The 144,179-nt window shown below is 42.7% G+C and overlaps 2 protein-coding genes across 5 annotated transcripts; both read right to left on the bottom strand.

The window, feature by feature from the left end:
* Window positions 1-56,237: 56,237 nt before the first annotated feature.
* Window positions 56,238-138,702, bottom strand: SMAD2 (SMAD family member 2). Of its 4 annotated transcripts, none has more exons than XM_082700174.1 (11): window positions 138,575-138,702; window positions 116,085-116,373; window positions 88,049-88,138; window positions 86,807-87,000; window positions 85,842-85,976; window positions 82,946-83,020; window positions 73,260-73,313; window positions 71,733-71,945; window positions 68,692-68,829; window positions 68,367-68,511; window positions 56,238-64,670 (listed from the first exon to the last, which is right to left on the bottom strand). In XM_082700174.1, the coding sequence occupies exons 2-11, from the start codon at window positions 116,318-116,320 to the stop codon at window positions 64,547-64,549; spliced, it is 1,404 nt and encodes a 467-aa protein (XP_082556300.1). In that variant the 5' UTR covers window positions 116,321-116,373; window positions 138,575-138,702; the 3' UTR covers window positions 56,238-64,546. The 4 variants fall into 4 exon arrangements, with proteins under 4 accessions (XP_082556300.1, XP_082556298.1, XP_082556301.1 ...); XM_082700172.1 differs by lacking the exon at window positions 138,575-138,702 and adding an exon at window positions 134,926-135,002; XM_082700173.1 differs by lacking the exon at window positions 138,575-138,702 and adding an exon at window positions 134,926-134,947 and having other exon boundaries at window positions 58,183-64,670; window positions 71,733-71,897.
* LOC309848047 (uncharacterized protein) lies at window positions 135,034-141,721 on the bottom strand (the record flags this gene model as incomplete). The annotated part of the gene is made up of 4 exons (XM_082699048.1): window positions 135,034-135,161; window positions 138,201-138,284; window positions 138,630-139,336; window positions 141,704-141,721. The coding sequence occupies 4 exons, from the start codon at window positions 141,719-141,721 to the stop codon at window positions 135,113-135,115; spliced, it is 858 nt and encodes a 285-aa protein (XP_082555174.1). The 3' UTR covers window positions 135,034-135,112.
* Between the last annotated feature and the right edge of the window lie 2,458 nt (window positions 141,722-144,179).

Here is a 144,179-nt window from a genome sequence, read left to right as displayed (position 1 = left end):
AGAGGTAAGGGGAAAACCCAGGAAAACAGCCAACAGAATAGTCAACACATTTGAGCACAACGAGAAGAGATCTTCAGGTCTGTGGGAGACTTGGGGAACACACTCACAATCATGTGCTAACAAGTAATATAAACTAAGCAAATAAAAATGAAAACAAGTCTTAATCCAGGGGGGGGGGGGAGACATAATCCTAACACACTGCACAGCCAAGCCTGGATAGGATCTCTATGTTCACACGAACAGGTGATTTCCCCCAAAAGTCTGGCTGGGGCTCAACGGGTGCAGGCAGGACAGATCAGTGTATTTGGTGGGGAGGAAATGGACATGTGAGCACATACGCAAAGGAAAATCTGATTTTCCACAGTTGCGAGTCAACTGATAGTTCTTAAGACGGAGAAATCAAGAAATGGCTACATCTACCAGAAATGGAGAAACGCAGAAGTAAACGGCAGGAGAACTAGCTCAAAGAATGGACAGTGCTTGCTCTGGGGAATCTGGATTTACGATGCAGAGAGAGGGCAGCCCGCTGCTCTTTCCCATTTGAGCCCTGGCAATACTTTTTACTCTGTATAAATGGCACAAGTTGCTGAACAACAGAAATCACATATACTTAAGGAAAGAGATGAATGCCGGGCAATCTGGGGGTGGCAGGGGAGGTGATGGGGAAAGAAGGCATCTTTCACACTAGCCAAATACATTAATTCTTCCAGAGGCGAATGGGAAGGCTGGTAAATGTTCTGAGTCCGTACTCGTCTGATAGGGCTTCATTTTGCCCTCACACTTGACTGATAATTTATGTTCAAAGCCATTTCCCCTCGGAGCTTTGAAAATATGCTTCATTATTTTTTTGTATCTAGTTTTGCTGATGAGGAGCATGACGTCAATCCAGTCCTGGTTCCCATGCACAGAGGGCTGAATCGTGCCCCCGCCCCCCAAAAGATGTCTCCAAGTCCGAACTCCAGCAATGGTTTCGAGTGTGACCTTCTTTGGAAAGATGATAGGTGCATATATAATTAAGTGAAGGATCTCCAGACGAGACCCTGTAGGGTGGTCCCTAACTCTGACAGTTGGTGTCCTTATACCAAGAGAGGACACAGGGAGACCTAGAGAAGGGCATGGGAAGGCGGAGACAGAGGTGGTAAGCCAATGAGGGGACAGGACTGGCGGGAACCGCCAGAGCCAGGGGACAGGAACCCAAGCGACACTCCCTCTGAGCCTCCAAAAGGGACCAGTGCTGACAACATTTTGTCCAACCAGTGTTAATTACATTTCTGCTGTTTGAAGCCACCCAGTGTGTGATCCTTTGTTATAGGAAACTGATAGACATGCATATAATTATTTTCCTCTTTGAAGGTTTTTAGGGGTCTCCCTGTATCTTTGATGTTCTAGAATCTCACTGCGACACATCTATGTTGGTGGATTTTTAAAATTTTGCTGGCCATCCTGGGACCCTTTAAGTTTGAGGATTTTTATCTTTCTTCAGTTCTGGAAAATTCCCTTCTATGAATTTGTTAAGTATTGCCTCTCCTCCATCATTTTTATTTTCTTCTTTTGGTACTCTTCATTCACCTATGTTTGGTGTTGATTCATCTTTCTCTCCTATTTTCTATTTCCTTCTCTTTGGCATTGTATTTCTGGAGAAAGTCTTGTCTTGATTTTTCAGGAATCAAGGGTCACTTCCTGCATCCACACTCATTTTCTAACTCAGTGCATCAACTCTGAAATTTTGTTTTAATGTCAACTAACAAAATTTTCATTTCCATCATCTCTAGTTGATCGGGATTATAGGAATCTAAAAGCCTCCCTATCTTCTAGGAGACGCCTTGTGACTGGAAGAAATTGCAGTGTGTCCTCAGAACGCCATCATCTAGTACCTTCTTCAGACCTACCGATTTTCCATTAGTACTTGTCTCTGATTCTGACATTCAGTGCTGTTAACTGCACCCTTGTGAGGCACCAATTTGCTGAGCACTTAATGTGCACCACCTTATTTAGTGCTTTTTATTTAAGGATGGTAATATTCATATTCCCATTAATAGATGGGCAAGCTAAGGCAGAGTAGAGTTTCCTCACCACTGATCACAGTAGAGCAAGTCAGCAGTAGAGATGAAATACGATCGTTAGTATGGCTGATTCTAGAACCTGAGCATGTGGCCATTCCATTATTTCGCCCTGAAGGATGTTTGCTTATGATGCCGCCCATCTCTAGATAGCGGTCGGTGCAGTTTTTAATTGTTAAAGAATAGCGTAGAGCAGCGGTTCTCGATTGTTCCCTAGTGGACAGTCAACAATGTCTGGAGACATTACTGTCTCCACACAATGGGGGAGAGAGGAAGGTCCTTCCAGCCAGGACAGCTGTTAACCTCCTGACAGTGTGCAGGATGGCCCCACAACAAGGATGGCTTCAATGTCAGTAGTGCCGAGGTGGGGACACTGTGCTGTAGAGCATCTAGAACCTCTTCCAGCCCTGCGAGCCCACAGTGACTAGTCCAGAATGTCAGGGCTAAGTGCAGGAGAGCACCCCAGAAAGGCCTGAGTGAGGCCAGGCAGGCCACCGTCATGAGAGAACAGACTGTAAGAGTGAGGGACCGTCCCAGGCCAGGGAGTGGCAGCGTCACAGAAGTCATCGGCCCCTCGAGCCCCAGACTCCACACAAGCCTCTTTGGACCAAGGTAACAGTCACTGTGGAAAGCCCTTGGAGACAGGGCACGTAGCCTATCGGTGTGGAAGTTCCCTCTTTGTTCCTTCTTCCTCTCCATCTCAGAGAGGCAGCCACACCCTTTTGACCTTCTCAGCCCCAAGGAGTCCTGCAGGGTGGAGAGCAGGAAAAGACCCAGGGACAGACAGGTGGCCACGGCGGCAGCCAGATGTTGGGGGCAGCCGGCTGTGTGGTGCAGCTGCAGAGGCTGTCCCCAGCCTGGGAACCCAGCCTCGCCAAAGCAAAGCACGCTTCAAAAGAAGGGGAACATGGCGGAGCAGGGAGGGGGTGCTGGGCTGGGTTCAGGTAAGAGGTAGAGATCAAGGGCATTCTACTGGTCTAAACTCTCATGTGAGGCAGTGCCTTGCTTGGGAAAGAGAGCAGGCAAGGGAGGGAACCTGCAAACAAAGTGGGGAGGGGGTCTCTGAACCTGGCTCCCCGGCATCCCGTTGTCAGAGCCCATGTTGGCCAGCATGATTCCGGAGCCACCCCGCACATGGGGCCAGCCCGGGCCAGAGCCATGCTGGACCCTCCGGCACGCACGGATTTCTCTAAAACAACCTGCCTGCCTCCCCTGCCAACCCCACCCAAATGACAGAAACACAGAGGGGTGAATAACAGGGAGGCCCCCCACCTTGGAACACATCCTTGGAACACCTTGGAACACATCAGGCACAGAGCAGGAGTGAAGCAAACCAAGCCTCCCACTTGCTCCTCCTTCTCCACTTGCAGGCGAGGAACCAAGGCCAGGAGGAGGAGACCAGCCAGCACTAACACAGTCCCCATCCCGGAACCCCCGGGAGCCCGCCACACCTCCCCACAGCCAGTCACTCTGTGCCGCGACCAATGGAGGAATGAAATCTCGGTTCTCAGTCCCTGTTTTTCAAACTCAAATCCCATTTCCCTATTGACCCACCGGAACATTTTGGAGATCGTTAATCTTCATTTCTGATTGATTTTCTGTCAATATTTCCCTGCCTCCCCCCCCCCACTCCAGCCTTTCCATCAAGCAGTTAATGAGCCGTAAACAAACACTTGGGTGCAGAGCGGGGTGGTTTTCCAGAAGCCCTGGAACACTGAATCAACATTGGGCAGCACAAACGGCCCCTCTGGTTCTGGTGTGGGGGGGTGTGCGCAAGTTTTTCTCACGTGGGGCCCCCACCACTGATGAGGTGAGGATAACCTCTCCCCTCTCCAAGAAATAACTAGCAACTTCCCAACACGAAGGCAGGGCATTGAGTAAACCCCAGATCTCTTTCCTCCCACCACCCTTTCACTGCTACTCCGGGTCAAGGGCTCCACCAGAGGCGGTGAACTCAGGAGCACGTGCCGGAATCAGCTCGCCTCTTGGCAAGTCCTGGGGATCTAGCTGGGTGGGATCCAGCCTGGAAAAAAAATGAGGGGAGGCCTGGGTGGGGCCCCTAAGGATTGTCCCAGAGCGCCAGAGGGACGGAGAGTTTGGAAGCTCCCAAGAATGACAGTGGGCTGGAGAAGCTGCCCAGGACCCCTCACCCTGGAGGAGGGGGAGGGGGTCTCAGTTTTCTCATCCATCAGATGGGGTCAAGAATTCCTTTCTTATCTAGCACCCAGGATTCCTCAAAGGACGTGGGGACATGGAGCTTGGGAAAAGCCTAGAGGAATTATAGATGTCAGTGAGGTGACCATCCCCCCCTCCCCAGGCCCTCTGGCCCCAATGCTGGCCCCCCGGGGGGGCCCCATCTGTCCTCCCCACCCGCCAAGGCCCTGGGAGTTTTTCTGCAACCCGCCTGAATGTTAACACGCAGGGAAAACTTCAAGGAAAACATACAGCTGATAAAAATTTAATGCTATATGTAACAAAGCAGAATGAATATTTAATCCGTGCTTTTATGCGAAACCACATAACCAACCGGCCCCACGCGGCGGGGAGGACCGCGCGCACCTCCCCGCTCGCGGCGCCCCGCGCCCGGCAGCGAAGCAGTTAAGCTGCTGGCAACAAGCAGCTCCTAATAAACACTCGGCTAATTCTGTAGGAAAAGCACTAATTAGAAAAGCAATAATAATCGGTGTAATTGCTCTAAATTACCCTCCTAACAGAGAACGGTGCTCGGAGCCGGGAACGCAGCTGCCACCGCCCAGCCCCGCGCCCCGCGCCCCGCGCCAGCGGCCCCGCGCTCTGCTGCCCCCTGGCGGCCCCCGCGCGCCGCGCCCGCCTGGCCACCAAAGCTGCCGCGCGAACCCCGGCGCTCGCGCGCCCCCTGGTGGCCACACCGGCGCACCGACCTGCCGACGGGCTGGCACTCCGGAGCAGGAGAGGACAGATACTTGGACTTTCTCCCCTGCCCTCAGCCTTTCCCCCAGGGGACTACTGACAAGGAACCAATGTCACACTGGCTGGACTCAAGGAAGAGAGAACGAGGTCAAAATCATAATGGAGTGAATGGACCTCTAAAGAGTCCTCGGCATTCAGGATGGTGTGGATGGGGGAGACTGCTTTAGGAATGGGGTTGAAACAGACAATCTCAAAGAATCGGAGCCTTCCTCAAACGTGGGAGCTCAGTATTACAAGACAGATGGAAGGTCCTGAAAAGACCTTCTCAGAGCCCTGCCTGGCATGAGCACTGGAATCCCCTGTGGGGGTGGGACTGCTTTTGATCTGACCTGGAGTGCACGAGGGGGCAAGGGGCGGTGTCACTCTGGCAGGTAGAGAGCACTCACTGTCTCAGCACACCATGCCCACCCCTGCCTCCTAGGGTCAGAGTGAGCTGGGCCCCTCAGCCTACGTGCCTCCCCAGGCGAAGCCCCAGGCACTATCCTGGACAACTGTCTTTCTGCTTTGCTTTGATCCCTGCTTCACACCCACTGGCAGCTGCTTAAGTGCAGGGGTACAAGGTGCTGCGAGCCTGGAATCACCCCCCAGCACATGCTGGGTGCCAACACGGAGGGCAAGGGTGCACCCTCTGGGTGGGAAAGGAGAGCTGAAACCAAAGGTGCTGGCAAGAAGCAGAGGAGTGTCCTCTTATGTGCATGGACACAGACCCTACTGGCTGGGTAGTCAGGGAAGCCCTCTGGAGGAGGCGTGGTCTCAGCTAGCCCCAGGAAGCTAACGCTAGTTGTTTAGAATAAGGACCCGGGGAGTCTGGATGGATTCTGGTACAGCTTTCCCCTCGGCAAAGGGAACAGGGAAGGATGTGCACCAAAGAAAACCCAAATACTGCCCCCCTATCCCCCACCCTCCCATGACCATACCCGCTTCCTGACACCAGCGCCAGCCACTCTCCTCTTCACCCCCAAGCCAAGGCAGTAGGGAGTGTGCATAGTTAGGGGACCAGACTGCCTGGGTTGAATCTTGCTTGACTCCTCCATTGACTCACTGTGTGACCATGGACAAGTTTCTTAACTTCTCTGTGCCTCGTCTTACTCCTCTGTACAATGAGGATACTAATCATAGGAGCCTAGCTCATGGAATTATTGGGAAAACTAACTGAATCACCCCGGGTCAAGAGGAGTACAGCACACACTCAGTGCAGAAGAACCATTCATAGTGTCTGATCTGTGTAACAGAACAGGACACACCATGATGAAATAAAGCCATGTCTGAAAACCTCTGAAGTTAACAATCTCCAAGTTCTCTTCCAGCTTTAAAATTCTATGATTTTAAAATGATTTCTTTTCTTTTACTCACTTCCCCACCTCTGAGCCTTTGCTGCTGCTGTTCTCTGCCCACCACCGCCTCACCCCCACACCTCCTACCTGCCTAGTGTCTCCTTGTAGGGGCCTTCCCTGGGCAGCTTCTCTCCCCGCCAGGCAGAGGTGGTCTGCCCCTCCTCCCCCAGGCTCCTGGCGCTCCCCCTCCTCATCATTGTTTGTCCCCCTCCTCTGTTTCCTCATCTCTCCTACAGGAGCCCCGGGAACCTGGAGAGCTCAGGGGGTCCCTCACCTCCTGCACACCTGGCCTAGACTAGATTGTTCCATGGATGCTACATTAATGCTACAGATGAGGAAACTGAGGCACAGAGGCACAGAGCAAATTGCTGGAAACACCCTGTCAGTCATAGTCGGGGGAGAAACCAGGGCCCTGCCTTTCGGGCTGGCTCTGCGGCTTCTCTTGGGGGGGGGCGGGGGGATGCGGCTCACCAGCTCAATTCCCCGGGCAAGCTTGGGCACAGCCGGGCAGCAGACCTCTCCCCTCTGGGAATGCAGACAGGAGCCAAGATGAGGGACCCGTGCACGCTCACGCACGCATGCACACGCACGCGCACGCACACACCCATGCACGCACGCCCACACACGCACACAGAGGCAGTATCATTTCCAATAGGGTCTGTGGAGATCATCTCACATTGGGACCATTGCAGAAGCTTCCAGTCAGTCTCCCTGCTTCAGCGGGTGTAACCCCCCCCCCCCCCCCCCCGCCTCCAGCCCATCCTCCGCAGAGCAGCCAGTGACCTGTTAAAATCAAGTCACTCCCTGTGCAAGAAGTCAGCTCACTCAGAGTTAAAGCCAAGTCCTTCCAGCTCCCAGGGTCCTGCATGCTCAGACCCCAAGCCCATCCTCCCCCTGCACAATCCCTCTTTGTTCCAGCCCTATTGTCCCATTTGATATTCTCAGACACCAAGCACAGCCCTACCCAGGCTCTTCCATCTGCCTGCAATGCCTTTCCCCAGACGGCCACACGGCTAACTCCTTCCCACCCTTCTGATTGCTGTTCAGATCCCCCTCCTCAGAGAAGCCTGTCCTGGCCACCATATTTGAAAGAACATCCAATCATGCTTTATCCCCCACCTATCTTGGTTTCACAGAACTTCTTCATTTGGCATAAAATATGTGTGTGTGTGTGTGTGTGTGTATACATGTATATACACATATATATATATACACAAAGCATCTCTGCATACATATATATATATATATATATATATCTCATTATCTTTTTCTACCCCACTAGACTGAAAGCCTATAAAAGCAGGCATTTTGCCTTTTGTTCACTCACATATCCCCATACCTGAAATAATATTTGCCGCACAGTGTGAGTTCAGTAAATGTTTGATAAATGTTAAGTTAATCGCACAGTTGTGAAGTCACAAAGAAATGAATTTCTAATGGTGGGATCCTACGCACTGCTACTGAATGGGGCAGAGCAGGTCCCAGGAAAGATCTGTAGAATCAAGTGACTTCTTGATGTCTCTGTACACATTCTTCGTCTCCCATTGTAAGGCAAGTGGTTGATGTGCTCCTTCATTTGAAAAGCTGTCAAAATACAATCGCCATTTTGTTAGCGTTGGGTGGTCGGTTTGGTTGTCTGTTTGACTGGTTTTATGGGGCTGAGTACCGGTAGGGCACTCCCGGTCTTCTCCATGAGGTGAGGTTTACCGAAGCACACAGAGTAGACACCATCTCTCCCCCAGTGGTCTCTCCTGACTCTAGGTCCCCACCCCCAATTGTTTCCTGCCCAGCCAAATGGAAAATTTAATTTCCAACTAATTAGCCCTGAATTTGGTGGCACCTTATCAAGTTACAGGACTACCCCTTTTCCAAGGGAGGCGGGCTCCCCACCCACATGTGGCCAACATTTGACACTGCTTCTGTAGGGAGGGAGACAAAGGCCACCAGCCCTGCCATTGTCCCTGCTCAGGAGGTCATGGGCAGGCAGATACAAAAGCCTGATGAATTCTTCATTACCTCTGAAAGGGTGGCTCCGCCAGGGCCCTCTATAATTGGTCACAGGTGGGCCCTTGAATAGAGGAGAAGGACTTTATCTTCTCAACCAACCTGTTTCCTTTCTTGAGTCTTTGAACAGGGCTCCCTCAACCTCCTTCCCACAGCCTCCTCCCCACAGTGACTTCACAACTGTGCGATTAACTTAACATTTATCAGCCAACCATGCAGTTCAGCTGAAACCGGAATCCCCACCGCCAGGTCAAGGCTAGGTCGGTCAAGGCAAGGTTGCCCCAGCATTCAGAGAAACTCCCATTCTTTCCACACCATAGTACTTGCAACCGAGCAAGGCCTCAGGGATCAGTGGGTGAGACCCTGGTTCTTGGGGGAGTTGTCCCCTTCCCTGCTCCAAAAAGGGTCTCCAGGGAGAGATCTGCCCCTCCTTCCACATGGACAGGTTTTAGGAGGAAACGCCCTCCCCCAGCTGCTTCCCCATCCCCCAGGAGTCAGGGGCAGGCCTGAGCCGGAGTCTGGAAGGGAAGGGGCCACAGTGCCACAGCGCCCTCTGCTGGTCGCTTCCAGGCCATGTGAGGACTGGGAAAGATGAGGCCTGGGGGGAGGGGCTGGTTTGAGTTAATGAGCTATGTGCTTTCCTTGCCCTATAATCCTCAGTATTTGATGTAGCAGCCAATTTAACTTAGCTGTGGGATAATTTGTCATGGGGTTGTTAGGATGGGGGAAGCTAGAGTGGTATGAGGAAGGGTGGGCAAGACAAGGCCAGAGAGAACAGGGGACTCTGCCAGCACTTCCTAGAAATCCTCCCAGGGGAGGCACCAGGAGCCCAGAAAGAGAAGCGTGGACAGGCTGAGGACTCCTCGAGGCAGAGCTAGGATGCGATCAGGAAGGGAGGGATGGGCCCAATGACCGCAGGACCTAGCCCCGGGCCAGGCAGAAGGACCTGGCTTCTCCACTGAGGACAGGGCTGTGTCTGTGTGACTCTCCAGGGCCTGGGACCCTTCATACCTATTTACTGGATCCATGTAATCGGGGGACCAGGAGAAGGATTGATTGATTGGGTCCAGGGGCCAATGAGTGAGCTCCACACAAAGCATCTCTGCATCCCAGAATGTGACAGAACCAGGACATTCTGGCCTCGTTTCTGTGTCCCTGCCTTGGGCTTCCCCTAGAGTCAAAAATCAGAGGATGTCAGAGTTAGATGGTCCTTAGAAGGTAACTCATTTTACAGAGAACCTGGGTGGCCAAAGGTCCCGGCTTGCCGAGATAGCTGCCCCAGGTTCCACCTATGTCCCAGGGTAATTATTAGCAACCCTCCCTTCCACTCACAAGAGCATCCTTGCAATGTGGACAGTTAACCCTATGTTCCCCTGCAGAAGAAGAGACAGGTGGTCATGCTCCAGCCCCCTGATGGCCTGTGCTCTTTTGGCTCTGCTGACCCACTGCCAAGAGCCAAGGCCCCAGCACTTAAGTCCACAAAGCTGAAGGCCCCCTGCCCACTGGAACCCGTGTCCTGCAGGCAGCCCCGCCCCCCACACGACACCCCCCCCCCCCACCCTGTGACTGCAGCCTGGGATCAATCACTACACATTTCTCTCCTGGGGCCTGAAACTCAACCATGGCTAAAGGCCCGACCAGAGATGAAGAAGTCACCCATCTAGAAAGGACTGGAATTACAAGACGGATTTGACCATTTTCATCCTATGGTCCTGAGCAGAGGGGGTCGGACAGCCTCTCTCTAGTAAGACCCTAACGCTGCCTTTATGATAGCCCATGGCCCTGATGTGTGTCCATCGCGCCACGGCACCCTGCAGACCTCACTCACTGGTCCACCCAATTTTCAGCTGGCCTGCTTTCTGGGAGGCAGCGCCAGCCAGGCATCAACTGGAGGGCTGGATTCTCACTCCTCCCTTCTCTTTTCAGGAGGTGTGCAGTCCTCCTCCTCCAGGCATTCCAGCCTTCCTACTTCTGGATACACCAGGCTCCTTTCCCAGGATCAGGGCTGCCTGAAGCCTGCCTCTATCGCTCGCTGCCTTCCACTCTCTGGAATGTAGCACCACCTAGTGGCAGCCTGCAGCCTAACAGTGAGACTGGTGAGTGAGTCAACAGATTTTTCAAACATCAGCCAACTACCAGGCATTATGCCAGCCTGTGAGGGATGGGCAGGAGACCAAGAAGAAAAACCAAGGCAAGCAACAAACAAAAAGCCTAAAATGTGGTCCCGGCATCAGAAGTCAGCTACTTTTGAGCATAAGCATGAGTCAGACCGTCAAGGGTTTAAATCCTGCCTACAGCGCTTACGAGCTGTGTTATCCTGGGCATGCTATTTAACCTCTCTGTGCCTCTTTTGTAACATGGTAATAATAAAAGTATCTCTCTCAAAAAAGATGTTGTAAAGATGAACTGAGTTGAAGGATTAAAACCCTTAGCACAGGGCTCAGCAGGCAGTAAAGGAGTTTTTAAATGGATGTTATACTTACTGAGATGATAAAATGCTTAATTCAGGCTAAATGTTGTAAGAATTCCAAGAAAGGTCCACCCAGTTATGAATTGGAATCATGACAGAGAGCTTAACAGAATCATGACAAAGAGATTAACAGAACTGAGTAGGGCCCTGCAGAAAATGTAGGGCCTGGAAGCAGGTCAGTAAACCTCTTTAGGCCTTGTCTTTAAAGGAAGACAAGACAAAATACTTGAAGGTAGGGAACTCAAGCAGATCATCCTTAAAGTAGCACCTTTCAGTGATTAAGGGGTAACACACCTACCATGTGCCAGGCTTTGAGGCTTCAGAGAGAAGGAGATATGATCACAGACCTCAAAATCACAATTTACATCACAGAGAGAAGAAATGGTGGGCCTTCCCCACACCAATCCCTACACCAAATGCTGAAGACAAAAGTCTGTATCCACAGCAGGTAGAATCTCCAGGATGGCGCCCCCTCTGGAAAGGGCCATCAGGGGTCGGTGGGGCTGTGGTCTCATCAGACACTTAACTGGGGAAACATCCCCTTTTGGGCTCCCTTGGATCAGCCACAGAATTCATCTTCTCTCAACTTATGGCTGAGGGCCCAGTGTTTCTGTGGTCTCTCAGCATTCAGAAATTTCTTTTAAAAATATATATTTTTTATATATTTTATTTTATATACATATATATACATATATACATATATGTATTTATATATATATACATATATACATATATATATATATATATATATATATATATATATATTTCTTTGAGACAGAGAGAGCAAGTAGAGAAGCAGGAGGAGGGGAAGAGGAAGAGAGAGATCCTGAAATGGACTCCCCACTGAGTGTGGAGCCTGACACAGGGCTTGATCCCACAACCCTGAAATCATGATCTGAGCCAAAACCAAGAGGCAGCCTCTCACCCTCTTGCAGCACCCAGACACCCTGCTATTTAGACATTTCTCCCACCTCCCTGCCACGTGGCCCTCTCCATGGAATGCTCACACATATGCTTTTGCATCTTCCAGACTACCAGAGAAGTCTTTCTCTTCTGGTAGCACAGAGTCCTCTATAAAGAAACATAATCATGGCAGTGACTTCCCATCACCTCGGCCATATTGGAATTCTGGATGAGAAGCCAGTCACGGGTCCCACCCACACTCCACGAGAGAGGACTGTGCAGGAGTATGGATCCGTGCGTGTGTCTGCCACCATAAGCCAGATCAGTGACTGCACTTAAATCAATGAGCTTTGAACAGGAGAGTCAAGATACCAATTAGCTTTTGATTTGATTAGATTAAACTTGCTTATTAAAGCTAACTACTTAGAGGACGGGCCAAGATATATAACTCCAAACTAATGGAGAGGGGAGTGGATGAGAGTCCTCAGTACAAAAGAAAACAAAGAGAGCAGGGGAGGAAAAAGAAATGAAGAAAACTGAGCAAGTAGAAAATGCATCTGAATAGAAATAAATATGCATTTTATCAGTAGTCACAAGTGTAAGTGGATTAATTAACTCACCAGTGAAAAGCTAAAGTTCGTATTACTCAATTTTTAAATCATTTAGCTACAAGCTATCTGCAAGAGACATTCTGAAAACACAAAGATGCTGAAAGTAAGAGGATGGAAAAAGTCAATATAGTGTCCGAAAGAAAGGAGACTGGATAAACACACTGAGAGTTGGTCAAGTGGAATATCGTCCAGCAATGAAAATGAGTAACTCACAGCAATACTGACCCATGTGGACAAAAACTACAAGAATGTTGATTATTTTTCAAAAGCAAATAAATAAATAACTACAAATTGGTTAATTAATTAAATAAAAAAGCAAGTCATAAAAGAATGCAGGCCATATGATTCCACTCAAATTTCAAAAGCATTCAAAACTAAAGAATATATTGTTTGTAATATACGCTTATGTGATAAATTATAAAGAAAAAAGAAATACACAAAATTTTCTCCAGACATGGGGAAGACATTTGGAAAGGTTACAAGGAGGTTGAGAAGTGATTGCAATGGAAACTTGGTAATATTTTGAACTGAATAATAATATAACAGTACATGAAAACAATGTAAGCTTAATGCACAATAGATGCATATTCCTCTTACTTGTATTTTAATATCTTTCATAAGTTCATGTGTGTAATATCCTTTCTGATGTGTTTGTAATTCAATAACTAATGACACCCCGGTGGCTCAGTTGGTTAAGTGTCTGCCTTTGGCTCTGGTCATGATCCCAGGGCCCTGGGATCAAGCCCCACATAGGGCTCTCTGCTCAGTGGGAAGCCTGCTTCTCCCACTCCCTCTGCAACCCCTGCTCATGCTCTCTCTCACTCACTCGCTCTTGCTCTATCTCAAATAAACAAATAAAATCTTTTTGAAAAATTAAAAAACTATTTAAGATTTTTTTGAAACCCTAGTAGGTTATTGTATTCTTGATCCAGACGAAAAGTACAGCAATGGCACCTCAAGGAGAGTGTTGTTCCCCCGGGATTGTGGCAGACGTCACAAACACCTACTTGGAGCATGCTCCAAGGTAAAGTCTCCACCCACATAGCCCAATAAAGACTCAGAACTGCTCATGGCCCTGGCAGCCAAAAGACCCTCTCATGAGATTTGAGGCTGGACCAAGGGATTCTTTTTCCTTTTTGTTTTTCGAGTGAACCTGATCGATGTCCACTCCATTCTCAGCATCTCAGAGTTCCTGTCCGGGTGAGAAACTTCCCCACCATTCTACATGATACTATGTGCTTGGGTCCCTTTCTCATTTCATACCATTTTTGGTAACAGCTGCCACAGGCCAGACCACGGGCTGACTGCCAGGGGAACCAAAATGAAATATGGCAAATGCTTTCCCACTCCCAGATGCTCAGAGGCCGGGAGTGCTGCAGACAAGCAAACGGGCCAATGCAATAGGGAATGTTCAATGGAGTAAGGACCTGAGCTGTGTGCACAAGGGGAGAAGACAGGGAAGGTTTCCATACTCAGAGCGGAGATAGGGAACCTAGCTGGACAAAGTGGCATCCCATCTGAGAAGGCAGAGGGCCGACAGTGCCATCCTCCCAGCATCAACCAGACTTAGACCTGGAAACAACGGTTCATGGATCTATGCCCCAGGGGCCAAAACTTTCCTGGCTCCTACTGTATAGTCCTCCAACGACCCACTGGGGCGATGAGCCCCACTGTTTGACTCTATGATTCTCACACTGGGGCCCTCCTTTAGGTTGTCCTGCAGTGTGGGGGAGCGTCCTGCTGAGATAGTTGCCGCAGGTGCCCAGTCTGTCCTACCCCAAGCCCTTGACAGGGGGTTTGGCCTGTTGGCCCGCCGCATGATGAGCAGAACTGGAGAAACTGGAACACAAGACTCCTGCCTTCCCCCACTGAAGTCCCTCCACCAGGAGCATGCAAAACCAGTCCAAACTTTTGAGCCCCGGGAAGCTCAACTTGGGGGCACCCCGAGAGGAGGCAAGGAGGCTGGGAAAGCTGGAGGTGTTCATCTGTAGTGGGGAGACCCGTTCCACAACTGTCTAGCCGTGTGGCTTGGGCAAGTCACATCGCATCTCTGGCCTCGGTTTCCTCCTCTGTGAATTGGACATAAACTATGCCACCCTCTCGGGATGGAAATGGGAGAAGGAGCTGACCCAAGGAAGCCCACCGAGAGACACAAAGCTCAGTTTTCGTTCTCAAGTCTGGCCAGAGATGTGAGACTCCGTAGGTCAGAGACCCCTCCCTCTCCACCCAAGGATACTCTTGGCACAACCTCCACCCAGATCAGGCCCAGGCTCACTGGGTTCCCTCCTCTGGACTCCCATGTGGGTTCCCAGGGGGGCTTAGACAAAGCCCAGTGCAGAGTGATGGAGAGAAGGAAATCAGACCTTTTTCTACAACTTGTCTAGACAGGAAGTTGGGGGGGCGGGGAGTTCTCCTATTGCCCAAAGGATGCTATGCACCCCAGCACCACCAGGTGGCCCCAAGGAGTCAGCCACTGCTTGGATCTCCACTCCAGGGGCTCCCGAGACAACACATGATTTTAAAAGAAGAAGAAGCCTGAAGCAGAGGGACCTCCACAGAGAAAATCCAGGCCAGCTTCCTTACCTTTTTGGAGGCCACAGACTTCTTGAAGAATCAGATGAAAACTACTGATCCTCTCCCTCGAAAAATGCCCCAGCCCATATACTCAGCGTAGGACATAGGAAAGTTTTCCCCCTTGTTGGTACCCTGGGGGCCACTCTGTCTTCTAAAGGGAGGGCACTGACAGAGATAAGACTTTTCTCCATATTACTGGGTCACATTACTGGGTCACGGCCATGTATATGTCAGGCACTGTTTTAGGCACTGGGGATACAATAGTGACTATCAAGATGGGCAGGGTCTCTGTCTTACAACCTAGTGAGAAAGACACTCTAGGAAATAACTGCTTTCATAATTAATCACAGTTGGGACACAGGGATCAAAAAATACCATGCTATGAGAATATAAAAGGCGGGGGGGGGGGGGAGGGGATCCAAAGGAGAGGAAGGAAGAAAAGCTTCTCTGAGGAAGTGGTGTGCAAGCTGAGATGGGAGTTGGATAGGAGGGAGTCAGGTGGAGAAAAGGAGGAACAGCATTCAGTCAGAGGGAACAGCAAGGGTGAAGTAGTGTAGCTGGTGGAAACCAGTGTGGCTGGAGCAGCACTGATCTGCTCTCAGAAGAGATGAGCGGATCTCCCCTGTCGAACCACAGAGAAACACCAGCTACTTGGGGGCTGATGTCTTTTGTGGGTATTTGTGACTAAACTCTATTGGGTCCTGCTGGTCAGAACTCTATTGGGTCCTGCTGCTGAAACCATAGATTCATAGACCTGGAAACCCCCAAAGAGGGTTTTCAGCAGCCTTATGATCCTGATGCATGAGGAAATCACCCGAGACACTTGGAAAAATATTTATGATCAGACCCTACCTATTCCAGGCCAACTAAATCAGAGTACCTGGGCACAAGACTCTGTCGTGGGTACTTTGTAAAACTCCTAGATGATCCCATTGAGCATCCAGGGAAGAGAATCACTATCTTTTTTTTTTCTTTTAGTAGCTGGGATGACTGAGGCTCAATTAATTAAATAACAATTTAATTAACGAATGAATAATATAAATAATAATAAATGAATTGCTAATTAATAAATTAATAAAATAACATTTATAAGTTATCTTAGAAATGTACCCATATTCACCTTATACAAGAATTATGAAAGTGAAGAAAGAGAAAGTTATAGAAATCTCAGCGTTTAAAATACAGTTGAGGGTACCTGAGTGGCTCAGTCAGTTAAATGCCTGCCTTCGGCTCAGGTCATGATTCCAGGGTCATGGGATCAAGTACCGCATCAGGCTCCCAGCTCAGTGGGGAGCCTGGTTCTCCCTCCGCCTCTCTTTCTCTCTCTTATGAATAAATAAATAAAAGCTTTAAAATATATATAATGTGGTTGAACTTTGGGAAAAGTGGATCTCACTTTCTCTTGCTTCATCCAGAAAAGCAGTATTAATAAGGTGGGTGTCTAAGTGTAATGGAGAGCTACACGCAAAAGAATGAAGTTGGACCCCTTCCTCACCCAAGCACGAAAATTGATTCAAAATGGATCAGATTCCTAAATGCAAGAGCTAAAATAATAAAAATCATAAAGGAAAACATGTCCTTCATGCCCCTGGGTTAAGCAGAATTTTCTTAGGTAGGAAACCAGAAGCAGAAGTAACCAAAGGAAAAAATAAAACAAATGGACTTCATCACAGTTACAAGCTTCTGTGAAACAGAACATCATCAGCCAACAGGGAAATGCAAATCAAAACCACAATGAAATGCCTCTTCACACCCCCTAGAAGGGCTGTCTCCCAAAAGACAGAGGATGTGGCAAAGATGTGGAGATGGTGGAACTTTTATACTGTGCTGCTGTCACTTTGGAAAACAAATAATCATCTCCTCGAAATGTCAAGCGTAGAGTTATCGTGTGTTGTAACAGTTCTGCTCCAAGGTGTATAGCCAGGAGAGATGAAGACACGTGCCCACCCCCTGTGCGTGAAATATTCACATCACCATTGGTCAGAATGGCCAGACAAGGGGAACAGCCCCAATGCCCATCAGTTGATGAATGGGTAAATAAAATGTGGCGTCTGAACACAATGCAACACTCTTCAGTGATAGAAAGGAAGGAAGTATTGATACACGCTACAACGTGAATGAATCTTGGTATCATTCTTCTAATTGGAAGAAGCCAGTCACAGAAGACCACATATTGTATCATTTTATTTGTATGAAATGTCGACAACAGGCAAATCTACAGAAAGTAGATTAGTGGTTGCCTGGGGCTGGGAGGATGGAGGGAGATAGAGAGGGAGTGCCAGGGGTACGCGATTTCTTTGGGGGTTATAAAATGTTCTGAAATTGATTGTGATGATACTTGCACAACTCTGTGAATATATTAAAGCCACTGAATTGCACAATTTAAGTGAGTGAATTGTGCAGTATGTGAGTTATATTTCAATAAAGCTGTTTCTAAAAAATAGTGTCATACCCACTTCCTTATTCTGCGTAGGATTGGGTCATTGCTTTCTTACATTTCACGCTTTCCATGCTTTTTTCCTCTCTCCATATTTGTAATCCCACTCATCTACCTGGATTTGTTTTTTATGTCTGATCTGGTGATCTCTGTCTCTGTCTCTGTCTCTCTTTCTCTTTTCCTTTCTCTCTTTGATCTCTGAGCTCTCCCTTCATTTCTTTCTCTCACCAAGAAGTGCTGCCTTTGCAGATTTGTTCACATAGAGAGCTGGTAAGTCATCAAGCAAGTGGATTTTCAGTGAGTCAGTGACCTTCTGAGTTTCCTCTTGTCACAGGTACAGGTTACCCAAGTATATTTGGCACATCACATCGGTTGTGTCTTCAAAGAAGAACAAAGTGGGGATACTCCTAAGACTGATAGAGCATATGGCCAAGTTGATTCCTTGGCAGATGGAGCCACTTAGGAAAAAGACTTTTCTGACATCTTCTCTTACTTGGGTACCCTACCCTCTAAAGGGGGCCAACCCAAGCAAGGCAGTGATGACTGAGAGGACCCTGGATGAAAGCAGGAACACTGAGTGACCCAAATGTGGCACATAGCATTTCCCAAAGGGGGGACACTAATATTTCTGATCCCACGTGCTCTTCCAAATTCTTGGACAATCTTCTTTAAAAAGTAGAATCTAATTTCCCTCCCTTTGAGGACAGCTCAACCTTGGGGTCTTTCTTCTAATGAAGAGAATGAAGCAGAAGGGATGTTGTACCTCCTGATGCTAGATAGAAAAGGTGCTATGGCTTCCATTTGGTGCTCTTGCTGTCTCTTTCACTCTCTATCTTTCCTTCTCTCCCTCCCTCTCTCTATCTCTGTCTCTTCCTCTCTCTCTCCCTCTCTTCCTTTCTTATATATGATCTTGTGATCTCTCTCCCTCCCTCTCTCCCTAGAGATCCAGCCTCCTTGTTATGAGGAAACCCAAGACCCAAGGAGAAACCACACTCGTGCATTCCGGCCAACAATGACCTAAGGTCTCAGCCCACAGCCAGAATTAACCTCCAGACAAGTGCAGGAGGGAAAGAGGGCAGGAAAGAAGGAAGGAAGGAGGGAGCTTTCACATGATCTCGGTTTCCAGCTTCCCCATGCACCCAGCTGACAAGTAAAAGAGACACCCTGTCCCTGCTGAGTCCTCTCCATATTGCCGATTCCTAAGATATTAGTTACCTATTACTACATAACAAATCACCCCATAACTTGTGGCTTGAAACAACATTTATGTTCCCACAGCTTCTGTAGACCCAGCAACTGGACATGGCTTTGCTGGGTCCTCTGCATCAGGGTCTTTCAAGGGCTGCAATCAGGGTGTTGGCTGGGGCTTTAATCATCTCCAGGAGCCACTGGGGAAGGCTCCGCTCACTCCTGTGGTTGCTGGCAGGATCATCTTCGGTTCTGTCACCTGGGCCTCAAATCACACGGCGGATTACTTCCTGCAAGCCACATAATTAGAGCAAAAACGGTTGCAAGATGGAAGCCCTCATGGAAGTGACACCCCCATCATTTTGCCATATCCACTCATTGGGAGAAAGTTGCTATGTCCAACCACACATAAGGGCAGAGGATCAGACAAGAGTGAGAATACCAAGAGCCATAATCAGAAGCTTCTTTAGCACTTTGCAAAAGCAATGTCTCGTCCATTTAATCAACTAGGGTTGGGGAGAGTTTGTCATTAAGTAACTAGAAAACACCAAAACACAGGGAGATGGATGACCTGAGCAGGAAAATTGTATAAGTTGGATAGTCACTAGGTGCTGGGATCATTTTACAGATGGGAAAACTGAGGCTTAGAGTTTAGTAACTTGCCACTATTATTCATGGCAGAATGGGGGGGGGGGGACAGTTCTACTGGATGCCATAGCCAATGACCTTTTCACTTTTTCTCTTTCCTATCTTCTGAAGAGAAACAATTCCAAGCCAGCTGAATATCAAATAGCATTTTACCAATGATTTTTCTAATCCCTGATGTAACCAGCTGAGATTATTTCAAACTTCACTCCCATCCATACTTGTTCAACCTCAGTTATGAAGGACTTTCCTCTTAATGCAAATTCTATATTTTATAAAGCTGGCAGAACCAGCCCACTATGCTTAGCTGGATTTTCCTCCATAAAAACAAGCTTTCTGGAATACTATTACTGGTTACCCATGGTGAGGACATAGATTCCAGGAAGCTGGTTTCAAAAGCTAAAAAAAGAACATGAGGCAGACATCTGCTTGAGTAGAGAAGAATGTAAAACTCAGCTGCTCCTGTTGCTGGTGTGACCAGCCCCTCCCCACCCCCTGCCAGTAGTCCCTCAGGAGGGGGTTCAGGCTGAACCCATAACAAACTCTGTGTTTGGTGATTTATAGTTTCAGAATAGGAGGGAGGCTGACTTTTAACTGCAAAACTTGTTGCACTGCTTTGAAACCTGTAATGTGCATGTTGATTACCTTTAAAAAAAATCTGTTCAAAAACTAATCTCAGATGAGAGATTTCTATAAAGGGAAACTGAGACATTTGCCAGGTTGGATTCCATAATTGTTGTATCCTCATGGATGCTGATTCTGGGATGCCCTGCATGAGGTCAGGACCAGTTCCTTCCTCAGGCCTGGGAACTCAGCAGGGCCTTACAGAGCAGAGAGATGGTCCGTTCAGGAGCACCCTGCCTGGTGTGAAGACAGGAAGGTTTTTCCAGAAGCAGCAGATAACCCAAATCCAAACCTTGATGCTCAAGATTGTATGATATTCCAAAAGATTAACCAGATCAAAAGGATAACCTCACTCTTCTGCAATCCACAGTGATAAATTATAATCCTAATGTGAATTAATTATGTATTAATTGGAGTGCTTAGTCCATTAATATTTAGTTACTGACATTATTGGAACTAAGTCTGCCATTTTATTATTTGCTATCTCTTTGTCTCCTCTGTTTTTGTTTGTTTATTCCCCCTTTCCTTCCCACGTTGGGTCATGGAAATATATTTTAGAATTCCATTTTAAGGGACGCCTGGGTGGCTCAGTTGGTTGGACGACTGCCTTCGGCTCAGGTCGTGATCCCGGAGTCCCAGAATCGAGTCCCGCATCGGGCTCCCAGCTCCATGGGGAGTCTGCTTCTCCCTCTGACCTTCTCCTCGCTCATGCTCTCTCTCACTGTCTCTCTCTCTCTCAAATAAATAAATAAAATCTTTAAAAAAAAAAGAATTCCATTTTAATATATCTAGTGGCCTTTTAAATATAAATATTTACATTTTTTAAAGACCACACTAGGGATTACAGCATACACCCTTGGTTTTTCAGTGACTATTACACTATTTCACATAAGATGTAGAAACTTTACAACTGCATAGTTCCATCATTTATCCCTTAAACTAGCCACCCCCAGCATTATTTATGCTGAACTTGTCATGTGTATTACATCTATGTATACACTATTCTAATTTCTTTTTTAAATAATCCTACGTATCTTAAAGAAGTAGAAAGGAAAAATAATTTTATACATTTACCCAGATATTTACCTTTACTGATATTCTTTATCCCTTCCTGGAGGTCCCAAGCCTCCCTCTGGTATAATTTCCCTTCATCTTGAAGAGCTTGCTTTGCCTTTCTTCCAGTGAGGATCTGCTGGCATTGTAAAAGAATGTCTGCTTCACTTTCTTTTTTGAGGGATATACTTGCTGAGTATAGAATTCTAAGTTGACAATTTTTCCCTTTGGCACTTTAAAGATGTTGTTCCACTATTTTCTGACTTTCATGTGATTTCATAAAAAGTCAGTGGATATCTAAATTACTGCTGCCCACTATCTTAGGGTGTTATTTTTTCCTAGCTGTTTTCAAATATTCTCTTTCTCTCTAGTTTTCAGTATTCTGACTATAATGCATCCAAATATGGTTTTCTTTACATTTATCCTTCTTGGGGTTCCCTGGAATTTTTGAATCTATAAATTTATATCTTTCACCAGATTTGGGCAATTTTCAGTCATTATTTCTTCAAATATCTTTTCTGCCCCATTCTTTTTCTCCTCTCCTTCTGAGACTTCAGTTTTGTGTATATGAGACCTGTGATAGTGTCCTACAGATCCTGGAGGCTTTGTTCATTTTTTCCCATATTTCTCTTTCTTCTTCAGATTGGATGATTTCTATTGATGTACCTTTACAGTCACTGATTCTTTTTTCTGTCATCTCTTTTCTGCTATTAGTCCTGAGAGTAAGGTTTTTCACTACTGGAGAAAGAAGCTACAAATATGTGAGAGAGAGAAGGGAAGGCTAGAATAAACTCAGTTGTGTTATATTAGTGTCGGAGATATCAGTAGAAACTCATTTGTGATGATGATGATGAGAGAGAGAGAGATGGGTTCTCATCAGTTAGTATATATACATACATTCCTAAATCTACTCACTGAAAGGATTTAGAAACAATAATGCCCCAATAGCAATGAGAACACCTAGTGCTCAGATCTTGCTTTCTAAATACCTTTCTCCAAGGAAAAGAACCAGTATTCCTTGGAGAAATGTTTGGTTTTAGGGCTGGGGCAGGGACAGTCAAGATGAACTCTGAGCATCCTGCAGTACCTGAATGTAAGAAAGTCCTCAAAAAATTATGGGAACATGTCAAAGGACACAGGTCATTCTGAAAAGGCTCCCAGTATATTAGTATTTAATTATAACCCCCCAAAATAAAATAAATATCTCTTGGTCCATACTTATATAAACAAATAATTGAACAAATAAATGAATGGGGGCATGAATGAGACACCTTCTCCTTCTTAAAAATTCCAACTAATAAATGGAGAATGAAATGGAGAAATAGAAAATACCATTAGAACATCCAAGTAACAATGGCTACAGGCAAGAGCCACCAATGAATGCTCAAATTAGAGGGTGAAAATTTAAGGAAAAACCAGGAAATAGCTTCAAAATATCTTCTCCAAAATATTTCTTAATTACAGTGGTGGACAATATTCACAAATTCTTTGATACTCCTCCCTTCAGGAGGTGGACCTTAATTTCTCTCCCCATGAGTTTAGGTTCTCCTTTAACAAATAGAATAAATACTAATTCTGTAGTAGAGAAACCTGGCAGACACCACCTTAACCAAGGACTCAAGATTAATGTCACCAGGGGGCACCTGGGTGGCTCAGTAGGTTAAAGCTTCTACCTTCAGCTCAGGTCATAATCCCAGGGTCCTGGGATCAAGCCCTGAATCGGGCTCTCTGCTCAGCAGGGAGCCTGCTTCCCCCTCTCTCTGTCTCTGCCTGCCTCTCTGTCCATTTTTGATCTGTCTGTCAAATAAATAAATAAAATCTTTTAAAAAAAAAAAGATTAATGTCACCAGTAATAAGACCTACTTATGATATGATGTCACAGTAATAAGACCTTCTGATATGATGCAGTGAGAAAGATATGTCACCTGTGATTATTCTTCCCCCAAATCTATAGTAGCAGCCTGCTTATGTGAAGACATTTTACTAAACCAACTTCAGGAAATTCTATAAAATACCAGACCAATAGTCCTAAAAGTGGCAAAGTCTTTAAAGAGAAGGACAGACTTGGGAAACTGTCACAGATTAAAGGTAACTAAGGTAAATGTGAAGATTAATGCAATGTGGCATCCTGGATTAGAACTGGAACAGAAAAGGAAATTTGGTAGAAAAACTGAGAACAATCTGCCTTTAAGATGTAAAACTTCTTGGGCGCCTGGGTGGCTCAGTGGGTTGAGCCTCTGGCTTCGGCTCGGGTCATGATCTCAGGGTCCTGGAATCGAGTCCCGCATCGGGGTCTCTGCTCAGCAGGGAGCCTGCTTCCTCCTCTCTCTCTCTGCCTGCCTCTCTGCCTACTTGTGGTCTCTGTCTGTCAAATAAAATAAATAAAATCTTAAAAAAAAAAAGATGTAAAACTTCTTGAGAATCGAGCAGATTTATTTTACATGCAAGGGCTTAGTATAAAGCTTTCAACCCTAGCTTCTGGATGCGTTCAAGCCAGACATCACCATAGTAATAACATCAGCCATTTATTGCATATTTTTAGTGTATGTCAGATACTCTGTTCAGTGTCTTACAAATGATTGGCCATTTAATCCTCTCCACAACATCATCAACTTCACCATAGCAAGATGTGGAGCACAGAGACAGTCATTTCCCAAAGTCACACAGCTAGTCATTTCAGGAGCCAAGAATTGAACACAGAAAGTTCGGCTTCAGTTCTCAGGCTTCTTAACTACCATGCCTGGTCTTGGGGGAGAGTTTATCAAATTATTGCCTTCGGGAATTAGGGAGCTTAGCTTTGCCACGAGAATACTTTGAATCATCAAACACAAGAACCACAAAATACTAAAGGAAGAAATAGTTAGATAATTCTTTCCAAAGTGACACAGTCTATATCCTAATTTCCCGGCTGTAATCAGTCTCCCGCCACCTCCTTGATTCCGTCCTCACTGCCATAACCTGTGCTCTTAGTCACTTAATATCTTTTAAATCAATTCAATTGTTTTGCTTAAGTAAATTATTTTAAAAGGAAAGTGACCTCATGTCACTATTGTAAATGGAAAAGAGTATCATTTACCTTAAGTAAATGGTAACCTAAAAATAAAGACCATAGAAACAAAACAATGTCGATAAATTACAGTTAGATGCTAGCACCTGCCAAAGGCTCTGAGCCTCAATGAGCGATGTTCTCTTGGCTGAAACAGGGGAGATTTAAGTGTTAGAGAGGTGGTCAGGACAGATCAGCATCAGAAGTAATCAGAAGAATTACCAAAAAACTGGAAAAGAAAAAGTATAGTTTCCTCTGTAATTTGGGATAAGGTGACAGAAACCCCAAAGGAGGAGAGCCTGGGTAGCTCAGAGGTTTAAGCCTCTACCTTCAGCTCATGTCCTGATCTCAGGGTTCTGGGATCGAGCCCCGCATCAGGCTCTCCACTCAGCAAAGAGCTTGCTTCCCTCTCTCTCTCTGCCTGCCTCTCTGCCTACTTGTGATCTCTCTGTCAAATAAATAAATAAAATCGTTTAAAAAAAAGAGAGAGAGAGAGAAAGAAACCCCAAAGGAACAGTGGCTTAAGCAAAATGGAAATGTATTTCTGTCTCACAGAGAAGTCCAGAGGTAGTAGGACTGGGACTGGTGTGACACCCCACAGTGTTGTAAAGAGATGCTTCTATTTTGTGGTCCCATCAGGTGTGGCTTACAAGGTCACTTCAAGGCCAAGGTTGTTGCTCCAACACCAGCCATCGCATCTGCCTTCCAGAGAGCAGCAAGAAGTAAAGAGGAAGAAAAAGGAATACTTCTTCTCTTTAAGAAAACCTCCTCACGGCTGCGTGTACCCCGTTGGCTAGGACTCAGTCATATAGGCAGGGAGCCAGGGAAAAGTAGGTTTTGTGAGGGGCAGTTAAGAGCTAACTAGAAAAAAAAGCGGGGGAGGGAATTCTATCATTAGAGAAAAAGAGGAAAATGGATGGACAATAGCAACATCTGTAATGTCATGGCTTTCCATGCTGTACCGGTCAGCCTAGCCCAAGCCCCACCCAAGCTTGGGAAAGCACTTCTCTCTCCCCACAAAGTTTGTATTTTCTTACCAGGCCCCTTCAAGGCAGCCCTGAACTCTGAGTCCACCTCCTCCAGGTGTGGCCTGGTGCCCTCCCAGAGAAGGGAGCACTGCTTACAACATCAGTCAGACACAGGTCTGCTTTCCGACCGTGCCCCTCACTAGCTGTGCCGGGCGTCACCGACTCTCACAGACTCGCCCTCGCTGCCGGTGACGCTGCAGTGCCAAAGGCAGAGGTCCTGGCCACGGGCCGTAAGAATCCACGGCCCCAGGTCCAGTAGCAGACTGTCAATAATTCTGCCCCCATGCTCAAGGAGTCGTCCTTCTCACGCAGAAGGTGTGCCACGTGTGACACAAAGACCTATTCAATAGTCATTCTCCACATGAAGATATAAACAGAAGTTGCCAAGGAGGATCTTAGCACTTGGCAACAAACAGGAGATGGAAACCCTCTCATAGCAGATGACCTTCAATTACAACCAGAAGAGGGAGGACCAGGGTAGGGAGGGAGGTTATGGGACACAGCAGTTGACAAAGATGGGTCACCGATGCTGGGCACAAATCCAGAGTAGGGCTGGGATCATGGGCTTGTAGATCAGGCAGCCATGGTGGGGCAGGGGGAGGTGGGAGGGGCTCAACTCAGTCGTTCTCCACCTTTTTAGAACCAAATGTGCCTTTTCGTAAGGCCACCCCAAAAGACTTCTATTTGAAGAGATGCTTGCCAATTAAATAGTATAAATCAGAATTAATTCATGTTTCCTGGCTTTTTCACCAAAGACGGTCCGGTGGTCAGGGGCCAAATTGCAAGACCAAGCCGGGCTGAGGGATGCCTGACAGGCGGGTGTCGTACTGGGGCTCAGGTTGGAGGAAATCTCACCATTTTAGGAGGAAGTTTTCAACACTGAAACGAGCTTCTCACGCAGCCCCACTGTCGGCCTCTTTCACCTTCTTCGTGGGTCTCCCACCTCCTCCCAGTTTGGAAAGAGCTAATCTTCCCATCCAAGCCCCTCAAGTTACTGGTGGGAAAATGAGGACCCGGAAGGGGAAATGGCTTGGCCAAGGCCACACAGCTCTGGATGGACAGCTGGCCTTGGAACATGCGTTGCAGACCTGCCGGCGGCTCTGTCCTTCCCACCTCAACACGCTCCAGAGCTCAGCAGCACAGCGTGGGAACCCGCTCGGCAGAGTCGCGGGAGGAGGGGGCTTGCTCCCAAGGCAAGAGGTTGAGACTCATCCACACCCAAGGATATAAAGCAGAGAGGACGCCTGGATCAGAAGGCCAAGGCTGCACCAAAATGCCAAAGGTGCCATAAATTAAGCCGCCAAACGTGCCAGACTCGTTCTAATTACCCAGCACGCTGACAGCGTGTCTGAAGGCTGCCGTCTTTATGACGAGTCCCATGACATTAATCTGGCTTGTTATATGATCTTGTACAGGTGATAAGGGAAAGTATTGTTTTCCCCAAAAACCATCTAGATCAAGCTCAGACCAGACCACCCAGAAGGCAGTTGTCCCCGGTCATGGTTAATGGAAGAATAAATTGCAGTATGCTGTTCCTCCCAGCCCCCGAAGAGCTGCCTGACTTCCTCATGTAAAGCGTCAAACATCCTATGACAGTGTCAGGAAAATCAAGCGTTCCTTGGGTTTTCTGAGCCCCTGTGTGACCTTGAGCAGGTCACGGTTCTCAAGGGTCCGCAGGTCCTCCATCATAAAGGGGGAGTACTAGCCCCCGGATTAGTTTGCTGCGGCTGCCAGAAAGAAGACCCAGAGCAGGGAGAGCGTCAGCAGCAGACGTGTGCTGCCTCCCCGTGTGGAAGCCCGAGATCCAGGGCTCCGAGGGCAGGTTCCTCCCCAGAGGTGGTGGGGGCATCTGTTCCACAACCCTGCGGTAGCTTCCAGCACAGTCCTGGGTCTTCCTTGGCTTGCCAACCCATCGCTCCCACCTCTGACTTCATCTTCACATGGCGCTCTCTGCGTGTGCACCTGTCTCCACGTCTTCGCTTTTCATAAGGACTCCGGTCACCTCGGAGAAGGTCCCACCCGTCTTAACCCGTTCCATCCACAAGGACTCCATTCCCAAATTGGGTCATATTCAGAGGTTCTGGGGGTTAGGACTTTAACATATGAATGGGGACACCCACTCCAACCCATAACTGTCCTCTTTCCCATCTCAGCAAGGCCCACGAGCATCACAGAAGGCCGTGCATGTGACAGCATGTAGGGGTAGATAAAGCAGGCAGGACGGAAGAATCCATGGGGTCTCTTCAAACCATGGGATGTGGCCGTGGCACCCCCAAGAGGCAGGAGCCTGGAGATGCCAGAGATTCGTGGTCATTCTGGAACCTTCCACAGAGGGCCCGGGGAAGGGGAGGTGGGGGGCAGGGTATCCTTGCTTACCTCAAAACTCTTGGTGTAAAAAGGGAAACCCGTGAAAGTGTTTTCAGAGGCAAGGCCTGTCCGGTGGTCTCCAAATGACTGGGGAGACTTTGCTTTCTCTCCTGTCCCAGCCCAGGGTCTGCTGCAAGCTCCAGCAAATTCACTTTACCTAGACATTGTTGGCGTCCCCAGGGAGTGTGACACACACACTAGGACTGAAACGGAAGGGACCACCGCTTAAATAACTTACCCACCATGTGGAGAGAGGGATGCCCTTTCCTGTCACCATAGAGAAATACGATCTGGTCGGCCTGTACCGCATAGCCCAGTTCGGGGGTGATGAGGGTCACCTGCCCCCTGAGCTGCCCCTGCTCCCCTGTCCTGCCGCCTGGACCACCCTCTCGGCCTGTGCTCCACTCCCTCCTGGGACACAGAGAGTCAAAGGAACTTGTCCCAGGCCCCGCAGACAAGAGGCAGAGCCCGCATTCGGACCCAGCCAGTGTGGTGCCTAAACAGCCTACCTCCATCAGGCTGACAGGGCGACCCTCTGCAGACCAAAGAGCTTGGTGGACGATTAAAAGGTCCCCACGGAGGGGCTTAGCCTGGGAGAAGTGTGGAGGTTCTTACTCTGTGCTTTGGATTTTTCCAACGAAGCTCCTCGAAGAAGTCGGGGCAAGTCCCATGGAGCAAGGACTGACCTTGGGACAGGTGAGTCGTTTGGAGTGGAGTGGAGTTCATTAATCGATTGATTTTTTTGGAATCATCAAGCATACGGACAAGGACAGACAATAAAATCCCTCCCACCACCTGGCTTTATCAAATTCAGCACTAAACTGTATTTACATCATATTCTTGCTTCTAAGAAATGGCGCAAGAGCGGAGCGCAGGGGCCCTAAGGACCCCTCCGGCCATCCTTCCCTCCCAGAGGAAGCCACCATCATGCTGTGTTCACCATTCTCAGGAATGTTTGTGCACGTTTATGCATCCATATGCATTTCATAGTTCTGACCTGTGGGTCCTCAAGCCTCGTCCCCATGGCCATACCGGACATTCCGTGTGTGACTTGTTTTTCCTCTCTGCCTTAGGTCTCTGTTTGTAACCATGTTGATACGTAGGGCTGGGGTTCATTCATTGTCACTGTCATATAAATAGGCCACAATGTCCAAATTTTATTTTCTGGTTGTTTCCCTTTTTTTTTTTTTTTTCTGTTACACATGATCTTAGAAGAAGATTGTCCTCCTGACACAGCTCCCCTGCTCCCCTGTGGCAGAGACCTGGAAGCGGGGACGCCCAGGGCAACGAGGCAGGGGCACCTTCAGTTCTACTGACGATTGCCAAGTGCTCGGAAAAGTGTTTCTTCAATGTAGCCTCCCACTTGCAAACGTGTGAACTCACCACATCCTTGTCTACACTTAGGATTATCAGACTCGAACGTCTTCACCAAGCTCATGGGCATGAAACAGCCACTCACTGGGATTTCCATTTGCATTTCCCCTTATTAGCAGTGAGATTGGGTAGCTTTTCATGGTTTTACTTTAAGGGCCTGAATCTTTAGGTATCTCCCTCTGTGAGGTTCAAGGGGGAAGTGCAGAAGAGCCTGAACCTAAATCTTTGTCTGGGCCCTAAGTAACCCCAGAAACTCTCCCAGCCCCCAGGTAAGATATTCCCCATTGCCTGGATAGCCTGGAGTCCCTGGTCTTGCAGAGGCTGAGCTGGGGGAGTGAGAGAGGAGAGGCCTGTTCCAGCCCATCCCTCCACGGAGGCTGGGCTCCAGTACGGCACCTGTGGTGTTGTCCCACGGGTGTTGGGAGGACAGACCACGGCAAGGCTTCTCAGTGATGGCCCAGGAACACAGGAAACTTCTGGAGAGAATGTAAACAAGGGAAGCAGTCAGATCAAGAGACTGCTCCCCCCTTGAGCAGAAACCACAGGGAAATTCTGGGTGATATGTTCTAAATAAACTCTAAGGAAATATAACAGATGATAGAAAAGTACACAATTGTAGGTACTCGGCCCTATCGATTTGCATGAAGTGAATGTATTTGTGTAATCACCACTGTGATCTAGAAGAGAATGTCATCAGCACCCAAAAGTTCCTCTCGTCTCCCCTCCCATCACAACTCCCTCTCCCTCCAAGGTAGGGAGATTAGATAGATAGATAGATAGATAGATGGATGATATAAAATTCTGGCCACTGTAGGGTAAGAGAATATAAGTTTTCTGGATCTTCCCTTGAATTGCACTAGGGAAGGTACTGAAAGTCTAAGGTCATCATAAAACATATGAATTTTAAAGTATTTGAGCACATAGCCTCCAAGGACAGCCAGGTGTTTGGGGTCCCTTGCTGGGGCCTACAGGAGGGAGGGAGGGAGGTTGGTTGTTAGGGTGGGGATGGAGTCCTGGGCTGCGAGGTGGCTCGGGGCAGCGATAATTTACTAACTGGCAGGACAGTGCATTCTTCTGATGCGTTAGTACCCAGCACGGACGCACTGTGTGTGTAGCAGAGGCTCCACAGAGGGTACAAGTGAGAGAAACGAAGCCATTTAGAGCCTCCGCAGTGCAGGTGAGGGAGAGCAGTGGCTTGGCGTGACTGTGGAGAGGGAGAGAGAGATGAACAGCTCGTCAGGATATATGTTGGTGGAAGCATTCACAGGACCTGCTGATGGACTGGGGGCGGGGGTGAAGGTGAAGGAAGGTGTGTGAAAGATGGCACCCAGGGTTCTGGTACGTTTGCCAAGACAGGGTTGGGGCCCAGAGGAGGAGCAGAGTGACGGTGAAAGTCGTGGGCGCTGTCTGGGACACATTACATCTGAGATGCCTCCAAGCCCAGCCTGGGGAAATGTCGGATAGAGAATGCGAAATAGGGTTTGGGAGCCGAAAGAAAGATCCGGATTGAAGATTTAAGCCTGGGAGTTACTGGCTCATGGAGGCTGCTTAAAACCATGGATGGCTATGAGATTCCTAAGGAAAGAAGCCAAGGACCTAACCGGTTACTGTTAAATAGCCTTGAAGTGTGTTAATGATATGAAGGCTATGTTTTTAAGAGTCCTTATCTTTTAGAAACATACCAAACGTTTGCATGTAAAATAGTAGGTATTATGGGATTTACCGCAAAGTAAACCAGGGGGAGAAGGACTATTATGAATATGTAGGCCTTCAGTTGGTGATTGTTGGAGATGGGTGATGAGTCCATGAGGGTTCGCTATGCTATTCTTTCTGTTTTTATCTATGTTCGAAGCTTTCTATACAGAAAAGATTGGAGGAAAAACAAGGGTACAACATAGAGTCCTGACGTCCTCCAGCATTTGGCAGCCCGTTGAGGGAACGTGGAAAAGGCTTTTTTCCAACCAGTAGAACGGGGTCCCTGAAGTTAGTAAGAGGGAGGCACCAAAGAAGGAACAAGATGGCAACTGGCCTAGGAGGGACTGAGGACAAGTCGGGCAGATGTTTGGTTGTGCCTGCTGGGTTCAACAACGTGAAAGCCACTGGCGAGCCCCGTGCCAAGAAAGCAGGTTCAGGGCCAGGACTCCACCCGCAGTGAACTGAGGGCCAGGAGGCGTGAGACAGGGCAGGAAGATGTGTGGAAAGCTCTGACTGGGAAGCCTGATTGGGAATGAGAGCAGAAGGCAGGCAGCTGGGAGTAAGGTTACTTCTGCAACGGAAGAGACAGAGCGTTTGGATCCAAGAGAAAAGGGGAAATCAAGACACAGGGCAGGGTCAGTGAACCCATGGAGTGAGCCTCCAAGGGTCCCCTCGTCTCTTGCTGCGAGAGGGCAGGGGAGAAGCCGGTGTGGACAAGCCTGGCTGGAAGGTTCGCGGGCCGGTGTCCGGCTGGCGGCTGCCCTTCCCTCTTCTGGGAGCAGGACACGTGGTCCTCGGATGCCTGGGATGGGAGGGCGCATAGGACAGCTGGGGAGAGTGAGGTGTGCTTGAAACGGTCGTGCAGGATGGGGGGTGGTCCTGTTAAAAGAATCCTGCCAGACCGTCCCCCTCCCGCCCAGTCGCCGCTTTGGGAATGCAGCTTTTAATTCTTGTTTCAAACTCGGAGGCCTGCCTGCTCACCGATGCTGCCGAGGACCAGGACGCGGGAGCATCATCGCACTCGGGTGCGAAGTCACGGCGACGCCGAAGAGAGGGGACCCATGCCCTGAGAGCTGGAGGCCACCTCTGAACGAGAGATAGGGTCAGAACGGACTCGAGACAGGGCTCCAGGAGGGACAGACGGCCCCCACACTTGGCAATGATGTGTGAAAACACTGTAACTCCAAACGGGACATCCCGAAGAGCAAAGTAGCCGCCACGATTGGCTTAATTCCCTCTTTTCACAACTTGCCTTCTTCTGTTTATTTCACAAATAAACATTTTACCTTTTCTCTTTTTTCCATAAACTGTGTATTTATATAATCTGGCAGAAGGAAAAGAGATGGGTACAGTTTCTGGTTAACGACTAGCACTTATTTCTCACTTTTTCTTTATTGCTTCAGAAAATTGATTTTTTTTTTTTTTTTTTTTGCTTTTGGAAATCTTTTTCTTTTTTCTTTTTTATTAGCATATAATGTATTATTAGCCCCAGGGGAACGGGTCTGTGAATTGCCAGGTTTACACACTTCACAGCACTCACCATAGCACAAACCCTCCCCAATGTAGAAAATTGATCTTGACTTAAATATTTTTCAGTGCCACCCCCTTTCAAAGGCTGACGGGTCCCCCAGCTGGCTGTCTCCCCGCCGCTGGCGGTGCATTTATTAAACAATAAAAGAAGCCACAAACCTGTACCGTGCATAGTGCCTGGAACTTTCTAAGCTGTGCCCTCAGCCCCAGCTGTCTGGGGCTGAGGGCAGGCTCCCGCTCCATGCGGTTGGCAAGACAGGATGGTGGTTCTTTTCATTTTTCTCTTAAATCTCCACTTGCCAGTTGAAGAATATGCGGGTCCAGGAGGGGATGAGATTTGCAAAGACTCCCTGGCTTGTTAAAGGCAGTGTCCACTAAAGCCCATCATCGGGCTCCCTAGTCAGGGCTCCAGGAGTCAAGGGTTGGGTTCCGAGGGACGGAGAGGCTGGGGGGCCGAGGGCGGGGTGACCGGAGGGACCCAGGATGAGAGCTCTGGCCGGTCCTCGGGCGCCCTCTCCTGGTGTCGCATGGTTAACCCGCCACAGCGGGTTTGAGCAGGAAGTCTTGTCCTCAAAAACAGCAGCCCTCCCAGGGCGGAAAGCTGTGAAAAGCTCCTTCCCTGCCAGAGAAAACTAGCGGCCTGCCAGGCTTGGGCCATCACTTAGACGTGCTCCAAGTTAGAACAGAACTCTGATTTTCTTGAGCCACGAGGAAAGGGCCAAAGGAAACACCAGTGGGACCCCCCCCCCCCCCGCACCGCCAGTCTCCGGAAGCAAGGCCCCTGCCCCCAGCCCTTCACCGCTGCCTACCCCTCTACAGAGGGACAGTGATGGACCTAGTGACTCACTCCTCCCCAAGGAGCAGCCTGTGGAGGAAATGGCCCCGGGAGTGCATGGGAGTAGCTCCATATGGACGGACCTCAGGAAGGTCCTGGTCTCCAGGAAGGAAAAACAGAAGGACTGAAGTCACCATAGTTGGCAACAGTGTTATCCTCATGGGGTGCTGGTGCCTGGTGAGCGGCCGGCGGAAGGATGGTGAGGGGCTCAGTTGCCCTGGGAGCCAGCTTTCCTGGCCGCGCCAGGACGCCTCCCCTAGCTTGGTGGTGGGGATAAGGACAGACCTCAAGGCGCCTGCCTGCTTCTCCAGGCACAAGATCATGGGACCGACCACCCAGTCAGGGGTGATTCGCTGATCACATCTGTATCACCACCTGTGGACAGAATCATTGAGATTTCTCTTGCCCCAAGGCTAACATTTCTAAGGATTTTCATTTTGAACTTCTTACTAAAAAAAAAGTCTGACTCCCGACTCTCCTCTGTCTCAAACCCCATCTCTGTGGAAAATAACGCAGAAAGTAAAAATACTAACAAGGAAACAGTGCAGACATTCAAAGCCGTGCTCCCTTATTGCCAGAGCCCCAGTCTCCGTCCCAGACCCTCGGAGACACAGCGGTGTTGGCTCTCGGTGTCGGCCGGACAGGACAGAAGAGTGCCAGCCGGCTGCATGGGGCTCCCGAGACGCTCTGGGTGGTCAGCTTCTCATCCGAGAAAGGAAAGTTCCAGGACGGAGCTCCTGGCGGGGGAGCACTCCGTCACCTTTCCTGGGGCATGAGAATGTGAGTGGATGTGGGGAGACGGACTCTCGCCTCTTCCTGTGTTCACACAACCGTTCCCGCGGCCACCTGCGGACAGGTGCCGGTTGCCCTCTGGTGCCCAACGCCGGGCTGGGCTCCGGGCTAGATCCAGAGGGCAAGGAGATGGTCCTTGCCCAAGAGGGGCTCTAGAAGCCAGAGGGAGCAGAAGCTTGAACAACTACCGCTCTGGCAACATGATGCATGACAGGCCTCAGAGCTGTCGCAGTCCCTGGGCCGCGCCCTGGGAACCGCCCGCATCTCCCATGCTGCTGGGGTATCGGCTCCCCCACTTCCTTCAAGGGGCTGCTCCGACTCGTCCATGCTGGGTGCCCTCCCTAGCCGCACCCTGTCAGCCCTGTCTTGTTCCCTGAGCCCACTTTATGTTCCTTCAAGGCATGTATTACCCCCTCCTGGGCTCCCGCTGATGGATCATCTGGCCCAGAATGCCAGTTCCAGGAGGGAAGAGACAAGTCCTGCTCACCCGGGAGCTTGCAGCGCCTGTGGCCGGGCTTAGCACAGAAGCTGCTCAGGGCCTATTTGTTAGAAAGAAGGAAGGAAGGGAGGGAGGGAGGATGGGGGCAGGGAAGGTGGGCAGGTGCCGGGATTCTTCAACCCTGGCAGATCTGAGAAGGGCTTCCCGGAGGAGGTGGCGTAGGGCCGGGTCCTAGAGCAGGAATAGGATTTCCCTGGGCGGAGAAGAGAGGATGGGCCGTTAGGCAAAGGGAGCGGCGCCTGCAGTTAGGGAGACTGGAAGGAGCCATAGGCCAAGCGCTAAGAGCTTGGAGCAGAGCAGCAGGAGAGGAAGCCCCAGACTAGAGGGGACAGCTCCTAAAGGCCTGAGCGGCAGGGCCGTGGCCTTGGGCTGTAAGGAATTGTCTAAGGCAGTTAAGCAGAAGACAAGGAAGGGTGGGGTGTGCTGGAACAGAGGGATGGAGCCCAGGAGCAGGGCTTGTTGGCAAAGAACTTCTTGATTTAGCCGCTGTCAGACATGCCAGCAGAGCGGGAGGAATTTCAGGGCGCCGGAGGGTCCCAAGCACAGAGGTATAGCCCAGGCAGAGCTGGGGAGGCTTCCCGGAGGAGACATGCTCTGTGCAGGCTTCTGGAGACCCCCCAGCCGACACCAGAAGGAAGGTGAGCTCTGGCTCGGGTGGGTCTCAGGGCCACTCGATCAGCAGGGTGAGAGGAAGAATGAAAGGGCTGGAAGGAAGGCACCAGGGAAGCTCTCAGCAGCCTCCCAGATGGGCACTCTCACCCCGCCCTGCCAAGAGGGCTAACTCTTGCCAGAAAACCTCTGTGTAGACAGGCCCACATCCCCAGCAAGCCTCCCCCTCCCTCTGCCCGGGCTGGCCTTGAGTAGCCTCTGCCCAGCCCTTGCCTGGTGCCATCTCAAGGCTGGAGACTTGCCCCAGACACAACTCAGCCACCCACCCTGCTCCCGGGGCCTCCTTGGCTCTGTCCCAGGCCAGACCCTGCTCCCCAGCTATTTGGAGGGGGCTGCTCTCTGGGTGTCCCCGGCCAGGGCAGAGGCTGGGGGACAGGAGGCCAGGGGCGGGGTCTCCTCTTGTCTCCTTAGCCCCCTTGGCTGTGCTGCTTCTCCATCCCCTCCTTCTCACCCCCACACAGGAGGAGGGGGCAAGATGCTCCCCAACACAGACACCTCGCCCTCAAGACCCACCCACAGCCGACAGCAGGCTCTGGAAGCCTCGCAGAACGACACAAACACTGACAATTAGCAAGTCCACAGCCGTCACCCCACCCAGCTTTGGGAAGAAGGGGAGACACATTATCTTATATTTAGCACCGCTCCTTATAGCTCTAAAGTCACTTTTTGGTGCAAAAACATAAAAAAAATGTATTATGTATGACTTGATATCACATTTGATATATTTAGATAATTTTTCAGAAAAGAAAACCAACAAAACCTCTCTGGGAAAAAGAAATTCCCTTTTCCCCAAAATTTCCAGGTTATTTTCGGTGCCTTCCAAGCTCTCCTCTGGCAAGCCAAAGGGTCGGGGGGGCCCCCCACTCCCAGCCCCAGGGGCCGGGCTCCGGGGAGAGGCGAGCAAGCAGCTCTTCCTCGGGCGCACACGCCCCACGGACGGGTGTCAGATTGATTAACTTCTTGATGGTAGAGAGCTCCCTAATGTTTTTCTTTGCAATGTCTCGGCTCTAAACGATCGTGACCCAAGGCAATTTACAGTTACTTCCATTTTTTTTAATGAAGTCTGATTTAATAGTCGGAATGGTTAATGGCCTCGTCTGTCACACATAATAAAACAGAGCCTAATTGTATTTTAAAAAGGCCCTTTTGGTATGAACAGAAGCAACAACTTGATTGCATTCGGAGAGAGGGTTTTGGTGTGTGCTAAGATGGCTTCCCAAGGGCACCAGACAGGTCTCCGTGGGTTGTCTTTCCCCTCCCCCCACACACACCCATAGGCCTTGCTTCTAAAGGAATTTCTCAATTCCCCCAGCCAGTTAAAGCCTGTGGCCCTCCTGCCAGCCTCCTTAGGACGCCCGTCCTGGCCTCCCAGGGCTTTCCACACCCCACTGTAATTACAGCCTTGCAGGCCCTCCCACGGAAGAAAATGGCCTGATACCCATTTTATACCTGGGAAAACTGAGGCTGGCTTGCCCGACTGGCCCGGAGCCCCAGGGCAGTGAGTCAGTGCCTCTGGTAGGTTCTGCTGTCAGCTCCAACCACCTGACACTCTCCACCTAGCCAGGCAGCCCCGAGCGCTCCTCCTGCGGCAGCAGGGGGCCCCTGGGAAGCCGGGGAGCCTGTCCACTCAGCATCACTGTGGCTGACCCCCGAATGCAGAAGCCATGAGGATGCTAAGGCAAAGAGAAGCAATTCACCCAGGAACACACAGTTTGTTCAAAGGGACCTGAGATGAAGGGCCTTTAAGCAAATACCCACTTGCCTTTATAAAATAAAAAGAGGCTCCCTCCTTTCCAGGAGCCTGGAGCCTGGGGTGCACACACCAGCGCGCTGAATCCAGCGTTACAGGCAAGGGCTTGAGGGTCCAGGGGGCCTGGCCGAGGCCTCTCGCCGGCACCACGCTGGGTGCACAGTGACCCTCGCCCCAGGCACCGGACCTGTCGTCATGAGGCCATGGGCTGGTTTGTCCCCAACCTTGGGTTCCCTCCCTGAGAGCCAGCTTTCCCTCTGGAACACACAACCTTGCTCTTCATGCCTGCCCTTCCCTCCGGCCCTGCTGCGGGGTCGTCCCCTCCAGGCCCCTGCCTTCCGTGGGAGCTTGGCTGAGGGCGGATGAAGGTGCCAGGCAGGTCCACAGAGTCTGCCTGGAGGGAGACCGGATTCCTGTGCAAGAAATGCCTGGCCAAGGGGGCTGCTTGGCCTTGCCGGGGCATGCGCCCTGCGATGCTGGGAAATGGGGCCTGTCTGGACATTCCTATCCTTCGTCTTGTGGCCTCTTTTAAGCGCTGGTGCCCAAGCGGAGGCTGAGGAGGAGGATAGAACATGTGGGCTCTTGTCCAGTGTCCTTGGCCAGAAGGGTGGGTGGCTAGGAGAATTATCCAGGCAAGACGAATGCTGCTCCCCGGAGTTGGCAGGGCAGAGGGCCTGCGGGCTGGTGCCTGGACTTCCAGAGGCATCTGCGGGCACAGCCAGGGCTGCAGGCTCCCCTGACTTCTCTAACAAGGAGAAGGGGTCATGAGTCTGGGGATCCTTCTAGCCCCTTGCTGCTACTAGGTCCAGAGAGGAGAAATGGGCTTGGGGTCAGCCGGACTGGGTTCCCAGCTGCCCACCTTCCAACAGGTGTGCCTGAAGAGCCAGGCTCAGGTGGTGGAGGGGATGAGCAGACCACACAGGGCCATGCTCACCCAAGCAGAAAGCCCTACGGCTTAGGGGCAGGTAGCAAACACTTGGGGAAAATGGAGAGGGAGCATGTGCTCTCTCTCCCTCTCTCTCTCTTTCTCTCCATCTCTAATCTTCAAGCTGAAAAGGACAAAACAAAAGTGAGTGGCAGAAATGGCTGCAGGAAAATTAAAATGAGCCCTTGCAAAGAGAAGGCTTGATGACTCTCTGTGTTGCCAGAAGTTCCAACTGGGCACGGGGACAATTCTCCTCAGGGACACGAGAAGGCAAGATTTCCTCCCGATTGTCTCTGCCAGCCCTCCGGCAACTATAAGTAGAGTAAGGAACCTTGGGCTGAATCTGGCATCTCCCTTCCCTTCTCACCCAGCCCCAGCCTCACGAAACACAGCCGCTGCATGTTGTCCTTGTCCCCTGCCCCTTCTCTCATTCTTCTCTAGCAAAGTCCCAGTGCTGGATAAATCCAGTGTCCATTCTCTCTGCTCCCGCCCTCAGACAGGGAACGGAGCTGGAGAGAAGCCCACGACCAGCTGTATCAGTCAGCATTGGCCACACTCTGCTAACGAACAACCCCCAGACCTCAGAGGACTCAGGCCACAAAGGCTCATTCTTCACTAGGAGAGAACAGGTGCACCCCGGGCGGCTCTCCCTTGTTGCCCCTGCTCCGGCATCCGGATTGTCCGGGCGGCCTCTGTCTGGGATGGGGCCAGGCTGGAGGCAGAGAGAAAAGAGAACATGGTGGAGACACCTGATGGCTCAAAGCCCCTGCTTTCCCTCCCACTGATGAGTGCAAGTGTCCTGGCCAAGTCTGATGTCATTAGGGCAGAAATAAGAGTTCTCCCCCAGGAAGCGCTTGCGACTCTTTTTACAAAATAATACAGGCTAGCCAATATGGGAGTACAGTCTCACTTGCACTACTGGGGCCTCCAACAGGCCTCCATCTGTCCTGTCCATTCTTCCCCCACAACCTGAAATCTTTATTTGACGCCTTTCGCACCCTTCTCCAATGCCGGGGCCAACCCACCCCCCACTTGCACTCTAGCTGATGCTGTCCTTCAATCACAGAAGAGACAGAGGCAACCAGAAGAAACCTTTCACTGCTGTCAGCACCAAAGCGACCAACTTCAAGGCCCAGTCGCCTGCTCCCTGCCCTCTCTCCCTTCCGTAGTCCTGAGCTCTCTGCGCCTCTCCGGAAAATCTTCCTTCTGGGCCCCAGCCTTCATCCCCTCCTTATCCCTCCACCTCCTCCTAAACACCCCTCTGTCTCCCTGACATGCCCCTGTTCCCTTCTTGGCTGCATCCTTCTTCTCAGACTTCAACCTGCTGCTTCAGCCCCATCTAAAAACACTCTCTTGACCCCACCCCCCACTCCAGCTCCCAGCTCGCAGCTGCTCCTTTGTATGGCAAAATTCCCACAAAACGCTGCTCTGCTCTGCCTCCACTTCCTCAGTGGCCCTTCTCTCTAGGCCCACTCCACCGCCCACAGAAACGGGTCTCCCTGGGCCCCCAGCTCACTCCACATTGTTCATCCCATGGTCCGTCAGTCTATCCTCCCTTTTCTCAGTCACCAGCAGCATTTGACATAAACAGTCCTCTGTCCTCCAGGAACCCTGGTCTCAGGGGCAATGCTATCCCTTGGTTGTCCTAGTCCCCTGGTCACTTCCACTCGACCCAACACTTACTAGTTGCCACTCATATTTCTGACCCTTAAACTTCAGAGAATCCAGGGCTTAATTCTCACACCTCCTTTCCATCCTCAGTGGGCTCACAGACAAGGCGTGGAGCACCACCTGCATCCTGATCATGTCTCTACGGACACCCTGGCCCCATCAACTTGCCCCTGACCTTCAGATTCATCTATGCAGCTGCCTGATCAACAGCTCTATTTAGACACAGTGAAACAAGGCCAAAACCCAACTCTTGACTTTTAACCCTAAATCCTCTGTTCCCACCTCTGTTGTTGACTTAACGGTTGTCTTGGTTACTGGCACCCACATACTTACCCACCCCAGTGCTCTTCCTCCCTTTCTACATGATATCATTTCCATTCTGGTATCATTTCCTCTCAGCCTGAAGGACTTCCTTGACTGTCTTTCCTTGTGTGGGTCTTGCTGGCAAGAAATTCTGTCAGCCTTTGCTTATTGGAAAATGCCTTTATTTCATATTCATTTTTGAGATATATTTTTGCAGGATATAGAATTTTATGTTGACAGGGTTTTTCCTTTCAAGACAGTCAAGATTCATTCATTGTCTAGTAATTATTTTTCTGATGAGGAGTCAGCCATCATTCCTATTGTGGTGCATCTTTTTTTCTCCTGCTATTTTTAGGATTTCCCCCCACCCCCACCCACCACTGCCATCTTTGGTACACTGGGTTAGCAGTTTAACATGTGTATCTAGTACTCTTTAATCTTTTTTTGAAATTTAAATCAATTTTATTTTCAGTGTTCCAAAATTCTTGCATAGGATTCATTGCTCTTCATGGATTTGTGGGTTGCTGATTTTGAGGAAACTTGGAAAATGTTGGCTACTATTTCTTCAAGTATTTTTCTGTCCTATTGTCTCTTCTCCTTCTGGAATTCCAACTACTTGAAAGGCACACTTTTTGATACAGGTTTTTGAAGCTCTATTTTTTCTTTCCCTCAGTATCTTTTTCTCTGGGTGCTTCATTTGGCTATTGACTGGTCTTCAAGGACATGGTTGAATCTAATCTTCTAAATTTTTTCTTGTATAGATTGTATTATCCAGTTCCAGGATTTCCATTTGGTTATTTTTTAGAGTTTTCATATTCTTCCTGAATATTTCCCATCTCGTTACCAATTAGTCCATTATTCCTATTGGTTCTTAAAAAAAAACTTTTCACATTTATTTTAGAGTCCTTGTCCTTGATTCCAACATCTATGTTATATCTGTCTCTACTTGTGTTGACTGATTTTTCTTTGACTATGGGTTACATATTTCTGTTTTTAGAAATTCCTTGTAATCCTGGATTGTATGTTGGACATTATGAATGATTTGTTGTAAGGGTCTAGATTTGGTTATCTTCCTTTGAAGAGTGTTGTGTGCCATTATTCTAACAAGCTGTTAAATTACCAGCAGATCATCTTAATCCTGAGATGGCTTAATTTTAGGATCTGTTTTGGTAGGTTTATTTCTGTTTTTTCCTTAGTTATGGAGTGAATCCCTTAGTCCTGGGATATATCTTTACTTCCGAAATGTGGGCTTCCTGGAGTTTCTATGGAAAGTCTGAATCCAAAGCCCCACTAACTTGAGTGTGGTAGGAAGTTGAAATTTCTGCTCAGCTCTTTTAGTCTTGCAGTTGTTGACTTCATTGAGGCACCCTGGAATTTTGAGCCCACAAGGACAAATAAGGAGTCGGGCAAGGATTTAAAAAGAGTTTATATACAGATTATAAAAAGAGGCTCTCTGCCCTATGACTCCCACTTTTCTCCTCAATTTCCAGCTTCTCTAAAAGCCTTAGCTCAGTAAGAACTCTGCTTGAGTTCTTTCACTGTGCATTGTGTGGGCCAGTGAGTACCCTCAGCAAAACACTTGTATAAATGTGGGTCCCATTCAGTGTGTTTCCCTTCTCTCAAGGATTGAATCTCCTCCAGTAGGTGGTTGCGTTAGGTCATTCTCCCACGCCTCCAGAGTTATCATTATTATCAGTACAAGAGTTAGTCTGCTACCGGCTGCTCTGTGATAACCAGAGACTGGAGGTTCAACCTTTTGGATTTAGATACCAGCTATTATCTGGCAACTCTCAAATTTATATCTATACCCCAATGTCTCCTTGATATCCAGACCTGTATATTCAACAGCTTCTATAATGTCAAATAGGAATTTCAAACTATATGTGAACATAAGTAATCCCCTGATCATTTCCCTCACAAAATTGCTCCATGGCAGTAGCTGAGCCTGGGTGGCAATGTGAAAAGTAATGTGTCCTTCATGGCCACTTGAACCCCTTGTGCTCCAGAACCTCTGTGTGCTACTTTGTCTCAAGAATGTGTCTGAAAAACAAACCATGAAACCATCCCAGTAAAAATACCTTTGTCAGGCCCAGAGAAGACAAGGGTCTTGTCAAGACCAAATAGCTATTGGTGACAAGTGGGTGTAAGACCTTAGATATCCGGGGCTCCAGCCCAGCACTGATTCATTTCTTGTTATTAGGGTCTTAAAACTAATCACACCTGTCTCTTATCCCAGTCTCCAGGACTTCACCTTCCCACAGGCCCCACCTGTTCACCCACAGGTGGCGGCAACACAGGTTCCATGACCTCTAGGGTCTTTTCTTTCTTTAGACTTCCTTCTTGTCTGCTTCCCACCACTACTATGAAACTCAACTATCTCACCCCCCCTTCTCTGAGGTCCCCCTACACATATGCACACACACACATGCACATACACACACACACACACACACACACATCACTAAGCTCTCTCAAGGACCACCACCACAGTGTCTCCACCCATAGGACCTCCCAGGGTGACCTATTAGATTCCTAGGCTCTCTTATACACTCACCTACATCTTTTTTCCACCCATCAGACTCAAAAGTTGCTCATCCTATATCCCCATTACTGTGAGTCCTCTTTCCTAAGGGATCTAATTAATAACAACTCCAGATTGCCTTGGGAATAGGGTGTTTGTTTCATAGCTGTCCTGGGTGAGAAGCATTAGGGGCAGGATTTTCAATTTAATTTGTTTCTTGCAGACCCTCTGAGCACAGGTGCTAGGACACTCCCTAATCCATCACCACTGCCCTCTAAGACTCCCCGAATGGGACTCAGGTCTCCAGACCCTAGGTAGTTTGATTCTCCTTATTCTACTCATTCTTTCTCTAATATCAAACTAAGAAGTCAGTGGCTGAATCCTATCCTGACCCTTAAATTTCTGCATGTGAACCAGAGACTTTGGGAGCCACTAATAAGAATGACTAATTATGGGAATGACGGTCACTTGGCAGGCAGACAGGAGTGTTTTTTCTGGGACAGGCTTTCACCTAATTCCAAGGATATCAAATACATCCCTCTCTACTCTTCTCCTGGAATGTTGGTAGCTAGAGGGGTCGGGGGGCATAGGTAAGATTTTGTACTCTGGGAACCATCTTGTATAGACTCCATCTTGCTCATGCATGGACCACCTTTTGATCCCATGACACCAGGTACTTTGACCTCATGACACCAGGAAGAAAAGTAGAATGAACAGACCTCAGTGCAGGCAAATAAGAAGCCACAGACCTCAAGGTGGAAATTACTCGCTGTGGGCTCACAGGGGATTGGGCTCTGAGCTCTAAAGCCACCTTCCTTTGTTCAGTCTGTTATATGGGGTGGCCACAGAGTAACACAGGTAACTATACATAACTAAATGCCTTATTGATCCTTCAACACATGATGTGTTCAATGACATTCCATGACATGTCTAATGTGCTGCCCTTCACTAGCCATGCAAAGTTCAATGTGCTGTGCAAAATCACTACCAACACATTGCTCTAAAGCAACACTTCCATCTATCCGTCTCAATGTGTTCATGATGTATTGCCTCCAATAAATTGTATCTCTGATTTTTCTGGATCTGTGGCTATAGCATACCCCAAAAGAGGTAGTCTCAAGAGGGCTCAATTTGGAAAAATGAATGAATGAATGAATGAACAAATAAATAAATGACATTATCTACATGTTCAAACTTGATGGCCCCTTTCTGGTCTCTAAAGCACTTATGCAATCATTATTTGTCATTCTTGGTGTTCTTCTTCCACCAGCTATAGCCCAAGTCTCATATAGAGAGTGCCCTGAATACAACAGCCCAAATAGCTGTTCTGTCCAAAAAGAGTAGAAACCATGCAGATATTGCCTCTTCCTCCTCTCTACAAGGCCTTGTCTATGCTCCACCCTGAACTTGAGGCTGTTCTGATCACCAGCTAGCCCCACCTCCCTGAGGGAGATGAAACTATAGAGCAGGGAAGCCTAGTAGAGCAGTGGGATGGACTAAGGAGATGGGGAAGGGGTTGCTACAGGCGGACAGCTGGGAAAACACACCTTTTGATCCTCCTTCCTTCCCATGGAAATAGGATCCAGATCCCCGAGATGGTAGTGAAGGGGCTGTGCAGAGCCAGGAAGTTTCTAGTTCAAATCCTAGGTCTTCCACTTAAAACCAGGTGACTTTGGGGGAGCTACTTGGCCTGGCTGAGCATCTGTTTCCACATAGCCCTGTAGAGATACAAATTAGAGGACAGCCTCTGCCCTCGTGGAACACAGGAATTGTGACTTGAGTAAAGGTTCTTAAATCAATAGATCCATTATTTTCCAATGAGAGATACCCTTCAACATAGAGACAGGCGAGGCAGTGTCAGGATCGAGAGATCAAGCTCTGACATCAAAAAGTCCTGGATTCAAATCTCCCCTCCACCATTTGTCTCCTTGGATTCAAATCCAAGTCCTGGATTCAAATCTCCCCCTCCATCATTTAGCAGCTCAGTGGCTCTGGGTAAGATGCTTGATTGGTGTGTGACTCAGTTTCCCCTTCTGTGAAATGGAGCCATTACTAGGAGTGTGTAAGGATTATGATCCTTACATCAGGAAATGATGTATGCCAAGCCGTTAGTACAGTGCTTGGTACCCTCGGTACATGTTAAGACTATCTACGTATCTCAGTGAGCCTTGCTCTCAGGACTTCTCTTTACAGAATGGATACGAGAATCAGTTTACAAACCACAGGAAAAACAATTTCATTGCCTCAGTTCCTTCCACCTTTCCTGCTATCACCAAACAGCACCTTATACAGTCATCAACCCAGTCATTTGTGGCTGCTTCCAGCAGTCTGCCGCTGGCCCAGGCCGTGTAAACAACAACTAAAGGTATCAACGACAAGGCTCAAGGGAAAGTTCTCAGTAACGTCCTCAATGCTAGCATCACATCACGGGAGCAGGTACCATGCTCTGGCCCCTCTGTGGCAGATGGTGGTCAGCGGGGTGGAGAGGCTCTGCACAGCTATGGAAGTAGGCAGTGTCTACACTGTGGGCTCACGATCTAGTTTCGATAGTTGTCTGACCCCCCCGACCCCCACCCTCCCCTGAAGCGTATGATAGATGTCAGTTTGGTGGTAAAGGGATGTTGCAGTGTTCCAGGCCGGAGGCCGCCAGGGTCAGTGGGGGTTGGGGGCGGCCCTGCATTATCCCTCCGGCCTGGAAACTCAGCCAGGCAGAAGGTGAGGAAAGCCACAGGGGACTGTAAGTGAGCCTAGCCCGTCTAGCTTTGTGTACTCATAAAGAACAGCCCACCCCTGGCCCCCCTTCCCAGGTTGCTAAAGAGGATCCAGAACCAGAAAGACAATTAAGCACTCTTGCCTCTGTGCCAGGTCTCCCAGACTCCTCTTCCCTCCAGGTCAGAGCTCAAGAACAGGGCAGTGACTCCAGTCTTTTAAGAGCTTTGTTGGAAGGTGTCCAATGTTCAGCCTTGTCTGGCTGTAATTCTCTTTAAATCTTCTGAGGTTTCCCCATTACTGAGCACTTCCCTGGCCCTCTCCTTGCCTGATGATTAAGCATGGAGGGACATGTTAGTTTTTTTTCCCACCACCTACCTGTTATTTGGGTGGAGATGTCTTCTTAATTCTTTAGCCCAAGAGAACAAGCTACCTACTTCCTTTGACTCATGGTCTGAGACATACTTGGACATGGAGTGGAGAGGCCTTGCTACAGAAAATCTTTTAAAGAGAAGACCGAGTATAATTTAAATGCATAATAGATTTCTATCCCACTTGCCAAAAGCCATCCTAAAAGGGCTGATACAGTCTGTTAAATGCTGCTAATTATATAGTAGAAACACGTACCCTTGCAGACTTGAAGCCAGAGGGCTCCTGCCATCCTGGCCTCCCTAGACCAGTTCTTCTGAGCAGAGTCACAGAGGAGCCCCTGGAAAATACCCAGGCCAGGGAAACAGGGCCTGTGGGATGGACTCGCATCCTAGAAGAAGTTACCTGACCTGGGAACACTGGGAACCAAGCATATTCCAAACTGCACACACATGAAAAGAAACCAAGTGGTCACCATTCAAGACCCGTCCCTGTTCATTCCAGAAGCTCTTGGACTTTCTCCTTTTCCCCTCTTCCCTCTTCTCTACCACTCACCCCTGCACCCACCTTCCTCCATGCTCACATGCCCACCACGCCTCTATGTTTTCAAACAAACCACTATGTTTTCAGAGTCAACTGGCAGAGTCAACCGATTTCATTGCTCTTGTTGGGACCCCTGGCACTTTGTGTCACAGACTCTGCTTTCAATCTTCTGATTCCACACAGCTTTATAACCCAAGTGGTCATACCCATGAGAGCATATCTAAGGTCTTCCTAAGTAGGTAGTGCCTTTCTCTCACAGCACCCAGAGAGCTAGACACAAAAACAGTGTTTAAAAAGAGTGGTTGATCCTCCAATATATTTGATTCAAAAGTGCAAATCATAGGGGCACCCCGCTGGCTCAGTCAGTTGAGCGTCCGACTCTTGGTTTCGTTTAGGTCATGATCTCAGGGTCGTGAGATCGAGCCCCGCATTGGGTACGTGCTCAGCATGTACTGTTGGAGTCTGCTTGAGATTCTCTGCCTCTCCCTCTTCCTCTGACCCTCCTCCCACTCACATGCATGTTGTCTCCACCCCCGCTAAAATAAATAAATAAATAGATAAATAAATAAATAAATAAATAAATAAATAAAATTATAAAAGAAAAAAAGGAGAAACGGAAATAATGTAACCGCACAAAAGCGCAGGAGCAGCCATGGGCTAGACCCTGAGACGCTCACAGTCGTCTGTGCTCAGTATCCTCTTCCTTGGGGGAGGCAAACCGGGGTTTCCTGACGCCAAAACAACTTCTGTGCCTGCCTTGTTCTCTAAGGACAGTAACTCTTGACTGAGAGGTTTTTCTGTCAGGATGAGCTCCCCCAGCCCCCAAGGAGGAGGGTGATCGTTAGGAGCCCCCTGCAGTGCCTACAGTTCAACAGAGACCAATCTAACCTCTCGTTCCCAGACCCAGATGTATGATAAAGAAAGTAAGAACAGGGTGAGATCCACAGAGTTTATGGCCTCCCAGGTCAGAAAGCCTACATTGCTCTGAAAGGAGCTGTGTCTGAAATCCACAGGGATGCTTTTGCTCCCTGCAGAGGCCATTTTCCTTCTGGGCACTAACTTAGGTTGGTCCCCAATCCTGCCTCTCCCCACAGCTCCCACCTCAAATGCACATACTAAGGCTTGCCGAAAGATCCCAAAGGAGAGGATGAGAGCATCTTGTCAAGACGGGAGCCTGTGGAAGGTAAAAAGAAGGTGGTGTGGGGGTAAGCACATCGAACATTTCAAGGAAAACAACTTAAACATTAATGGGCTCTCAGGAAAGGAAAGCATCGCAAGATAATCAATCAGGCTAGGTTTTCTGAGCACCTGTCAGTCGATCAAAAACATTCACTGGCTGCCTGCTAAGCATGAGGCCCACCGGAAATGCTGAAGTGGACACAGAGATGTAGCATATATAAAAAAGAAATGTTTGGGAAAAACTGGTTTTAGCCTCTGCCCTTTGGGAGGTTTAACGCAAGCGGAGCAAACAAATCTAATCTAAACCTCTCTTCCTGAAGGCCCCTGTGCTTATCCACGCGTTGTACAGGTTCCTTTCTCAGATGCCCACGTCAGGGTCTCCTAGCGCCCCCAGTCTCCCAGTCCTCCTAGTCTCCCAGTGCCCCTGGTCTCCCGGGGCTCCCATGCGAGTTTCCACCCATGCGTCTTGTAAGCATCCAAGTGCACCACCAGTGACGGCTCTGGGGGCAGTGGTTAGGGAAGACTTCACAAAGGAGATCAAATTTAGACTGGGTCTTGAAGAATGGATAAATTTGGAAGGCTGAGAGCTTTCCAAGGCAGAAAGGAGCTCACCATGTCGTTAAATGTTAGGTGCAGACGGACCTAATTCGAATGTGATGGATGCTCTCTCACTGGGAAAAACAGATTCTGAAGGGAGTGCTGAGAAGGGGCCTCGAAATGAGGGAAGAATGGCCAAAGGCCAGAGGTGGGGGGTGACAGTGTCCCAGCAAGCTGTCAAGGGAAGGACATTCAAGGTACTAAGAGCGGAACAGGCAAAGACAGAGGCTGGAAGGAGCAAGTCCGGGGCAAAGTATCTATGTGGGGCCAAGACTTTAATAATATTAAAGACCCTGTGTTCCTCATCAATGTCTCTATCCCCCATCCCAGTCTGTGCCCTCCAGCTAGGCCATGGAGATTAATAATGGCACAAAAGGAAAGGAGGTACAGTAGGGTAACGACAGTCACTATAAAGCTGTGACCCTCAAGAGTCTTTTAGTATTTTATTTTTCTTTGGCCTCTCTAGGAAGACAATAAAGGGTCTTGAAAGTCAGGTTTTTACTGAGAATGCAAAGGGAGTTTTACATTTTTAAGAGCCCCATTCACATACTAGAAGCAAGCTTGGATGGCTGAATGTGTAGTTTGTCTCTAAGCTGCAGACAGAGGGAACTTAGTAGAGCTCCTTTGTGAGGGAGAGAGTGGAATGACTCCCAAGACAGGGAGAGGTGCTCAAGGAGAGTAGGTTGTAAAGAAGTTAGGCCACCTGTGATTGCTCCTGCCTTCTTGAGGCCAAACCTTGGGTATGGATGGGGTCGGGGGTGGGAGGCATGGGTAGAGATGGAGAATAAGACAGAAGCTGCACGGTGGGGTCATGGACGGCTTTCCTAGGCACAGCCAGTATGGCACGGAGTCACTGGCTCACCACTGGTAGAGGGAATTGTCTAATTAAGCCTGAGAAAATACTGTTGGCTTCCCCAAGCTGGAGCTAGATGTTCAGGGCATTCCAAAGTTCCAGCTTTCTTCCCACCTCTGTCCCCAAAGTCCAAGGTCTCCCTCAAGGCCAAGCATTGGAGAACTGACTTCCCATAAGCCCTACCTCCCATCTGTCAGATGCCATCTCAGGGAAGAGAAGAGGAAGAGGCTCTGAGAAGCTGAGCATCTCTTCCAAAGAGGCAGTCCGAAGCCTAAGACAGACTAAGAGAGTGAGTTATCTTTGCTTTGCAAGTTTAAGGCCATCCACCTCTTCCCACCCCCTTCCAAAGCTTGATGGAGCTCATGAGGGAGTCTAAGTTAGTGGTATGAAATGAAGAAACTGCAACTTTGTTTGCACAGTCTGAGTCTTAAAGTGTGGGAGGTGGGAAGAGGAGCAAGGTCTGCAAATGCACAGGGAACACGGCCTCACGCAGTGGTTTGCTGGCTGACAATCGCTTGGGGCTTTCTAAAAATGCAGATTCCATTGTCTCAATTCCAGACGTGCACAGTCAGAACGCTGGAGGGGAGGCCAGAGAGGCTGCATTTGAACAGCTTTCCTTGTGACCTCGTGACTCCAATATGGAAAGCACATTGAAGCCAGGGGGCAGGAACCAGCCTGGGACAGAGCATCCCTTCCTCCAACTCTGAGGGAAAAAATGAGGGCGGTGCCCAAGGGCAACCACAGCAAGCAGAGGTGAGTGGAGGTGGAGGGGTGGGGTGGTTGGGGGGGAGGGGGCGGGGAAGGGAGCCTGTTGGAATAAACTGGTCTCAATCAACTGCACTGGGTACAGAAGAGACAGGAAGTAGTTATGCAGGTTGCAAAGGAACTTTGTCTTCATTTTCCTGGGTTTTTTGTTTGTTTGTTTGTTTGTTTGAAGTGAGAGTCGGGGAGGCTGTGTAGGCTGTGGGGACAGTCAGGTGCCGCGGAGAATGAAAATCTGAGAAGGAATGTCTGATTGGTAGTGCTCTAGAAAAGCCTTGCAGAACTAACTAGGGCTCTGAGCACCTGGCTTAGTGCCCACCTAAAACACACTTTTTCTCTGCCACCAGGCTGAGTAGGGAGGTGAGCAGGAAATGGTGGTGAGCAGAATGGGTTTGGAGAGTCACTCTGGGAAAAGCAGGGAGTCCACCAAGGGGATGGTAAAGACCCAGGTCACGGGGGCTTCTCTGAACCTGGAGACAAGTTCAACTTCCTTGGAAAAAGTTAGCTTCCGTTCCACATTTAGTACCAGGACAAAAATACCAAAAGGCATTCTTCAGGGAGAGCAGTAGTGATGGGCTGGAATGAAAGGAAATGTAATTTCTTCTTTAACTGTACCTATGGATTATTCAGAAGTTTTGGGTTTTATGAAAAAAATGTTCTTATATAACCATGTGGCTTAAAAAAAAATACCCAAAGCATATCATCACATTTTTGGATTATATGTGATATGTATAATACTTCTTGGCAATACAGTTTATAAGTTGGAAAAAAGGGAAAAAAACCAGATCTTGACTTAATAAGTGGCTAGTAATTTATCAAAACATTACAAGGAAGTAATCACAAATGTTTTAATGTAGTATTACTAACTGACCATCTTGGCATCTTGAATACTCCATAAGTCCAATATACTTTCTATACTCACTATAACTGAACATCTAATGCTAGCTGATCAATAAATTCTTTGGTTCTATTGCACACTTTTATTTTAGAATACTTAGGCAAGACAAAGGAATGTTTGCTTCCAAATACACTGATTAAAGTATACACTCCACTGAGGTGCATTAAAAAAAAAAAAAAAAAAGCATGCATGAAAAGGATGTCTTAAATTTTCATATGTAATTTCAAACTCCAAACTTTTTTTTCAGGGCGCCTGGTTGGCTCAGTCAGGTGGGCATCTGACTCTTGATTTTGGCTCACGTCAGGATCTCAGGGTCGCGAGATCAAGCCCAGCCTCGAGTGGTGAGTCGGGTTGGGGAGTCTGCTTAAGACTTTCTCTCCCTCTCCCTCTACTCCTCCCCACATGCTCGCTTTTTCTAATGGATAAATAAGTCTTTAAAACAACAACAAAAAGCCAACCAAAAAAATAAGCTCCAAATATTTGTAAAGGTTTATTCACTTGAGAGAGAGCGTGTGTGCTTGTGGGGCGGGAGGAGGCAATCTTCAAGCAGACTCCTCGCGGAGCTCAGAGCCCCATGCAGAGCTCCATCTCACAATCCATGAGATCATGACCTGAGCCAAAACCATGAGGCGGATGCTTAATCTACTGAGCCACCCAGGCGCCCCACAAACTCTGAATTTTAAGTGGACCACATGGAACTTTTGTGTTCCTCAAAGCCAGTTAAAAGAAACTATATTACGTGTCCATTATGACTTGCTGAATGGATTAATGTGTTTCAGAAATTTTTTCTTATGATTTCTAATAGCTTTCTCAACTGAATGTGCTGTTAGAGAAGCTTGAAACGTTTCCGATTAAGTATGTATGTACATCCGAAGAGTGGAAAAAACATACATCAGTGTTTTTCTCTGATTGTTATAATCTGGATTATTATTATTATTTTGGTGGTGTTTTTGTATCTCACAAAAATAGGGGGTCTATTAGGAAAAAAAAAGTTAAGCCCCATTTGCTGCCGGCCAGACTACAAAATACCTTTGTGTCTTTACATGAATATGATAATCAAAAAGGATTTGTGTGACCATTAAAGAGGAATGAGAAGGGGAGCCCCTTTAAACATATATTCACGGAGAAATACTCAGTGCTCTGAAAAATGGGGCAAACAAATGCTGGACGTAATTGCTGAAGGCGGAAGTCAACTCCGCTGTCTAGGGCTACCACGCCAGCCAAACCACCAGAGATGCTCGCCTCCTAACTTCCTCCATGGCAGAGACTGACTCTCTGGACAAGTTTGGATTCTAATATAGAAATATAAGCTGTGGGGCACCTGGGTGGCTCAGTGGGTTAAAGCCTCTGCCTTCGGCTCAGGTCATGGTCCCAGGGTCTTGGGATCGAGCCCCGCATCGGGCTCTCTGCTTGACAGGGAGCCTGCTTCCTCCTCTCTCTCTCTGCCTGCCTCTCTGCCTACCTGTGACCTCTGTCTGTCAAATAAATAAATACAATCTTAAAAAAAAAAAAAGAAATATAAGCTAGAAACGGGACACAGATAACTGGTGTTTCCTTCCTAGAAATCTGTGTCAGAGTTACAGCATACTGTGATCGTGGCTAGAGCAGGATCAACAGGCTATAGTATAGGTAACATCGTTGCACCTAAGAAGCCCCAGAAATGTTTCGGAAGTGGTACTAATGAATGTAAGTGCTTATCATTAAAGGTTTCTCTGAAGTGAAGAACTCTTCTAGCTTGTACAAGCCAGGCTGGTTCTAGTCACAGGACAGTGGCAGGGGCAACCCTGGTGAAGGACTTCCCGAGCAGGCCGCAAACATGCTCTTCGGTTCTAACTCACCTTCATGGCGTAAGTCAAAATAGGCTTCTACTAAAGGCTCCCGGAATTTAAAAAAGCACTTGAACCAGAGCCCCTGGCTTGGCATCTGTTCAGCGTCTCCACACTCCCCACTCTGGACGACCCCAGGCCCGGGGGTGGTGGGTGGAGGGCATGGAGAGCCCCCATTCCTCCTTGTTCTGTGTGGCCAGTCCCTGGCCACTCGGCTCGGCAGGGCCTCTCCGCCTGCGCCTGGGCCTGTGGCTTGGCTCCAGGGAGCGCCCGTCAGCAGGCAGCAGGCAGATGGGACAGGGGCCATGGGCTAGCTGGGGGAGGACGAAGGGGACGTGGGAGAGGACTGAGTCACACCAGGCCAGGCCAGCACTGCGGTGAGCCTGGCGAGACTAGAAGGTCTGCCCTGAGCCACGCAGCCTAAACCCCGGACCGGACTCCTGAACGACATGAACTTCTACAGCTGCACAGCAGTGGTCTTCGGGCTTGCCCCATGTTACTTTCGGGGCCACAGAGAATTTGCTACAATAGGTCTTCCTTGGACACCTCGGAGGGTGACATGTCGCCACTTTTCTGCGAGGGTGAGGAGGTGGCGGGGAAGGCCGCACGCGGTTCCCCGCACATTCCGGCATCTGCTCCCGCGCACCGGCCTTGTGCTGAGGGCTCCCGTTCAGTCCTCACAGCTGAACCTCAAAAGTCACTTCCTCATTTCGGGGCATCTGAGGAAGTGAGGAACCGGAGGCAGTCTGATGGCATGGTTTATCTAGTCACCATCCGTGGGCAGAATCGGGGCCCGAATCTGAGACCTCGGATTCCGAGTGGAATTGCACTTTCCATGACATCAGAAATGATAACCAAGGCTTCAGACCAACAGAATGGTATTCTGTCCAGTCATTAAAGACAGAAAAAGTTTGTTTAAAGAACACAACGGAGTTTTTATTCCATCATCCGAGATAACGGAAGTATTTGACCATGACGGGGCGGTCTCCTTCAAGCATTCTACCCTTCCTGAGCATTCCTGTGGTTTAAATGGCCCTAAGAATACTGCGATTCCCAGCTGAGAAACACTGAGACCGCCTGCCTTGTACAGCTCTTCTATTTCCCAGTGTTACCTTTAAGGATTTTATGTTCAACAGCCCTCTTCAGCCAATCACTACATCTGTAAATTGTAAATCTGAAGATCAGGTGTTCCTTGGGGATAGTACTGACTAGGAAAAAAGCACATCCAGGCAAATATAAATGAGGGAATAGTGGGCACAAAATGTGGACGGATTCTCACAGGTCATTTGAACAACCAGATTCTTAGACATCTCTCCCATAATGACTTCAGTTCTTACAGAAACAAATCAATGAAATATTCTAAGATAAGGCCGTTTTCTCAGGGTTTATGTGCAGGGGATCATAAGGGGTAGGGCAGAAAAGGGGGAAACAGGACACAGAGGAGAGAATGAAGCTGACATTTGGCAGATGAAGATCACACCATCGGAGGTTATACAGACATTGCTAGAAACTCCAAATTGAGTTTGCCAAATCTCACTTGATTTTATTAACACATTTGATTTTTATATTTATGTAAAATTTAAGCACCTGGATACTGAAATGATAAGACAAGAAAATAATGCTTTAGTTAATAAAATAGTTAAGCTTTTAGAATATAACAGTTTGTCAGTGGTTGTCATTTGAGAGTTTAAAAACTGAATTTCCTCTGCCTCATACTTCCTTTATACAAGTTAGCTGCAGTGGAAAAGTCCCCTTTGACAACTTCAGAGCACAGGAAGAAACCAGAGCAGTTTGCAGGCCACTAATTCTGTTACAGATGAAAGCATTCAATTATCTCTATAAAATTCAATTCCTTAGAAAATGTGTTTGTGATTGACTAAAGATGTTTCTAAAATGTGGTGCTACCACACACTATTATTCAAGATCTTGATTTAAAAGTTGGAATGATGTAGCTTGTGGTTCTTGGGTAAAACAAAGACAACAAATCTGGTTTTTTTCAAGATAGAAATATTTTCAATATAAAATGGCAACCTAGAATGCTTTTTATTCCAGACGTTAAGCTAGGGTCGTTTAAATCTTACTTTTTCCTGCTGCAGCCCAAACATAAAAGCTTGTCACTGCGAAGGGGGTCATTATTGGCATGAAAATCTTTATATGGCATAAAAGTGGGATCAAGAATGGTTTAGAGGTAAGGTATCTCATGAATAAAACTTGGTCAAGATTTAAAAACTGAGTCAGTTCTAAGCTGAAGTTCAAGATACATGGTCTCAATGGAGTATCAGTCAGGCAGTGGGTAAGGCCTCTGATGTTTGCTACTTATCGTCAGAAAAATCTACATATACACAAAATCCTGCATAAAATCCCGAAGCGTTCTCTAGATTAATAATCTCCAGTTCAAAGTGACCGGAAAATTGTTTCAGTCAATACACACACATACACATGTATGTGTTTCAACTCCCCACACCCAATGAGCAGCCCCTCCTTGGCTGTGGCCATGGCTGGGACTCTCCTATCCTTTGCTCCAGACTCCTTGCAAGGTGGCACAATCTCATTGTCAATGATGAAACTCAAGGTACTGCACAGCTTCCTCTGGTTTTTACCTCCTGGAGACCCAGGCTCTATCAGTAGGTGTGGGCTAGCATCTACCTAGCTTGTGGTGGTCCATTGTCTGCTCACCGTACATGGCAGTAGCTCGGTGGTGTTGACCGTGCAAGTGTGGCTCCAATACCTAATTTTGGACAGCTTCCCGAGTCCTCTCCATCCATCCACGTTCAATGCATTCTTGAATGCCTTGCTTCAATGGTATTTTGTCCATCCTCTTACTGCCCATTATTCAAAAGGAGAAAACCAACTTCTCCTTTCTCGGGGATCATCTTTCCTAAACTACTTGAAACACTTTCAAGCAATCTTCTACGTCTTAGCAATAAGGTAGGTGCAGAGGCAGCCGACAAAACTACTGAAGACAGAAGGTAAAACGGTGGTCAGTCCCTATCTCACACCCCATTTACTCCATAAACAATTGTAAGGTCACATAGCTTGCCGCCAAGCACAGGACCACGTTCTGTGGATTAGAGCTTCTGCAAGGCAGGCTTAGTCTGTTGTGGCTTATCCCTGAACTTGTTACCCATACGTGATTCAATGTTCTTGCCTTCTAGCAATGTGGTTGATTTTAAAAAATGTAATTGTCCTCCTCTGTGCAAACCAGCATGACATTTGCTTTTTTTTACAAAATAACCGCTAGTTAAGCCATTTCTACAAACCTTCCCTATCTATTCATCATGGCAGAAAATAGCTTTTAGGTATGCCTTTGATTTCTTTCGGATTCCTACAGTTGTGAACTTTAAATTTCCACTTTGGGCTCATCTTTACATTTTGATGGAAAGGAGGAGTTTGTTAACAAGGAAGCTGGACAGCTGCATGCTGCAAATAGGCTCTTGAGGAGCAAATGAACATGGCCTTCACCTTGGACATATCAGGTGCTTAATATGACCACGCCAGAATGATGGTAACAGACCTGCTTCCAAACCAAAGGGCTTTCAATCTGTTTTGAAGCAAGGGGGAAGAAAGGGTTTGCCGAATGGGGATAAAGACCCAAACATACCACATACTTGTCTCCTAGCCTTCAGCCCCTTGATGACCATGTACAATTATGGACACTGGTTCTAGATGAGAATCTCCCAGGGCAGAAAACCAGCGTCACTAACAGGTTAATGAGCAGGCATGTTCCCAGGGTGAGGTGACAGTGGGAGAGGATCTCTTCCAGCCATCTGTCAAGTGCAGGGATGCTGCAGTCAATGCTGGAAGGTTCCTTCTAGACTGTTCATAGAGTTCTATGGGGTGGCAATTAAGTTGCATTTGTTTACATAAGTTTCTACCAACGCACCATGGTTGCTGAAGCCATGCCAGTCCCAGGGCCGTTCGAGACCAAGCAGGGGCATGGAGTTCAGCTTCTGAGGCCCCTTGTTTTGCATCCTAAAGTGTGTCTGTTTTCAGTGCTTTGAAGAAAGCACTCTGCTAACCAGAAAAGTACTGATTCATCCCAGGAGCTGAGCTCTTACAAGGCACAAAGGAACAGGCTGATATAAAAAGTTATTTTAGAGTTTTCAATTACTTCATGACAATAATAACTAATTATGAGTAAGCTGTGCCTTACTTGAGGTTTTTCAATGGAATCTTAAAAAAAGTTTGTTTTGTTTTGTTTGCTAACAGTCTATTTGGAGAGTAAATGTGAATTTCACCTTCTAGTATGTTTTTGTTTGCAGCACAGATGATGTGTACCAGAGACCATTAATTTGGGATAAGCAGGCTCTGAAACAGACTAAAACGTGTAACTTACCAGCATGCGGGGTAGGCATATGTGTGTGTGTGTGTGTGTGTGTGTGTGTGTTGTGGGGGTAATATTAAGCAGTGCTATCCGTCTGCCAGGGGAGGGGAGTAACTTTTTATATAAAACAAAACTTAAAAAAGATGAACTCTTAACCACATCATACTGCCAGGACGTGAAATACATAATGTCTTTGTTTCCGTATCATTTAGGGCACGGACAGCAAAATAGAACCCCCTCTTAAAAAAGATCTGTTTAAATTAAAATCAATTAAAAACAATGAAAACTTAGTCCCATAATAACATGGTAAACAACTCAAATGGCTTTTTCTTTTTAATGCTAGGAAAAATGTTCACCTTTCAATGGTGAAAGTACTGTTAACACAGGTAGAGAGCAAACAAGGTAAAAAGTGAAAGCACATACAGACACACACAAATATATATAAAAATTGACCAGAAATCACAGGACATTTAAGCAATGTTTTCTCTTAAGTAGAACTATTTTTTTTTTGTACTTTAAATAGACTAAAATATTTGGTGTGGGCGGGGGAAGGAAATCAGTATTTCACAATTTTAACTTGAAAACCAGCTGCAATAAAGCCTCAGCTCATCATTTTAAAAAAAGGAAAAAAAAATGTGGAACCACGTCGTACTTCTGACAATCATAGGATTAAAGCTGACAAAGAACGCATCTACCGTCTACGTCACAGTGCACAGAGGATGCAGCCTCTGAGGACCACCACAGGCAAACGACAACAGGCTCTGCATCCGGCATGTTGCATTACAAAATTAATGCTGTATTAGAAAAATCTCACCTCCCGGGGTTGGTGTTCTAGCTGGTAAGCACCTGAGGGGTCGGGGGTCAGCCACACTGAGGGCACAGCTCAGTCTGGATCAGGACACCCAATGCCTCCACCTGCCATTGGCTGATGCATTCGGTTGCCTCAATAGAACATTCGCTGAGAATAAACACTACATTCTGGCTTCCTGAGCAGGACAGTCTGGGGAATGTAGCAGAGGACAGAGCATCAAAGGCCGGGTTTTCCCTCAAGCGAAAAGAAATCCACAATACCACAGTTTTCTCTTACTGCTTAAAAGGTAAACTTCAGATCAGCTTGAACCCCATCAAGACAGGATTTGTACTTCCATACACACAGGTTCTGAAGAACTTTGCTATCTAGTTGTGTCTTCTCTGTTTCATTACCCCCCCCCCCCCCCCCCCAGTTATCTTCCCTGGATTCCTAAGTGTTCGTCTCACCACCGTGCTGGGTCTTGCCGGTTACGAATCTCACATTCCACCCACAGCAAGAAGGGACTGGAGGACACCTAACCAAGTATCCCAAATGTTGGCAGCCCAAAGACTGTGAATGTAACGGCAATGATTACAGCGTTTCAGGGAGTAAGGGTCAGTCACAAGAACACCTAGGGTGACCCCCTCCTCCCGGTGTGCCCAGGACTTCTCCTGGTTTGAAACGTCAAGTCCTGGAGCTAGGGAATGCCTCAGAACAAGGCCTCTGGGGGCCGTCGGGTCACCCTGAGCACACCACTAACTCTTCCCTTAGGATCACGAGGAGAAAAGATAAGAATTTTCAAGAGCAGAAAGCTACCTATGAGGGCATCAGCTCAAAAACATTTTTGAGGACACTTGCTAATGGCTAGCTCCTAGGAAGTCCACACATACCTTATTTAATGGTATCGATTTTAATAGTCGGTAGTACCCTAAGCAAATTAGTGATCAGTGTATATAAACGATCATTCTTGAAACTTGTTTTCAGACAAGTCCTCTAAAGGTCCTTCTGGTTTTGTCCCAGTTATACAGTATTTCACTGAATCTTTTTTGAGATTTTCAGAGCTAAATGAATTTTTTTTTTTAAGATTTTATTTAATTGTGAGAGAATGAGAGAGAGTGTGAGCATGAGAGGGAGGAGGCTCAGAGGGAGCAGCAGACTCCCCACCAAGCAGGGAGCCCAATGTGGGGCTCGATCCTGGGACTCCAGGATCATGACCTGAGCCGAAGGCAGTTGATTAATCAACTGGGCCACCCAGGTGCCCAATAATGCAGTTTTATATGTCTTTTCATCTTCTTTTTTAGGTGAAAACACTCTCTGCCAAGTATTTCCCACATTCTTGCTTCATATATTGAAGAGACTGCCAACCGGAGATACTCCCCTCAGATTACAAAGGCCCTGAATTGTTACTTCTAACAGCATTCTGCCAGAAGGTCTGGCCTTGGAAAGAGATGGCAGAGTATTCTCAGATATGAACATTTTTATTTTGCCTACAACGCTGTGATCTAGTTCAGCACTGCTTTCATCGTACTCTTTAGTTCTGCTGGTTTTGCCCTCTTGTATAAAAACAAAAAACGCTGGTGTCACAGCTTCACTATCACTAATAAAAAGATACAAATGTTTATGCCTTAACGGTCAGGGTCAGAAAAGCAAAATGAAGCCTGAGGTAAAGTTGGTCTAAAAAGGGACCAATTTGGGTTCTGCGTTTTGCCACTGAATAGGATTTGGAGGGGAAAAAAAAAAATCATACCCATGCAGGTTACCTACTTGCTACATGTGATTATTTCCCCCAATTTTCACTAATCTGTATGTTTATTAGTTACACGAACCAACAAATGACTACATTCTTAAAGCCAATACATATATTCACCGGAGAAGCTCCCTACTCTTATTTACCAATGTATTTTTTTGTTTGAACAATCCAAGAATGTGAATAATGAGATTGACAAACATACTTCTCAAGGGACTTACTGAAAAAAAAAAGGAAAAGCTCTTTGGGAGAAGAGACTTTAGTAAGACTTTTATCCCTACAGACAGATGCTAAGAATCAACTTTCTGCTACGGCATTGTAAAGGGTAGAACTTAATATAGAACCAGAAATATGGCAAGCTATCTAGTGACTAACAGTGTAAAATAGCCAAAAGCTTTAAAGCCACAGAGAGAAAGAAAAGTGGAATGTGAGATAGAAAATACATAATGAAGTATTTTTAGAATTCTAAAACTTCACTTTCATCCTTTTATCAATATATTATGGATTTCATGGTTCAATAAATTATCATCATTAATTAGAAATTGAAAGTAAATGCCTAACCCCTCACCCAAAAGAGCAAACTGAAAATTCCGGAGCAACTAAGAGCTTTTTTTTTTTTTTTTCTCTCTCTTTCTTTTGGAGGGTAGGAGAACATCACTTTCCAGGAACTGTTCCGAAGAGAAATCTAAAAGTCCTTTGTCTGGCATGCATGGATCCTTCTCACTGCCATCAGCAGCGGCATTCTTCTTCCAAGGGTCCTTATATTTCAACCAGTGGCTGAAATTTGGGGTCTATTATGGATCTCACAGCAGGAAACCAATCAATACTGAAGTTAACTTGGGCTAACACACTCTGGTCAGATCCTCTGTGAATCAGAGAGGACCCAGAGAACTTTGGGAAATCCATTTCTATTGAGCACAGCCAAGAAAGTTAGGTCTGAACCACCTTCGGCTGCCCATAACTACACGAGAACTTGACTTGGTGGTGCTACTTCCCACGGTATCTTAAGCAGCTTAGCAATCTTTAACCAAGAGGAAAAGAATGGGGAGAGGCAATCTAGCATTGAAAAAAAAAAATCCTAAACTAGTACCTTCCAGAGACCACTGGCTAGATAATGATTTAATGAATGGGTGTCTACTGCAGTTCTGATGCTCATGAGTTCCAGTTATGATTCTTAATTATCAAGCTGTCTAAAAATGGCATTCTAACTGAACCACCAAATCACGACTTGGCTGAATAAATAAATTACCCTTAAGATCTGAAAGGAAAAATGTCTGTAAGCCAATTAGGGAACTTTTACAGAGATCTGAGATTAAAACAACAGATTCATTCAACGGTGTTAAAATGTGAGCAGATAAATGACCCCCACTGTTCAGGTATCTCGAGGAGTGTGTATATATACATAAATCCATACATACACGTTATATAATTTATTTCCTACTAAAAAGATTTAAGGCAGTTATGCTATATATAAAGTTACCTAAAATATCCAAGAAAAAACAGTTCCTACTCAAGAAATTACATGAACACATTAGACAAGTTCTTATCATAAAGGCTATTATGAAGCGGTCTACATCTAGCATAGCTGACATTTCCTGTTTGAGGCTCCAAACACAGGAATTCCACTCCAAGAGATGATTTGTCCCGCAGTCCCCACTCATAAAAGGTAGTCTGAAGAGATAAAATGTTTGTGAGAACTTGAAAAGAAGATATTAAAGGAAGTCAACAGTAGGGTTCTGACTACCTCTAGAGACCATAAACCACCATTGTTACTCTTGATTGTACTAAATACAATCCAAAATGCTCCATGGTGGAAATGGGCTAGTATTATAAGAAAATCACTGGCTGCAACTGCTGGAGAAGTTCCTAATCCTAAACATAACTTGAAATAGAATTCATGCTATTTGTCCGTCACAAAGACATTTAACTGGAGAGAAGTTCTGAGCCATTTGTAAGATGTGAAATGACGGACCAAGTAGGAACAACATGAGTCTTCCCGGTGAAGAAATTAGGACCCTGGGTAGGAAAAGCACCGTCCTTTTTGGTCTTCCATAAAGATCATTGGAGGGAAACATTCTGATGTCTGCAGATAAAACATGGTTGGCAAAGAAGAGGGCGACCAGCAAGACCACAAGAGGTACATTCTGTTGGGGGTTGGGGGGAGAATACAATTCAGTTGAGGAGTATCAAGAATTTAGCAAAGCTCATGAAGCAAAGGAGCTGGGCAATAATTTGCCATGTCGCAACATTGAGGAGTTAGATCAAAGTAAGAGAAAAGATCACGTGTAGCTTATGGCCACAGACTACTTAGTTATCTCAAGAGATACGGGGAGATGGTGTGGAAGGGCACAGTCTGTGTAGTTCTAATATGCACCTACTAAAGTAACTGATCAGAAAGACAGATTTTGAGTAAGGTAAACATCTGTGTTACTTTATCATTCACCATCAACCAGACTAGTTGAGTACTGAGTTCTGAATAAATGCTCCAAGTGTTTAATTATTAAAAAAAAAAAAAAAAGACAGAAAGATCTTAAAGGTATATTTGGACAGCTTTTGGAAGAGGTAGAGAAACCAACTGAGCACGTATAATCTTTTACTTGATTTCAATTAGCAAGAGACCAGACTGATTGTTTTTCACCTTCAAAGTCTTAGTCTTGATTGAAACCGACCTAAAAGGCACAAATAAATTGAAATTAAAATAACTTTGACAAAGGAGAAAATTCGTTAAGTTTAAAGGCAGATGAATCAAGCAAAGCTGATCTGGTTTAAGGTTAAGAAAAATGCTAGATATTAAATAATTTGCAATTACGTAATTAGAATACAGAATAAGAGTATTGAATAAGAATATTTAGCTGTCAAGAAAAATTAGGGAGATTTCCTTCTGGCAAAGTGGCAGGTCCTGAGAGAGGCGTAAACCCACAGCTTGAGGGCCAGGACTAAATCCTAGCCATCTTTTTATTACTCAGCACCTAGCACCGTGGCTGGGTAAAGGGCAGACATCAATAAATGTTGACTGAATGAATGGCTGACATAATGTATAATTAGTGTAACTGGTGTAGTTTGAACCTCATCAGGAAGGTTCCCTGAAGTAGGAGAAAAGAACACAAGCAGACTTGTTTCCAAAGGTAGGCCGAAGTCCACTCATGTATCTTAATCCTAAACAGTGCTTACACAAACTTTTCAAAGTTTTTTTAAATTTTTTTTTAAAGCTGTAAAACTCTTTTTTAAAAAGAAATCTATACAGAACTCCATTACAGGATGGAAACAAAGCTGCCACTTTGATTGGGGACGTCAATGGGGACGTCACCAGCCTCCAATTCCCTACGGTGGCTCTGGATGGACTTGACTGCAAATCACCATCCATCTTAGGAATGTAATGGAAAACGCGTTCACTCAGTTTTCACGTGAGACCGAGAAAGTTACCAGCCCTGTGGAGGGGCAGTTCTAAATAATGTTGCTCATTTAAACAGAGACAAAATTCAACATTGAGAACTTATCATTCAGAAGAATGAAAACAACCCCAATAAAGGGGGGGAAAAAATCAACAAGATTTAAGCCACGGTAGACAAAACAGAATTCAAGCAATAGCATCTTCTAAAAAAGCATGTAAGATTACTGAACACCAGTGGAGTCCATGGCTCGATGGGTGTTAGGCGCTCAGTGTAACAGGCATTGCCAAAGAGCCGAGACCCAGTTGACTATTGTAAGGAAGAGCCCCGACACAGCTGGAGACAGAATCACAGCTGGAACGCGGTCATTGGAAACGGTTCCACGGAACACCTCCATCCAAGACTCATCGCCAGGCCCTCCTGCCTCTTTCAAACCTGTTCTCTGCCCTCAGAACTGTTCCCTGACATCACCGCAAGCTCTCAAGGAAGCTAAAACCTTTCAAAGGGCAGAGGCTGCACTGGCTCTCTCCAGCCAGCCTGACAGTGGTCATACCTGGGACAAGGGAAGCTGTCTATCAAGTAAGGCCACTATATCAACTATTATAAATTAAAGAACCCTTCTGGTCCCCAAGTTTGGATCTGTGAAGAGACTTCTGGGCAAGCATTAATACCTAATGATGAGCTGCCTTCACAATGAACCCTGGCATTTGATGCCTTTCTCCTTGCCAAGAATGCCAGTCTCCTGGGCTCTCCCCATGGCCTGCTCCCTTCTCATGTCGATGTCAGTTCAAGCACCACTTCCTTAGAAAAGCCTTCCCTGCTATGCTCTACCACAGTCCCCTGTTTACCTCCTTCATAGACAAATGAGTTAATTAAGGGTTAGAGTAACTGATGTCTCAGCCATGGCCGGGACCGGATCTGACTTGTTCACCTTTACCCAAAGCAAAGAAAGTTCCCGGCACACGTAACAGGTGAACAGTTAACTACTTGCTGAAAGAATAAAAAATTGAGTCCGTATGAACACATACATGTACACACAAATACAGGAAAATGGGGGAATACCCAGTAGAAAACAATCAAATGCTGAGAGTATTGAAAATGATACCGGTAGAGACAGCTGAATATGGTTTCAAAGAACAAGTACCAAAAGTGTCTCCAAAAATCTGAAAATGTACTAGTAGGGGGTCAGGAGTGGCAATTTCCCTCTTGTAAAGAGATGCAAACGAGAACTGTTTAAACTGCAGAGTCAACATTCCATCTAAAGATTATCTGCCACCGAACAGACTACCAGAACGGACTACCAACATAGCGTAGCTTCTGGAATCTCCTCTGGCCACACAGCCTAAAATGTCCTTGGTTGTAATATCAACCACACATTTAGGAGTAGTTCAGAAGACCCCAGACTGTAGGTAATTATAAGCTAAAAAACTCGCTAAACAGCTTCTCCCCCAATGTTTAAAATTCTGAATTCATAATTATGTAAAATAACAGATTTTTACAAATTTAATACAACATACTTTAAAAAACAGATGGCCCTTATCTGCTGATCATACCTCAGCATCACTTTTGTAGGTATTTTGCAGAAGCAATTACATTTACAAAAGGTCCATTTCATAATACAACCTGGTAACGAACTCAGAGAGCACTAGGTCTGCTATTGAAATATTTTAAAAGAGCTTTTAAAAAAGAGTGTTTTTATCTATAGACCGGCTTTAAAAAAAGGATAAATATACTGAAGTCATTGTAGCATATCCCTGAAAATGAATCTACTGCCATTTGTTTTGATGAGGTGTCAGGATAAATCAGCAGACTGCTTGGTTACACGAGTCTATTACTATCCACGGAAATCTGTTTTAAGACAAAGGAACTTATCCATATGAACTTGTACTGTGCTCCAGAACTAACTGGTGCTGGCAGTATTGGAGCCACCATTACTAGTGATGGATGTCATGCTACATGGTTTTGGTATCAGGGCAAAAGTGGGAATGGAAGAGAGGTCTGGAAAGATTTTCTGCAGTTTCCGTATAGTGAGATTTAGCAGTAAATAACACAAAATGAATGTTTAAGACCCACTGAACACATTAAGGTCAAGGATTTCAAAAGTTAATCCACTTTTCTTCCCCCAAGGGTTTATTTTTGGTAAAAGGCAGAAAAATTAGTTTTTCTACAAGGGAAATCTGCTTCTAAATGATAATTTGAAAATCTTGATATATATTATATATTAAAAAAGACACACAAAAATAACGGAGAAGTGGGAATAACAGATTAGGTACTGTAACTTTATAAAGGCTTGCCTAATTCAAGAAGCAGCACACACACACCTAATTTATGCAAACTAAACGTGTATATGAACAGCACAGTACTGTGATGCTGGATCATGACACATTACCTGTACACAGAGCTACTACTGGTATTAACAAACCTGTGGGACACTCGGTTTTATGCCCAACGAGACATCAGTTAAGTCTTTAAAATCTTCTCTTTCTCCTATATGGGAGGGTATTTCTAGACACTAATTTTCCCATCTAATATTCGAATATAGGAAACCGATTCCACAAGGTGCTTTAATGGGTGAGACCTCAAGTGCTGTTTTCTCTCTTGAATTTTTGGACAGTGAACAGTCCATGGGGACCACACACAAATACTATGACAGAAGAGTTGGTACACTGAGTCTTTTGATGGGACTTGAGTGGTGACGAAGCCTTATGACATGCTCGAGCAACGCACTGAAGGAGATCCCATCTGAGTTAATACTTTGTCCAACCACTGTAGAGGTCCATTCAGATGAAGCTCAATCCAGCAAGGAGTGCTCGTTACCGTCTGCCTTCTATTCAAAAGAATACAAGAAAAGAATTATGAAATTAAAAGAACAACATGGCGGTGTTTAGCAACATGCATTAAGAATTTAGATAAATTAAAAGGTTGTATATATGAAAACCTACATTCTTTTGAGCAAGTATTAAGTCAGGATAGCTAGTACTTTGAAAACTATTTAATCCTCAAAGTCTAACAAAATACTTCTAATAAGATATATATATATATACACATATATATACACTTTTTTGCTTCTAAAGAGATTAACAAAAATATTCTTTTCTCCTCAAATTAAAATTAGAAGGGTGACCTGACTACTTACCATCCAAATTGAGGCACCTTTAAGAGTGAAGAGAGTCACTAGTAATAACCAGGCCAGGACAAGAGACGCAAACCAGGACCGTCCCAAGCAAACCAAAGACACGTCATCCTAATTTATTAATCAACCACAGAGCAGATGATACTCAAATACCAAGTCAAGTCTAAATAAATGGAACAGGGTTCAAATTTCAAGCATACCGAAACAAAACAGAATTCTGACCAAAGCTTCTCACAGAATGTTGAGAACTCCGAAGGGAGTTCGGCTTTCCCTGACTAAGTCAATGAGCAACATCCCCATTAGGAACATCGGCAGGCTTGTGATAAGAAACACCTCTGGTATTTTGACATGATGGGACTGTGGGGACTACAAATTGTTCAATGACATCCTGTCACTTGCATGTACTGATCTGAGTTCTGTCTTATTTATTATATACAATAAGTTGGTGAGTCTGCTTGGTTCTTCAGTGTGACAGCCCTTCAAACACGACAAAAGGCCATTATCAACTCTTCATCTCCAAGTGACACATGCTCAATAAAATTTAAAACTGTATTTCAGAGGATGTGGTTTCCTATAGCAGATGGTGTCAGTGCCCCACTATACTCTTCGAAGTTTCCAGTGTTCTCTAGCCAATTTCCAACGGCGTGTATCTGACTTTCTGTGCCGGAGAGCTCCCCTGCTCCAGTCATGTGTGCAGCAGACTACAAGTGTTAGGAAATTCACCTCCCCGGGAGCAGCCCTCAACCAATGACACGGGAACTGCCATTTAAATGCCAGTTTCCTTTCCTTCTGGGTGGGAGAATTCTCTATGTTCGTTACTGTTTCCCACATTTTCCTATGGGAATAGCTCTAATGACCCACCCGACTTGGCATATGGCTTAATAATGGTTTTGGCTGCCTTCCCTCCCCTACCTCACTTCCCTACTTCCTCCTTCCTTACCAGGGCTTCCTCCATTTCCTGAATAAACTCCTTGCGTTTGAATCTGTGCCTCAGGGTCTGAGACATACGCAGAGACATGCTTTATGCGATTGTTCCTAAACCATGACACAGAGAACATAATACCACAGTCTCAAATCTGACCCACATAAACCCACTATCTTGTTTTGATTTAATAGCATACTTTGGTTTATGCAGCTTAAAACTGCACTGGCACACGTGACAAGTTAACTCACGTTATCCAGGAGGCAGAGGCAAGATTGCCCTTTCTCAATCTTCCCCTCTGTTCTTCCTGTTGTTCCTCAGAGAAAGTTCCTCCTGCCTTCTAGCTCTCCCTCAGATCAGGCCTTCTGCGGGCTTTTGCCAAGATCTCTTTTAATTCTGATTCTCCCATTTGCTGAATTCTGCATGCTTCTTAGTTTGTTTTCAATCAGATCATTTATTACTAATTAGCTGAACCTTCTGGGATAATTCTTGATCCCGGCCATTGAACGGGGGAGTAGGTTTCAGAAGGCTGTCACTCTTCTTATGTGGCCACAGAAATGTACCCAAGACATTATTTATTCCCTATTTACTCCAATACCAATTCACTTAACTCAGATATTTTTCTCACTTATATATAAATTCTTTGCACATCTGTATTTCCTATTTACTATGCTTTCCGATCTTTATACTGGCAAACGTGCTGGTCTTACAGAAAATGAAAAAATAGTTTTAGAAATCTAGCCATTGGCTCTACCTCCTCAGCTCCAGTGTCATTAAGGACAAAAGGTTCCTGGCAACCACTAGAGTTCACAGATACAGAAGTACCTGGCGTTATTCAGATCTGTAAGTGTCAAAGGCAACTAGTTTATTAACTTAAGTAGATGTGTCTCTAACTCTATACCAATAAAAACATACTGTATGTTACTGCTTCTCATAATCACAGGTTTTAAGTTCTCTCTGGGCTGAAGAATGGCAGAGTCCACAGTGCACAGAGGGCAGCACCTCTCTCCACCAATTACAACTGTCCTTGGTAGGAGAGCCACCAACAGACATGGAGTTCCCCCCGCAATCTGCAGTTCATGTTTAGTTGCATGAAATTTCTACTACCAGGTCCTGTAATATTCTCATCTCGTGAAGAAAAAAAAGTGTGACCTAAATGCCTGGTTATCAGATGGTACCATTTGAATCTAATTTTTAGTATCAACTCAAGTCCAAGGCAAAAAGCCTTTAAAGGCATCACATCTCAAAAGGGAAATGATTAAATGAATTATTCTACTAATATAACTGGGACAAAATAATGACAAGTCTTCATTCTAGGATATAAATATGTAAAACAATATATATTTTTATAGAAGTATTCAACCAGAAGAGCTCAAGTTTCACTCTCTCAAGAGGCATACACCTCCTAAAATTTGTTGAAGATAGAGAATTAAGTCCAAATGATATGAAATTTATTTTGAAGGGCCCAAACTGCCAGAGAAAGAGAAATACTACTGCTATGCTGTATGAGTATCTTCAGAGTCAGGCACTCAGAGAGTAGCAGTATGAGCCGCAGAAGGATTAAGTATTTTACTTATAGTTCTAACCTTAAAGATGCTAAGGAAGTCTTCCCTTTCTGATGTGGAATCCCATGCACTGTTTAGTTTGGCAAGAACCTGGTCTATCTTATCCCCTGATGACAAATTAGCTTCTGTAGAACTCAATTATGTAATTGTTACTACTATCCTTGGAGAGGGTGTTAAGAGTCAAGAAGAGCTTTCTTCAAGTCCCAACTCTACCACTCACAAAGTGTCCTTGGGCAAATTATCAAATCTTTTCTACAAAGTGTCCTTGGGCAAATTATCAAATCTTTTCTAAGTCTACTTCCAAATAAGTATTAGTTTGAACCATTTAACATACCACACGGAAAACACTGCCCAGGGCCGGCCTGACACGGAACAAGTATGCCCTTCTAGCTACCTCTTAACCTTACATTCAGCTGGTCTCAACTCAGCCGTCCAGCCATACTCCTCTTGACCTTCTGTACTCCAGTCAAACCAAACTGCATTCTAGGGTCAAGACAGTAGTTTCCCAACCACTCCTGCCTACCTCAAATGCCATGCATCTTTCGGAACCTAAAGCAGGTGACCCTTCTACCAGAAGCCTTCCAAGAGCCCCAGTGAAAATGTTTCTCCTTGAGTGAACGGACAGACGCCTTCAAATATACTCTTTTAATGGCATCTGCCACCCTGATCACACTTCTGCCAGCATCCAACCAGGTTTTCAATCTGTCTTCTATAATGCCAGCACAGGCATTTGGAGAACTTGTGAATGCCCAGACCTCCAAAGCCCTTTTGTTACTTGGCATGTGCTCAGCTGACTGCATAACCTTAAGGAAAATCGATACATGGGAACTCTAGGAGATGCAAAGAACTGAAGAAAGAAGAATTACATTGTGGAAATTTAAGAGCTGAATATGTATTTCATACCGGTATTCCGCTCCCCACCCTTTCACAAAACTCATTCTTATGGTGCACATTCTAGTTAGCTGATACACGGCTTCAAAACCCTGATTAACGGACTGAGCCAGAAGAGCAGCAAATTCCTGGTTGTTGAAGATCTTCAGATTACAGCCTATGATTGAAAAAAGTAAAAACTGTGTAAAACGAGTATCATTGTAAGACAATAATTTCAAAAGGGCTACAGATCTTAAAAAACAAGCGTGCAAATTCTCCTCCGAGTCCCAGAATTAACAATAACTATGGCAGCTCAGCAAGTCGATGGGATAGGCTGACTGACACTGGTGCAGCATACCTGGTGGGATTTTACACACAGTTGCAGGGTGCCAGCCGTATCTCTGATTACAGTTGGGGCTCTGCACGAAGATTGCACTATCACTTAGGCACTCGGCAAAAACTTCTCCACCGATGTAATATAAGCGCACTCCTCTTCCTAAAACAAAATACACATGGGATTAGTTTTATAACATTTCCTGTTTTTAGCATAACTTTGGAAGAGTCTTCTTGGATGAGTACTAAAATGATGGAAGCTATTTTGATAACCCCTTCCACAGCGATGCTTTTCTGAAGCCTAACTTCGAAACATACCACACTGTATTTTTCCAAGTATTTTTTTTAACATTATCTTACTGACTTCAAAAAATAAGACATGCTTATCAAAAGTATTGAGGCAATGTAGAAAAATACATGGCTAGTAAAATAAAGAATTTCATACAAATTACATATTATTTTAAAATAAGTAAAAGAAATTGAGGTAATTTTAAAGGAACTAACGCTTCAGATAAATAAGCCTTCACTATAATAAATAGTATTTCCTTAACAACCACACTAAAGTTAAGAAAAAAGGAAAAAAAAATCAAGAAATTAGAGTCATTTGCCCTTTTTAAAATTACATATGAAGCTGACAACCAAATCCCTAAACAGATAAGCAGAACTAGGGAAGGAAAAAATATGCTGGGAGATTTTAACAAGCCAACTGTGAAAGGCAGCGATCTAGACAGCACCAAAGGTTCTCACCCCTGGTGTGTATACATCTCTATTATTCAGTCAGGCATGAATCGAGGTGCTGCTGTTAAGGGAGTTTTTCAAATGTAATTAAGATCTCCAATCAGCTGACCTCAAGGAAAGGAGATTCTCTTTTGGTGGGCCTGACTTAATCAGGTGATATCCCTTAGAAAGGACTGGGCTGTCCCTGGTGATCGTGGTTTCGAAATGTGAGAGATAGGGTTCCATAGCAGAGATTCTCTGTGCCTCATTGTGAAGACAGTGGGTCCATGGGGAAGGAATGCTGGTGGCCTCTAGCTGCTGAAAGCAGCTCCGAGGTGACCGTCTATAGGAAAAGAGGACCTCGCGGATACAACTTCAGGGAAGTGGACTCTGCAACAATCATGTGAGCTCAGAAGGGGACCTCAAGCTCCAGACAAGAACACGGCCCAGTCAACACCACGGTCTCCCATTCTGAGACTCGGTGGATACTCCTAACCCTTTCCTGGACTCCTGACCTGCAGCGACTGTGGCCTCACAAATGTGTGTAGTTTCAGGCTGGTTAGGTGTGTGGTAACATGTTCTGTGACACAACCACCTAAAGCCCAGCTTTAACACATAAACACAGAACTGACACCCTGCTCTCACAACCACAGAATGTGGTAAAGCTACCAAACGTGTACCTGACCATCAGGAAAAGATTAAATCCCAAAAGGAGAGATTTCCCAGGCTATAGTCTCTGATCAAAACCACCCGATAAGTTAGAAATCCAAAGTAAAATGACAATCCAAGAGGTGGCTCATTGGTCTACTGGGATGATTCTCGCTTTGGGCGCTAAAGACAATCCAAGAATAAGAGCAATCTAAGATTGTGGAGAGAAGTATGTATAGTAGAGAAAACCTCCTGTTATCTGTTTGCAGAACCCTAATTAAAACACAGGCAGAAAAAGAACTGCTTTAGTTAAGGGTCAGGTATTCGGAAGCCCTCGTTATCCCCAAGACATCTACAATTATACAAAATTTACACACCAAGCAAGACCTGAGAAATTCCACACAGAGCCAAATCACAGCACTGCGCAGAATCACGCCTGTTCAGTGACCAGCGTTTCTCACAAGAAGTGATGGTTAATTCATCAGAAACAGAAGCAAACCATTGCTAAAAGAAGTTCCTTTACAGTAATGAGAACTATGTTCAGTTATATTCGTGGCACTCCAATTCTTTTTTTTCCTTACCTCATTGCCAAAAAAATACTGGACACCCCAAAGAGTCACTATTAATGTGGACTACCACCTATGGAAACTTAACACGTTCGGTATTAAAACGGAGATTCAAAAAAGTATACCAGTTCATTTAGAAATCTAAATAATAAAGCCATTACGAATTCACATAAATAACATCGTTATGAAAAATAACATCGTTATGAAAAATAACAGTTCCCCCACCCCCCCCAAAATTAGTGAGAATAGCAATGCTTCACGTTTTTGCAACTCTCTCTACTGTCTTGCTTCATGGAAGAAGGTTGGATTTTCATCAGATCCTACATGTAGTTAGTTGCCTGCAAAATCATATGCCTTGTAGTTTCTGGAATGTTTCACTGTACATTCACAAGTGAACAAGAGTAAAAAAAGAAAACAGGATCTTAGTAGCATTATGAAAAGAGTTTTGACCTCATAAACGTGCTAAAAGGATATTGGGACTACTACATTTTGAGATCCTCTGAATTATGTTCTGAACTAGGTATTAAAGAACAGTTTTTGTTGAAAATCTCTTCCTTGGGCGCCTGGGTGGCTCAGTGGGTTAAGCCGCTGCATTCGGCTCAGGTCATGATCTCAGGGTCCTGGGATCGAGTCCCGCATCGGGCTCTCTGCTCGGCAGGGAGCCTGCTTCCCTCTCTCTCTCTCTCTCTGCCTGCCTCTCCATCTACTTGTGATTTCTCTCTGTCAAATAAATAAATAAAATTTAAAAAAAAAAAAAAAAAAAGAAAATCTCTTCCTTTAGGTAAGGGTGAGCAGATTTCATTACTTAATATATGAACTCCTGAAAGGGGGAATCCTCGGAGACGTCAACAAACTGAAAAAAGTCATGATTTGTTAAAATTAAAATTCTGAAATCTGAACATGACAATCTTAGGACTGGCAGAGACTCCGCAACGTAATTTTAATGCCAATTTACTGACGGACTGCCCAGTATCAAGGGTGCCCAATAGAGGAGAAGCCAAAGTCAAGGGCATGCAGGTCGGACGCGGCCAGACAAGGCAAGCAGCTGCACACAAGCTCCAGACACAGTAAGCCACGCGGCGGCCCCACTATGAGTACATAGCAGTGGATCCTCACACAAGGGAAAAACACGTACCTATATGTCTTCTTGTCATTTCTACAGTCGCGTTTCGGTTGACGTTGGAGAGCAACCCTAGGCAGAACCTCTCTGAATTGGATGGATCTGTGAAACCGTCGACAGTGAGTGAGGGCTGTGATGCGTGGAAGGTCTCGCCAACCCTCTGGTTTAATTCATAATAGGCTATTGAACACCAAAATGCAGGTTCTGAGTAAGTAACTGGCTGCAAATCTGGGGAAAAAAACCAAACCCATAAAAGCAAGAAATGTTGTGTGAACAGTTCAAGCCAAGAAGAGATCGAGTATCAGCAGCTATCTGCACATGCCCTAGGCCGGCTTCCACTGGCTACCGCTCAGGAAGCTGACTTAACATCTACACTACAAATTCCAGTTTCCATTAGATCATACCAGATTTTCAGTGTCTCAAATTTCCCCCATCTCCTGAAGTCATCTAATCTTCAAACATCTTTCTCAGACTTTATGATGGGTCATGTTCTACCAGTAGTTTTATTCAAGTTCATGTTTGAATATAAAATCATTGCAGGCAAAGTAAATCAACTTGTATAATAACACTAATTTTGGGGTAGAATAAAATGGAATAAAGCTGGAGCAAGGATGGAGTCAAAAGCCACAAGAAGAAAAAAATCTATCATAATAACAGGATACAAAATACAAAATATTTCTGACATTGTCTATTTTGACAGGCGATCCTCCATGAGTTACCCTAGTTACAAAAAGAGAAAACCCACGCACACACAAGGAACAGAAAGTAATAAAACACAAAAAGCATGCAAGTTAAAACAGAATATGGACTCAAAAGAATTTACATATTTTATGGGAAAACTAGGAACCCATGGATTTAACTTCTATAATTTTAATTAGAAGACGTGAGGAGGGGCACCTGGGTGGCTCAGTGGTTAAGCATCTGCCTTCTCAGAGGGGAGTCTGCTACTCCCTCTGCCCCTCCCACCGCTTGTGTATGCTCTCTCTCTCAAATAAATAAAATCTTTAAAAGAAGACACAAGGAATATCATAAAAAAAAAAATTTTGTAGACTGAATTCGTCATGTGTAGAAACTGAAGAGACATTGTGAAATACCGAGGTAAACTGAAGGCCAAGATTTAACTACACAACGCATACACACACACCCCCCGTACCGTTAGACATAGGTTCATGCGTGTATATATACATACATACATATATATGGATATACACCTCATATTAATAACTGCTGTCACAAAATATATCCTGAAATAAACATACCTATTTAAATCTAGCCATAATAGGTCATTAAACTTTCCATAAAGAATATAATTTCCATGAATAGACTTATTAGGTTTTTATGCTCATATGTGCCAGTAGAAAACAGTTTTAGTAGTATTAAGGCAAATTATCATTTTTAAAAAGCATGAATTGAAATAATCATTTCATTATTCGTTAGGATCTATTTCTCATATACATGAAAAATAATTACCAGTGAAGACATACAATTTACTGACATAGTGTAAAACAGTGTCAGGGGCAGAGGGTATTATTTGCAACTTACCCAAACTATGATTAACGGGGGAAAGAGTAGTAGGAGATAGTTCTGCTGGAGATCCTGAAACAAAAGGATTCAATCTTATAATAGATACGCAAGCATTTCTAGAACTTTTGACCAAATAATAAATAAATAAATAAAATTAGGATGCATCTGGTTGTAATTTAATGATCATAGATAATACAGATAAGTTTATCCCCTTAGAATTCAAAATACACAAGTGTTATATGGGAATTTAATTTTGAAGGCTTCAGTATATAAAAGGTACAGAAGAATATAAACAGCCCTGGCTTCTAGCCACCCAGTTCTCCATCCCAAAGGCACCCAGTGTTGCCAGTTCTTTGTGTACTCTTCCAGAAATAATCTGTGAACCTCACAAGCAAATATATTGTTCTGTGCTCCCCACCTTGCTTTTTATATACAAATGGTAACAGTACTGAACTTTGCTTTTATACTACTTACTGACTGAGGAATGCTGATGTGTCCTTATGACTCTCTCCCTCTCTCTACTAGCCACAAAAGCTGTATAATGATCCTATATTGGTAGGTACTCAGACTATTTGCAATCTTCTGCTTTAAGAACCAAGACTGCAATGAGTAATCTTGCACATTTTGCATACTTCCAATCATATTGTTCTCTCAGAGAAAACGCCAGGTCCAAGAGCTATACCACCATGATTTTGATAGATTTTGCCCCAACTGTCGTCTATAGGTTGTACCAGTTTACACTCCCAGTAGCAAGTGGTGTTATAAGGATGAATGGTGTTAGCTCATGTGTTAGCACTCATCACTGAAAACAGGATTTCCCAAGTATAGTTTTGATCTGTACTTCGCTTATAAATGACATGGAGCAAGCAGTTTTATACTTCTTTGTACTGTACTGCCTTTGTGTGAACAGTTTCTTCTTGTGCTCACATTTCTATAATGATGGGGATCACTCCTCTCCCTGATTTCTAATAGGCTATTTATGTACTGGGCTATTAGTCTTTTTATGTTATGGGTTGTAAATATTTGGTCATCTGTCTTATGACTCTTCATAATTTTGATTAAACAGAATTAAAAAAACCTTGGGGTCTCACACTTGGATAAAACAGTCATGACAGCTAGATATTCTTGATCTACTCTTAACTTTAGGGAGATACTTCTAGTATTTTACCATTAAGTAGGACACGGATTTAGAGATGAGAGATAAAATTTCTTATTTAGCATTTTTGCATCAATAATCTCACCCGGGGGTAGCTGGGTGGCTCAGTGGATTAAGCGTCTGCTTTTGGCTCAGGGGATGATCTCACCGACTTGGGAAGAAGACCTGGATTGGGCTGGGCTCCCTACTCAGGAGAGAGTCTGCTTCTCCCTCTGCCCCTCCCCCTGCTCACGCTCTCTCCAATAAATAAACAAAATCCTCAAAAAAAAAAAAAAAAAAAAAAAGATCTCAAACAATACTCGTCTACAGATTCACCCTATAAGTGCAATGTTACATTGCCTGAGGAAGACAATCTAGAAGCTTTACGTCTTTTTTATGTTCTATGATAGCTTAAATGGCACTGTAATAAAGCATTTTTTAATAGTTTGGTGGAATTACTGTGTGAAATTGTTTGCAGTTAATAATTTTCTAGGGTTTACCCTAGGACATTTCTCTATTTCTTCTATGAAAGTTCACTGCTAAGATAGCTCTATCTTCTGTAGTCAGTTTTGGTAAATAATATTTTCTTAGAAAATTATCCATTTCTTCCAGTTTTAGGTAAACAGGTTAAACTTAATCAAGAAAATAAGGGGAGAAGGCAGAAGTACATAAAATAAGCAGTACCACAAACGCAGACAGAAAACAATGGAATTATTCAGAGACTACTTCAGTCAATTCCATGTAATTAAATTTTAAGACACATATGTTGTGAATGTTGTTAATTAATGTAATTACAGAATACATTTTGTTTTCTGATCATTTTTCCTATACATTTTTCAGAAAGTTATATAAAAAAGCATGACCTACAGCTCCCACACCTCAAATATCATAGCAAGCTGTAGGCTAAGACAGGTTGGACCCCTGACCTCCCACACTGTGACAACCGCAACATAAAATAGCAGGTGACACCCCCAGATAAACAGATGAATCAAAACTAGAGAACAGGTGATAATCAGAACAAACTTCCATAAGAAAATTAAGCTCTTTTTTTGTTCCTGTTTGAAAAATCTGTTGGCAATTCCAACAGGTCCTACTAAGAAAGGTCAAAATATATTTAGAACAATGAACTAAAACTCACCATTTCCTGAAGCAGATATAAAATAAACAAAGCTACAAGAAATGGAGGAAACTGCCCAATTATTCATATCTCTTAACTACTGATTCCTCTCCTAAATGCTTATCACTTATCAAAGTGACCAGTTAGAATTACAGATTTAGAAGAATGGTTCATTATAATCATACATAAAGTTTTAAGAAGTTGAACAATTTATTAGAAATTTTGTAAAGAGGCAAATTAATTGATAAATTAATCTATTAGTTACTCATATATTCATGCTGCTACTAAAGTCTGCAACTTCCAGTTATAAGAAGTAATAAATACTCTCAGTACTTAGGCAGTGGTTACTAGTAGTCTTGGCAGCTAAAACATTTAGAAGAATCCTTGTATATCTTTGTATACAAGTTTGCATAGAGTTGTAGGATAAGTTTTTCAAAAGGAAACTTTAGATCAAAAGATATGTGTATTAAGTTTTTATAAGTGCCAAAGTACCTCCCCAAAATGCTTAGTCCCAACCCAGAATTTATGAGCTAGAGTTTCTTTACCCTGTGTCACTACCTTTTGACATTTGCCTATTTGACTGAAAGGGTGAAAGAGATTACATTTTTAAAATTTTTTGTTGTTGTTGTAAATAGTACACTCATATACTTTTTGTCCATTTTTCTTTGACTTATTTTCTTTTTCTTCTTAACTTGTAAGTGGTCTTCAATTTTGAAATCTATTAGACTGGTCATTCATTTGCAAACATTTCCCCAAGTTTTTCGTTTCTTTTGATACAGCTTTCAAGGTGACATTAATTTTTTAAATCAGACATTACTTTTTAGAGCAGTTTCTAGGTTCACAGCAAAATGAGCAAAATGTACCAAGAGCTCCCAGACAGCCACGTACACATACATGTACAGTCTCCCTTGCAATGAGTACCTAGCACTGCAAGGGTTCATTTGTTGCTGTCAAGGAACGGATATTGACACGTCATTATCACCCAAAGCCCATAGTTAATATGACGGTTCATTCTTGGTATTGTACATTCTATGGGCTTTGACAAAAACTCTCTCTATCCATCTCTTCCTCCTCTCTGATCCCTGGATATCACAGATCTTTACATCATGTCTATAGTTTTCCCTTTTCCAGAACGTCATATAGTTGGAATCATAAAGTATGTAGCCTTTAGAAACTGGCTTCTTTCACTTGCAATATGCATTTAAGTTTCCTCCATGTCTCTTCCTGACTCAGTAGCTCATTCCTTTTCAGTGCTGAATAATATTCCATTCTCTGAAAGTACCACTGTTTACTTATCTACTCACCTACTGAGTGCTTCCAAGTTTTGGCAATTATGAATAAAGCTACTGTACATGTCCATATGCACGATTCTGTGTGTCCACACATTTTCAGCTCTTTTGGGGAAACACTATGGAGTGTGATTGCTGGCTCATACGGTAATAGTATATTTAGTTTTGTAAGAAGCTGCCAGTGAGTCTTCCAGAAGAGCTGTACCATTCTGCATCCCCACCAGCGAGGAATGCGAGGTCCTGTTGCTCCACTTCCTCACAAGCATTTGGGCACTGCCAGTGTCTGGATTCTTGCCATTCTAATAGGTGTGTGGTAGTTAACATTTTATATTTTATTTATTCAAATTTGCCAATATTTTCTCTGATGGTTTTATACTTTACATATTTCTCACTTAGATTATTTTAAGAATTCCTCGTCATGTACTGAAAATTATAGTTTCATTTTTTACTTTTAAGTGTTTGCTCCAAATAGAATTCATTTAGTTTGAGATAAATTACATGTTTAGTATTTAATATTTTTTTGAAGAGTATTAAAATTAATTTGAATTTCTTGAGCAAAGTTAATGGCTAAAAATGTATTAATAAGTTTGAGTAAATTACCCAACCATAAATTAATAGCACACAAGTGCAACAATAAAAAGTGTAATTCTTTCAAAAGGACTTATGGGTCTTAAATTCATTCCTTTGTTTTCTTTTTTTTTTTTTTTTAAGATTTTATTTATTTAACAGACAGAGATCACAAGTAGGAGGAGAGGCAGACAGAGTGGAGGAAGCAGGTTCCCTGCTGAGCAGAGAGCCCTATGTGGGGCTCGATCCCAGGACCCTGGGATCATGACCTGAGCCGAAGGCAGAGGCTTTAACCCACTGAGCCACCCAGGTGCCCCCATTCCTTTGTTTTCATATCACAGAGAAAATCCTGAAAAACTGAAATTATCCACTATTTCACTTTTAGACCAAAAAGGCTTAAAAAGCAAGATTTTAAAAATCTTATTTACTGAGTACAGACCAGTCACTTTCACAGACCCTTCAGAAAACTGGGAGTCATGCTGGGGTACTCCACCAACCTTTGCCGTACCTCATCACCAAGCAATGCATCTCAAAAGCATGCATTTCTCCCTATACCCAGAAACCAGCCAGAGGACGTCTACTGCAGTAGTCATGAATAGGGCATCCAGAATTTCACATCTAGGTGCAGACTTCGGTCACTTTTTAGCTCTTTTTCTATGATGTCCACTGCAGTGTTATATTTTTAGTTTTAGTTTTTGTAAACACTGAACCTTTTAAAATTAAGAGTACAATTACTGCCAGAGGATGGGACTTACACAGAATGCTTATATTTTCTTTTTTATTTTTAAAGATTTTACTTATTTTATTTGACAGAGAGAGATCACAAGTAGGCAGAGAGGCAGGCAGAGACAGAGGGGGAAGCAGTCTCCCTGCTGAGCAGAGAGCCCGATGCGGGGCTCAATCCCAGAACACCAAGGTCATGACCCGAGCCAAAGGCAGTGGCTTGATCCACTGAGCCACCCAGGTGCCCCAGAATGCTTATATTTTCTTGTTTTATCTAACTTTTTTTTATAATCAACATCTACATGGTATAGAATTCAAAATGTTGCAGCATAATTTCATCTGTAAAATACTCTCTTTTCTTTGACATGGAATGGTAGAAATATTAGACAAAGCAAAAAGAAAATGGAAAAAATGAAAGCCATGTTGTATGTAGTATATCAATTCCAGCTCAAAAAATATACATTTTCCTCATGTGTCTTTATTATGTGCTATGCATTTTCAAATTTTCAGTGAGCAAGAATTCTATGTATAAGAATAAAGATGCTTTTCTTTTGTTCTTATTAATAACTTCTACAGGGTTCCCCTTATAATTAGAACACAGAAGGCTAAGAAAAACCCTGGCTCCCAAAATAACCATAAGAAAATACTGGAAACACTAAAACAACTTTATTATTCTTTAGGGTAACCAAAAAGCTATAGATTTATTTAAGTCTAAGTGAGCTAGCTTGCGGGGGTTGAAGTGGGGGTGGGGGTAAAGTCTCTCTAAGGAAGCAGAGAGGGGGGACCATCTTCATCACTGACAGTGCCTGCCAAGTCAGGACAGACACACAGGACTGGGCTTGTCAAAGAAAAAATAAACTAACATTTTAACAGCCAAGTGCAGGCACATGGAATCTAAGAAGCCCAAGCCTGGACGTAGTCCTCCTCTTGGTCAGCCAATTCTAAACCACACATCTTGAGCTGAGTATGGAGTAGCATAGGAAATGTTGGGAAAGGCTGGAAAGCAGTGAGAGATCTGCAGTCCGTATCTAAAAACCTGCTGAGGTAGGAGGTTACCCCTACCTTCAAGCCTACGGTGATCTGACATTAATTAAAACATCAAATTGGGGTGCCTGGGAAGCTCAGTGGGTTAAAGCCCCTGCCTTCAGCTCAGGTCATGATCTCAGGGCCTGGGATCCAGCCCTGCATCAGGCTCTCTGCTCAGCAGAGAGCCCGCTCCCCCCCCGCCCCGCCCTTGCCTATCTCTCTGCCTGCTTGTGATCTCTGTCAAATAAATAAATAAAATCTTAAAAAAAAAAATCAAATCATCACCCATCCAGCTCAACTCCTAACCATGTGGAAGAGATAAGCTCCTCAACTTAACAACCAGAAAGAGAAAAGGAGAAGGCTTTCCAGGGGAGAATATTATCTATATTACTGTCTAGTATTATTTTAGACAAAATACCCAGCATGCAATTAAAAAACAAACATGAGACGTGCAAAGTAGTAGGAAAAACTGAACCCTTAATTAAAGAGATAAAAGTCAACAGACGCAGACTACGTACGAAGCAGGTACTAGCATTATCAAAAAGACTTCCAAATGTAAACTGTAAAACTAAAAAACAGATAATCTGAAATGAACTCCCTCAACTGGCTCAACAGCAGACCAAAAGTTACACCTGCTTATACACAAAGGAGCCAAGGTAAATCAATGGAGAAAGAAACGTTTCTTCAACAAGTAGTGCCAAAACAAGTGGACACACATCTGGAAGAACGGAAGAAAGAGTAGAAATGGTAAATATGCAGGTCAACACAAAAAGTTAATTTTAACCCTTTAAAAATTAAAACAAAACAGAACAAAACCCTCAAAGTCTAAAGCAAAAACAAGGTACTTTGGGGTTTATACACACACGTAATGTAAGACAAATGACAAGGGCAGCACCGAGGCAGGTGGATGGAATTAGTGTTACAAAATTCTTACACTGCACATGAGGCTATAAAATACTACAAATTAACTACCTAAGAAGGTGATAAAATTGGGATATACATTGTAATCGTGATAACACTCACTGAGAGCACTGCTAAGTGGTACTGTTAAAAAGTCAAGAGAGTAAACAGAATGGATTCCAACATAAATATATGTGATTAATCTGAGAGAATTCAGGAAAATGAAGAAGAGAGGAACAAAATTCAGATGGGATAAATAGTAAAGAAAACAGTAAAATGGTAACCCAAACCCAATGATATCAACAAAGACACTACATAAAAATAAGCTAAATATTCCAATTAAAAGAGACTGACAAAGACATGTAGTGCTGTCCACAAGGAACACATTTCATATATAAAGACAGACTGCAAGTAAATGGATGAAAGCTATACCACACAGCCAATGAAATAAATAAGTTATGGTGATATGAACAGGAGACACACTTTATAACAAGGGTCAATTCATCCGAAGGACATCATCATTCTAAGTGTGTGCCAGTGAAGACAGAGACTCAAAACTCATGAAGCAAAAACTAACAGGACCAAAATCAGAGCTGGAAACACTAACACCACTCTCCATTACTGAGAGGACAAGTAGAAAAAAAATGAGAGGATTAGGAAGATCTAAACACCACCATCAAACATGCCCTAAATGACATAGAGAACTCTCCAAGTGCAGAACATTCTTTTCAATTATACAGAGAATTCTTCTCAACACAAATAAGACATGTTGTAGCATAAAATAACTTTCAGTAAATTTCCGAAGACTGACATCATGCATAGTGTATTTTGGACCATAATAGAATTCAGTTAGCAATCAATGAAGTAGCTAGAAAATTCCCACAATTCTTAAAAAACCAGAGATTAAAGAGAGTTCAGTTTTGTTCTAAATTGGGGTCCTAAATCTGTCAGAACTTTCTTGCCATAGCACCGAGAAAGGAATGGACAGCAGAGAGAAGACTGGTAGTCAAAGCAACTCTTAGCATCTCATGAATCAAATACGCACAGTTGTCATTACAAGAAATGTTTTACATGCACTGTTTCGAAAAAGTAACAGAATTACAAATTTGAGGTTAGGTTCAAAGCAATCCCCCAAACACCAAATCCATTTTTAGTTGAGTCCATTTATTCTCTTCTCAAATCTGACCCTTTATCATCATACCCACTGATTACCTCCAAGTTACTGCTCCTCCACTGTGTCAGCTCTATGATCAAAGTGGGCTCTGAGCACTAATGGCCTCGTGGCCTTCTGTGTCCGGCTTCTTTCATCTAATACAGTGCTTCTGAGGTTCATCTTTATCATACCATGAATCAGTACATTGCTTTTTCATACAGTTGAATAATATTTTGACATACGAATAACAACTCATTTAATTTGTCCATTCATCATCTGATGGACAATTGTGTCACTTCCAATTCTGGACTAGGATAGATCATACTTCAGTGAACACTTGTGTTCAAGTTTTGTGTGGACGTGTTTTCAATTTTCTTGGGTCTAAACCCAGGAGTGAAATTGCTGGGTCATACTGTTGCTCTCTGTTTAACTTCTGAAGGAATAACCAACTTTTCCAAAGCAACCCAACCATTTCTGCATTCCTGACGGCAACACATGAAGACTCCAACTTGTCCATATTCTCACCAACGCGTGCCACTGTCCTTTTCTGATCACAGACACTGTAGTGGGGGTGAGGTCCTGGAGATGGGCACTGTGGTTTTGATTTGCATTTCCCTGAGAGCTAATGACGTCGAGCATCTTTCTCTTGGCATTCACTTTCAAATGTCACAGTGGCGGTGGTCCATCAAAAAGGAACATGGTTGGTCCAGGAATACCGATCTTTGCCAAATATGGGTGTATGAGGAAGGTGTATTTGGAAAGCCAAATACCATTTGCAATAAGACATCTACATTAAGAGGTACGTGGTATTTCCAGTGATCAATCTAATGATCTATATTTCTGGGTTATCTACTACTCTGAACAGTTACACGTATGATTAGCTAGAACAGAAGCTTCTTTATCTGGGAGTTTAATAACAGAAAGATTTAAACAACAGAATTATTGCAAAAGCCAGTTCCCAGTCTCAAATAAAAGCCCCTGCCACCAATGTTAATTCATTTAAAAATAACTTAGATTATCATAACTACAGAATGCTTTAGTATAAACTGTGTAGAAAAGCTGACAATGTAATCTGACAGGCTGTGACATTCAAGGGTCCAGTCCTTAAGACTGCAGACAGCGTGGAACAGAGCAAACCAGACAATGACAATGACACCGCGGCTACTTCACTGCTAACCTAATTAGTTCTGGTGGATTATACATTTTATCACGGAACAACTGTTTTAAAGCTTTGACATGTGTAATACTCATTACATGCTAAAACTTTTTCTCCACTGTGTCTGTGGAGTGGATAGCTAAAAATGAGAAATTAATTGAATTGGGTCAGGTACAAGGTATTTTATGTGAACAATCTACTATCACTCAGAACTCACAATCTAGTTAAAGGAGCACTGAAAATCTGATCCTCATTCTCCAAATTTCTCAGAAAATCTGTTAGTGGGCTCATTTTGGTTTTTCATCACAAAGACATTTATTCATTGGGTAACTAAAACTCTGACCAGAAGCACAGAAGACTTAAACAGAAAACTGCGAGACTGCTCTCAAATTTTCATTTAATCTAATGAGAGAAAATTATTAACAATTATTCTGCAGAGTAGCATGTGTAACTTTTTCACTGACAACAGGGCCCTCCTTTGGAAGGTTCGAATACAATTACATCAATACGGAAAGTTCTTTCTGTGATGTATGTCCCAACTTCTCCACACTGAGGAGTCACAAATAATTCTCGTGGGTTTTAAGCAGGGCAAAAAATGTGTATCTCATCACTGAGGAATTTTGAAAAATAAGTTTTACCTGTATCCATACTTTGGTTCAACTGCTGATCACTTGTTTCTCCATCCTCACTGATATATCCAGGAGGTGGCGTTTCTACAAAAGTTTAGAACAAATAAGCACAGCTGCAAATGAAATCTCACCACCTTTCTCCTAGCTACCAAAGATGACCAAAGAATCACTCTGAATAATAAATATGAAAATTATGTAACGTTATTATAAAACATAGTATTTGGTATTGAGGACGTATGATTCAGGTTCTGATCCAAATCTTACAGGTGAATCCTTAAAGCCTACTTGTAATATAACCAAGCTCTCTAGGCATATTTTCTTAGCTATTATTTACATATCTGGCTCATTCCCATATGTATATTTTCTGGGGCAAGAGCCAAAAATAGAACTTCCAAGATGCCTCAGTTCTGAATCAGTATGCTTCAAAGACATAAAGACATTAGTACCTACTTTTCTTTTCTTTCTTTCTTTTATTTTTTAAACTAATGGCCATCATGGATAGGTACATCTAAGAGATGATTAAAGAACACACAACACACATGAGATTTCAGATTACATGATAATATGGGCTTACATTAGGTTCTATGGGGCAAAATACGGTAATACGTTTCAGGACAGGACAGGCTTAAATTCCACCTAAAAAGTACATTTCTCCATGGATTTCTAACCAGTAAATTGTGAGTGTTTGAGACAGAAATTTAAATTCAAACACAGACTACTGCACAAACCTGAAGCAAAATACTCCCTGAAAAGAAGATTCTACTGTGCCATTTCCAACATGTTTAATGAACAAAATGTTTATATTCAAGAGGCATGTGAATAGCTGAGTAAGCTTCATATAAAATAAATACATGTATATAATTTTACCAGTTATAATTTCAAGGAAGAAAATTAAGTTTAAGTGACTATCAATAGTTTAATATTTTCATGGCTGGGCAGTTTGAAGCAATTTGAGGTACTGTAATTACCAAAAGGGAGAGGGAGAAATGTGGGTGAAAGGGCTCATCCACTGAACCCTCACACTCCCCCTTCAATAAGCTAAGTACACATCTGAACTTAAGCAGAGAATTCTTCATTTAGTGCCAGTACCCCAAGATTGTTACGATGAAATTCTAAGAATAAAATACCTTCTACACTCAAACAACAAAGAACACAAAAACAAGATCAGTATACTATCTTAAAGGTTAAAGCTAACAAAATTGAACAGGGCTATATTTTGTCAGTTTAACCACCCATGTCTTAAAGAGGAAGAAATGCTGAACTTCATTTTAAAATAGTTTATCCTGTTTTACTTTTCTCCATTATTACCTTAAAATAATAAATAATAAAGCTATTAAGCATTTTGGAGAAAATACTAAAATTTCTTTTGAAGTGGAACAAAAAGTGAGCTCTTAGCTTTCACTGTCAGCTGGCACCGGGTAAAGCCCCATTGTCCAGAAAAGCAAATAGGTGTGACCAAGCTTTTGATTTTCCACTTTGTAAAATAAACCAAATCTAAACAAATAAATAAAGGAAAATAAACCCAAACATCTCCGTAAGTAAAAGCCACTAGTCACTTTGATTAACATCCTTCCAAATAATTATTGGGGAGGTGTCTTAGAAGACTGTATGCTTACACCTCGGTTTCCTGGTATTGTTGAATAATACAAATTCCCACATCAAGGACTAAAATGCACCCCCTCCCTACAACATACACACATAACCACCTCCAGCTAAGTCTTCTCCCCAGCAAGGGCCTCTTCCAGTCCTGACCCCACTAGTCCTCATACTCCATCTGCTCTGCACTATCCTCTCCTAACTTCTCAAAAAGGTCGCTTCCGAACAACCTAAAAAGAAGCCTTAAACACTCTTTTGGAATAAAATAATAGTTTAAAAAGTGCATATTAAACCAATCAGGAAACACTTTCTACCTTTAAAATAAGCGATTTTTTAAAAGTCCTTGCTTTTCTTGGGTTTTTAAAATTGTCTTCAATGAACAAGCATTATTTCCGTGAGACACATTAAAGAAATCTTATTTAAATGTACTTGAAACTAAGTTCCTTACATATTTTCTGTTGCATGAAAAAAAAAAAAAAAAAAAAAAAGGTCAGAGCGGAGTAGAGAAATATTACAAAAGGAGAAAAAAACTGAGACACTAAAATATCCAATGTATAGCTCAATCCTCATCCTAGTATTGTATCTTTATTTTCTGCTAGGGAAAAACCCAAAAAACAAAAAAGGGAAATACAAATAAAGAAAGTAAGAAAGTATTAGTTGTTCTTTTTAAAAAAAATAGTGAAAACTAAAACTGCATCAGGGAATACTACCAGATTACATAATATAGTAATTAGAGCCATATATAATACAGTAATTCGAGAACCATGTGGTTAAATTCATTTATCTTTCAGCAGAGGTTACTGAAGCCCAGACGAAAAAACTAAATTAGAGGAGTTATGATTTTCAGTACCGCAGTGTTGCTATGTCTTAGAAATCAAATACTGTATCTCCTACAGAAATATTACATTTCTTTCCAACATTATCAAACTATTTATGAAAATTATTATGTCACTTGTTTCAGGAACACTTTTTTCTTCTATGACTTATTATGCTTACATTCTGTATCTCTCTTAGCTTCAACAACTAAGACAAACTTACTAAGATCTTTTCTGTTCTGCTTCTCACAGTACTTTGATTAAAGCCACTGCAAAAGAAAATGAAATATAACGTAAAACTTTTCTCCAGACAAAAGCGTTTGAAGTACGAGGCTTACACATGTCACAAAATCATCAACCCGCAAAGCAGATTTGTCTATTCAAAATTCAGAAGCCTTTTTTTAAAAGGCAAACAACAATTCATGAACACTTGAATGTTTAGGAACAAAATTTTATCTATCCCATTTTTTAGGAGATTCAGAAGGCAAAAATACCTGGGATATAATTACTCTGTGGCTCAATTCCCGCTGGGAAATTAGTGTTTTCTGGAATGGAGTGGGTATAATCGTCCAGAGGAGGCAGCTCTGTTAGGATCTCAGTGTGCCGCGGCACCAGTACAGGAGGCAGAACTGGAAGAGGCAGAGGGATCCAGGTTAACAGCAAGGAAGCAAGGACTGGCACTGGGGGAGGGGCACACACCAGACCTTCTTTGAAAAACTTCACACACATACAAAAAGAAGAGAGTAGCCTGCTTAATTTTTAAAATTTAGGGTTCACCAATTTGGCATTATACTGAGAAACTGACAAATCCGATTGGTTTTAACTTGCCATGTAGTCCAAAATCCAAATTTCCAAGTTCCAATTTATCCTGTACTCTGAGGAACAAGGGCATTCTGGTAATACTATATTACCGTGACAGTTCATAAATTCCCATTGGAAAAGGTGCAGAAAGATCTGTGAAGTCAGATTTAGGCCATTTCTAAAAATACAGCTGTATACACTCTAAAAGTTTCAAATACACAGCTAAGTAAACTAAAAGTCTTGCTATGAACTTCACTAATCTGCTTAGATGTAATCCAAGCCACTAAAGGACTTCAAAAACATGCTCAAAGAACAAAATGACTGAACACAGCTCAGGCAGTAGACAGGTAAAGAGGTCTATCAGTTTAGTTCCAAGCAGTCTATGAAAGTGGGGATTAGAATTTCTCAGATCTGTAACTCTTAGGTCAAATAGCATACTCTCCCAAGAAACTGACATATCTGACCCTCTAAGGGTTTATTTTTCCCTATTTAAAACATTTTAAAAGTCCTTTTAATTAGTAGCAAATAATGCTGTATTTGAGGTAATTTATCAGAATTTTACACCAAAGTTTCCCAGAGGCAATTACCTAGGAGTACCTAACATACTTAAGTTCAAGTATTTAATTTAAAACAAGGAAAAGAGCTCCAATTTTTCTACCTGGTGTCTCAACTCTCTGGTAGTGGTAAGGGTTTACACATACTTCATCCTTTTTAAGATTAAAAGCATATTCGCAGTTTTCGATTGCTTTGAGCTCATGGTGACTGTGAAGGTCAGGCCAGCGCCACAATCGGCAATATATCACGTGTGGTAGTCCTTTCCGATGGGACACTTGTAGACGGCCATCCAGAGACCTGTTGAGAAGCAAGAGGAGAGAAAGGTGGGAACTTTAAAAACAAAACAGGCATAGTCGATTGGGCTAAATTCATACAGTAAGAGCATAAAGAAAGGAATGACAGACATTCAGTTAGTTTTAGTGAGTACAAGGAAGAAAAATGTACTGTTTAATGGGTCTGCTATAAAAGTAAACAGCGGCACTAGCAGGTGTTTCTTATAAATATGTTACATAAATGACTCGATGTCAGCGAGTGGCCAACCACTTGGGAAGAAACTGAGTTTTAAAAAAGGACCATCTAGTATACTTGAAAAATTTTTGCCAACTTACATCTTGAGTAAATTGAACTCTTAATTAGGGATGCTTTGGAGGGCATTAATACTGTAGGTGACTGAATTATCAAAAAAAGGAACTAGTGTGAAAAATGGTAAGTACCAACAATGATGTAAAGTAACTTACTCAAACTAATGTAGCTCATTAACCAGTTGTGACTGTTCTGAGTACCGAGGTGCAGTTCTAGAGCTCACACAGTAATGTAGATGGTGATGAAATACAATGAGATGAAATGGACAAATACCAATGTTCCAAAAGAGAATAAGGTGATTTAAAAAAAAAAATAGAGAGAACATAAAATGAGTTAGCCTAGCGTTAACTGTGATATAAGGGGGTCAGTAAATAACTATGTATTTATTAGTATAAAGAAGATGAGATTTAGATGATAGCAAGAAATTTAGCAAAAACTGGTTATAGATCTACTTGAAAATTTGGCCAACAACAGATTATAATCTAATCTCAAACTCAAATGAGAATATAGGTATCAAAGTTCCTATTCTTTAGGGGATGCAATAATTTAAAGAAGGTTCAAAACTAAAATTTCATTGATCAAAACATCAGCTGACACATTTAATATATCGTTAATACTGGCAAGCAGGTATTTTAAATGCCATGCCTTATTTACATTAAGGAAACATCCTAGGCAAAATGATACTGAGCAACCCATAACAGGTTTTCCAAAACAGCCCCCCGCCCCAAGATTGCTAGGATTCCATAGAGGGCAGAATATTCACCTGGTTTGTTCAGAGAAGCTGTAAAGGCCTGTTGTATCCCACTGATCTATCGTATTTGGTGTACTCAGTCCCCAAATTTCAGAGCAAGTGCTGTGCATAAATTGAAAAACAAAAAATTGATGTGAACATGGAAGCATGGTTATTCAAAATACCATGATGTAAAACATGGAAAATGTACAGAATACTTCCTTCACCCAGAAAATATATATGTCGCTTCACTTTTTCACGGGCTTTTCGCGCTGGTTTCTATATTTTCCATATGAAGGAAGCCAATAAAATGGAACATGTGACTCCAGGTAAGTTATGATTATGTTTTTAAAATGTGAACACCAATGCTCTCTAGCTTCATGAAATCATACCTATAATGCCCTTTCCAATTTATTCTACTCACGACAAAGGACTAATACCTATGCCATTAGCCTTACTAAGAGTGATTCATTTTATGATCTAGTTTTTTAAAAAAACTTATCTAAAAATAGATGTCAACTGGTCTTTTCAATACAGGAAAAATTTCACTTAAGTTAGATACATACCCGCAGTTAAGATTTTCACATTATTTTTTTGAGATACTTCTTTATTCAGTTTTGCAAATACTACACAGGAAAAGGAAGTGCCTTCTGAAGTCACTCAAACATAGCCTAACACCTTAAAAGCTTTAATTGCTGTGAGGACTAAAGATATGTGAAAGCACCAAATTCTTGAAACACAATAGGAATGTACGAAAAATCAGCTAGGTCTAGTTTTCAAAAATCAGTACACCTACAGGACAGAGACCAGGAAGACCTCAAGGGTTTTCTTCCACATCACATTCCAGAACATGGGCAGCCCAGAGAAAATTCTACCTGCTTCCCCACCATGACTTTATTTCACAGTCACTTCTCATGGGGAAAGACACATGGGGAAAGGGAAGAAGGGCTTCAAAGGCCATCTGGTCCTAAGTTGTGCTTCTTATAGTTAGAGTCAAAAGGTAATTTCTGAAACAAACTCAAACTCCATGTCTCATATATTACAGAATCACCAAAATTTCAAAGAGGAAGAACCATTTTAAAACAATTTTTAGAAATAAAATCAAATAATTTATTAACTGCTTAAATAAGGTGATGTACACATTGCTAATAAGCTAACTGAGAAAACATTTCAAAGGACACTGGTGGCAAGCGCTGTCTTCCGTGGCCTGGTAACAAGCCTGGCAGGGGCTGCGGGGCTGCCGGCCTCTTGCAGAGCCAGCAGAGCCGCTGGACCACATTTCATGCCATGCCCTGGGGGCTAAAGCAGCCACACTGGATGGTTTTTACAAATGCATTTGCAGACACTACCCAGCACCCTTTTGAGGCATTTTATAGATTCTCTTGCTTTTTAAGCTGTAGAAATCTTTCAATTCCCAAACAACCAAAGTTGGAAAAAGTCAAGAAACTGGAAGATAATGTAAACTTTTTCTTTTTTCTCCGAAGATGTACTGTAAAAAATCCATGACAGACAGTTTTCTTTTTTTTTTTTTTTTTTTAAAGATTTAATTTATTCATCTGGCAGAGAGAGAGACAGAACATGAGCAGGGGGAGCAGCAGGCAGAGGGAGAGGGAGAAGCAGGCCCACCGCTTCAGGGAGGGAGAAGCAGAGAGCCTGATGTGGTACTTGACCCCAGGGTCCTGGAATCATGACCTGAGCCAAAGGCAGATGCTTAACTGACTGAGCCACCCTGGCGCCCCACTTGGTTCTTTTACTTAAGATATTTATCAAATACCTACTGAAGAAAACACAGAGCACCAAGTTGTCTAAATCACAATAGAATCAACTACATTCTAGAGTGTTATGAATCTGAATTTAAACCTCGAAAGGGAAAGTATACAGCTTACTCTTCATCCTTGAAATGATTAAGAAAAGATTAGATTAGAAGCTATTCTGCTCTTATAAGAGTTTAATGAAGATCTCACCCAAGTGTTTCTGACACAGACACAGAACCAGCATCTAAAAGAAAGCGCAAAGAGCTTAACCTGGGCTTGAATCAAGCCCTGAAATAAATCAGAAAATAATGAACAGTCGTTTTTCAGAACATGCAGTCAATTTGGAGGCAGGCCGACCTAGATGACTGCACCGCCCCCCCCAACTCAGCCACATTCCAACTTCCATCATAGGGTATGGATAAGCCTTAGTCCTACTGTTTACTGTAACATCGCTAATTGGAAGGTTTACTTCAAAATATTAAATTTGCTTCTAGCTAGTAAAATTTTTCCTTGTTTATATAAGAAATCAATTTATATAATAATTTATGTAAGAATCAATTTATAACAAAACACACAAAGCACCTGGAATAAAAGTATGTATAAATGTGTCAAAACTACACAAAGAAACATTTTAATTATTACTAAAGGACATAAAGGCAAAGTAACCAAAGAGAAAAGCAACTATCTTCCTATTCAGGAAGGTATCATAGTGATGTCAATTCCGCCAAAGTAAAATCTCAGACAAAATTACTCCAAATATAACATACCAAACCAAGTAAGAATGACAAGAAAAATTCAACAAAGAAGAGTAGAGAATGGCCCTACCAAATTCTGAAACATGTTACAAATTCTCAGTAGAAACAGTATGTAGTTAGCAAGAGGACACAAACAAAACAGAGGTCCTATAATAAAATCAACCACGTGAAAACAGTGGAAAGAGACCAAAAGGACAAAAGTCAAAAGGAAGTCAACCTTTGAAAGGGGGCAACTCTACTAGATGAGCTGCATTTAGGTGGCTTTGTAACTAAGCACAGCGCACAGTGTGAGCTAGCAGGACATCTAGACCTTAAGCAGAGAACGAACTGCAATTTTACCTACGGGCACAAACAATCAGAGAATGGATATGGGGCTCCAAGAATGGCTGGCAAGAGAAGGGGGGAAATCTGGTAAAGAAGGAACCACAGGGGGATAAATAGCAAAATACGAGTATGAACTCTGCCCAAATCCCTGGCTGACCTCTCAACTACAAATGTGGGAGAGACATACCACCTGCTGAAAACTATCACTCAGGCATCTAAAAGAACCAAGTCCTGAAATCCCAGCTGTTGTTTACATCAGAGGCAAACCAGAGTTTGAGGCCAACCGAAACAAACTGCTGGAACAAAAATCAACTCTTCAGAGGAAGATAACAGAATTTAGAGTCTCTACAATGTTTCATCCCAAATATCCAAGTACAAAAGCACGAATTACTAAACATATCAAGAAACAGGAAAATGTTAGCTCCTAGTCAACAGAAAGAACAGCCAGTAGAAACAAATCCCCCCAATGAACCAACAGACAAGGATTTTAAAGTAACTACTATGAATACGCACATGGACTTAATGAACGATGGCAATCTCAGCTGATTAGTGGAAACTATAAAAATGAATCAAATGTAAATTCTAGAACTGAAAATTAAAAAATCAGAAATTAAAAAGTTGACCTAATAGTTGGGGAAGACAGAAAAGTCAGTCTGAAGATGAGTCGAGAAATCACCTAATCAGAAGAAACAAAGTGAAAAAGTGTGAATAACAAAATGAACAATCTCAATAACAATAATGTGCAGTTGGAGAGGAAGCAAGAACAAACCAGAACCAATGTCTGAAACAGTAATGGCTGAAACATTGTCAATCTCAGCTGAAACTAAACTCATACTTCAAAGAAACTCAGTTAATACCAAGCAGTTTAAATACAAAGAAAATCACACTTGGGCATATCATTGTCAAAATAGTAAAGCCAAAAGGTGAAAAGAAAATCTTCAAAGTGGGGAGAACTACAAAAACTCTTGGCACAAAGGACTCCATCTAAACCCGAGACTTGAATAAGCTTTATCATGGCTTCTTGGAGCCTAAGGTCAAGTCCCTGGTAAAATCCAGACCCTTTTGAGTTCCTGTGGGGGATGGGGGAGAGGTCAAGATGGCCCAAAGAATTTACCATTTGTTCCTGCCAACACCTGTCAATATAGACCCCTGACCTCCTTTTCTTAGAGCATTTATTTTAAAAACTTGTACTTGTAAATCCTTCTCCAGTCTCTTTAAAATGTACTCTGTGTCTCCTACAGCCCAAGAGTCTTTCTCAAGAACCTGAAATCTAGGGGCGCCTGGGGGGCTCAGTGGGTTAAGCCTCTGCCTTCAGCTCCGGTCATGATCTCAGGGTCCTGGGATCGAGCCCCACATTGGGCTCTCTGCTCAGCGGGGAGCCTGCTTCCCCCTCTATCTCTGCCTGCTGCTCTGCCCACTTATGACCTCTCTCTCTTTGTCAAATAAATAAATAAAATCTTAAAAAAAAAAAAAAAAAAAGAACCTGAAATCTATTCCTTCGAAATGTAATCAGTCATAGAAAGGTCAGATCTGTCTCCCAGACTGCCCTCAGAGGGAGGGTAGAGGCCTAACTTGGAGAAATGCCATTTAGCAGACACATATGGCCCAATCACACTGATACTGACCAATCCTCTTACCCCCTTTCTTTTTTGGCTAATTTTTCACTCTCCTGACTCTGCTCAAGCCTCTACTCATTCCCCCAGCTCCACCCTCACCTTCTCCCAGTTAACCTCTATGCAAACTGAAAATGAGCTCAGCTCTTCTACCACCGTGATTACTGAATAAAGTCTGTTTTTAACCAACTTTATTTTTTTTAAAGATTTTATTTATTTATTTGATAGAGATTACAAGTAGTCAGAGAGGCAGGCAGAGAGAGAGGAGGAAGCAGGTTCCCTGTTTTTACCAACTTTAATCAATATCTGGCTTTACCTTTCACAGCAGTAAGACAGAACAATCTACATATGTAGAGGAATGAACACATGAGCAACAATTTCTCAACAAAAATAGTACAAGCCAGAAGACAATGGAACACCTTAAAAGAGCTGGAGGCGGGGGGTGGGGGAACAAACTCAACCTAAAATCTATATCGAACAAGAAATATCCTTCACATAAGTCAAAACAAAGCCATGTTCAGGAAAGCAAACACTGAGAATTCATTTGTAGCAAACTCTGCCCAAAGAAATGCTGAAGGAAAAGTTCTTCAGGGTAAAAAGAAACAGCAACAGATGAAAACTCTAAAGTCACTGAGAAAAATTAAGAGAACTAGAAAGTATTAAGTATGCAGGTAAATGTAAAAGACAGTATCTTTTTCTTAATTTCTACAAAAAGAAGGAGATGGCCAGTTATAGCTAAAATGATAAATCTAAAAGTATTTAGATACAATTTGTATGACAACAGCCAATAGAAACAAAAGGATGTGTTAAAAACAGCTACACTGTTGCAAAGTTAAGGATTCATAGAGTCATCTGGCAAGCAACCTCTGCCCAAAAAAAGGAGGGACACAGCAAAAAAAAAGCTTACAGAAAATTAAAATGAAACACTAAAAAATAATTAACCCCAAAGCTAGGAAAGAAAAGGAGGAAGAAAAATCAGATGGCAAAAGAAAACAGAATAAAGTGTAAAGAGTAAAACAAAGGTAAGTTCAACCACGTTAATAATAACATTATACATAAATACACTACATATTCCAGTAAGTGGTAGAGACTTGTCAGAATGAATACAAGATGTAAAACAGCTCCAAAAAAGATGTACTTCAAGCATAATATATTTATTAGCTAAAAATATAAGAATGGAAATACACAGTTCATATAAGCAATAACCTTAATAAAACCCAATACCAGAAACAATAAGGCTTTAAGACTATTACCGGAGATAAAGAGACATTTCCTAAGAAAGTCAATTCATCAGAAAATATTAACCATACAGTATACATCTAAAAATACAGCTTCAAAAGACATTAAACAAAAACTAACAGAGCTAAAGGAAGAAATGAATACATCAATAATCAGAAACTTCAGTAACTCTTTGAACAGTTAGACTGCAAACAAAACAAAACAAAACCATGTATCACAGAAGAGCTGTACAATACTATTAACCACTCAACCTGACATAAACAGAATCCTTTTCAAGTATACAGGGAACATTAAGAAAAAGAGAACATATATTGGGGCCATAAAAAAAGGGTCAATAAATTTTAAAACTCTGAATTCTTACAGATTATGTTCCTTGGCCAGAAGACAATTAAATTAGAAACCAATGACTGAAAGATTCTTTAAAAAATCCCAAATATTTAGAAATTAACAACACATTTCTAAGTAACTCATGGGTCAAAGAAGAAATCACAAAATAAATACGGAAACACTTTACATGATAATGAATCTACAGTATAAGAAGCTGGGGAAGGGGTGCTAAATCTAAACCAGTGCTTAAAGGAAAATTTATTGCTTAACAACTATGTTAGAAGAAAGACTTTAATGACTTGACAATGATATGATTTCTTATTAACATTGTACTGGAGGTCCTAGCCAATGTAATATGGCAAGAAAAACAAAAACAAAAACAAAAACAAAAAAAAAACAAAATACTGGTAAGGGAAGAAATGAAATAACTTTTTTTGAAAAAAGCCAAACTCAAAGAAAGAGAGAGTAGAATGTTGTTTAACAAGACCCTTGCAGGTAGGAAAAACCGGCATATGCTGGTCAAAGGATACAAACTTTCAGCTATACAATGAATAAATTCTGGGGAGCTAATGTATAACATGGTGACTATAACTAACAATACTATAGTATGTACTGGAAAGTTGTTAAAAGAATAGATCTCAAAAAGTTCTCTCTCCCCACACAGAAAAGGTTATATGACAGGATGGAGATGTTAACTAACTTTACTGTGGTAATCATTTTGCAATATATGCATATCAAATCATCACACTGTACATGTTAAATTTACATATTATATTGGCAATAATCTCAAGAAAGCTGTAACAAAAGCCCTGTTTTTTTGGACAATAATATAATTGTTTATATAGAAAATCACTGAAGCAACTTCTTGAATTCATCAGTATATTTAGCAATGCTCAGGCTATAACAACAACTTATAAGAATCCATTACATTTCTATATACTAGCAATAAACAATTCAAAAATTAAAATTTTAAACTGCATTTATGATAGTGTCAAAAAAACAAAATATTTAGACAAAAGGTTTAAATTAAGATATGTAAGGCCTGTATACACTAACATCTAAAAACTGTGCTGAAAGATATTAAATATACATAAGTATACAAAGAGATACACTGTATCTAAAGATTACACGACTTAAGATTTCCATCTTCCCTAATTCCCTAATAATATTTGGTGTATTTTTTTTTTCCAAATCCATTGGATCCTGAATAGCAAAACAATCTTGAAAAAGAATTAACACAGACGAGATGTATTTATCAGAAATACTTAGCTGGCTAAAAGAAGCTGAACATAAAAGACTAGGAACTGAATGATTCCATTCACTTGAAGTTCTAGAAGGGGAAAAAAATTCAAAGCAAAAAAAAAAAAAAAATTCAAACAGTGGTTGCCTCAAAAACCTTTAAGAAAGAGTAGGTAAGAATGCTCTGGATGATAAAAATGTTCTACTATCTTGATACACTGTAAATATATTTGTCAAATATCACTGAATAAGATGATATTTGAGCACTCACAATTTAGGTACTTTGCCATTTGGAAACTGTACCTAAAAAAAACTAACAACAACAACAACAACAACAACAAAACCCAAGGGGAAAAACAAAACAAAACAAAACAAAAGAACTCAACAATTAAAACTCAGAATGGAAATCAGCAACAAAAAATATTCATATAGTAATTCAGTATATGATAAAGCTCTCTATGAGCTGATAGGGAAAAATCTCTAAAAATCATATTAAGTGAAAAACGTGAGCACAGTTTTTATAGTAAACTACTCTCTTAAAAAAATAGAAATATCCACGTATATGTGTATGAGTCAGGAAACACACACATACACACACACCATGAACAGAGGTTATTATCTGAGGTGAGGAGGAGGAGGGACAGAAGACTTTTCAATACAAGTCAAGTCATCTTGACATTTCTATAAAAAGATAGGCTTCTAACCTTAAATAACTAAGCATAATAAGTACAGACTGTTATTTCCCATTCTGCGTCATTTCAACTCACTTTGGCCATTACTGTAGGAGACAATAAAGTGCCAGCCAGAGTCCTTCCTGTTCATTCTCTTCTGACACAATGTCTTCTCTCTCTACCACAGGGCTTCGGAACCCATTTACTTCCACACTCATTTATGTCAACAGTCCCCTCCTAGTCTACCTTTTGACTTAACTACTAATTCTTTAGGTATGCCTACCAAACCAGGTCAATTTTTAAGACCTAACAATCTAGGGGACTTGAATCAGGAAGTTTTAATCACCCCTTCTTCCTAAAACACTGATTTTCTATAACCACATTTTATTTTGCCCATAAGACCCAGACCTCCCAAAGATGTCTATATACCTACCGACTAGCAACAAGGTACTGATGACTAAGTATTTTTAAGGCATAAAAACTGGATCACAATACTAATCACACTAAAACATCTATTTCAAGTAACAGTGCAGAAAATGGATCTCTCAGGTTTTCAAGTTTGCTAATAAGGAATGGCAAGTTACAATTTCAAGTATGGAGAGTTTCTAAGAAATATTAAAAGAAACAAATGCAGGAAAAATGTTAAAGAAATAGCACTGATTTTAACAACTATATAAAAGATCTTGTGTACATTCCCTAGTCCAATAAATCTAGAATGTCACCTATTTAAAATAAATTATTTTGTGTTAATATAAAAGAAAAAACTTCTAATTTTATTTAGAAGTGCATCCCAAAGTGAATATATGCTCTTAGAATCAGTGAAATATGTAGTAACAATTACGTTCATGTGTTACCTACTACATGTCAGGTACTGTGTGAGACTTTTTATATCATGGACCTTTATAATAACCTGCAAGCTATGTATTATTATTTCATTTTAAATTTAGGAAAACTCAGTCTCAGAGGGAAAATAAAATAATCTTACCAAGCAAGGTCATACACCTAACAAGTGCAGGGCCAGGATCCGAATCCACTTCTTATCAAACAATGCTTTCTACTCTGCCAAGAGCTTTCTGAGCTTTTACTTCAACACCAACTACACCTGCATTTTTATGACTAACGCCTAGGGATCCATGGGCACCTCAAATATAGTACTTTCAAGGGTCTGTCTGGCTCCTACAATAAACTTTTTAAGTTACATTTTTATTGTGAGAAAACAGTAACTTACATAACCACCTATTTTGGGTCACTGGGTAAGCGCCAGTCTTTACTGCTTCATCACAGTGGTGTCTGGGCTTGTGTCTGTTACAAACACCTCAGCACCAAGGGTAAGTGCAGAGACTGACTTAACGTGGATATGATGACATCACACCAGAAAGGCCAAATGATATCAGGCCTAATATATCTTTTTAAGATTTTATTTATTTTTTTGCCAGAGAGAGAGAGTGCACAAGCAGGGTGAGTGGCAGGCAGAAGGAGAAGCAGGTTCCCCTTTGGGCAAGGAGCCTCATGTGAGACTCAATCCCGGAACTCTGATCATGACCTGAGCTGAAGGCAGATGCTCAACGGACAGAGCCACGCAGGCACTCCAGGGTGTGTGCTATTTAAATTATGTTTCATAGTAGTTGTAGAGAAAAGAAGTAGGAGAATTTAGCAAGACAGGACACAGAAAATCCTTATTAATAAAGAAAAACAGCATTTGTTAAATTGACATTAGAATTTTCTTGGTTACAGCGCTCAGTATAAATTAGCCTTTTTTGATAAGCTTAAAATTTACACTAAATTAGGTTTCTTTGTTTTTTTATTTATCTGAGAGAGAGAGAGAGAGAACGCACAAGAGAATACAAGCAGAGGGAATGGCAGAGGGAGAGGGACAAGCAGGGTCCTCACTGAGCAGGGAGCCTGGCCCAGACAAGGGGCTTGATCCCAGGACCCTGAGATCATGACCTGAGTCAAAGGCAGACGTTTAACTGACTGAACCACCCAGATGCCTCACTAAATTATGTTTCTACATATTTAAACACTATTAAGGGAAGCCACAAGAAATGTCTGTTCATTACTTAAATGTGAAAAGCATCTACCTGTGCAACATCCAACTGTTTACAAGTAGTAATAACAGAGGATAGGTCTGAGAAGGCTAAACTTGGTGAAATCAACAATATTTCCCAAAGAAAGTACTGAATTTTATTATTAATATTATGACAGCACTATTCCAAACACTAAGTTCCACAGTTCAATTTATTTGACCATCTGATTCCAGGACATTCTAAAAACTCCTGAGTACTAAAAAATATCATGTTAATGGTTGAAAACATGAACCTGTCTCAGATAAATTCTGCCCGATCAAAGCTTGATACTGTTCACTAATGCAATTAACACAGAATATTGCAAACATATGTTGAAACAGAATGTAACAGACCATAAATCATCTGCAATGCTGTCCCTGCATCGACACGCAGACAGATGAGCAAGCATGTCCATGCGAGAATCTGGTGCCAAGTCCTGCCGGTCTTTGTACGGAACACAATTTCTTATTTTTTTTTTTTAAGATTTTATTTATTTATTTGACAGATAGAGACCAGAAGTGGGCAGAGAGGCAGGCAGGGAGAGAGAAGGGGGGAAGCAGGCTCCGAGGGGGAAGCAGGCTCCTGTGAGCAGAGAGCCTGATGTGGGGCTTGATCCCAGGACCCTGAGATCATGACCTGAACCGAAGGCAGGGGAACACAATTTCTTACAGGCAGATTACCCCCTATCAACTGTGTAACCTTCTTGCTTATACTGATTGAATTGTAAAAAAAAAAAAAAAAAAAAATGGGGGGAAAGAGGTTAAAACAGCTATTAAAATCATCAGGATATTAAAGTGCTGAAACACACAAAAGAGAAGCGATGAAAACTAACTTCAAGATTTTGATGGCTCATACTACAGATTCCTATAAACTATTAAGTGAGTTTTACTGTTCTTGCCATATCTGCATGATTTACCACAGTTCAACTACTACTGTCAAGTAATAAACCTTACGCTGTTTTACCAATTTATTATTTTTCAATACCTTTTGTCTAAAGAGTGTATTTCTTCTACTAGCCAAAAGGAATAAGAATCCAGCTTGTCACGGTGAAAAAAGTTATAAGGCATGCTGAATACTGAGTAAAATTAAAGGGGTTAACAAATTAGCAGAATGGTATCAACAAAGGAAACTTCACTCGAGGTTCCAGCTCTTGATTACAGATGTACTCAAGAAACATGGCCTTCCACGGAACGACCTGTAACTACCCATCTGTAATTACCTCTCCTTAGAACACAACACCCCTTTCATTTCATACACGACTAGCAAGGACTAACATTTATATTCTAAACAGCTCAGAAATCAAGAACTGATCATTGCAATAAAAAAAAAAAAGACCACGTGTCTCTATCATTACGCATACTGTATCGGTCTGTGTACTTCATCACCACTATATAGCTAAGGGGTGGGAAGTAGAAAAAAAAAGAAAATGCCCACCCCCAGATTAAGTTTTTTCATTTTTGTTTTTGTTTTTTGTTTTTTTGTCTTCCTTCTATCAGAAGCTTTAGGAACAACCTTGTCCTTAACAAATTAGCAAAGGGCCCAAATGAACAATTAAGAAATTTTCATTGGCTACAGAAAACTTTAAAAATTGGCAACACTTAGGGGTGCCTTAATTAAGCATCCGACTCTTAATTTCAGCTCAGGTCATGATCTCAGGGATCGAGAAATTGAGCCCTGCATCTGGGTCCGCACTCATCGCAGACAGAGTCTGCTTGAAGATTCTCTCCCTATGCTCTTCCCCACCATGCGTGTGCGCACGTTCTCTCTCAAATAAACCTTAAAAAAAAAAAAAAGAAGAAAAAATCGGCATTTATTTTAAGCATTTGCTATGTACCTGGCCTATTCATTGTGCTTCCCATATACTACCTGATTTATACTCTTACCAACCCTATTAAGTGACTTAACATTACTAGTACTTTCAAACAAAGAAATAAATGTGAGCAGTTAAATAACTCAAAAGGTCACAGAGCTACTGAAGTAAGAGCCAGGACTTACCCCATTTCTGGCTGGTTTAAGAGCCTAAGATACTACTTTTCAGAATGATAGTGTAAATGAATGGTTTCAGACTTTTATATGAGTACATACTGACTTTATTTTCTCTTCTGTATTCTTAATACTCTGGCATTTGGGACCCTGATGGAGAGGTTGTCCCTCCCAGGGCGAATTCCTAGCGATAGCAAGAGGCTCCCCGGGGAGTGCACCTTTCTCACATAAAAACCAACCACTCTAGAACCCATACCGTTAACTAAACATCATGCCAGTATTCCTCCTGCCATAAATCACCCTAGAGTTAGGTACTCAACAACTAGCAATGACCCCTAGTCCAGAGCCTGCTGAAATTAAACTACCCAATCCAATCTCTCAGCATTATCTACCTGGCATGGCCTGTTCCTTCCCTGGAAAATTCCAATAAAGGTTCTGCGCTGTGCTTGGTCTTGCCCCTCTATTTATCGACCCATCTTATTTTTTGATACATTAAAATTTAAGTTGCAGATTCTTCAGATCTATAGGCACTTAAACATGCATGTATTAACTAGAATTCATTGGTCACTTTTGGGTTTTGTTTTTGTTTTAAGGTAAAATCTACATAACATGAAGCAAACTTTAATAGGGCCATCTTGTTTTAGGATAACATTGCATTAATGTGGTTGTCAACCCCCAACCCTGTCAAGAAATCCACCCAGAAAACCCATGATGCCCTTTTATCAGTCAATTCCTGCCAGCCCTCCTCCCATCCTCAGAGGCAATCATGGATCTGTTTTTTTTTTTTTTTTTCACCATGTTTAATCTCTTTTAGAACTTCATATAAATAGAACCATACACTATATTCTCCTTGGGATCTGGCTTTTTTGACTCAGCATAATGATCCTGAGAGTCACCCATGTGACAGTGGGCCATTCTTTTTGGTGCTAAATTTTCCATTACACAAACAGACCACAATTTGTTTAGTCATTTTTTCACCAGTGGACACCTGACCTGTTGCCAGATCTGGGGTATGATGAATAAAGCTGCTGTGAGCATTCAAATAAGTGCATGCCTTTTTGTGGACACATGTTCTGTCTTGGGTAAATACCTAGAAGTGAAATTCTTAGAGGTTATTGGGTAGATGCATGTTTAGTTTTAAACAGACCTTTTCTCCCAAGTGGAAAGCCCCATTTTATATTCCCTCCTTCAATATATTAAAGCTTTTGGTTGTTCCACAGCCTCCCCAACATTTGGTGTGGTCAGTTTCCTTAATTATAGCCATTCTGGTGGCTGTGCAGTGGTATTTCATCGTGGTTTCAATTTGCATTTTCATGATGACTAACAATATTGCACACTTTCCATTTGTTTACTGGCCCTTGGTGTATCTTCTTTTGTGAAGTATGTAAATGTTTTCCCCATTTTTAAAATTAGATTTTTACTACTGAGTTCCAGAGATTCTTAAAAAAAAAAAAAGATTTTATTTATTCATCAGAGAGAGAGGGAGCACAAGCAGGGGGAGTGGCAGGCAGAGGGAGAAGCAGGCTCCCCACTGAGCAGAGTCCAATGTAGGACTCAACCCCAGGACCCCTGAGATCATGACCACAGCCAAAGGCAGCCACTCAACCAACTGAGCCACCCCGGCGCCTCCAGAAATTCTTTATAAATTCTGGATACAATCCTTCTGTCAGAAATGTTTTACAAATATTTTCTTCTATTTTGTGATTTGCTTATTCATTTCTTAATAATGTTTTTTAAGGAGATCCTTTTACTATTAATGAAGTCTAACTTACCAAATTCTTCTTATTGCTTTCTATATAAAAACCACAATAACCTTTGCCTATCCCCAACTCACAAATATATTCTCCTATACAGGCTTTTAGATGAGAACTATGATCCATCTGGAACTGATTTTTTCTGAGTGGTGGAAGGTGGCATCAAAGTTCATTCTTCTACATGGATATCCAGTTCTTTCAGCATTATATGTTGAAAAGACTTTCCTATCCCTATTGGATTACATTGGCATCGCTGTCAAAAACTAAGTAACCTTATCTCTGGGGTTATCTATTCTATCCCATTTATCTGTTTTTTGGGTTTTTTTTTTAATAGTTTCTGCTTTTTGTATTTACTGAATGACTGCAATTCTTTTTTTTTTTTTTTGATTTTTAAAAAATATTTTATTTATTTGTGAGAGAGAGAGAGAGATCGAGCGCGTGCGTGCGCACAAGTAGGCAGGGTGGCAGGCAGAGGCAGAGAGAGAAGCAGGCTCCCCACTGAGCAAGGAGCCCAATGTGGGACTCGATTCCAAAACTCTGGGATAATGACCTGAGCCGAAGGCAGGTCATGAGGCACCCAGGAGTCCCGGTCTATCGGTTTGTTTTTATGCCAGAACCACACAGTACTGTGGCTTCATGGAAAGTCTTGAAGTCAGGTAATTTAAGTCCTCTTTGTTTTTCCTTCTCAAGACTGCTTTAGATATTCTAGGCCCTGTGCATTTCCATGTAAATTTTAGGGTAAGTCTGCACCCTTTCACAAAATAAATAAAGTTTTTAAGGAGATTCATTTGGATCAGACTAAATTATAAGAAACTAACTTAATATTACTGGGTGTTCCAACTCATAAACATATCTGTCAATTTATTGCACAGGAGTTCCAATACGTAGGTCATCTCAGGGCTGGTCTCTGTCAGTCTCCTTTTCAGACAGGGTCACATTTTCTTTATTCTTCATGTTGAGTAATTTGGGACTGTATGCTAGACATTGTGAATGGGATGTGACAGAAATGCTAGATTCTGTTTTGTTTCTCCAGTAAGAGTTACTGTTTTTGTTTTGGCCGGCAATTAATTTGTTTGCACTTAAACTAACTCTGTCTTTGAACAATTCTGATCCATTTTTTTACCTTTAGCAAGGTGGCACTAAGTCTACCCAACATATGTGTGGGTTCAGGGGTCAGTCTAGTGATTTTGGTGAAGTTCTTAAACAGAATCTGGAACTTGCACTCTGTTCTGTAGCTCTTTCCTTGCTAGGATTTCCCCCTCATTCTTCAGCCACTATGGTTGTCCCAAACTCAAATCTGTGGTTTTTTAGGACAGAAAAAGTGGGTTTTGGAATGAAATTTTAGCTACCTCGCACATTCTGCATGGATAAAGAAGTTTATTAAAAACATAAAATTCACCGTTTCTTCTAAGAGTCAAATCTCCTCCAAAAGAGGTCTACTTTTGTTTATTCTCTAGCTCCCTGTTTTTCTTTTTATCTTGTGCAGTTTATAACTATTATCGAGGGAGTGTCATTCTGGTAAAAGCGTAGCTGTCTATATAAGAATTCTCTCTCCATTCACCTTTAATTTCCCTCATCAGGGTTTTGAAATTTCAGTGTAGAAATCTTGTCTTAAAAAAAAAAAAAGTATTTTAAATTTTTAATAGTTTTTTATTTAATTATTTTAATTAACATATAATGTATTACTTGCCCCAGGGGTACAGGTCTGTGAATCATCAGGCTTACACATTTCACAGCACTCACCATAACACATACCCTCCCCAACATCCATAACCCAATCATCCTCTCCCCACCCTCTAATCCCCCCAACAACCCTCAGTTAGTTTTGTGAGATTGAGTCTCTTGTTTGTCTTCCTCCCGATCCCATCACTACTTCTAAGTTTGATACTATTCACAGCACGTTTCTCTTAATATCACTTCCCTATTTATGAAAAAAAGGACTTTTAGACACTGGACCTATAAAGTGCAATCTTGCTAATAAATTTAATCATTTGCTTTAGATGGTTTTGTAGATGGCTTTTAAAAGGTCTCTTACACAATGCTATCTACAAAAAGCAAGAGTTTTGACCCAATCTTTCAGATATTTATGCTTTTACTTTTCATATTCCACTGGCTAGGTCCTCCACTAAAATAATGAAGACACAAGAGTGGACATCCTTGTCCTCTACTGATCTCAGGAAAAAACACTATTTTATGATTGTCTTAGCTGTTAATTTTTCTTAAATGTCTTTTATTAGACTGAGAAAATCTCTTTACATTTCTAGTTTGCTGCAGTGTTTATCATGAATGGATGAATTCTGTCAATTACTTTTGGCCAAATGAGGTGATCTTATGGTTTTTCTCCTTTGTTAGTACAGTAAATTACACTAATTTTTGAAATTTGTAAATTAACCTTGCATTTTTGGGATAAATCTCACCTGTGATGTATCCTTGTATATATTTAATATACTGCTGGAGTTTATTTTATTAGCAAATTTTTTCATCTATGTTCATGACAAATATTAATCTCTAAATTATGTGTGCCATCTTTGCCAGGTTTGGGCATTGGGTTTATGTTGGCCTCATAAAAGAACGTTTTTCCTGAATTTCTGTAAGACTGATGTTATTTCTTGCTCAAATGCTTGAAATTACCAGAAAAGCTACCTGGACCAGTAGTTTTCTTTGTGGTAAAGCTTTTAATTATGAATTCAGTTTCCTTTTTTTGAAGATTTTATTTATTCTTCTGAGAGGGAGTGAGCATGAGTAGGGGGGAAGTGGGGGCTGAGGGAAAAGCAGACTTTCTGCTGAGCAGGGAGCTAGACATGGACTTGATCCTAGGATCCTGGGATCACGAGCAGAGCCTAAGGCAGACACTCAACCAACTGAGTCACCCAGGCACCCCTAAATTCAGTTTATTTAATTGATAAAGAGCTATCCTAATTTACCACTTCTAGCATCAGCTAGGATAACATATTTTTTAAGAAAGCAATTGCATGAAGTTATTTAAAATATTGCATGAAGTTATTTAAAATATATGCATATGATGCTTTTAATGGTCTGTAGGACCTAGGACATTACATTTCTTTCTTTCTTTCTTTCTTTCTTTCTTTCTTTCTTTCTTTTTTTTTTAAGATTTATTCATTAGAGAGGGAAAGAGAGCGCACACAAGCAGGGGGAAGAGGGAGAGGGAGAAGCAGACTCCCCGTTGAGCTGGGAGCCCGACATGGGGCTCAACCCCAGGATCTGGCCAAACGCAGACATCGAACTATCTGAGCCACTCAGGAGCCCCAGACAATTTCATTTCTAACAGAGGTAATTTATGCTTATGGTCTTGATCATGTTCTTTCTCACCATTAGTCTAAGAGAGGTGTACCAACTTACTGATCTTTCTAAGAACCAGCTTTTGGCATTGATAATTATCTCTATTGTCTCTCTTCTTCCCTTCCACTTACTTTCCATTTTCTTTGGCTTTTGTTTCTACTTTCCTACATGAAGTCTTAGGTAAGTTTTCTGATACAGTTAAAGCTATAAAATTTCCCTTCAAGCACTGTTTCAGCTACATCCCACATATCTGATAAGCTGTAATTTCATTATCACTTAGTTTGAATTATATTCTAATTTCTCTCATGGCTTTCTTCGAAGTAACCCATGGGTCAAAGAATTGTGTTAATCTTCAATTTTTAATAGATGTTTTATTGGTATTGATTTCTAATTTTGTTCTGTTTTGGGGGGGAGAACATACTCTGTTGATTTCAATCTTTTAAAATTTATTGAGACTTGTGCCCTGCAAATAATCTTTCCTAGTGTTCTTACCATGAGTACTTGAAAAGACTGTATTATACAGATATTAGATTTAGTAATCTATAAATATCAAGTCAGTGGATAACAGTGTAATCTAGATCGTCTACGCTGTAACTGACTTCTTGGGCCTAACCCAACTCTTCAAATCCGTGCATTTGTGATTTTGATCCATTAATTCTTCCAAGTTTTACTACACCTATTTTAAAGCTTTTTTTTTTAAGCAAGTACACATTTATGACGTTTTGATGTCAGCACTTCAGAGATGTCATTTTACAATGTACGTACCAGCACTAAGCCCTTACACATATTACATCACTTAACCTTCCAACAAACCACAAATCAGGCATTGCCCTCCCCACCAGACGAATGAGGTAGTGGAAGCAGAGAGGCAAATGCAGCCGCCAAGTGGCCTGGAGAGGCTGCATTCTTAATTACCAACGCTATTCTGCCTCTTACCCATTTATTAAAAAGAAACAATAAAAACATAGTAAGTCAAAACTAAAACAGTAACTTTGGTATAATATCCCAGATAAGTAAAACCTTCATAACATGTGCTTAATTATTTTAAGATTTTTTCTTTATTTATCTGACAGAGATCACAAGTAGGCAGAGAGGCAGGCAGAGAGAGAGGAGGAAGCAGGCTACCTGCAGAGCAGAAAGCCCGATGTGGGGCTCGATCCCAGGACCCTGGGATCAAGACCTGAGCCGAAGGCAGAGGCTTAACCCACTGAGCCATCCAGGTGCACCAGCATGTGCTTAATTATAAAAATTAGTGATTTTGTGATATGAGTTCATTTTCTCAGGAAAAAAAATTTTTTTTAAAGGATTCATTCATTCATTTGTCAGAGATAGAGAGAGAGAAGCAGGGGGAGCAGCAAGCAGAGGGAGAAGCAAGCTCTCCGCTGTGCAAAGAGCCCAATGTGGGACTGACCCCAGGACCCTGGGATCATGACCCAATCTGAAGACAGCTGCTTAACCAAGAGCCACTCAAGTATCCCGGGGGGGGGGGGGGGGGGGGGGGGATTCTTAAGTAAACCACCACGGCCATTCCCATAGAAAAATAGGAGGAGACAACAGAATCCCTATGGTCAGAGTCCTATAAGGATAAAACTGATACTCTTAATTCTTCTTTGGTTTGGTTTAGTTTTCTTAGAAGCAGAATGACCAAGTAAGAACTGAAAAAATACTTCACCTTTACCTCTATTTTATACTGAAAACACTACCTTGTGACCTTGCTAGATGTTCCAACTGCCTTTAAAAATCATCTCTCACACAAATAAAGTAGTTCCTACCATTGAAGTCCCCTACAATTGATTTTAAATATCAATTCTAGGGTTGCCTGGGTGGCTCTGTCAGTTAAGGGTCAGACTCTTAATTTTTGGCTCAGGTCATGATTTCAGGGTTGTGTGATTTGAGCCCTGCATCTGGGTCTGTGATCAGCGGGAAGTCTGCTTGAGATTCTCCCTCTCCTTCTGCCCCTCCCCAAAGCCCCTCACACTCACTCACTCCTACTCTCAACTATTATAAATAAATCCTTAAAATTTTTGAAAAAATAAAATCAATTCTAAAAATAGTTGCTCAAAATATTTCAAGTCCACCCAAAAACAAACTTTTCACTTGCCAAAAAAAAGCCTAATAATAAAAGAGGCTCAGAATATTTTAATAATGTAGCTAATGGGTTTTCTACATTTATTTTAATATTTCGTTTTTAACAATTAAAAGTGTATCCTAAATGACAAAAAAAGATCCTAATGGAAAAATCTAACTAGGGACGCCTGGGTGGCTCAGTCAGTTAAGCGTCTGCCTTCGGCTCAGGTCATGATCCCAGGGTCCTGGGATCGCGCCCCATGTTGGGCTCTCTGCTCAGCAGGGAGTCTGCTTCTCCCTCTCCCTCTGCTCTTCCACCTGCTTGTGCTCACTCTCATTCTCTCTCTTTCAAATAAATAAATAATATTTTTTTAAAAATCTATCATTCCAATCTTTTAAATTAAATAAAATAAGAAGAGCAATACAGAATAGAATTCTGTAAAAACTCAACTTTCTAAGTCATACATTTTTGTGGTGCTTGTTTTTGGTTGTAAAGAAAGAATTTTAATCTGATAATTTTAAAAATTAGCATCCTATAAAATAAAAATCAACTCACATTTGTGTAACACTGTAAAGCTGACAATGTTTTTACATGAAGTTATAATGTATAGGTAACATACATAGACAAATGTATTTTTATAACTTAATGCAAATTATACACAGCATTACATAAAAACAATGAGGAAAAAATTCCCTCAATTTCTTAAATTACTTCTCATTTTAAGTTTTTGTTCAGAATCAAACTCTGAACTTTCACGCTGTCCTTAGGACAAACATAGCCTTCCTTCACCTGCTCTCCTGCACTGGCCTAGCAAACTTGGAAGTAAACCAAGTCAGGGAGAAATTATATCTTCCTACAAGCATATAAAGTCCTACAAATAAAGCAAAGTTCATAAAAAAAAAAAGTGTGGGAGGAGGGAGTTAACCAAAGTCTTACATAGTTCTTTTTTTTAATTATTAAGATTTTATTTATGCATTTGGCAGGCAGAGAGAGAAGAAGGGAAGCAGGCTCCCTGCTGAGCAGAGCCCGAATGGGGCTAGAAGTAGGGGTTGGGTTTATCACAGCTGTAGCTGTCTTGTGGAATCCCGTCTGCAAGTTCTGCATCTGAACGGTCCACTGCTCCTCAGTTCTGAATGCAGGTTACTTGCAATCTACTGATCTCCGGTTTGGGGGTCTCTGAATAAACACTGTGTAAGTTCCCATTTGAACCTTCTGTTAGAATTCTACTTCCAGGTAAGATACAAGAAGGTCATAGCAGGCTACTGTTACTGTTGCAACAACTAGAGGAAAAAAAGATATCCCCACCACCACCACCAAAAAAAAAAAAAAAAAGCAAAATGACAGAATAGCTGCTGAAGTAACCAGATCAGGATGAATCAAAGTTGTAACTAGGAATGGGGCACCTGGGTGACTCAGTCAGTTAAGCCTCTGCCTTGGGCTCAGGTCATGATCCCAGGATCCCAGGATGCAGACCCATGTCTGCCCCTCCCCCTGCTTATGTTCTCCCTCAAATAAATAAAATCACTCACAAGGAGGATGAGGAATATATTCTCGGTGAACTGAGGACTGCCTGTCATTCCCTTTCCAGGGCTCATATGCAGATTCTAGGAACAGGATGTGGGTCGGGCTTGGTCTGGGAAGAGAAACTCTACTGAAGAAAATAACAGAAGTTTGAACAATCACAGGAGTCTCCTTCCTCAAAGATGGTTGCCAGGTTGTAAAGCTGCAATCCATAGGAGGCTCAACAGCCAAATTCAAACCACGGAAAGGACAGAAGTGAATCTCCCACCGTGTTTGGGGCAGTAAGTGATAAAGGCCTACCAGGGGGCCTCTCACAATCCCAGGGGAGCCCTATTCGAGAAGGTATGAGACAGTGGTACACTGAAGCCCAAGAAATGGCAACTGAGCCCCAGTCCTGCTCAATCCCCACTGAGATTCAGAGGATCAGCCCCTCTATCCACCAGACAGAGGAAAGGTCAAACACTTTTTGGGGGAAAGCATCATCTGCAGCACTTGTCATTCCCTCATACACAATATATGCCATACCATCAAAATTACACAGCACACGAAAGGCAGAGAAATGTGATCATTAAAAGACTGAACAGACCATGATAGAAGCAGGCCGACAGATACTAGAGTTGGCAGATGGACTTTAAAATAACTATTATAAATATACTAAAGAAAATTCAGGAAAACAGAAATGGAGGAAGAATTTCAAATGAGAGCTGGAACCTACAATATCAAAGGAGCATGCTAAAACAGAAAAACACAGGATTTTAAATTAAGAACTCACTGAATGTGTTTAACAGCAGACTAAACACAGCATAAAAGAGGATCCGTAAATGCAAAGTTAAGTCAAAAGAAAACATCCAAACTGAACAAGGAAGGAAAAATAAAAGAATGAAAAGAACAGAAGATAAGAAACATGTGGTATCCAGTCATTTTAGCCTAAGTACCGGGGAGGGGTTAAAACCAGACTGCAGGGTAGCCTAACCCAGTGTTTTACTATTACTTTCCATCTCTGCGGTCCATGTGGGGTGCTTTCTATTTCAGGCCCTTAGATGGTGGTACATTTACTTGTGAATCACTAGTGGGGACCACAGAGGCCCAGAAACACTCTACCGCAAGACAGGAAAGAGAAGGAGTAAACAGTATGGTTAAATGTTGTCCCCAATAATTACAATCCTCCCAGAATGTGGTTAGTAACACAGAAACGGTCTGGGCAAGCTGGAATGGATCCAGATAAAACTGGAAACAGACCAAAGATGCGAGCAAAACAAAAGATGGCTGCAATTTCTTAAATGCCTATTATATTAGCTAGGTTGAGGAATGTATTCTTTAAGCCAAGACAGTACATTAATGGGGCAAGAGAAGTGGAGAGGATGCTTAGCGCCTCAGGTGTGAAACACCACATTTACAAAGATTAATGAATTTGGATTCAATTCAGTAATTCTATGAAGAGACAGAAGTCCTACAGCAGGATGTCTTTGCTGATAAGGTAAATGATTAAAAATGTCCTATGTAAGAATATGTCCTCTACACAGAAGGGCTCTCAATCCCAGCATCCTGCAGCAGAAGTGTCCTCAAAACACCTGACAGTAAATGTAGGTACCAGATAAAGGTTAAGGGTCTGGCAAAGCACCTTTCAAACTGGTTTCACGGGGCCCTACAGCGCACCGGAAGTGCTTTCACAACTGACACAGGGAACGCACAGAAAATGACAAGTTGGAGCCTGAGGCTGATAGAAGGGAGCTGTGACCATGATTTCAATGTTCTCATTTGCAGCTATAAAATGTTTCCAGTTTGGATTTTATGAATAAATGCTGTACATCTGAATAAACCACGTTCTACCTAATGTAATGTCGCCTGGCAGAAACTCTTCCCAAGCATAGACAATACAATTTAATGCCTACAATTTAAGTCCTCCTAGAGAAACTGGAAGGGGAACGAACACACGGAGTATCTGTGACTATTTCAAATAAATCACATTCTCGATTACAGTGCTTCACAATTCACACACCAAATTTACATTATTTCAAAGGACCCAAAAGTAGTACTGAGGAAATCCTGAGGCGGTACCTACCACCCCTTTTCACAGATTAAGAAATAGTAAAATGCAGTCACATGTCTCAGGATCCACATTCACCCAAGACTGAAGCAGACTCAAAAACAGGTGACCAAACTGCAAATTCAGAGTTCTCTCACATTCTTTCTTTCATGCGCACAAGCGCTCTCTCTCTCTCTCTCTCACACTCACACACACACACACATACACACAGATACTGGTAAATTTTATATATCCATCTATGAACGAGGGACAGAGGATTATTCTTACTCCCTTCTGAAAAATGAAAAGGAACTAGTTTAAGAAGAATTGAAGGATACCACTGCTTGAGTTTAAAAAGACTTCTCTTTAATTCTTCCTGCATTATACAGAAAAGTAAAAGGGGAAGAATATGAACTTAGAAATAAAAGTTGACAATCCACATTTACTTTAAGTACTCTTATGTTTAAAACTTTAGAAGATGGAAAACAAAACCAAAAATCAGTAACAGCATTAAAAAGAAACATATTATCCTGAAAGGATACATAAGAAGCAGAACACAATGACTTCTGAGGAAAGAAAGTGGGCAAGGAGACTGGGCACACTACGGGAAGGGAGACATTTGCCACGTATCACATGTGGGTGAATTCTCAACATGTATACATGCTAGTTTTTGTTTTTAAGGAACATACTTTTTGAGGGAAAATACAGATATAAATGTATATGTTTCTAAAAGAATGTTAACAGAATGAAAACATAACTGTCCTTTAACAGAAAAATTGACTTCAAAGGGTAAAAAAAGTAAAAATAAGAATAGTTAAAGTATGAAAGAAAGAAAAGTAGTTCAAGTATTGCCCAAAAGTCCTATTTAAACGTTGAAATTAAATGTGCTAGCTATAAAAGTAAAAAACACTTTCATATATATGTACACATATTAAGAAAACCTATAGGACATTCCTGATAATCCATAAATAATTACTATTAACAATTTGGTGTATTCTCTCTAAAGATTCACGATTCATGGTTAAGTGTTAACATTTTTAGAAGTATGCTTTATCAAGTTAAGAAAATTCCTATTTCTAATTTGTTTAACATGAATAAATATGGAATTTTATAATAATCTCCTTCTAGAGGGCATGGGGATGGCTCTGTCAGTTAAGCTTTGGACTCCTGGTTTCATCTCAGGTCAAGATCTCAGGATCCTGCTCAGCACAAAGTCCGCTGGAGATTCTCTCTCCCTCTGTCCCTCCCTGACCCCACCCATGTGCAAGCACTCTCTCTCTTGCTCAAATAAAAACAATCTTAAATTTTTTTTTTTTAAAACTTCTTTCTAGATCCATCAAGATGATCAGAGTTCTTCTTAAATAGGACTATGAAGTATCTTGTATTAATAGATGTCTGTAGTTGAATTACACTTGCATTTCTGCAATAAAATTTCCTAGTCATGGTTCTATCACTTCGTTTTTAGTAACTCTAGTTTCTGGTTATTTGTTTATAATTTTTTTTATCTATTTTTATAAGTAACACTGGTATAAACTTTTCCTTTACTATACATGTTCAATTCTGGTTAAAAAAAAAAAAAAAGAGTTGGTAAGTTTCCTTTATTATTAGAGTTAAGAAAATTAAGGGTCAGGATTGGGATTTTTCTAATTCTTCACTATTACAAACAACAGAAATGAACACCAGCCACCTTTGACCATATTCCTGACTATTTCCTTAGGATGAAAGATCAAAAATCTGATTTCATGATCAAAGCACCACCCATGTTTATGTTTATGAAAATGAATTCATTATCCCTACACATTCACATATAATGGATATTATAAAATTGCCATATTAGACCTCGCTTTTAACTTTAGAGTCTCCAACCCTATAGCAGTTTGGATTTTGGTTTATTGTAGATAATACACACTAAAAGCTTTTTTCTTCTTCTGATTGATTCATTACCCAAATATCAATGTCATTCTCATTTTATGACTTAGTTGTGTTCCATTCCCTGGTCTCAAAAATGTTGGAGATATAAAAGCCTCATGAAGCTTTATTTATACTACTCAGCTCACTGCAGCTTGACAGTTGAAGTTCTACCAATGAACCACTTTGTGTCACCACATTCAACAACAGGGAAGAAGCAGTGACATACGTGTGTAACTGTAGCTTCTATCCCTTCAGAGACAAAACTATGAAGCCTGAGTAATTATATGAGGGGCATGGAGCCAGGACTAGTTCTGCCCTAAATTTAGTCCCACTTTAAGATGAGAAGAAAGGGGGTTGTGGGGGAAGAAATAGTTAACAGTCGATACAACAGGTATTTTAACAGAAAATATTTGCCATTTTTAAATACTAGGTAATTTACGTTTCACGTTTTTCATCCAATGAACTTCTTTGTATTTTTAGGTTTGTAAAACCTTAAGATTTTTTATAAACAACTTTCTTGCAAATTTAAGTACATAAACTCAAACAGTAAATCCATTCTGGACCAAATATTAAATAATTTTGCCTAAACTATAGTTCGGATTTATCCATAATGGACCTTTCCTGCCCCCATTCCCCAACCATTACAGTCGACATATTTAAACAGTTGACTGAACGTTTAAGACCATTTAGTAGTTAAGAAATAACCTATAATTTAACACAACAGTAACTGCTCTGTACTAAAAACAAAGCAAACTCTATAAACGTATGGGACCAAACCATAGCAAAAGAAGCCTAAACTTCTTGAGCGACAACAACCAGGCTTAAGAAATCTACATTACTTACCAAAAAACCACCCACTAAATTAGACACACCAAGTTTCTAAGCTTTAAAGAACTTCTGACTGTAAAACACGGTAATGCTCAACCACCACTCCACTTTCACTGTTAGGTAAAAGAGCAAAAAAGAATTTGTTTTAGCGATCAGAAAGCCCTAGAATACACAAAGTCTTTAAAATCGGCTATAAGTAGAAGAATGGAAAATAGGAAAAGCATGATGACCACTGTGACCTGTACACATTTTCCTCATCAGCTGCTTCCTACCGTCCCTGGGTCTCCCTACAGGAAGGGCCCGCCCAGCTCCCCTCTCAGCTTGGCCAGAACCGCCCCGCAAGGCCATCTCAGTGGAGCACTTGAGGCGCAGAGACGCGGCGCCCGGTCTCCGGTACACACAGTTCTTCTGAGGAGGAAGAGAACCCACCAACCAGTCTCCCCGCGCCCACTCTCTCCAGTCTCACAATCATTCTCCTCCCTGCAGCCAGAAGCCGTGCTCAGACTCTTCAGAGACTCAACCTTCATCACCACTCAGGTTCAGGCTCACCTTGCAGTTCCTTAACCACCTACACAGCCTTCCAGGACACCAGCCGGCTCAGTGCCCCTCTGGAGTCACTCTCAACAGAACAAGGCCACTCTGGGAGAACCCGGCCTCTCCTGACTAAATCCCTCCTTCACACCCATCAAGATTCAGCTCTGGCACCAATCCAATCCTTGTGGAGAGAAGGAAACTCGCCACAAGCTGTAGGGTAGGCAGAATTCTTCTCCTCCGGACACAGCTACAGGAGCACACACCTTTCTTAACACCTACACTAGTTATGAGATGATCTTTATTTTGTGAAGTTTATCTCCCTTACTAAAAAGCAACTCAAGAGCAAAGACCGTACTTTAACTCCAGTGAGGAAGAGCATATCACCCACACGTAGTGGGTGTTTAATAAAGTGTTTGCTGAACTGAAATTCCAGGCACTACACAATGAAAAATCAGCAAATGTAGCTTGACTTATTCTTGGCCAATTCATTACCAAGTCCTTTCAGTCCTACTTCATCCTGCTCTGTCCACCTCACATGTCCGCCCAGCCGCCATTGCCTGTCCACCCTCCAGCATCTCCCAGTTAGATGACTTTCCTAGCCTCCCGATCGCCCTCCTTCTAGACCTACTATCCAGTCTGCTACACACACATACCCACAAACACACGACTACTTAAATTTTTTTAAATCTGTTTAAAAAGCCTTATTTGCTTTCTCTTCTATTTAGACTAAAATTCAAACTCCCACTGTGCCTTACAATGCTGTATTACCTGACTCCTTCCAAGTTTTATACTTGTATTGCATTCCTTCATCTCTACTAGGCTTCTTTTAAAATCCTCCAACATGATAAGCTATTTCTCACCTGGTGTCTTTACACTGGCTCCTTCCTCTCCTAGAAGACTCTCCCTTCAGCTAGCTGCTATTTCTCAAAGATCAGTTTAAGTTTCACAATCCAATCCGAAGCAGCTTTTTTATCCCTCAGTCATGGTCTTCTCTGCACTGACTGCCATCTCAAATTATCAATCTGTCCACTTGCTTACTGTGTAGATTTAGGCCTAAGATGAGGATCTTTGTTTTGGTCATACCATACCCCAAGGGCCTGAAATAGTGCCCTGCATTCAGCAGGCCCTCATAAGCATTTGTAAAACAAAAGCATAAACCAAAAAAGTGACTCTAAGATATATGTGAAAACAAGTAAAATCAAAGAAATGGATAATTAACCTACCAAATAAGGCAGGAAACATTCTATTGTTAGTATTTGCGAGTAGATAGGCTGGTGTTACTGGGCTCTAGTTCAACAATCCAGCATCCAGACTGGATTTCCCAAAGCTCACTGGAAACCTTTCAATCAAGGAGCATGGTTTCATGTGCTATATGCTAGCACACATCTAACACTACCAGAAGCCATTTTAGAAAATTCTATACGCTGCCACTCCCCAAACCCCTATAATATGTACCAATAGTAGTCAAACACTGAAAAGCCACTTGCTACTTAAAGAAAGTGTTAAAGAAACAGCATTTCTGATAGTGGTACTTATCCACAAATAATTAAATTTAAACTAATAAAACTTCAACCTCTTAAGTAACAGGTCCTTCCAAGACAAGAGGTAGGTAGATCTCTGTGCCAGGTTCTGACTCCCTGGACATCTAAGAAGCTGCCCCCTAAACCGTTCTAAGAAGTAATGCTACAACTCAAAACAAAAATTATATAAATAAAATTCACCACAGTATCAGCTGCCTCTGTTAACCCTCTTACTGACAAGACTTTTGACCAAGGCAGGAACAAACTGTCAGGTTGCACTAGGAGAGGAAAAGCCTTGACTCTTTATTCAAATGTCATTCAGTCACAGAAATGAGGATAAGCTACAATGCAGCATTTAGGCAATGAAGGTAAATGAACGCAGTGAAGATAAAACAATACAACTAAGTATTTTATTTTGCTCGATTAAACTTCATTGGTCAAGAAAATGACTTGTAAAACAAGTCTTAACTGGTCAAATAAAACTGAAACGCCAAGTTAAAAAGAGTGGTCATATGTTTTAATAATCACTATTTACAGGTGACTTGACAGTAACAAAATTTCAGTGACCTTCCTTTGGCTTCCTTTAAGCAATTTTCAACAGTATGACCATAACAGTTCTGCTCTAGCGACACTTACCTTGGTATGGTGACACATTTAGTATTACAATTTTGAGTGGTGATGGCTTTCTCAAGCTCATCTAATCGTCCTGTTTTCTTTAGTTTCTTCACCAAACTTTTAACTGCTTTCTCACACCACTTTTCTTCTTGTCCATTCTGCTCTCCTCCGCCTGCTCCTCCAGATCCACCAGCTGATTTCTTCCATCCCAGCAGCCTTTTCACAACTGGTGGAGTGAATGGCAAGATGGACGACATGCTCGCACCAAAGGCCGCAATCCGCACGGAGAGAAGACACTCCTCTACCTGACCTAGAAAAGATACGGAAGGGATCGTTCAGAGGCTAACTTTAAAATCCAGTCATAACTTCAACATTGTCTCTAAAGCAAATCTGAAAATGAGACAGAAATTCAGATCATCACCGCAGACTTTCAGAAGTCATCTTCTTCTCCAATAACAATGTCTTTACTACTTTAAAGCAACTGTGGAAACAAATTCTAAAAAACAAAACCATGTTATAAGTGGACAAATACAACAATTTTGCAGGTAAGATCTGTACCAGCACTGGTGAAATTTATTACTACCAATACTACTTCATGTTTAACTTTTAATAGTGTCAATAACTAAGATATTTTCACTGATGAGTGAAAACCAATTCACCAAATGTTTTTCTCAATTCACCAAATATTTTAGGACACTTAACAAAAGTATTTTTTAAATGTATTAAGTCTACTTTCCCTGAAGTTTTACATTTTCATAACGAAGTATCATAAAGTAAAATCTAAAGCTGTAAAAAGGGAAAAGGCATCATGTGTGAAGGAAACAACAAAAATTTAAAAAAATAAAGGTAAAACGGTGTGTGAAGAAAAGGTGTGCTTCACTTTTATGATTCCCTGAGAAGGCTTCAAGCTTCAAGTTAGGCCTCTTTTCAAAAACTTTTTCATTTTTATCTAAGTAACAAACAGTATGCGTCATAACTAAAGTCAAATATATTTCCTCTTTTCACACTGAGGTACAATTCCTTAAAATCTTTTAACTTTGTTTCTGGCTATTTATACTTCGAGGAAAAGGCTCATGATGGTACCCCTTGAAACATCAAGTTTAGGTATCATCTACTGTTTCTGGAAAGTGAAGATTTATACCACAACTATTCACTTTCCTCCAACCTTAATAATTATCTCCCAAAGGTAGTTTTGTGTCTGATGAGATCATTAGTAAACTACTATATAATCATGTTTCCCTTTCTGTACAACTCTTTCTTTTCCCCAGTTAATGATTTCAGTTTGTCATGTGCTTACTTTTCTATGTGCCTACCATGAATTCTCCTGACACTCTTCCCAAGCCCCATAATTAAATTTTAAGGTGGATGACTTTAGTCTCAAAATAAGAGATAAGATCATTTACCACTTGAGGATGGAACTGGAGAGCTGAGACTTGAGAAGAGTGAAGATTTAGAAATGCAGCTCTAAGAAATAGCTACAGGGGCGCCTGGGTGGCCCAGTCAGTTAAGTATCTGCCTTTGGCTCAGGTCATAATCCTAGGGTCCTGGGATCAAGCCCTGCGATGAGTTACCTGTTCAGCGGGGAGTCTGCCTCTCCCTCTCCCCCTCCCCCTCTGCTCCTGTTCTTTCTCTTTCTTTCAAATAAATAAATAAAATCTTAAAGACAAAAAAAATCTATTTAAAAATCAGCTAGAATGAAACAGGTATTTCCAGGCTATGAAGTAAAAGGTGTAGAAGAGCTCCCACTTCTAACTGGGATGTAGAAATGACAACAGACCATCATTTCACCCTCACAGTCACATAAAGACAGATAAGGCTACAAAGACAGGTAAGACTACAAAAACAAGACAGATAAGGCTACAAAATCAAGTGTTTTCTGAACCCATCAGAGCTCAGGATGCAAAGTAACCGAAACCGAACTAAATTCCAGACAGTGCTGAGACAGGAAATCGAGGCCCATGAACGGTTTCTTACCTGGTGGAGTGGCTAAGGGAGAAGAATCCTAACCTAGAGGAGGGTAAGAAGAAAGCACCCTACTCTTTAGTAAATTTTAAAAGCAACATGTCTGCTGACAAGACATACTAAAATTCTGAGGATTTCAAAGAGCAAACCTATACTATCCAACCACTCATTCGCACAGGGCTCCACTTCATGTTTGCCAAAGTATGCCAAAGATCAGGAGACAGGCCTAGAAGGCTGAGAGATGCCCTAAGAAGCTTATGGTCTCAGACCCTCAAATGCAAGTAATCTGTCCTCTGACAAGGAAGGGAAAGAATGGGCAGGACGAGTGAGAGAAGTCAACCTTAGAGACCTCAGACATTCAGCTGTCAAGGGCTGAGGTGGGACAGGAGAGCTAAGAGAAAAACTTCCACCCAGATACTCTGGACCTCTGAATACCTAAGAGCAAACGTCTACTGGGTTTAACTGCAGTTTAATTGGAGTCCCAAAAGGAGAGGAAAGAGAGACTTGGCAGAAAAAAATACATGAAAAGATACCAGCCAAGAACTTACCAAAAATGGTAACAGGTATCAACCCACAGATACAAAGGAAGCACAGTCATAGTCAATGGGCTCAATGTTGAAGACAGACGTAAAGATAAAGGCTGAGTGTCCGCTAGGATGATAGTTAAGAATATGTGTAAGATCCGGACAGAAGAAACCTGCACTCATCACAAACTCTTCTCCATGGGCTTCAGCTGAAATCGCCTGAAAGACTGGCATGGGGCAAGAAATGAGAGACAACTCTTCGCTCTTAGGGGCAGGTCCTATAAAATAAAAGCCTTTAGCTAGGAGGGAGAATAGGAAAGCCTCCCACACGGAGAGCCCAAGGGAAAGAGCAGAGGAAAAGCTATGGCACTGTTGGGGGAGGAGGAAAGAGAGGGGGCAAACCTACTTGCCCACCTACCACACACCAACAAGCCTTTCACCGCGTAACAATAACCACAGTCTACTCTGCTAGCGGAGGGGAGGAAACACAGCCACCACCAGTCCCAGACAAAGACACAGTGATGCTGAGGAACGAGTAGAGGAAAAAGCTATCTGACCCTGGCACAGGAGCAAGAAACTGGCTTGGACCCAAGATCCTGCACTAACACAAAGCAAAGGTCTGCTACTCCTAGATGGAAAAATCCTTAACAAATATTAGCAAGTCACATTCGTAATGTATATAGAAAAGGTAGTATCCTCACCCAGCGGGGGTTTATCCCAGAGAGCAAAACTGTCTTGACATAGAAAAAGAAACAAAAACAAAAACAAAAAACCCAAGCACCTCATGTATAGTATAAAGAGGAAAATCTTTATGATTTTCTTAACTGATGCATAAAAAAAGCATTTGACAATGTTAATTTGATATCCATATAAGATTTAAAAGTCTCAGCAAACTAGAAATAGAAAAACAGAAAAGAGGAATAAGTTCTTTATTCTGAAAAAGAACATCTATGAAAAACCTAGAGCTAGAAAAACATGTAATGGGTAAAACATTAAATCCCCTGTCCTTGTAACTGGAAATAAGCCAAGGATGTCCATTGTTGCCCCTTCTATTTAATAACGCACTGGATGTTCTAGCCGGCACAGTAAGATGAGAAAGAGAAGAAAGAAAGAAAGACAGACTGACTGACTGGAAAGAAAGAGGTATGTTCTCTAGTGATATAACCGTCTCCATGGAAAACTGCAGTAGTAAAGTTGTTGTAATAAAGCTATACATTTTCTAAAAAAAAAAAAGAAAAGAAAGAAAGAAAGAAACAGAAGTGTAATGCTCAAAAAAAGACTCTGGATTCTCAAAAGACCATTCTCAAAATGGTCTCCCGGCTAAAGACACTTAAGCCTTGGTATACTTTGCTAGGAAAAAAAATGGTCACAACCTAATAAACAATCCTATCCATTCCCTCAAAAGAGAAGAACGAGTAATGAGATTAAGGTTCCCATCCTCAATTCAGGAGACTGTCCCGAGGATCTCCCAGAAGAGGCACTACAGCCAGCCCAATTTCATATATTTGGCCACGGATACACTTTTTAAGGGACATCTCCTGGAGCTCCACAACACAATGCCGCCCTGGCACTCTGGAGAGCCCAGCTCTGGTTTAGATACTACAAATGTAAAAGGAGCCAATAAAGCAGGATTATGTGACTCAGGCTCAGAGCAATACAAAAGTTCGCGCAGAGCTAGAGATCTGCAGGGTAGGTAAAGAACAGAGAGAGGGGGAGAGCAGCACTGTTCAGCTGTCTACGGTGGTGGACTCTGCCGTAACACACGCAAGTAAGCACTCCACTCCATAAAACTACAACTTGACAAATAAAGCAAACACACCGAATTCTATCAAACACATGTAGTAATCCACCAGAGCTGCCGATCGGGACCACCCGGCAGCAGAAGGCAGAGCGGGCACCCTTGGACTTCTGTGGAACGCCTACGCTGCCGCCACGCGTGCCAACGGAGCTGGCCGCATACACCTCAGTGCCGCGTGACAGTCCTACCCGAGCACACACAACACGCTTACGACTCAACCTTTAGAAGGGAGAGGTACCCCAAAAGGGACACCAGAGCAGAAGCCTGGAAAGAGGACAGAACATCAAGCAGGACGTTTGGCACAGGTTTTCTAGAAGCCGACAACACTTTAGGAGTTACCAAAAACTCCACTGCTACAGTGTGGGTCCAAGGAAGCACCGCGGTAGCCCCCAGGGAGGGGAAGGCGTGCCAGGAGCACAGAGCCAAAGCCAGATATTTGAGCTAAGGCCAGCAGTATTCCTTCAGTTACTTTTGAGAGGATTCACGCGTCACCGGCCGAGTGGATGTGGACACTGTAGGGAAAAGGAGTCACCAAGACCACTGCCACGAAGGCACACAAGTGAAGGCATGGAGTGGTGGAAAAACCACTAACCGAAAGCAAATCGGAAAGCTGCCCCAGCATCAGCCTTTACAGGCCTGTAGGTAAGTCCCTGTGCTCATCACAGGCCCAGAAGACCACAGAGGCTCGGGAGAGGGTAGTCAGCCCACAAGCGAGAGTGCACCCAAGCACAGCAGGGACACCCAGTCCTGCCACAGAGCAGAGGCAGCCAGTCTCCGGCTTGGCTTCCAAGGACTCCCCAGGTCCAGCTCCGGGCCCACCCCGACTTCAGCCTTAGAACAAAGCTCTGCGTGAGCTCCGCGCGGGATCCGAGCTCCTCGTGAAAAACGGACAGAACAAGCAAAATATAACGAGAATTTGTCCAAATGCATCTATCTGCACCTTTGGTTCAATTAGTCCATGTATGAGAACTCAACCTATGTATGAATAAAAATTAAACTTCTGTATAAATTTGCAACACTGAAAGGATTCTAAGCAGTAGGAAGAATCTGAGTAACAGGTTCTCTGTCACACTTTTATTAGAGGAGAAATGTTTCCTAGGAGTTCAGATGTATTCTTAGGGATCTAAAAGTTTTCTATGAAACCTTTTTAGTTTTTTTTTTTTTTTTTGCTTCATGGAAATGAACACATGAGAAGTTTAAGTCTGCTCTGGGTCATCTGAGTGACCTCATGGCCTAGTACAACCACATGATCTTAGTGTCCCATGTCCTAGAAGAGCACTTCTGACCACTCTGGAAGATGTAATTACCAGCGTCAACTTGTCATGTCTCTGTAACCATGGCTGGCTGACACCTGGCTAATTATCTCTTGAGAATTATGATATTCGGTAAAATATTTTTCAGTAATGCTGGTAATACAATTCAACCAGTTGAGCATTTTAAATAGCTAAGATATATTTAGCCAACAGTCTTGAAATGTTAATAGACTGAATTTAGGTTTTTTCAAGGAATCCATGTCAATATGCTCTAAGCTGAAGACAAAATGAAATAAGAAAACTAGACTTATGATCAAGTTATTGAAATATGAATGAGTCATTTGCAGAAAATACAGATTTCCTTCCACAGTGTGGCAGCAAGCACTTTAGTGAAGTTAGATTATTTTTTCCAGCATCTGCAAGAACTGAAAAACAAGCTCAGATACTAACTGTGTACTAATTTCAGCAATAAATGAGACATACAAGGCAGGATTCATTAGAGTAGGAAGACTTTATCTGTACAGCTCAGTAAGAAAGCTTATCAAGTGATAGATCAGTAAAATTGGGATTCAAAGATTACTCACTGGAAAGTTTCAGTTAAGTAAGAGGTCTGATTATCCTAAATTCACAAATAAAGCCTGCAAGTTATTAATCATTGTATAACACAGTTTTACAAATTGGATTCTCTACATATTTCCTTAAACTACAGCTCATGTTATTTGTAGTCTTCAACTCCCTTCTTTGCTTCTTGTTCTTATTTTGATATAAACCCTATTACTGCATATGTATTTAAAAAAAAAAAAAACCTCCAAAGCCTCAGAACATCTTCTCATTTTCTTATACCTTTAGCGTACACAGATTTCATGTTACAGTCTCATGGTCCACTTTGCTTTTAACAAAATCCCTTTCTGCCGGCAAACACAGTAGGCAACGCTGCTTGAGAGCCGAAGCTATGACACAACAGGTTGGGCTCAGCCACCGGGTAAGCATTAACTCATCTCTCACAAGCATCCAGTGGGGTAGATACCCTTATTTACAAATGAGGAATGTGAAGCGTGAAGGAGCCAGATGGTACAAAGACACTCCTCCCTAGATATTCTTCCCTAGATATTCTGGGGGACAGTTTGCTTTTCACATTTTCACATTTTTCTAACATAGGAGGAATGTGGTTTTGGTTAAGGGCAGAGATAGTGACCTAAACACCTACTGGCAGGATAGCCCACTTTGTCAGGGCAATGTACTACATAGTTATCTTTTCTGTGGTAATTCACACCGCTCCTGTCACATACCAAATCCGTATGAAACAACATCTGATTGTGGGCTTTGTACTTTGTTCATTGTAACTGTTCAAACCTACACCAGTATCACAGGATTTTACTTACCCCTGCTTTCTAGTAAGCTGATTATCTGCAGGGTGAGCCCCTCTTATTTTTCAAATCGATGTTAGGGATATTAAGTTTAGTCTAAGCTCCACCAAAACTCCATAGGACTTTGATTACAAGTGCAATGAATTTACATTAATTTGTGAAGAACTGAGTATCCCTGTTTATAAAAATGATATGTTTCTCTTTATTTTGGATTTACTATCCAGCAATAAGTTGTATAATTTTCTCTGGAAAGGTCTCACACATCTTGTTGAACTTATTTATTCTTCCAAATACCTTGGGTTTTACTTACAGTGTTTATCTTATAAAGTTAAATATTTCAGTCATACCAAAAAAAAAAAAAAAAAAGGAAACATCCTTGGGCCTCACACCTAGCTCTGTCAATTCTTAACATTCTGTGGTACTTGTAAGAAATAAGACATGATAAGACAGATACAGCTCAAGCCCCAATAAATACGTTTCGATTTCCATTCCCCTCCTCCTCGATTCTCAGATCATCACCACCCTGATTTTCCCCCATCGTCACTTAATGGTTTTGCTACATATTATATTCGTACATCTTTGCATTTTATAAATTTCTATATGAAACTTTAATACTGTTCATGTCACATTGTTTTTTTCACTATTATTATCCATGCTGATAATACATGTAATCTTGTACTCTGGCTCATTCATTTCAGGTCATTTAGCACTGCACTGTCTGACCATTAGAGCTCACTGTCCTTTCTCCTTCTGATTCCTATTCAGGCTGTTTCCAATTCTCCACTCCTACAAGCTGCCATGAGTGGCCTGATGTATATCTTCTTACAGGTGTTGTGAGACAGGTTCAAGGGAAGAAACTTTCAAACTTGAACAAAAAGAAGAGCCACCATAAGAAATACACTGTACACTGCAACCTAATTTTTTGGTCTCTCCCAGTTAAAACAGACATTTTACCGTATGTTATTCTTTGCTATTTCTCTAAATTCAGGGTCATGAACCACTGCTGAACATGATATCCATTTAGTTAATTCTGAAAAATATCTTTCAAAAAGCAAAAGAAAAAACATACAAAAATTATAAAACTCATAGAGAAAATTAGCCAGAACACAGTAGAAAGCAGAGTACACTTATTTTAAAACTTTTAATTGTTTCTGTCACATGTAAAATATTGTTTTCTACCTGGGTCTATAAAGAACAGATGAAACCCACTGCCTTAAAACATATGCCCAGGAGCAGAAAGGCTGCATAGGAGGACATGCACATATCCTTTACCAAATCTGGTCAACCTGGTGATAGCAACAGTCATTCCCACCATGGAAGTAGGAGCTCCTACTTAGTCCAACATTTGACACTATTTGGTACCTCCACTGTCAAAGGAATGGGTGTGACACGGAGCGTTGCTGAGGTTTTGCACTTCCCTCACTTAGGAGTTTGAGAATATTTTCATGTTTATTGACTTTTCAGGATTCCTCTCCTTTGACTCATCTGCTCATATTCACCATCTTTCCCTTAATTCAAAAGGTTTATTTACATATTCTGGATGATAATCTTTTGTTAATCACACATGCCACATTATCTTTACCCAGCAAGTGACTTTTGATGGTTTTTTATACTGAAGATTTCACTTTAATGAGCTCATATTTCATCAATATTTTAAATACTGTATTATGTATACATTGGGATCTTTTTAAAAATCCTTCCATCTGTTGTCATCTTTGAAAAGTCATAAAGTCTAAAGTTTTGCTTTTCATCTTTATAACTTACTTTTGTGTATGTTGTGAGGTAGAGATCTTCTCCCCATCAAAGATAACCAAGTATACCAGCACCATATACTGAATCTTCCCTAGCAATTACAAAGCTACTTGCTTTTCCATGATCTCCTTTTTTCCTCCCATTAATCTATATCTGAGGTGGTATGATCACACTGTATCTACTGAAGCAAAAGAATGTGTCCTGGCATCTGATGAGGTGGCTCCTCTTTCATGTCCTGGAATTTTAACTGGAATGACACCAAATATATAAACAAGTGGAGGAAAACTGACACATTAATGATACAATTTTCCATTTATAAACACAGTATATCTGCTTATAATTTGAATTACAGGGGTGTTAAAATTTTCTCCATTAAGGTCTCACACATTTTTCTGTTTTATTTTTTCCTGGATACTTGATAGTTTGTGTTGTCATTTTAAATAGTAGCTTTTGAAAATTCTGTCTTGTTGGCATATAGAAATACCCGGTTTTTACATACTGTTTAAAAATCAACTTTATTGAGGCACAGTTTACATACAATAAAATGCTGAGATGTTAAATGTACAGTTAGATCAGTTCCGAAGAAATGCATACATCCACATAACCATCATCCCAGAAAGCTTCCTTGTGTCCCTTTTCAATCCACCTTCCTCACCCCAGGCAGTTACTGATCTGATTTCTATCAAAGTAATTTTACCTGTTCTAGAAACTCATATAATTGGAATCATGCCTTCTGTACACTTCTGGGTCTGTTTTTTTTAACCAACACCATTCAAATTAAGCAAGTCCTCTTATACTCCTAAGTTTTCTAAGAATGAGTACAGAATTTAGTCATACGCCGTTTTCCCCTTTAACCATGAAGATCATATGGCTTTTCTCCTTTGATGTGCTGATTTCATTTACGGGTTTTCTAATGTTTAATCATCTTTATGTTCCTGAGACACACTCGTTTATTAGTCATGGTATTTTTTTTAAGCAAATATTAACATTTTACCTAAAATTTCTATTGCCACATTTATTACTGAGACGTGGTCTAGCCATCTCCTTTGCATACTACACTTGTCCCACCCAGAGTATCAAGATTACGGTAGCCTAACAAAATAATTTTGTGTTATTTTCTGTAACATTTTGTATAAAACTGGATTACTGAGTCTTCATTTTTTTAAAAATTTTATTTATTTGAAAGAGAGAGAGCACACACAAGCAGGCAGACGGGCAGAGGAAGAGGGAGAAAGAGACTCCCAGCTGAGCAGGAAGGCCAAAGTGGAGCTTAATCCCAGAACCCTGGAATCTCACAACCTGAGCCAAAGGTAGATGCTTAACAACTGAGCCACTTAGGTGCCCCTCTTCATATGTTTTATACAATTCGTCCATCTGGGGTTTTCACTTGGGGTTTGGGTTTTTGGCTTTGGGTTTTTATTTAATCTTATTTTGCTGCAGGTAGATGCTTAAGTCTTTAAATTTTCTTTAAATTATAAATCTTGTCAGTATCCCTGGGTGGCTTAGTCAGTTACACATCTACCTTCTGCTCAGGTCATGATCCCAGGGTCCTAAGATCAAGCTCCACATCAGGCTCTTTGCTCAGCACCTCTGCCTGCTGCCTCCCCTGCTTGTGAGTGCGCGCTCTCTCTCAGAAATAAAATATTTTAAAAATAAATAAATAAGTAAATAAAATAAATAATCCTGTCAAGTTTCTTATTCTTAAGCCAATTTTGGTCATTTACTTCACAAGAAACTATGGATCCTGTTTTCAAATTTAAAGGCAAAAAGCTCTTCACAGTGTTCTCAGTTTTTTTTAAATCTCGATTTGTAGCCATATCCTTTTTGATTTCTAATACATTTGTGCCCTTTTTTCTTCCTCTACCAAACTTAGCAAATGTAGTTTTTTCAACTTAGCACCTTCCATTTAATTGATCTGATTACTTTTTTCATTAATGTTTCTCAACTTTATTTCCCTCCTTTTTCTAATCCATTACATTGTATATTTAGCTCATTAATTTTTAGTTCTTTACTAACAAATATCTCCTCATGAGTGGGATTAGTGTCCTTATAAAAGAGACCCTAGGGAATTCCCTTGCCTCCTCCCACTATACACAGTGACAGCAAAGGAGGAAGCAGGTCCTCCACCAGATACCAACTCTGCTGGTGCCCTGAACTTGGACTTCCCAGCCTCCAGAACTATGAGAAATAAAAACTTCTGTTTTCCATTAAGTGCCCTGAGTCTATGGAATCCTGTTACAGCAGCCCAAGATGGATTAAGACATAGATTACACCCAGTGTCTATTTTTTTTATTCCTTTACCTTGAAATTATGTCATCATAGTTTTAGGTATGTCTACTAATAAAAAGCATTTAGTTGAGTTTTTTTGTTTTTTTAATGTTTCATTCTCTTCTAATCAGTAAGCTTTTCCTCAAACTATGTATTGGGTTCATGAAAATACTTCAGCTAATTTTCTATCATCTTACTTTGTATTTTCTAATTCCCAAGCATCTTCTTTGCTTTCCCCCCTTCTACCTTCTGTTGGAATGATCAAATTTATTTCCACTCCCTCATCCTGATTTGAAGTTATACGTTCTAATTCTTATTCATTCAGAGAATTATCCTTAATAATATTTTTAATGGAAAACTTTAATCAGTAAGTTGCAGGTGAAAACAGCAGCCTATTAAAAATCATAATAAAAGAATTAGAAAAAAGACAATCTCATCATAGAGAGAAGAGTAAAAAAAGAAAACAAGCAAAATTTTGATAACTGGAAAATGAATGGATGAGTAATCACTGTTGAACAGATCAGAGAACTACTAACTCTATGCGAGGTGTGGGGAAACATCCTGATTTTCACAGAAAAATTCTCAAAGGGTTAAGTAAAAGACAGCACCAGTCACTAAGGGCTGAGAGAGGAGAAAATGAAATGGGCAGGATTCCGTGAGAGATATCTGAGAAGCAATGACATCCTCAGACCTGCTCCCCCACTCTGTCACTGGGTACTTGTTCCTCTCCCTCTATGGAAGATTAGATGTTTATTCTCAGCAGAGAGTGAAACAGTCTCACTGGACTAGGAGAATACCCAGGGACCACTAGGAAAAGAAGGGGAGTAAAGGAACAGAAGTACACGGTATGCTAAATGCAGACCCCTTCCTCCCTTCCTCCACTGGGTTCTGGCTCCCAAAATACTAGCAGCCATACCTTTACCCATTTAGTCAGATCAAGACTCTTTCAGGGTACCTGACCAAACCCACGAAGGAAGACATACAGATACTAATACTGAGAGTTTACCAACAAACAGCCCACACAGACCACTCTACGACGAAACCGAAAGGAGACAAGACTCACCCACCTGCTCAGTTTCCAAACAGCTTTTTGGACCCCTACCCTTGTAATCAAAGATGCCTCTCATTACCTAAGGGAAAAATAGCTAAAAACAGAAAAATGCAACTCAAGAAATCTGAGAGCATACAGAAAAAGAAAACACTGTAAAAATCATCAAAACAGCTATAGAAAGACGAGGGAGCAATCCTGAAGCAAGAAGAGCTTGCTTTACAAAAGACACATTCACAGAATAAAAGAGTTCTTGGATAGCTTGATAGTTTTTGATTTTTGATAGCAGAAGTGGGGGGCATCAATAGAAGGGTTGGAAAGTAAGGTAGAGGAAATCTTCCAGTAGGACGGAAAAATAGGGGGGAAAAAAAACAGGAGGGAAAATAGCAGATAAAGTGAAGAAAACTGGAGGACCAATTCAGAAGGTCCAATATCCAAACAGGACTTCAAAAAGACATCAGAGGTTGGGGGTTTGGGGGCGGGGGGGGGGGGGGGAGGTCAAAGAAATCTAGAAATAACCCCTGAACTAAAAGATGGGAGTTTCCAGATCTAAAGGGCCAACCAAGGATCAAGACCTCAGGACAAAAGAAAACATACCCACATCCAGGCTGGTGAGGGTAAAACTTCAGAATGCCAAAAACAAAGAAAAAGCCTCAAGTCTTCTGGGAGAAAGAGCAGGTTACTTAGAGAAGAATCAGAAGAGCTTTGGTTTTCTTAAGAGTAATACTGTAAGCAAGGTCAACAGACCAATGCCTTCATAATCTGAAGGAAAAAAAAAAATACTTCCAACCTAGAATTCTATTAACCAACCAGGGCAAAATAAAAGTATTTTCAGGCATATTAAATCTCCAGATTATCTACCCACCACATTCCCTCCCAAAAAAGGTCTTGAAGGATATGTTCTATCAAAGGAGGGAGAGCCAAAAGAATAAGATATCCAACAAAGAAGAAAGTGAAGAACGCCACAGGAGGACCATGAAGGAGAATCCCAGGATGACAGCTGTGTCCTAGGCAATCACTGCAAATTAGAGTAGGTTCAAAAACATAGAGACAAGAATAATGTCTGGCTTCTCTCCAAAGTGCACAAACATCATAAAAGTCAATGGAAGCATGTGTTTCATTGATGAGACCCATGAGTGATCATGGTGAACGGGTAAGAATAAATGAGACAGTGAAGAACTAACTGCCTGATATGTCTCTTTTAACTATCATCTTCGCGAGAGACTTCGGCTTCCACAGACTATAATGCAAAAGAAAAAAACACCTGCCTGAGAAAAGAAATCCTCATATATTCCTACATGTTTGTATCCACATGGAATTTCTTTAGGCCCATGCTGCCCAACAGAAACAGGATGCCATCCACATACTCAACTGTAAATCTTCTATTAGCCACAGTAGTGGCTGTGGCTAGTAGAAAAAACTAAAGTAAAACTAAAAACCTAAAGTAAAAGTATTAATCAGTTAAATAATTTAATTTATGCCAGTATATCCAAAATATTCTTTCAATGTGCAATCAGCACTAAAAATTAAAATACATTCTATTTTTTGTACTGTTGTAAATCGCCTGTGTATTTTATACTCACAGGCCATCTCGGCTTTGACTAGCTACATTTCAAGTATTCAATGGCCACAAGTGGCTACTGGCCACATTAGACAGAGCAGATCTAGAAAAAGATACACAGGAAAGAGGCTCACTAATGGTGGTTCCATTTCTGGAAACTGGAATGGGGAAGCAGGAGGTAGATCTAAGGGAGACTTAATTTTCATTATTTACTATTTTGTTCCTTTTGAATTTTGCACCATGTGCATGCACTACTTCCTTAAAAAAAAAGTACATTCCCTAAAGTAAACATGTATTTATTAACAAATGTACAAACAAAACATAAATAAAATGTTTATTAACCTACTTATAGAAATCTACCTCATGCATGTATAGAATGATGAATAAACAAAGTTTACTTGTTGCGACACTTTTTAATACCACGAGACTGGAAATAACCTAACTGTCCATCAATGGACAACCATTCAAATATATTACAGGCACCCACAGAGAGAATAAACCAAAGTAAAAAGGTACTTATTATATACTGATGTGGACTAATCTACAAGATTCACTGTTACATAAAATATACGACCATTTGTACTAAAAGGTACTATATGCACAAAGCTGCTCATATATCCACAGAGCTTTGGGAGCATTACACAAAAACCTACTAATGCTACTAGCCTTTGGATAAGCAACTGGGTGGGCCAAGGGACAGGCTGGCAAAGAATTTTCACCATATGTCCTTTTGTAGCTTTTGAATTTTGACAACTGTGTGTTACCTATTTTAAAAGCCCATCATTCTACATATAGCCGCTATCTGCTTTTTATCCAATCATGCTTGGCCTTCATGGGATATTTAGGTCCATCTACAAAGACTAGTGTTTTTCCAGTTCCTTCATGGAGAGGTTTGATTGAGTCTTGTTTTTCCCAGAGGCCACAGATGTTTCAATACTGGAATAGTTCCTACACACACACTCTCTCTCTTAACATATAGTTCCCTGCGTCCTAGCATTACAACTCCAACCCTAGCTACTAGATTCTTCTCTAGTAAATTCCCCCAAAGCCAGTTTTTCCTTAACACAGACTGATTTCCAGGTTTCTGGTACATTTCTCTCTCTCTCCTCTTTTCCTTTCCTCTCCTCCTCCCTCTCTAGATCAACTATATACATAAGAGAAATAAAGTCCTTCATTTTATCCAATATTTGTAGCAGGTGAAATGGGCCTAATCTGGGTCTGTTTCAGCAGGTCTGTGAGATTTTAAGAAACCTAGGTAAAGAGTCTAATCAGTAATGGTAAACACTGAAAACAGTATAACTGAAAAACACTGCTAAACTTGGCTATTCAGAATTCACTGGTGACTTCTGAAAGGGAGGTAGGAAATGGAATATGAAGAGTGGCAAAAAAACATTTCACGAGGTTCAAGTGTAGAACAAAGGAAGTGATTAAATACAGAAAGCAAATGTAGGTTTCAAATGTATTCAAACTGAAAATACAAAATATTCCCCAAATACCTTTATCAAATTTTTATTTCAAATGAAAATCAAGTCAGATATTTCAACATAAAAAACCTTTGAGATAGGAGGTACTATCTCAAAGATCACCTAAAGATCCTTCCAGTAGTAGTATAAAATCACTTTAAGATTTTTGGCAATCTATGTTCAAACGAATATCACAAGGGTAGAGAAAAAAACAAATACTAATGATGTGGATTTTTACAATGGTTTTGTCAAAGAAATGAGGCTCACGGAAAGCATTAAAAAAAAAAAATAAAGACACTGAAAAACAGATTACTCAATTCTCACTGTTACTATGCTTTTTTCCAAAATTGCAAGCTAGTAAGGAAGGACATTGCCACTGGAAACCTAAGGTGGCCCCACAGGATGAGAACAATGGGTGCCTTTAAACTAAAGCAAAGAGAAAACATTCACATATTCAGTTTTATGGACTTTCAAAACCCAACGTGACAACTTGAATTTAACCCTGAAAGTAGGTCCTCAGTTCAGTGAAAGTCCACATTACACAGGGACTGCTGTGTAAAGAGACTACCTGTTCTTGGGAGTTCTATTCCTTTCACCTTGAATGAGTTGTATGGAATCTGTACGTCTATAATCAGTTTATAAAAATAAATTACATACTGATTTATCATTCCCAGATTTTTTTAAAAAAGGAGGGGGCATCCAATTATTAGGAGACCACACAAGGCCCAGGCCCAGACTTAACTCAGCAAGAATATTCAGTACTCAAACTGCCCTTCAAACTCCCGAAGTCTGTCTTGACCTTCTGCTGAAGCAGCCACTCAAAGCCACATCAAGTGGGTACAGTCCTCAGGCAGTCAAAGCCAAGTCCGGAACAGGGCTGTTCCACAGAACTTTCTATTAAATTAAGCTTAACATTTATTTCCTCAGTTACTGTAGTCTCAATTCAAGTGCTAAATGGCCACATGCAGCTAGTGTCTACCCTGTTAGTTTGGGTCTGAAGCCAAGGTTTTTCTTCACAATCTATTATTCTTCAGTGGAGCTCCAAAGGCTTCCCCAGGAAGAAGAAAAGAAGGCAGGGCTTCAGCAACTGCCCATTCCCCTTACATTTTGAGATTCTGCAGAATGTTTTAGTTTGTTGTTGTTTAGATTTTTTTGCAAAAGGCTTCTGGTTGTTGTGTGCATAGGTTTGTGTGCTTTCAGTCTGATAACTATGGGGTTAGCAGAAATCACCAGCGTACAAACTTCAGGCCAAAGTAGGACCCTCCTGATACTTAAAACATTTTATAAATAAAGTTTAATTGGCCAGTTTACAAGAACTACACCCTAACCACCTGTCTAGGAAGTAAAAGGTTGGTCTAAACACGGAAAATTTGCATTCACTGCCACAGATAGAACAGCTCTACTCAACAAAAAAGTTTCCATAGTTCATTCAAATCAAGAGAGAAAGCCCATGGGCCCAACTCCCATTGTAGCATTTACCAGGAGTTTTATTCTGTGAACTTTGCAAATCAGATTCACTGCCCCACATTTTGTTATGAAGGATGGGATTAAGATAGAACATTTCCCTCATATTTACAAAACACCTTAGCCATTATCTCTTTATAGAATTGTTGGAAGAGCTGAAGCAGCATATGAAAATGTACTTTACCTTAAACATGGGCAAATTACAAGATCACAGATTTCCCATGTTACTTCCTCAGATCCAGTCTTCTTTGAATTAAAAGACTCAAGATAATGAACTTGATGGACTTCCAGTGGCTCCCCTCCATGATTATTCTTCCTTACTAACTGAATACATTAAGCCTGAAACTATGCCCTCTCCCTAAAAGGTTAGGAGTAGGGACACCAGATTAAAGGAACTGCAGGTCTTCAGCTGCAAACTGGACCTGTGGACTGAACAAATAAAAACGAAGGTCTACACTCACTTTCCATTGCTTTTGTCTTGAGGCCAAAATAATTCCAAATCTACAGAACTACCCAGGAGAATTAGTGACCTTTTCATAATAAACTCACAAATTTTAATGGGATTAAAATCAATGACTTTAGGATTTCTGTTTTCTTGTGAGCACCAACTAAAGACAGATCTAAATTACCAGGCACCAGTTCCACTGCTGGTTCAGATGCATTAAGAGGAACCCATCCACTCTAGAATGTAAGACAACTATGTAAATCAGAGAATTACCCTAATGTTTCTGGCTATGTGGCCAAATCAGAGGCAGTGTCTAAATTCAACTAGCTTGGCAAAATTATATTCTCCTCACATGAAATTACTGAAATTGAAGCTGAAAGCTACCCTAGATATATGTCTATCTAGAATAAGCACCGAAATATGTCCTAATTGAATATATTACAATTTTAACAATCTGGAATAATGATCAAAATTGATCAGAAACCAGCAAGAAGCCTCAAACTGCATTTTTAAATGAGTGAGACTGAATTACTTTTGTACTACTTGTGGAAAAAAACCCAACTTTAAAAAATAGCAAAGGCTATGTATAGGTCACCAATGAGTATTTAATAGAGTAGATGATTTAGAGAGTAACTCAGAGGTAGGAGGGAGAATAATCCAAAAAAAAAAAAAAAATTTTAAGGCTAATACTGGATCAAAGTCACACAAGAGGCTTCAAGAAGCCTCAGCAGACAGACTAGCCAACCATCCACACGTGTTCTGTCCTTGAAATCTAGCACACTGCCTTTTTTTTTTTAAAGAGTTTATTTATTTATTTGTCAGAGAGAGAGCGAGAGAGAGCGAGCACAGGCAGACAGAGTGGCAGGCAGAATCAGAGGGAGAAGCAGGCTCCCTGCGGAGCAAGGAGCCGGATGTGGGACTTGATCCCAGGACGCTGGGATCATGACCTGAGCTGAAGGAAGCTGCTTAACCAACTGAGCCACCCAGGCGTCCCTAGCACACTCTGCCTTAAAGCTGGAGTAAAACATTTTATATGACACCCATGCAGACTGACAAAGAATGACTTACTCTGAAGAAAAGGCGGGGGGCATAGAATGCCCCATTAGATCACCTTTCTTTACTACTGGCCTAAAAGGAAGGCCTTCTCAGTCAGGAATCATGGTGCTGCTCTAAACGGCAGAACAAATGAAAACCATGTTGGTCATAGTAGGTACTGTGGATCTTTCCCAAAATAAGTCATTTGATAGCGCATGACGTTCTACCCCTTTAGGAACATTTGCTAATCATCCTGAATGACAATCTAAAGTATATTATGTAGATTACTGCGCTCTTAAAAAGATTTTCCCAAACATGGTTTAAGCTAATTCATGAACATTCATTACTCCGCTTTCAGGTCTGGTCCTGCACTGAATGGTCCCAGACATGCTAGTTAGGCTCTGAATATTTGTTTTGTGCCTTGTAGATTATCTCTATTATCCTCACCAGGCTGTTATCTGTTTTTTCTTACAACAGTAGGCTAACAGTTCCCCATCCTCCTACCCCACCCCCCACTCCACTCCCCTTAATCTCCCACATTACCCACAATCTACTTCTTTTTAATCTACTGTGGGCTTAGAAGCTAGATAACTTTGTTAGAAACATGTGAAATATATACCAACAGGTTCTACTGATGGGTCTCAATGGTTCTCCTGTGATTAGAACTTCAGGTGTGGACTTAGGACCACTGACAGCTATCCCAGTCCTTTTTGCTTAGTATCTGGTTCTCAAATGCATTTTATAATAGGTCAAGAACAAGAGTGTAGGTAAATCATTTGGATTAGAAAGAAAACGACTGAAAGCTACAAAGAGAAGAGAGCAAGAGATCATCTGGGAGGACCCTAGGTCTGAGGAACTGTTCAATGTATTTCAATCACAATCATTTAATCCTTATAATAATGGAAGAGGCAGTTGTCATTACCTCTGTTTTCCGTCAGAAAACCAAGGCTCATGAGTTAAGCAATTTGCCCAACACTGTAACTGAGAAACCAACCACCAGCCTAGGTTGTTCAGACTCCACAACCCAAGACGGTTCCACTATATGAGATTGTAGCCCAATCCTTTTCCTCGATGTAGCTCAGTGTCTTTGCACTTTATTTCCAATTCTTTCAATGGAACCTGTCTGATGCAGATTTGCTTTCTCTCTCCAGCCAGTTTCTAGAAGTAAAAGGCAAAGGATAATCAAACTGAGGCAAGTTAAGCTTAGAGCTCTACATGTGTTCATCTGTTCAGCAACAAGTATGTTTCTGTAACACTGGCCATATCCTCAGTTTGTACAGATTGTGCAAAGATGGTGACAAGTTCCCCTCACCCCCCACCCCCCAAATACAGACTGTTCCCAGTGACACTATGAGTTAACACATCTTCCCTGGTGATGTCCTCTACATGTGACAGAAAGCAATGTAAGCATACTTTAGGAACTGGCTCAGTAATACATCACAAGCTCCCTCAATTTGTACAATAACATGATTTTTCTTACTCGAAAGACTGGAGGATAGGCAGGAGATAGGAGTTTCCACTTCTCTACTTCCATTAAGGAACAGGGGCATACTTGTTTCTTGTTAGATCCTTTATTGCTGAGTCCAGGGCCTGACACAGCAAAGACTATTTTATTTGTTGAGTAAATGAATAAATGCTACTTGTTCAATAAATACAAGTTATTTTGTTGAATAAATGTATAACCTCTCCTGAATTGCTCTTGAAATCTTTGGATTTCTCATTCCTGACATACCCTTGCAATACTTGATGGAAAACAGCTTTCATCTTACAAAAATTAAAAGCTTAAAAACCATTCTTCTCCCCTCATCAGAAGACAAAGTATCTAAGACATGTCCCTCTCCATCCTCTAAAAATGACTCTTGTCCCAAGAACATGAATAAGTCCCCATCTGCCAAACTGCACTAAATACAGCTTTTATATGCATTACAAAAACACCTGTATAAAAAGCTGCTACAAAACAAGGCCTTTGGAGTCCGAAAGCACAAAGCTAACAGAATAAAAACCAAATAAGAATAAAGAGATCTTTCATTTATAAAAGCCAATACAGAAAATATTTGCTAAATGTAAAAATGTAATGGGTCTTTGATCAGATGATGCAGCTCAACTGTTTCACTCCTGTATCTCCCCTAAACGTGAAGTAACAAGATCACAGCAACAGAATTCTAATATTTACCATATGAAAATAAGAGGACCTTTTCCCAACCTGAAGTAGAAACCACCTTTGTTCCTATTAAAAAGAGTGACTGCAGAAATACACAAAACCATCCCCAAATTCCTACTTCGTTAAAACACATACCAGGCCTGACAAGCCACAAACAACAGGAAATTACCCGGCATGGTTTCTTACAAGACTATTATTACATGAACCTTACAGACTGTGTAGAGATTTGATCACTTAGGACTAGGCATAGGTAAGTTCCAACCATGAAAAACCAAACTTTTGCTCATCACCTACAATGTGATATTGCTTTACAAGGTATAACTACAAAGTACAAAACCAAAGCTCTAAGAGCCACTTCTTCCTCAACAAGCCCAGAAATAAATGTTTCAAATCACACGAATAAATATTTGCCAATAAACTACTTTAAACTCAATTTTAACATTTAAGAATACTAAGTGTACACTTGGACTCAAAATACCCTTATTTACTACCACAACTAATTTTATGGCAAAAATCAAGGAACTTTAAAAATACATAAAAAAATCAGTGTTACTAAATAAAATAAAAATATAAATTAAAAATAAAAATTAAAAAAATAAAAAATCAGTGTTACTTTCTGAGTTTAATATGTTTGCTAAATGACCTTCTCATTGAGAAAAATTCCACAATATCCTGTGTGGTTTTTTTTACGGCAGATGAAAAAACTGTCAAGCTACAATACATTTATGAACTGTATTTTACATTATTTCACCCATCTGTGTTACATTTGCTTCACTTATCTCCTTATTCACATTAAAACTCCTCAAACTTCATTTAACTATTTAACTTAAACTTCTCAGGAAAACTTTTTAAAGGGGGTCAAAACTAGAATAATAATAGCAAATGCACTTTCAGAGTAAGAGCAAATTTATTATCTATTCGGCTCAAGGAAAAACATCCTTACATCGCAAGTACAGTACGGTTCAATTCATATAAAATCAGAGGAGAACAAACGAAAAGAAACTGAAATTACAGAATTATTAAGAATTCTGAAATTAATTCAAATTTCTGGAAGCACTTCTGAAAGATGGAATTACTCCAAGTCGCTTTGCCTGACCATTTATTTATTCATTAACAGCTACTTTACGTGTGTTCCTTAGAAGTCTAAAACAAAAATTTAGGACACTCCAAACTATAACAAACAAGACACGATTCTGATGGGAAATGCTGCGTTCAAACTCGTCTTACCTGGATGGAGATGCTTTTTTAAATAAAGGTTTCATTGACAACAAACCGGTAGTACTTAGCTTTTAAGGGGTCAAGAGGAAGAACAACACCACCAACCTAGGTATTGTTTTTCTTTTGTTTAGGATCAAAAGGAAACCATAACCACAGAAAGGTTAAGTAAGTAAAAGGCCAAAGTACCCAACCCCCCCAAGAGAGAACTAAACAATTAAAGTTGCCAACGTGTAAACCAAGTCTGGAATACGTGAAATCAATTAGCGTGCTTTCTAAAGGCGTGTGACAAAAACTAACAGGCTCCACTCCCAGAGCAACTTTCACAAGTGAATGCAGAAGGCTCTCGACAGAGTTATCAGCCGTGTGCGTGCCTGCATGAGAGTCACACGAGCAATTCAGACCCCGGGACCAGAATGGTTAACAAAGGTTACAGGACCAAAAAAAAAAAGAAAAAAAAAAAAAAAAGTGGAAGCTAAGTATCGCACGCTCCTCACACGGCTTGCCAGCAACTCCCGAAACAAGAGCTCGGTCCCTCCGGCTTTGAAAATCAGAACCACAAACTACTCAGCGTGTTCGCCCGGGAGAGGACCGGCCACGGCCGGCCCCCAGCTCCGCGCCGGGCAGCTCCGGCAGCTCCGGCAGCTCGGGCGCCGACCCCTTCCCCGCCCGCCCGCCCGCACGCCCGGCCCCCGCGCCCCGACCCCGCCACACCCCGGCCCCCGGCCCCCGTGGCCATGTGACGCGGCGAGCCTCGCCGACCCGAGCCCGACGCAAACACACCCCTAGCCCCGAGGGCCCGCCGGGCGCCGCCGCTTTACCTGCACGGAGGCTCCGGGTCCCGCCCCGTCAGAGCCGGGGGTCCGGGACCTTTTGTTCCTTCCTCTTCCGAATGGGATGAGGGGCTGGGAGGGGAGAGGGGAAGGGGCGATTGGAGGCGGAACTGAAAACACTCTCGCGGCCGCCCGGCCCGCCCTGCCCCGCCCCCCCAGCCACTGCCCGGCCCGCGGCCCGACGCGCGGGGAGGGGGCGAGGGCTCGGCCACCGCCCGCGGGAGGGAGGGGGTGGGGACGCGCGTCCCGCCGCCGCCGCCGCCCCTCCTCCTCCCCTCAGGCGCGCGCCCGCCCGCATCCCACCCTCCTCCCCCGGGCCGCCCGGACGGCCGAGCCCTCCCCCGCCGCGCCCGCCGGCCCACCTCCGCTTCCGCCCTGCGCCCTCCGCCGCCGGCCGCAGCGGCGCGGCGCACCCACCTCCGGGCGGCTCGCTCGGCGCTCGCTGGCTGCTGGCTGGGAGCTGCTCCGCCGCCGCCGCGGCCGCGCAGTAGACCCGCCTCCCACCCCGGGCCGCGAGCCCCGCCGATTCGCCGGCGCAGCCCCGGGGCTGGCACCCTGCCGCCCGCTGATTGGCGCCCCCGGCCGCCCGTTACGGCGCGAGGCACGCCGGCCGAGCGCAGCGCTCGGCGCGCACGGAAGACGGGGTGAGCGGAGGAGGGAAGGAAGGAGGCCGAGCGCCCGGGAAGGGCCGGGGCGCGAGCGGGGCTCGGAGAGTCGCGGGCCAATACCTCCCCACCTCCTTTCCCTTCGGCCGCCCCGCCCTCCCGGCCGGACCGGCGGCGCGCGCAGCCAATGAGCGCGCGCGGTGCTCGGGGTGTGAGCCGCGCGTCGAGGGCCTCGAATCGGAAGGGAGACGTCGCTCGCTGATTGGTCCCGCCTCCCCCGTAGAGCGTGAGGCGAGGCGCGGCCGGGCGGCGGGGCGGCCGAGGACGAGGCGGGGTGGGACGCCCACGGTTTCGGTTGACTACGTCTCGGGCGCGCTCCCACGAGAGATTCTGGGAAGGGAAGGGATGGTGGCAGGCGAGGGGAAGGCACGTAACCTGCCGCGCTGCCGACCACCCGTCTCTTAACGGCTCGGCCCGGGGCCCCTTCCCCGGTCTTCTGCCAGCGCCATTGGGTGGGGCCTACAGGGGCCGCCGCCTAGTCCACCTTCCGTACTCGAGCTGGGAGTGGACATGTGCTCGTCCCTGGGTGGGGGCAAGGGGCGCCTCGACGACCCGACGAGCTGGGGCAGAAGAGAGGACCGCAGAAGCCCGAGGACCCGACCCACCCCGGGTCCGCCCAGAGGCGAATGGGTGGGCGGGGCCCTCGTGGTGGTAAACGGGGCGGGGTCCGAGATGTAAATAAGCCCAAGCGGGGATCTTTCATGGATATTATTAGGAGCAGGGTAGGGGATACCAGGTATTTTTGAAGAACCAGAATCTTGGTTTTGTTTTGTTTTAAAAATGGTGATAATAATGCATGCTCTGAAAGGTCTTCGCGAAGTCTGAAAGATAAGCGCCTAGCCTGGTCTTCCCCTCCTCGAAGTTTCTCCGGGGCTCGGTCGATAGTCGTAGTCTCCAATCTCGCACATCTGCGATACAGGGCCCTAAGCTGCTGGCTGCCCAAAGCTGTTGGATGGGTATACACACTCCGGTAATCTTGTGCCTTTTACCCTACGGACACCCAAGCCTCTGCCAGAAACACTGACCCAGCTAATCCCACCAAGTATTTATTAAGCATATACTATATTCGGCAGCCAGCACTGTAGAACTACAGTTGAAAAGAAATCGAGGTCTTAACACAGGTAGTTGGTGCCAGAGACAAGACCAGAACAGAGTTTTCTTGGCTCCCTGGCCAGCACTCGTCCTCATCAATCCTTCATGATTTCATCTGGGAACTCAAGATAAACGAGGAAGGTGGCCCCAGCAGTACAAATCTGTTTACTAACGGGTAATATCAGATGATATTTCAAACAGCAGGAGTTCTTGAAGCTTTCTTTTCGGAAAAGAACGCTTCCCTGAAGAGAGAACCTTCAGATGGACCCAGAGGGATATTTGGCCAATCTCAGTGTCTCACAGCTTTTCCAGACTTACTTTGAGAATCTTCATTTCTATCTCTGTCCTCAAATAATGGAAACCCTGGGGTTAGACAGGTTGTAGTTTCGAATGCTACTCTGTTCCAAATCTGTGAGTTTTGACAGGTGGAACTCACCTATGATAGCGAGCTGTTTAAGTATAGTTCTACGTTGATTAAATAAAACAATGAACATAAATAGCAATAGGGCTTTGAAATTAAAAGAAAGTCAATAATCGTTATCATTTCTTCCCTTCTATTGTTTTCATGGGTTTGTGCAAAGATGAACCTATTAAGCTGAAATCCTCCCTTCCGAAGTTTACCTCTGCCGTAGTTTCTTCCATTGTCAGGTTGCAGTCAGCTATATATTCACACCTTCCAAAAAATAGCTTCTGAAGGAGACCCAGGAAGCCAATTGGTGGAGCTGTTCCACCTCCTAAGATTTCTGTTTCCACTTCCCAGAGACACCAGGGAGGATAGTCTAGGGCAAAGCCTGTTCAATTTAGAAGTAGGAAGGCTGTTTTTGGTTTTAGTCCTTCTTCCTGCAGACACAGCCAACAGTTTTAATATGAAATAGCTTATAAAAAGCTATCCTGGATCACACAAATATTTTATCCTTTGTGACCAGGATGTGCATTTCATGTCCGCGTGGGTGAGAAGGAGTAGAAACAAAAGCAGGACTCACTCAAATTCCAGAAGGATCTGCTCCCAAGATGGGAGTTAGGTGCTTTGGGGAAGATTAATTCAATGGAAGACTAATTCAATAGACCTCAATGCTTGAGGTCTACATTAGAGCATCTCTCCAAAGTGTCAGAATTTGGGTTCCTAACCCTTCATTTAGAAAGCTTTCCAGGATCTCGGATTAAGGAAAGGAGAGGAGGGACAACCTGACTACAATGATATCCCCAAAGGGCTTAGAAACAGGAGCATGCCTACTGCCCCCCCTCTGCTAGAAATGCATCTAAACCAAAGTGGGTCAAGACAGAAACTAAAGGCAGATGGAGCAGAGATTACTGTGGCGACAATCCATGTGGAAATCCACTGGGGTACCTCAAGACAGACCTAGACTGGCCCCTATTGCATAAAGTATATTGAGTGGATCTTATTTTTATGTAGATAGACAAATTTAACCCTTCGTTATGCAGGACCTTTCAAAATCAATTAAAAAATTCAGAATCAATTTAAAAGTAGTTAAACGTACAGGAAAGACTTACAGGAAAAACAGTAATGGTGGTTGCTTCTGGAAAGAGATCCATGGAGTCATGAGTGGAAAACTTAAAATTTCATCATTCATTACTCTGCAGGTTGAATCTGTAGAAAATATATCCTTGTTGTACTGATTTTTCAAAAGATGAATCCTATTCCATCTCCTCTCTGATAAATCTCTAAAGCCCTCCATGGTTCCCTCGCGCCCAGAGGATCCATCACTCACCTACGATTGAATTTTCTCTCATGGTCGCGATGACTTACATACCGTGACTTCGCTTTGATTAATGTCTTGATCTGTTAGTTTAGTCTTGAGCCGTTTTTTAACTTCTCATGTGTATGTTTTGTCTCCCCGTTTAGATTGTAAATTCCTGAAGGACAAGGACAGCATCTTGTTCCCAGCTGTCTTCCCACACTCTAAGATAAAAAATTCTTCGTAATTGAAGAAAGGTGAAATACAGCATTCAGATAGCAGAAACACGCTCTGTGTGGGTCAAGGGTCTGCGGGTGTTCTACACAGCTTTGCCCCATCCATTCAGTGATACTCTGTTGTGTATCTTGTCAGCACCCCATCTCTCTATTCTCCCATCCTGATGGAACCACATTGCAGGGAGCATTACTGCATCTTAAAGATTCAGTTATTTGCATCTAAAAGGACACTGATTAAATGAGATAACCTGAGTAAAAATTGTAAAGAATAGGTGTGTGGGGTTATTTTAGTTGCAAATGATGAAGATAATGAAATCCAACACAAGCTACATTTTTATCCCAATATAATGAAAAGTCATGTTTTGAATGAACTTAGGTTGAAGATGTGTATCTATGCATACACTCGGTCGGTATTGACATGCGAGTTTTTACTAAAAATAAGATAACATATTTAACATCTGATGGAAAATGCTGGAGACAAGAATAAAGTATTTACAAGAACAAAGAATTAAATTTGACATTTAGCTGGTATCTGTGATGTGCCTATCATAAAACTATGCTGAAAAATTCTCATTTCATGGCCAATATCTCTCAAGAGAAAAAGACATACATGTAGGATTTTTGAGATTTGAAGAGAAAGGAATTGAGAAGTTGGCTCTGGTTGAGAAAAACATTTGTAGTGAAAACCAAAGTTATATATATCATCATCCTCCAGGCATCTGATAATTAATATTATATTTCTTATCTGTACACTTAAAAGCATAAATAATCATTGGATCAATTGATTTTGGGGATAGCTAATCCAATGATTGCTGAAATATTACTTGGTAAATTGTAGTACTATTTTAATGCAATGAGCACAACCATAAAGAATTTAAATATTATTTGAGATCCACACATTTGGGGAAAAAACTAGACAAAGGCCCATGTCTAAATGCTGAAAGAACAATGTACAAATTATTTAAAGTTCAGTTGTAAAGAGGGATAATTTGGTAGTCATATGTCAACAATAGGGCCTTATGCCTTGATTATAATTGTCTGTGTGTGACAATATTGACTGAGCCAAGCTGCTGCTAGGCAGGATTAGTGTATGAAGGTATAATGCTCTTGGAAAATTTCAAGCATGTTAGCATAATTGCTCTGATGAAGAATGAAGAGCTTATTTAACATAACTGACTAGAGTAGACAATAGATGCATAGTCAGTGTCCTAATGATTGAATTAATGAGCCCCAGTTGTTTGTCTTTACTGTAAACAGTCCTCAGCTATGAAAAAGACATTTTGCTGAAGGAGTCTGACCATTGTGTTAGCTGAGGAGTGGCCAGAATATCATGAATGATGGGAAAGAACCAACTACTATTGGGTCCTAAAGACGCCGGTGGTGGTTTCAAGGAGTAAATTATTTAGCTACGTAGAAGTTTCATATCAGCTCCTTCTTGCCTTCGTACAGTCATGGAGCCTGATCAGTGCTCTTACGCTTAGATAAAGAAACCAAGGCCCAAGCTTCTTCAAAATCCTATGGCCACTAAGTGCCAGAAGTTAAACATGGTGTCTACGTTTCCTGCTGGGATACACCACTCATTCTTCTCCCTATTCCTGGTCTGTACACTCACCCATGCCTTTGCTACCCTCTTCATACTCCCGATTCCCATTACCTTCTGTGTACATGTCCTGACCAACATTTTCACAGTGAAAATAGGAACAAATTTCCTGTCCACACCTAAACCCCTAGCACTAGAAAATATGTCTATCTCCAGATTTATGCTTCCCGCCAATTCCTGTTCCTCTTTCTGGAAAAGCCTTTCCCTCCCTACCTCTGTTCCTTTGACCACCTGCTCTAGGTTAGCACACCACCACCCCAAACACACACACCTGTCACACTGTCATATCACCTTATTCAATTTCTCTTCAAAACTCTTGTCACTATCTGGAATTATACCCATTTATTTCTATACTGATCTATCATTTGTCACTTCTTCCCTCTAAATGTAAGCTCTACAAGAGGAGGAAACATGTCTATTTTGTTCACCGTATTATCCCTAACATAAGCATACATGGAGGCACTCAATAAATATTTTTGAACAGATGGGTAATTTTCACTCAAGTTCACTCAGACTCAGCATGTGAAAACGAAAGTCATCATCTCCTTCTGTTTTCCTCTCTGAGAGTGTTTTAGTCCAGTTTCCTGGAAAATAGAGCTTGAGGCAAGGATGCTGATGTTTTAGTTAGGAGATATTATCCCAGGGCAGTGACCAGGAAATGGGAACCATGCTTCATG

Source organism: Mustela nivalis (assembly GCF_964662115.1).
Source record: "Mustela nivalis genome assembly, chromosome: 14".
NCBI lineage: Eukaryota > Metazoa > Chordata > Mammalia > Carnivora > Mustelidae > Mustela > Mustela nivalis.
This window is presented reverse-complemented; position numbering and strand designations above follow the sequence as displayed.

What these genes read in the sequence shown, in the direction of transcription:
- SMAD2 (XM_082700172.1), bottom strand. Translation starts at nt 134,956, where the DNA reads ATGAGCCTTGGTTTTCTGACGGAAAACAGAG. An exon ending in TGTGTGTAAAATCCCACCAG is followed by an intron (nt 68,512 to 68,691) that starts GTATGCTGCACC and finishes TTTCAATCATAG; the next exon opens with GCTGTAATCTGAAGATCTTC. An exon ending in GGGTGGGGAGCGGAATACCG is followed by an intron (nt 64,671 to 68,366) that starts GTATGAAATACA and finishes TCTTTTGAATAG; the next exon opens with AAGGCAGACGGTAACGAGCA.